The sequence below is a fragment of the Lygodium microphyllum genome, chromosome 26, assembly GCF_053477565.2.
Source record: "Lygodium microphyllum isolate KBCC chromosome 26, Lygodium_microphyllum_v1.1.10, whole genome shotgun sequence".
NCBI lineage: Eukaryota > Viridiplantae > Streptophyta > Polypodiopsida > Schizaeales > Lygodiaceae > Lygodium > Lygodium microphyllum.
This window is the reverse complement of record NC_141160.1, coordinates 111,809,483-111,953,661: the sequence shown is the minus strand read 5'-3', so window position 1 is coordinate 111,953,661 and position 144,179 is coordinate 111,809,483. Positions and strand designations below refer to the sequence as shown.

The 144,179-nt window shown below is 41.1% G+C and overlaps 1 protein-coding gene across 7 annotated transcripts; it reads right to left on the bottom strand.

The window, feature by feature from the left end:
* Positions 1–42,475: 42,475 nt before the first annotated feature.
* Positions 42,476–90,870, bottom strand: LOC148013684 (protein HESO1-like). 7 transcript variants are annotated; one of them, XM_087668472.1, is made up of 11 exons: positions 90,715–90,868; positions 90,062–90,505; positions 89,857–89,952; positions 89,486–89,680; positions 83,409–83,600; positions 83,118–83,302; positions 80,885–81,043; positions 55,899–55,944; positions 45,434–45,558; positions 44,499–44,591; positions 42,476–43,922 (listed from the first exon to the last, which is right to left on the bottom strand). In XM_087668472.1, the coding sequence occupies exons 3-11, from the start codon at positions 89,936–89,938 to the stop codon at positions 43,113–43,115; spliced, it is 1,887 nt and encodes a 628-aa protein (XP_087524598.1). In that variant the 5' UTR covers positions 89,939–89,952; positions 90,062–90,505; positions 90,715–90,868; the 3' UTR covers positions 42,476–43,112. The 7 variants fall into 7 exon arrangements, with proteins under 7 accessions (XP_087524598.1, XP_087524597.1, XP_087524599.1 ...); XM_087668471.1 differs by having other exon boundaries at positions 89,857–90,232; positions 90,377–90,505; XM_087668473.1 differs by having other exon boundaries at positions 90,377–90,505.
* Between the last annotated feature and the right edge of the window lie 53,309 nt (positions 90,871–144,179).

Genomic DNA, 144,179 nt, shown 5'->3' with positions numbered 1-144,179 from the left:
GTCATTATACAAAGCCAAAAAAATCATTGACAGAAAAAAATTGTCCTTGGAGGCAATCTTCAGCTATAAATGTGGAGCACTGCTAATGAAACTTTTTGGGTCAGAGGTATGGTTTGCACATCTTTGGTTCCGCTCATTAGTTTCCAGAAAATTAAAAGATTGGGTATTTGAAGAGAACCATAATGTTTTCACTTTTAAACAAGTATTGATTAACAATTAAAAGGTTGGGGTATTTCAAAGAGGACGATAAAGCCAATGGGTTTGTAGCCTAGTGGTCTTGAGTGTGGGTTGAGTATTGTGGGTATGTGAGCTCAAACCTTGGGTTCTGCCTCCTGCTGCACAGTTCATCATGCATCTAAAGAGGATGATAAATTTTTCACTTTTAAAAAAGAATTGACTAGGATGGGATATTTCAAAGAAGACGATAAAGTTTTCACTTTTAGGTGTCTTGCAGAGCAGGACAGATCAACCATGCAAGTGTAAAGGTCTAAGTTGGGATGATACCATAGCTTGTATCAGAAGTCACCAAAGTACGTTTGACAATACTCAAGTGACTGGTGGATACATACACCAAATGTGATGCAGTTGCAAAAGCGTGAGAAGTGTTTGATCAGCTTTACCTGCAACTTGAAACCTGTGGTAGCATAGGATAACTGAAAAATACCCTTCTTAGCACTACTTCAAGACCATGCCCATGTTGGGCATACATTGTGATTAGCACATTCCATGAGCCCAGATCTTAAACTGGACACTCGTCAAAACACTTCTCATGCTTTTGGAAGTGCACCATATTAAAGCAGTCTATATTCTTCTCATATTTGTTGGGTATTCTCTGCTCCTTGTTGGGCTGAGATTCTATCTATTATGTTGTGTAATATTTACATGGTATTAGAGCCCATGGATATTTGAGGAGTGAAGAGTACATGAGAGGCAAGGGCTTCAATAACAAAGAGGAGAAATGATGCCTGTTGTATCAAATAGCAGTGCTAGTGCATCAGGTGGTGCTATTGCTATATTGGCAATTCAAACATTTGAGGATTCATCCACCAACCTTCAATGAAGGCAAGTTAGATAGTATAAACTATACTTTGTGGTAGTTTAAAATCACAGCTATCCTTGATCCTTATGAGCTTCTAGACGATGTTGGGGATTGACTCAGAATTACAACCCACCCCCTAACCCATCAAATTTGAGTGTTATGATTCCTCCAAATGTAGATCTTCTACGAGCTTGGAAATGAAGGAATGAAAATGCATTGTGTGCCTTAGTTACAAGCTATTTTGATAGTGTTTTGACCTTGATTCAGCACACAACCAGGGCAGCTAAGGCTTGGAACATATTGAGGATTTAGTATGAAATGCGGAATCAAACAAGGATTCAAAACTTGGAGAATCAACTAGTAGTAGAGAAGTTCACTAAAGGAGAGACAATTGAAGGATTCATCACTTGGATCAAGAATCTGCACAACCAAATGGCTAGTGCTGGGATAAAAAAAGATTGGTGAGAAGCTAACTTGGAGGTGTCTTAAGATTTGTCCACCAAAGTTTGATGGATTGGTAACTTCCTTGAATACTCAAGTAAGACCCCGAGCTTTGACTTTGAGGAATTTTCTGCATTATTAATGGAGAAGGAGTTGAGACTTAAAGCCTGAGAAGGTAGTAGTAGAGGAGATACTGCATTCTCTACCAATGTGAAAGGCAAAGATGGTTCCTCTACCAATGGTGACAAAAAGAAGAAGGGTGGTAAGAAAAATTTTCAAGGAGAATTCTTCTACTGCAAGAAGAAAGAACATGCAATTGTAGATTATCATGTCAAGAAGACCTATGAAAAGAATGGCACCATGAAGACTAAAGGGAAGGAGACAACCAATACGACTAAAGTAGAGTTGGAGTTATTCATGGTGACCATTGAGAAAGTGTGTTCCTTGGTGCAAGAAATATGTAAGATTGACTCATGCATATTGGATAGTGGAACCTTCCATCACATGACCAACAAGAAATGTCTATATAGTTCTATGAAGCCTCTACAAGAATCCATCACTATGATAGTTGGGAATGATGCAAAATGCCTTGCTGAGGGAACAGGTACTATTTCCTTTGTTACTGCAAATGGTAAACTCAAGAATATTCTAAATGTGTTTAATGTTCTAGAGATTAAGAGAAATCTACTATCAATGGCTTCTATAACTGATCTTTGCCATGAGGTGAGGTTCAGTAAGACATGTGCAGAAATTATTGATAGTGCTGGCAAAGTTGTTGGCAAAGGAGAAAGGAGGAACAATCTATATGAGCTAAGTGCTCTTACAGCCACTGCTAGTATCGGCATGAGTAAACCTTGGCATGAAAGATTTGGTCACATTGGTTTTATAGTGTTGAAGGAGATGCATAAGCAAGGTATGGTTACTCACCTACCTGCAATTACTGAAATGAAGGAACCATGTGAAGCTTATATGATGGGCAAGAAATAGAGAAAGAAATTTCTACAAGAAAGCAAGAATAGAGCAAAGGATCCTCTAGAGTTGGTGCATGCTGACTTGTGCCATAAAATACCTACAAAACCCTTGGGAGGATCTTCTTATTTTATGTTGATTGTTGATGACTACAGTAGAAAGATGTAGGTGTAATTTATTCATGAGATAAGGCTCAAGATTTTGGTAAGTCTAAAGAATGGCTAAATTTTTTGAGAATGAAATAGAGCAAAGTGTGAAGAAGTTTAGAACAAATGGTGGTGGTGAGTTCAACTCAAAGGAGTTTGAAGACTTTTGCAAGAGCAAAGGGATTAAGTGTCAATTGATGACACCTCAACAAAATAGCATTTTTGAATGCCGAAATCGCACCATTGTGGAAATGTCAAGGTACATGCTTCAGGGGGCAAGGGATTGCCTAACCAATTTTGGGCAAATGTTGTTAGTAATGTAGTCTACATTCTCAATTGAAGTTACAAAAAGGCTCTTAAGGGAAAAACAATTCATGAGGCCTATTCTGGTAAGAAACTATCTATCTCACATTTTAGAATTTTTGGAGGATATGAATGTTATGCACATGTTCTCAAGGATAAGATAAATAAGTTAAATCCAAAAAGCACAAAATGTATCTTCTTGGGTTATAGTGATGAGCAAAAGGGTTACAAATTATATGATTAAGAGGCAAAGAAGATCATAGCAAGCCATGATGTGGTATTTAAGGAGCAGCCACATAAAGTGGAGGAGGAGAATATAAGTTCTTCCACTTTATCATCTAGTGAAGAAGCAGTCCACTATGAACCTATCCCAAGAGCTATCCCTACTCTCAAGGAGGAGGAAACATCATCTTCGGATGATGAGGACAAAGTTCACCAACCTGCAAAATCACACCACTATAAAAGCCATTGATGCGATGGATAAAGCAATTCTATTATCGCAATAATCCTATGCCTACCACAACTAAGAAAAAGGCAAGTAGACCAAGGAGATCATTGAGAATAGAGAAGCAAAGAAATTTTTCTACTCACATAGTCAGCATGGCCTTGATGGTTGAGATTATGAGAGAAGTAAAGAAGCTAGCAGACTTGGAAGAAGCACTTGCCGATCTAGCATGGAGAGTAGCTATGCAAGCTAAGTATGATAGCATCATGAAAAATGACACTTGGGAGCTAGTGGATCTACCAAAAAAGAGGAAGATTATTGGCATCAAGTGGGTTTGGAAGGTGAAGTACCGGGCCAATGGTAACTTAAAAAACTACAAAGCCAGATTAGCTGTGTAGGGATTTTCATAGGTTGAAGGATTTGATTTTGAGGAATCATTTGCACCAACTGCTAGAATGACCACTATTCGCAAAGTACTTGTAGTGGTTGCTCATAAGAAGTGGCCAATTTACCAAATGGATGTCAAATCAGCATTCTTGAATGGGATCTCAAGGAGGAGGTGTATGTGGCCCAGCCACCACCAAGGTTTGAGGCCCCCCATTCTTAGAACAAAGTTTGTAAGCTGCTAAAGAAGGCATTGTATGGGCTGAAACAAGCCCGTAGAGCATGGTACCAGCAGATAGATAGATTCTTTCTAAGTTTGAATTTCAAAAGATGTGCCTTAGATGCTAACTTGTATGTTTACAGGGATAGTGAAAAGTCCATAATGATTTTCCTATATGTGGATGACCCTCTTATTACAGATGACTATGAATATATGATCCATTAGACTCGAAAAAGGCTTTGAGCTCTTAGTTTGAAATGATAGACTTGGGCTTGTTACACTATTGTTTGGTGATTGACGTTTGGCACGAGCCTAGCAAAATTTTCATCTTTCAAAAGAAGTATGCATGGGAGATCTTAAAAGCATTTGGCATGATCAAGTGTAAGGAGATAGCTATACTTATGGAGATCAATGTGAAGTTATCTATTGAAGATACATCAACACTAGCAGACATTGGGAGGTACAAGAGATTGGTTGATAGCATCATCTACTTGTGTAACACTAGGCCAGATATTAGTTTTTTTGTTGGGGTTTTGAGCACATTCTCAAAAAAACCCCGAGAAAGTAATTGGAAAGTTGGGATGCAAGTGCTCAGATACTTGAAGGGAACTCTTGACTATAGTATCACATACAGTTCTTCCAGAAGTGCTCTTATGAGAAACTGACTCAAATTGGAAAAGTGACACTAATTCTAGGAAATCAATTTCTGGATATTGTTTCTCTTTAGGTTCAGGAATTTTCTCTTGGATCGGTAAGAAGCAACCAATTGTGCATTGTCTTCTATCGAAGCAAACTACAAGGTAGCTTGCTTTGCCACATATGAAGTAGTATGGTTAAGGTGGATCATATGGCACATGGGAGTATAGGATGAAGATCCAATGGTGCTAAGATGTGACAATTAGAGTCGCATCAAAATTGCCAAAAATTTGGTTTTTCATACACACACCAAACATATTGAGATCGAGTATCATTATGTATGTAACTTGATCAAGGATGGGCCAGTAGTGCTTGGTCTACTATACAACGTAGGAAAATGGAGTAGATATCTTAACCAAAGCTCTTACAAAGGATCTTGTTTGAATTCATCTTCAAAGACTTAGCATTGGACCAAGAATGTAGTTCACTTATGGGTGGACATTGAGGGGGGGTGTTAGATATGCTCAATGCCCCACCCTTGTAAGGTGCCATCAATGATCCATGGTGCTCTAAATTGTAAGGCCCCCATTATGAGGAGAAGCAATGTGCAAGCATGGACATTGGGTGGTATTGACTTGTATGTTAGATAAGGTCTATGTGACCAAATGGCAAAAAGGTGACCCTTATGGATAGAGCATTTGGGTTAGATTGAGCCATTATGTTGGTAGCAACTCGAGGCATAATGCATCAAGTTGCGAGGTGTGGGAGTTATTAGGGACCCCTATCTTAGGGTTTGGAGGCCATAGAAGCGGCCCTTGGCTGGGGGGGTCTCAGATTGCCCAGCAGCCCCCTTAATGAGGGTCTGGGGGTAGTACCCCTGGCCCGCGATGATAACGGGAATATTTGCTACAATATTCCATGTTCGGAATGTTCATAATATGGTCAAACTTCTCGACCAAAATACCTTCCTTGGCTATAAAAGGAAGACCCCTCTAAAGCCATCACAAAACTATCTTTCACCTAGCCAGAGTTCTTCCACCTACCCTAAGCTCTTCAGCTAACATCTATCTAGATCGCTATCCAACCTTCACAGTGGAAGCGCACATGTGGAAAGAGCCATCTTTGTATCACTTTGTTTGAAATTAAAGTAGTCTCTATTCTTCTTATATTTGTTGTGTGTTCTCTGCTCCTTGCTCAGATTCTGTCCATTGTGCCATGTAATTTTTATAGTATCTGGATTTGCTCCCCTACCTTTGTATTCCATTACTCCAGCACCTTGTAGTGTTCCACCATGAGCTTCCACTTGGGGTCGATGGAACTGGTGCCTATTGAGAAGTCAAAGAAGTTTCAAACCAATACTAGCAGTGATGCATCTTCGTCACTCAGACGAGCTCCTTTGTGGTGACTTGTTTACCTTTGCCAGTGGGCATGGGACACTTGGCCTTGTCTACTTTTGGTTATTGCTTGGCCACTTGGATAGGATCAAGAGTGTGAGTGGTTTGGGGTTAGAGGTAGGGCAACAAGTTTGAACTTGGCCATTGAGTTAGCTTTGGAGTGGAAGTGAGAGGGAACAGAGTCAGAAGGGGCACTATCAATGGTCGGTGATAGATGGAGCAAAGGGGCACAAGTTTGTGGAGGAACCAAGGGAGCAATCCAGGCATTGGAGTCTAGCTCATCCAATTTGTTGGGCAAAGGTGCGAGCTAGAAGTAGGAATCAAGAATAGTGGCTCGAAGTTCTCGACATAGCTTTTTCCATCACTCCATCCATTCCACTTCATAGTCATGCTTAAGTTCCTCAATTATGTCCAAGCAAGTGGGGTCATGCCATTTGAATTCTCTACTCTGACCACTCGAGATTCAAGGAAGACATTGTCCCATTCTAGTTGCTACACTCTATTCCTAACCTCGTCCACAAAGGCTAGCTGTGTGTGTTGGCATGCCTCAAGACTTTGGTGATGTTGTCGGAGAGCAGTGTCCTTTTACCATAGTTTCTTGAAGAGGGGTGGTATTGGCCAACTTGAGATGCTCCACTTGCGCACCAGGTCCTACTGCTAGTACTAATACTAAGTTAAGAACCCATTGATGAATCTCAATGGTGGGCTATCTCCCAATTAAACTCAAGGGAAATGAGGATGAGCTATCACGACAAGTTGGTAGGGAGGGTTGTGGGCACAGGAGGTAGATGCCGTCTGGATCGGTTAAGGTGGAAGTCGTAGCAAGGGGCTTAGTATCCTCTATGGTCTCCTCCTCCCTTGGGCATTTATGCTCCTTTGATTTGACGAGGGTGAGCTTGGAGATAAGGCAAGTTTGGTAGACATGGACTTCTGGAGGGACCGAGGCTATTGGAGTTCCTATGTTGGTGGGTCCTACTCAGCAGGGTGCTAGGTAGTGTAGCTGGCTGGCTGATCGTCCTTTTTGAGGACATGGTTTTATCCATTATGCAAGATAGGCTACTCCTCCTTTTTTAGCATTAGTCTTCGATACTCTCCATGGTGCCTTTGGTAAGGTTGGGGGTGGGCTCTACCACGGTGCTTGTCTCTAGATGAGGCTAGGCAACTTTTGCTGCCTTTGAAAATAGTAGGCAAGTGGCGTCAACTAGGGCAAGTGGGAAAAAGAGAAATGTGAAGTGTTCTCCACACATCACCTTGATGATTTTGACTATGGATTGCTTGCTAGAGAAGTGTTTAGCTTCCATAGCAATGTGGTCCAAGAGAATATGCGCCCACATAATAGGCTTATCAGGAGGGGAGAAGAAAAGAGCATCCACCTTTCTTGAGATGTCAAAGGCCTTGGCCTGCAAGTGGAGGATCTTAAGTAGGAATCTGAGGGCCTCCAACTTGCTCTTATAATCATCAATCAACTTAGTCCAGCTAATACTCCTTGTTGGTGATGGGGCCAAAGACCGCTTCCACGGTGGTGGTGGTGGTGAGGGAAGGGGGGGGTCCGGTTCACAATGGTGGGTGGGCAAGTGGAGCATTTTCTAGAATCTTTTGGTGGAGAGCTTGTAGGTGTTGCCTTGGATCTAGATAGTGTAGCCATTGATCAAGTGCTCCAAGATTGATTGTGTTTCAGGGTGGACACGAGTAGAGCTCCATGGGAGATTGGCAAGTTGGGTGAGTTGTAGTAGGGACTTGAGCCATGCGTGAGCATCAATAAGTGCCATAGGGTTGATGGGTGTAATCTTCTCAATGGTGGTAAGCTAAAAGAATTCCATGGCAGAGAGAAGGAAAGAGAGCAAGAGACAAAGAGGGTGAAAAGAGGTAAAACATAGAGATACACAAGTGGTGGGCACAAAATAAGGGTGTCTATGAAGATATTCTTTCTTAAGGGAGGATGATATTAATGCGGAACAAGAGTTCTGGTAGAGAGAATGCCATGGTAATCTTCTCAGTGGTGAGTAATGGCTCCCAAGCCAAATGCTAGTTTGTATGGGGTCATGTCGGTGGTGACTTTGAAGGATGTCCAAAAGGCCCATAGTGTTGCAAGAAGCTTAGTGTCCGAATCTTTTCTGTTCTGATCTACCAACTTGATTAAGATTTTACACAAGACCTTGTTAGTGGAGTGGACTTAGCTAAACCATTAACTTGTGGATAGTAAGGAGAAGATTTATTATATGCAATAAAAAAGAATGATGTGAGCTCCTTGATTACCTTATTTACAAAATTTATACCTCTTTCATTGACAAGTTTGATTGGAGTGCCATATCTTGTGAAGATATCCTTAAAGAGACATTAGATGATTCACTTTCCCATGTTGTTTGATAAGGCCCATGCTTCAACCCATTTAGTGCAGTAATCCATTGCTGTCAAGATATATCTGTTTCTTGTGTATGCTACAATAGGAGATATTGGATTGATGAATTCCACTCCCTACTTCTAGAAGGGTTCCAGAGGTAGGATTAGTCGGAGTGGCAAGCAATCTCTAGCTTTAGGCTAGCCTAATCTTTGACAAGAATCACAATGATGGACCCACTTATGGAGATCACAATGCATGGTCAACCACCATAATCCAACTTATTGGATTCTATGAGTTATAAATTCAGCAATGAAGTGGCCACTGACAATACCTTAATGGGCTTCCTCCAGGACAACAGGCTACTCTATAGAGAGAACTACTCTTTGTAACACTCTAGATAGCATGCGATAATGCAACTATCCCATGACAATTTCAACATACTAGTTACAAAGAGCCAATCCTTTCTTTTGGTCCTTCTGGAGGTGAAGTAGGGGTACTCCAATTTCCAAAAAAATTATCATTTCTTCATACCATTACCATGAAGGGTTTGGCAGCTCCGAGTCAAGGGGTGTAGTCACTTCTAATGCAAAAAGCTGGTGGGCATCTAAGAAGTCATCTTCTACACCAATTGTTGATGGTTCTCCAGAATCAAGGCGGGATAGGAAATCCACAATGACGTGCTCGATTTTAGGATGATATATGACTATGTATCGACATTCTTGCAACATGAGAATCCATCAGGCGAGTCGCCCTGTGACATTTTGCTCCTTGACAAGGTAGACTAGTGTTGAATGATCTACATGAAAACAAAGGCATGACCTAGCAAATAATGCCAAAATTTATTGATGGAGTAGATCATGCCAAGATACTCCCTTTTGGTTACTAAATAATTTGTTTCAGCAACATTAGATAATCCTTTGCTAGTATAGAACATAGGTTTAAACCAACCATCGGCACCCTACTGCATCAGCATGCTTCCAATAGCAATATCAAATGCATCAACAAATACATGGAAGGTCTTTGACCAATCTGGAAAAATAACAATTGAAGCTTTTGAGAGTAAGAGCAAGAGGCATCGAAATGCCAAGTCAGATCTTCCTTAGTCCATTGGCAAGTTGATTTGGCCAGATATGCCAATTTGTTTAGTGGAACAGTCAAATGTGCCAAAAGATGTAGGTGGCAGCCATGCCATCGAATTTTGCCTTAAAAAGTACCGTGGCTTGCATTATTGCTGCCACCTTGGTAGGGTTGATAGCTATGCCATTTTGTGAAATGATGTGGCCCAACAAAATACCACCTTGAACAATAAATACACATTTTGTGAAATGATGTGGCCCAACAAAATACCACCTTGAACAGTAAATACACATTTGAGTGGATAGCTATGCCATTTTGTGAAATGATGTGGCCCAAAAAAATACCACCTTGAATAGTAAATACACATTTGAGTGGATTCAAACTTAAACTTACCTTGTGGCATCTAGTGAGGAAAAGTTGGAGGTGTGTTAGGTGAAGCATGGCCTTTCCAAAGACATTGAAATCATCTAAGAAGACCCTCATGAAATATATGAGGTAGGGCCCAAAGATCTCCTAAGTATCTCTCTGAAAGTAGGCTAGAGCATCCTTAAGATCGAACCACATCACTATGTATACATATACTCCCGAGTCCCCATGTATGATGAAAGCTATCTTAGCTTGGTCTTTTGGAGCAAGACACACTTAATTTTATCCATTGAAACCATCAAGAAGGAGTACATCTCATGGCCAGTTACTTCATCTAGTATGGTATCTAGGTAAGGCATAGGGAAAGGATCTAGGATTATGGCTATGCTAAGCTTTTGATAATCCACACATATCCGCAGCCTCTTATTCTTTTTGGGAATAATGAAAATCAGGGATATCCAATCCGCATGATCTACTAGAGCGATGAAACCTACTCTCAGTAGTTGATCCGACTCCTCTTTGACTTGCTTAGCCATGTGAAGGTTCATTTTGTAATGTTGCATCCAGACTAGAATGGCATCCGATTTCAAAGGAATTTGGTGCTAATAGAACCAAGGATCCAACCTTCAAGATTTCAATATTCCCATGCAAACACATCCTTGAATTCTATCAGTAATCCAATGAGTTGCTACCAAAAGGGTGGTTGCAATTTAGCACTTACCTTGACTAGTTTGGACCTAGATAGACTATGTCCAACTCATCTTCTTTGGCTCTTGTTATATTCTGCATCTACACTTTCAATTCATACTCTTGATTCAATATTTCACCGATGTCAGCATCAGCAATCCAGTCAGTGTTGATATTTCTTTCTATGTAGTCTGGGCTCTGAGTTCTAGAACTATCTAGGGACTATTTTCATGTTCCTACTTTTTCAAGGTTTGAGGTTATAGACTCTGGGGTTGCATGTATTATTCATTGATTTGGAGAACATTAATGAGAAACCAAGGCTTAAGGTCAACATCAGCTTTCAAGAACTCCTCTTCTTTATCATCAATGACTCTTTTGACCATGTTAGTTGTTTCAGCTCTACAGCTAATCATCAACAGTGTGGGGCAACATTGGTCAAGAAGACCATTACCTTGTTTTGATTTCTTCAGATAGTTAGTTTATCCTTATCCTTAGTTTGAATGACTCTTGATTGGCATAGCCAAGGTCTTCCCAATAGCATGTGGTAATCTTCACTAGCATGCTCCATGTTCAAGACTACTAAGGACATTAGAAGGTGCATTGTGGCAATTTCTAGAAGTACCAACCTAATGATGCTCGAAGGTCGAACTCGTTGCTAATTGGCCATCCTCACTAGGAAAGGGGGTTGGTTTACAATCCATCAATCCCAGTTATTGGCAAGTTACCATTTTGATGATATTCACCCCTAATTCATTGTCAAGCAAGACATTTTGGATGATTTGATCCTTGAGCCAAACAAGAATCACTAGATGGTTGAATCATAAACAAGGGTCCTATTGAGACTAGATCTCCCAAACTATTTTTTTCAAGGCATGGGCCATCATGGCTACTACTTTTGGATCTAGTAGTACTAGGCACTCAAGTTGAATCATCTTCAAGAGATGATCCTTGAAAGCCAAGACTAGGTTGAGTAAATCACCTAGTGGAATAGTAATATTGACAAGGCCCCATTCGGTTGATGCTTTGGACAAGTCTGGAACAACCAATGTGTGTGGCATGTTCCCTTTCGTTAGTGCGGGTCTTAACCTCCTTCTTCTGACTTCCATTGTCACCAAGATTAACATCTAAGATTTTTCCCTACATTTGTCTAGGATGTTCCTCTGGATTCTGTTTGTTACCTTTTCTAAGGTGGATATCTAAAATGACTTTTCTACTTGTCAGGATGAGCTTTTGGTGGCTTTCCTTTTTTATCTCCAAGGCTACTGCCCAGATTCTTCTCTCCACTGGGTTGCGGTGCCAAGTTGGGTTTTGGGTTTTACCATGCTAGGTGGGAGGGAGTCTTTGCAGAGTGTTCCATTCCCTCAATGGGTGTGATATGCTAAGTAAATGGTAGCTACTTGGAGCTTCCAAGACAATTGCTAATTTATCCTTCGGTCTTAGACTTGAGATTGAATGTTTTATGACCGGTCGTCGACTCGCTTGCAATCCATCATGTTGCCTAGTGGAAAATTTTCTCATGCTCGGTCCACAAAGTGCCTATGGGTCACAATGCAGGCTCCCTATAGGTCTTGCCAAACTGGGTAATTACATGCACTCGGGCTCAAACAATTCCTTGATCTCCACTATATTGGCATTAGGCATATGTATCATCCTTATCTTTTCTAAGCATCGCATACTTGGGTATCTAGACACCTTTTGGGGTTCACTATATATATATATCCTCTATATAATGTGCATTCATGGCCTATTTATAAATATCCTAATTTGTGAATTTTTCTTGAATAAAACACAACCCTTTTCTATTCAATCTGTAACAAGTAACCCCTTTATATGACACCCTTATGTATGTAAAAAATGGTGCTTTAAAAACCCCTTATTTTGAACTCATGTTATATATACATATATTTATGAGTGACCCCCCCCCTCCCCCGAGCTAGACACTCAGCTTGCCAATGTCCTTCTTGCATACAAAAGAAGTAGTATTTAGTAAATGATAGAAAATTCCCTTGGCCTCTTCCTTCTCTACCGCACCCACTATGGCCATTATCGGTCTCTAAGTAGTCTTGATTGGTATATGCCATAATTGGGATAGGAATCGGGTTGTCCTGCCGAAGTTGTCTGATCCAGTCCTTTGCCATCCTTGAGGATGGGCCATCTAATACATGCTGCCATTGTACCAACAATACTCAATGTTGTGCATGGCCATGATGCAGATGTTGCACATCTTTGGTTCATGCCACATTCAACCTAGACATGTCCGAGATTGTTATACTGTGTGCACAAGAGGGTTTTGATCTCAGTCTTCTTGTTGTTTTTTATTATTTTATTTCCTTTGTCTTTCTTCTTGCTCTTTTGTTTCTTTCTTTCTTCCTCACCTTGAAATTAGACTCTATACAGCTAGATTCTACGTCTAGATTAGAATCAAAAGTTGATTCATTACTGTCATCATTTTGGTGTTTGGTGGTGGATTTGTTGGACTTCTTCCCTTTTCTTGACTTTTCATTTTATAGGAACAGCTTAATCTGAGAGATTTCTTATAAAACGATTCAATGATGTTTTCAAATAGATCATCAGAAGCAAAGGCTTTCTAAATAGGTTTATTAAAACCTTGGACATACAGAGCATTCAACATTTCATCTTTGGGTTGTGCATTGTGATCAATGCAATTGTTCAGTATTGTGAACTTAGTTGTATACATCTTGTAATGAAGCAAATTATCAACATGAAAGTTGAAGCATACCAAGAGAGATGAGGGCTTTAGGGATTAGTATAAAAGGCAAGAAGTGCTAATGTAGAATCATTATTTGGCACTATCACAAATTTTTTCCTTCTTGTCTTTCATCTTCTTGTACTTGGTTTACAGCTCATTGCTACATTGTGCTATGGTAATAGAAGATCTTCCATGGCATGGCCATGCTTGTATCTCAGTTTGGTACATTTCTTATTATGTATAGCTTAGAATATTTTGATTTCCTATTCATTTCCATTGTTAGATTAGTCTCTCTTTACATTGGTATCAGAGCATTAGTTTAGATCCTGTCAGAAGTCATTTTCATGCATTAGATCTAGTTGTAGTGACTAGGGAGTGAAAACTGCTGTTAAAAATTAGTCACAAAAGTTTGTTCTTCCATAACCATGGTCTGACAGGGAGATCTATAAAAAACTGTGACTAAGATGGAGGTTCTTGGCATGAACCAGAGGGTAATGGCGGCCTCCAGCTATTTTGGTAGGTCATGACCAAAATTTTAACCAAAAATTGGGGTAAGTTGGACAAAATGAGGGCTACATGACCCCACACCGGCGATCAAAAAATACTTTTTTCTTCTCTCCACTTGGAAGGATTTGCCCACACGTGGTGGCGCTATATCAATCAAGAGAATCAGCAGTTCATTGACTGGGAAGATTTTAAACTGCATATGGTCCAAGTTTTTATGTCCGCTATGGAAAAAGAGCGGTTGGGAAGACAATGGTACACTCTTGACCAATGTAACCTCACTGTACATGAATACACAAATCACTTCATGAACTTGACCATGTACACGTGGAGAGCATTCGCGATGATGCTAAATTGCACAAGTATATCTATGGATTGGAACCAAGCCTATCAACAGGATGTCATGGTCCAAAAACCTACCACACTATTTGATGCAATTGAACTAGCTGAGAGATATGCAAGAAACTACCGTAAGAATGAACATTTTCAGCAAGGTGTTGGACAACCCCGCCCTCCTTCACGATCAGCCCCATACGGAGGTGGCTTTTGAGGTACTTCTATGCCTAATAACATCCCCAAAGTACCCACTTACCCTGCCTTCCATGCTAAAAGAAAAATGGGCACTTTTGGGATAGCACCGAGCTCTAATGTTGAAAATAAATAGTCCACTGCATCACCTTCCCATCGATTCAATAGTCAACGGTTCATCTCCCCAGATGTTGTGAAGGAACGGAAGGAAAAGGGCCTATACTTAAAGTGTGGAGATAAGTACACGGTTGATCATGCCTCCAAATTCCCGTACAAGACAGCTAAGGTCAAAGTTCATAGCATGTATGTCATGGAAGATTGGCACACTGAGGAGGATGACCTACCCATTGACCAGGCTAAGCCTATGGAGGATGTTGATCATGAGCAATTCTATGACCTCAATCGAGGATGGGTTTCCTTTTGATCTGGGCAGTCCTCCATCACAGATACTTGATTTAACATCCCACCCACCTCCCACTTCCCTTTGCTCGATCTCCTTGGACACTTGGATGCGTTCTCGCAACCCCAACACCCTTTGCATTCAAGGCAATATCAATGGAAAGCATGTCTTTATCCTCCTGGATAGTGGGAGCACTCATAGTTTTGTCAATAAATCAGCCATTGATCGGTTGAAATGCACCCCTATGGCATTACACCCCCCCTTGAAGGTCCAAGTAGTAAATGGAGAAGAAGAAATCAGCATACATATATGTCCTGCAGTTCCCTTATGCCTAGCTAAAAATTATGTGGCATTGGTTGATCTGATTGCCCTAGATATGGGCCCCATTGATGTTGTCTTGGGCTGTGATTGGCTGAAAGAATTGGGAAATATTGCGATGGACTTCTCTCAGCTTTACATGAAGTTTATGATATTTGGATAGCCTATCCACCTAGAGGGAGTTCAAGTTCATGTTGATTTTCAGCTCATTACACCAAAGCAACTCAAACGGGAGTTTAAGAAATACTCACAAATCTTTGTTTTGCAATTAAATAAGGACAATTCTGATCAACCCGCAGCAGTATCTAATGATTCAGCCTTGCAGGTCTTACTTGAGGAATACAATGACCTATTTCAGATGCCTACATCCCTTCCTCCAAAGAGACAAGTGGACCACCTGCTTGACTAAGAGCCCCATTCCAAGCCAGTGAATAAACCTCCTTATAGACTCTCCAAGTGTGAGTGTGAAGAGGTTGCAAAGAAAATCAAGGAGTTGTTAGAGATGAATTTCATTGAACCAATTTCTTCCCCCTATGCATCCCCTGTCCTCTCAGTCAAAAAGAAAGATGGCTCCTTTCGCATATGCATTGACTACAGAGACTTGAACAAAATTACAGTGAAGAACCGCTACCCCATCCCATGGATTGATGATTTGCTGGATGAGTTGAAAGGGGCATGCTTTTTCACTAAGATTGACTTGCACTTTGGCTATCATCAGATTTGTATGCGAGCAGAAGATGAGGTCAAAAACGGCCTTCAAGACTGATCATGGACTCTATCATTTTCTCTGATGCCTTTTGTGTTGACTAACACCCTCATCACCTTTCAAAGCCTCATGAACAAAATCCTATAACCCTTTCTATTCAAGTTTATGCTTGTTTTCTTTGATGACATCCTCATTTATAGCAAGTCATCCACGGAGCACTTGACACACGTTCAGAGGGTGTTTGACATATTGAGATAGCATCGACTCTTTGCTAAGGAGAGTAAATGTATATTCATGCAGACATCTATGGATACTTTGGACACATTGTGAGCAAAAATGGTATATAGGCTGACCCGAAGAAGGTGCAATATGTTTGAGACTAGCCCACTCCCGCCACCACCACTTCTTTGCATGGCTTCCTTGGTCTCTCTTCATTCTACAGACGCTTCATTAAGCACTATGCCACCATTGCAGCACCTTTGACTGATTGCTTGAAAAAGGAGTCATTCTTTTGGGATGTCACTCCGAATCATAGCTTCAAATAGTTAAAGGATGTGCTTACTTCAACCCCCATCCTTGTTTGCCTTGACTTCTCTAAGATGTTTACCATTCATTGTGATGCCAGTGGCTGGGGTATTAGTGCATTATTGTTGCAAGAGCATGGTCTGATTGCATTTGAGAGCCGCAAGCTTGATGAGAAGGAGATGTAAATGAATGTATATGACCAGGAGATGTTGGCCATTCTCCATGCCATCAAGAAAGGGCACCACTATTTGTATGGCAACCATTTCCAAGTAAAAAGCAACCACCGAGTCCTCTAGTACTTCTTGACTCGGTCTACTTTGACTCCTAAGCAAAGGCGATGGGTGGCAACCTTACAGAACTATGACTTTGATATTTCACACACTTGGGGCAAGGATAATATTGTGGCTAATTCACTCTCTCGAATGTGGACATGCAGAGTGTCCTCTATCTCAGAATTGCATAGTGATTGGGTTGAAGAGCTTCAAGAGGCTTACTTGCTAGATTATCGCTTCAACCACACATCTTAGAAATTACAGCATGGGGTCATGGCCGAAATCTCCCAATATCAGTCAAGCATGGCCTTATTTGGTCCCATGGCAAGATTGTCATCCCCCACACTTCCCCCTTCATGCAGAAGATCATGGAAGAGATGCATTCTTGCCCCATCGCTAGTCACTTGGGTGTTTTCAAAACATATGACAGGATTGCCAAGAGCTTTCATTGGAAAGGCTTATGGAGGGATGTCAAGGACTTTGTGACCAAATGTGTTCCATGCCAACATAACAAGGATAGTACCCTTAGGCCCACTGGCCTCTTGTAGCCTCTCCCTATCCTTGAAGGGAAATGGACTCACATCACAATGGACTTTATCACTGGCCTTCCTGCTACTAAGAAAGGGTGGAACAGTATCTATGTGGTCATTGATCACCTCACCAAAGCTGCCCACTTTATCCCCACTAAGATCCAATACACTACCTCTCAGGTGGCCACTCACTTTATGGAAAATGTCTTCAAGTTGGATGGCTTGCCATAGGTCATAGTACATGATCGGGATGCAAAGTTTATGAGTAACTTCTGGCAGACAGTTTTCACCTCCATGGGCTATCCACTATGGGACGTCCATTGCATACCACCCTCAGACTGATGGCTAGACTGAAAGAGTGAACAAATGGCTTGAGACATACTTGAGACACTTTTGCCATGATGTACATCACAGTTGGGATATGTAGCTTCACTTGGCTAAGTTTGCATATAATAACTCCATGCACTCTAGCATTGGAGTTTCCCCTTTTGAGGCCTTATATGGGTATAAGGTTCCCCTCCCCACAATCTTATTTAAAGATAAGATCAATCCTCAAAGTCAGGCTGAGTTGGATTGCATGCAAGCTTTACTTCAGCAATGCAAAATGAATCTTCAAAAGGCCCAAACACACATGAAACTCTATGCTAATGAGAAATGAAGGCATTTGGAATTCCAAGAGGGGAATTGGTCCTTTTAAAAGTGCCTAAGTCCTGCTACTCGACTCTCAAAGAGGGCAGCAATAACAAGCTGGCCCACCGCTTTTATTTTCCATATTGGATCTTGAAGAGAGTTGGTGACTTGGCCTACTGCTTAGAACTCCCTCCTACCATCAAAATCCACAATGTGTTTCATGTCAGCCAGTTGAAACCCTTTGTGGGCTCCTCAGTGGACTATGTGGAAGAACTTTCCCATATAGATGAAGAAGGAATCACTCAATATATCCATGAAGCAATCATTGGGCAGCGAGATAAGCACTTACAGTCCCGATCCATTAAAGAATACCTCATCAAATGGCAAGGCCTACCCTTGGAAGAAGCCTTTTGGTGCCCAGCAACCATCATCGATGAGTTTCCCTACCTCCGTGAGGCCCAATGGCTAGAAGACTAGTCGGTCATGCCCCAATTGACCACCCTCTGCCTACAGACTGCACACTATTTTAGAACAGTTTTGTACTTACTCAAATCTCAAGCATGTGCCTTCTACATAGGTTGAAAGTAATCATCATAAGCTCTGTTTCGACATGTGGTACGCCCTATTTGGAGTAGCTTATCAAAAGCTATGACCTATTTACTTTAGCAGACCGATCCTCGACTGCATGTTGTCCCTAGTCTCTACCCACCCAATTTTCATTGTCAAACTCAGAGTAGTACTCTGCAACCCTCCCTTAGCCCACCCCTCACTCCCCTCTATTTCTTCTCGTTTTTTAGGGAAAAAACCTTTCGAGTGGGGATGGATTGTAACAAGTGGGATACACACCGACTAGGGTTTAGACACCCAGTCATACTGACCGGGGTATATAAGGTGTAAGAGCCCCAAATTAGGGCAACTAGTTATTATCAAGATCATACTCTTCACCTTCATCTCCGGCTTCCATGGATCCTCCTTCCTTCTCTCCTCTTTTCTCTCTTTCTCTCTCTTCTTCTAGTCTTGTTCCTTCTTCTTCTTGCTCTCTTTCTCTCTCCTCAGCTCTTCTTCTCTCTCCTCTCAGCTTCTTTTGTTACACGGTCTCTTTTGGCCTATGGTTGGGGCTTCCACACTCTTTGCTTGAGCCAGTTCCTTGTTAACAGAATATTGCACCTAGGCCATAAGATTGTTGGCATCGCTGGGGTGCCTTGGGTAGATGTTTCCATTGTAAGGGTAGGTACCATGAGGGGTGGAATGGGGTGGATGGGGGCTTTGCCCTTGCCCTCTCCCTCTTTGATAAACCAGGAAATAAGGCAAAACACAAGCACAAGATTTTCCCTCTACCTCGACCAAACCTCTCTCAATAATGTATTTGTTAGCTCAACCTTTGCAAAATTATGTAATTGGCTAAGACTATAAAGCCATGTGTTTCATAGAAAGGTTTAGACCTTAATGGATGTAACTCTATACTTTTAAGAAAATAAAAATAGGGTTGTGGGTCGTGGGGTGAAGGGGTGTGTCTTATGGCATCTCCTCTTCCTCTTCTTCACCCTCGATGCGCATCCCATCACACACACCTTTTCACGTTAAAAATCTCTTTTTCTCTCTCTCTCTCTCTCTCTCGCAAAAATGGCAGTCTCGTGTGATGATGAAAGTGAGGACGTAAATGATGATTCCTATCTTCTTTCTCGATGATGATGCTTAGCATGAGCATAGATTTTGCTTCCTGGTTCGTTCTCTTGAGCATTTCACTCTTGCACTACGGTTTGCATGCCTTTAGGCACTTGTGTACTTGAACATGGCCCCTCATCTCTCCTCAATCTCAAAGTGTTCATCTCGTCTTGTTTGCCTTGTTGCTTGAGCCAACTCCTTGTTAACAAAATACTGCACCCATGCCATATGATTGTTGGCATCGGGGTGCCCTGGGTAGGCATTGCTCTTGTGGGGGTAGGAACCATGAGGGGTGGAATGGGGTGGACAAGGGCTTTGCCCTTGCCCTCTTGCATTGTGGTTGGCATGCCTTCAGGCACCTGTTTGCTTGACTCGGGCTCAAAGTGTCCATCTCATCTTGTTCACCTTGTTGTTCCATTGACCTACGTTTGGCCAACTCAAATGTCTTCCTCTTCATTCTTCCTCAACTCCTCCTTTTCAATGGCCTTTATCTTCCTCTCTCCCTCGGATCTTTTTGACTATGCCTCCAACCTCTCAAACTCTTCTCTCTCTTTCTTGTTTCTTTCCTTTGCCTCTTGCTTTAACTCTTTCTTGGCTTTCTACAAATCTGCTTTCTCCTTTTTCTTCCTTTCTTCCTCCTTCTTTTCCCATGTTTTCTTCTTCTTTGACTTCTTTGATTTCCTTATGCTGGACTGAGCGTCTTGCTCTCCCTCCTCTTCACTAACTGTCCTCTCACTTAATTGTTCTCTATCATGATGAGGAGGTGTCCTGTCATGTGTTTCATCCGCTCCCTCCTCTCCATCCTGTGCCTCCTTTATCACTTCCTGGATAAGAGCGGTCAAGATTCCTCCATACCCAATGAACGAGACTTTGGTTGAAGGCTTCTTCCTCTCAGCTCCTTTTAACGCTGGGGACTCCACCCGCTAGTTTGCTTCCAAGGGCTAGTGCTTTAGTGGATTGGACAATGGTTTTTTGCACATAGCCACTCCAATCCACCTCACCCAACGAGTGAGCCGCCATGCTCTCTAGGATGCACACGCTGATCCTGCACATAAGCGAGTTGTACCTTTGGCTAGAGAAGAGGGAGTGGATCACCTTAGCCTGCAATTTGACTTCTGATTCAGGGATTTCTTGGATGCTTATGCCATCGTTTATCAAGACGTTATCCGTTTTCATCTTCACCATGGCATAAATATCTCTCTTATGCCTCTTTTCCACCTTCGATTCCAATCCCAGCACCTTCTCTACCAAGGTCTTACTAAGCAGGATCTGCACTTGCTTGGTTCCTTCTCTACTCCCCACAGCTACTGTCCCACACTCCTTGTCAACATTGTATGTTCTTAATAAGAATTCCACACACTTAGTGTGGTTGCTCTTGTCTAAACTTTTTGGTGTACTTGGCGAGGTTGCACTATTCTACAACCCTCTTGACAGCCTCCTCATTGGCCACCACCTCTTCGATGTTGTGAATGTTCTTGAATTTGAGTTGGTTGTAGGCCCAGTTTTCAAGGGAGATGCCATAATTTGCTCTTTCCTCTTCCATGAAGGGAAGGTGATGGGCTCAGTTTTGTTGTGACATGTTCAGCTCCTATCATGAACCATGGTTCACCATTAGTTCTTTCCAAAATAGTTACTTGCTGGGAGAAAAGACTTCATGCTTGCTGAATTGAAGCATTTTTAGTACAAAAATAGACTTTCCCTTTTAAAAGCTTTATTTCAAAATTTTATGACATTTTCCTCAATCGCAATGAGTTAATGTTTTTCTTCCTTTTCTATTCTAAGATGTGGATTGAGGCTTTTGAGGTATGTTTTTCCTTTTCTTGTTTCCTTATGTTTGGATTTGATTTTGATTTACTTACCCCCGCCTCCTTGGAATTGAGAAGAATCCTTCCTAGGATTGAAGGTTAGAGGGTAGAGGGCATTCAATGCATGGGCATAGTGTTTTACTTTTGCATGAGCCAAGCATAGAAGTTTGGATCATATTCCATATGAGCGTATCGGTCCATGCCAAAAGGTCGGATGCCTACTTGGGTGATGTAAGTAAGGACATTGAGCAAGAATTCACCAAAGTCTACATGAGTTCCTCCTCGATGAGGATGTGATCTAAGTAGGGGTGTCCCTGAATGTGTTCTTCCATGGGTCGGGGTCATGAATGGTCGTCAATACCCTATAAGAGATTGGAGTGACATAAGTTGGGTTATACTTCGATGTTTTGATTGTGCATCATTGCTTTGCATTTGTTATGATCTGACATCCCTTGAGCTCCCATTGAAGGCAAAGAGAGTACCATTTCCTCAAGAAAGGGGATTCGCTATCAACCAGCTGTTTCAAGACTTCTATCCCTTGATCGTTGGCATAAGCTATGTGCTTGTCATATGAGGTGATGAGGCGTTGTTTTTGTGCTTTTCCACGAGAAACATCAATGGCAATCAGCTCCTCGATTGCCTCAGAAGTCTTGACAAACACAAATTCAGATTCTTCCCAAGAACAAGGGAGTGTCTTTACTTCCATCACTATAGGCTCGTCCAAGAGTCCCAAGTCTAAGCGGTCATAGCTTTTAGCAAGTGACATGAAGGTGGCATCTAGGTGTCTAAGCGAGGCAACCAAGTCATCCCCTATGTTCTTTGCTAAGTCCAGGGCCACAATTAGAATCAATCATCACTCATAAGAGGGTCTAAGGCTGGTAGGGGATTGGGGTTTGATAGAACTAGAGAGCTCATTTGATAGTGGCTGCTTTGGTTGTTCCTAAGCTTTCGATTGGGCCTTTTGTATAGTAGGTTGGGCTATGGTTTTTGACGGTGCACTGTGACACTCAGGTGACGTTTCATGAGCTGTAGGACTAGTCATGGTATGAGTGTGAGTAGAAGGCTGTGGTTTGGGTCAATAGACTTGCTCAATTTTCATCAGTTTGTATGTTGGTGATTCTGAAGGCTTTCAATCCAGAGGCTTTTGTGGCCTTGGCCTTGGATGTGTCATGTGGACTTCTGTGGTAAAGCTTGAGGGCAGCGTTTGATTAGTGCCTTTGGCCGTTTTGGCCTTAGGAATCCATATCCAAGCAATACCCTCGTAATAGCCTTGCACTTGCAATAGGGTCTTAGGGATCCATTGTGGCTTGATTGTACGTCGATGTCTATAGTTTTGTCTTGGCCTCCTAGGGCACGAGGTTAGGTTCTTACCCTTGTGGGGTTGTGGGTGTCTGCCCTTGTTTTCATGATTTGATGCTTCTATTTTCCTTATGAGTAGAGTGACACCCTCATTCACATCTTTTTGTCCATGCCCAAGTGGCAATCCTTGCACTTTAGGCATCCATTGAAGGTTTGGCTCATGGGGCTTAGCTTTGACTTCAATGATTTACTAGTCTTGAGGCTTGGTAGGTTGTGACAAAGCACTATCCCCTCCTTAGACTTGGCAGCAAGTTTCTCTATCTATGGCTTTGCAAACTTGGAAGGAGTCACATAGCCCTTGCCGAAAGCTATAACTATGTGGACGTTGCCCATGGCTAGATGGATACGATATGCAACTCGTAGTTGACATTGCAACGAACTTGCTTCTTAAAGGTTCGTCCTAACAGTGACTCCGTGCCTGCATCTATAGTGTTTGGAAACATATAGAAGATCATCGGCATGCTTTCAAACTCAATAAAAACTACAACATTGCACTTTCCCAAGAGTGCGTATGATCAATCCCCATACAAGCTAAGTTTAGCATTAGTGGGTTATAACTGCAATTTACCAATTTGGGTCCAATGATCATGAGTTAAGATATTGAAGTCAACTTCCTCATCGATCAATGCATTGAAGGTGCATGTGTACTTGGCAGTGACCGTTATGCTTAGGTAAGCTGGTTCTATAGCTTCCTCATCCTCATCATCCATCTCAGTGATAGTGGCTACTCATACATTGACAAGGATGCTAGCATTGCAGGCTCATGCAATGGGTGCATGGGAGGGTAGTACTTCTTTATGCGGCTACCATTGAAGAAACCTATGCCCTCACCTTCCAAGGTTTCAAGTTCTACATTGCCAATTCAACTAATGGCCTGAACTCTGAAAGGTCCCCACCCCTTAAACCTCATTTTTTGTTTATGTCCCTTAACTGATGGGTGGTTAGAAGTCGAGTTTCCGATAAGCGTTCAAGCTCAACCACGTGTTTCGTCCATACCTCCTTCCCATAATTCCATCTCTCTTGAAGAGCTATCCTCTTGCTACGAACAAAGAACTCCAAGGGTAGAATTTCCTTAGTTCCACAAATCAACGTAAAGGGGGTTGAGATCCATAGCCATTTTATAAGCCATGCGGTAGGCCCACAAGGCCACCATCAACTTGTTATCCCAGTCATTGCACGAAGTAGACACTACCTTGAACAAGATCTTCACCAAGATTTTATTTGTGAATTCATCTTTGCCATTTTCCTAAGGGTTATAAGGCGAAGATTTCTAATGGATGATTAGGAAGGTGGATAGGAGATGAGCTATCACTTCATTGATAAAGTGTGTGCCTTGATCACTAACAAGTTTGATGGGGTATCCGAATTGTGAGATCACTTGCTTCCATAAAAACTTGGCAGTGGTCCTAGCGTCATTTTTTCTCATAGCGCATGCTTATGCCCATTTTGTTAGATAATCGGTGGCGACAATGATGTACTTAGCTTGTGAATATTGTGCTGCAGGACTAATGGGTCCAATGAAGTCAATTCCCCATTTCTTAAAGGGTTGTCGTGCAATGATTGGGGTTAGCTACATGTGATCCTTAGAAATAGGGACCTTAGTCCATTAGCACTCATCATAATGCTTTACGAATCGTGCTGCATCTCAAAAAAGAGTGGGTCACCACAACTAGGACTACAGCACCTTTGGGCTCTCGTGTCTCCACTAAAGTGTCTTCCTGTGATTCCATTGTGTGCCTCTATGAGTACGTCATGCATTTCATGCTCACACACACATTTGTGCAACAACCCATCTTGCCCAAACCTATAGAGTTGGCCTACTATCAACTGATAGGGTTGGATCCTCAGGATGAGTCACCTAAGTCGGCCTTTTCTATTGGTCGTTCAAGTAGTCCGTGCTCAAGCACTTGGACTATGTCACCTACCCAATATGGCATCATGTCAGCTCCAAACAAATCTCTTTTGCTATATAAGCTGAATAGATGCGTGTCTCATTTACAATGCCTTGTCCAGCAGTGTCTCCTGTGGGGATGCGAGACATATGGTCAGCCATGTAGTGCTGCTTCCCCTTACATAAAAGACGTAGCCAAAAGATAATGCCAAAATTTTTTTACAGTAAATACCATTGCCAAACTCTCTCTCTCCATTGTTGATTGATTCATTTCGGTCTCAGCGAGTTGTCTACTAGCAAAGTTCATTGGGTAATCTAGGTTGTGTTCATTAAGCTAGCACAACACACCTCCTACGGTAAATTTCCAAGCGTCAATGTGCACATGGAACGTGAGTGTCCAATTTGGGGCTCATAGAATTAGTGCAATATGGTCAGAGCCTTTTTTAGTTCCTCATATGCGCATTGGCGTTCCTCGATCCATTCAAATATGATCAACAACTTGTATAGAGGTCTAGCAATCAATGTATAGTTCAACACAAACCACCGATAATGCCCTGCATGGCCTAAGAAGCACTAAACACCCTTGTAATCAGTTGGAGGTGGAAGATCAACAATGACCCTAACCTTTGAGAAGTCTGTGGCAATGTCATTCTTTGACACTACGTGCCCTAGGATGCATTTGTGCTTTACCCAAAACTAGCACTTCAAAGGGTTCAACGAGTCATATGTAGAGTGAACACACAAGTCATCTACGAAGACCTCTAAATCCTTCCTAAGCATATCTTTGAATATAGTGCACATCAGTCTTTGGAAAGTAGGTGGCGTAGTCGACCTGAAAGGCATGATTATGTAGGCAAAGATACCCCACTCAGTGTGGCAAATGCAGTCTTATGCCTATCATTAGGATGCACTTGCACATGATTGTATCTAGAGAAGCCGTCCAAAAAACTGTAGGCCTCTTTTGCCAACCACTCTCTCGAGCATGTGCTCGGTGTACGGCAATGGATAGTTATCTCTCTTCGTAGTAGCGTTTACCTTCTTGTAATTGATGCACACTCTAATCTTTCCATTCTTCTTCAATACGATGACTATGGGCAAAACCCAGTCCGTGTGCTCAATTTTGTAGATGAATCCTACTCTCATTAGCTTGTTAATTTCCTCCTTGACAACATAGGTGTGCTTTGGATTCATGGGATATGGTCGCTACTTGACTGCATTGTGTCAGGTGTCATGGGTATGTTGTGAGTCACTACATTCGAGTCTACCTCTTTGAGCTCTTCTAGGGACCAAGCAAGGGCATCTATATACTCTCGTAAGAGAGCAATGAGACTTGCTTCCTCTTCCTCAGTCAAGTCATCGGCTATAAAGACAGGTGGAGGTGTCTCCCCTTCTAAATTGACCTCCTTAACCTTGGCAGGTCCTTCTATTGGTTCGCTTGCTTGTCCTTGTCGTTTGGCTCCCAGCAAGATCACTACCCTATCTCCTTTTTTGAATTTTGTGAATCGCTTTGGTAGGTCCTACGGTTTTCGCTGCTATTCTGCCTGCGTATCCTTAGGTAGCTTCTGTCATTCCTCCCTTAATCGTCGGCGCCTTAGGTCCCCCTTAGTGTGTCTAATCTTGGAAGGTCAAAGTACCTCAAGATCACTATCTGAGCTGACTTTCGACTTAGAATTGAACTCTCCATCTTTGCTAGAAGAGGGAGTTTCTCCTAGTGGTCACAACTCAAAAGGTGAGTTTGTTCTAAGCAGTGGTGTAGCACTTGGTTGGGCTAGGCTTGCCTCCTTGTAGTCAATTGCATCTCTGTGCTCCAACCAAGTTTTGCACTTGGTTGGGCTAGGCTTGCCTCCTCGTAGTCAATTGCGTCTATGTGCTCCAACCAAGTTTTGCACATGACTCCTCATCTATTGTTCGAGACTTGGAATGTGACAAGGTTGGGTCTTCCACGTAAGCCTCCAGTCATCATGCAGACTGGTACTGCGGGTGTGTCCTTGGGCTTGCCAATTGTCTTGATGGCTTGTTTGTGCTCCTCATTGTCTGAGAACAACAGGTTGATAGTAGCAAGAACATGCATCCAATCTTGCTCATCCTCAGGACATAGGATATACTTGGTTAAGGGCTCATAGGATTTCCTAATTTGGCCCTCACCCTTCAGCATGGTGGAGATGGCGTCTAGGTCAACTAGCGTAGTCTTCCAGGTGTCCATCTCTACTCTTACAGTCTCCGTTTGATTTCCTAGGAAGATGAGACCATTGCCACAATCTTCTATGACTCTCGTGTTGCGTATACAAGGTTGGTCTTCATGACTATAAAGTTAGCAAAGACTTGAACTCCTGCGATCTTCACTGGCCAATTCTTTAACACGCCGAATGATTTCACCTTCATTCCGTTAACCAATGTGACATTGAACCTAGCAATCTTGACCACCGTGGGTTAGGGTTACCCCAAGTTTGGAGTACCGCATGGCTTAACACACTAACTCCCACTCCTCTGTCTATGATTCCCTTTCTTGTGACATCTCCAAGAGCTAAGACTAGCAGGAGAGCATGCATCTCTGTGCCTTCCTGGAAAGCATTGATGTGCAATGACTTAGGCACAAAATGCAGCGTTAGGCTCGGTATTTGTATTTATGCTTGGTACTCATGCAAGTCTACGAGAGCTTGCTCATTTGATTCTTCGACCCACTATTTCAGCTCCATAGCGTTGGATGTTGCCTAAGCAAGCCTCCTAAGCTTAAAGTCACAGGGGTGGTCACCAATGTATTAAGGAGGTTTCCAGCTACTTGTCTCTCTCCTAACTCCGCAGTTGCTTTTACGATCTAAGCTGCCCTCTTCCATGTCTAAGATTTCCTGTTCTGTTGAGTTGTCAATTAGGTTGATAAGGCTGGGTAGATCCACTTCCCTGATAGTGTCAATCCTTGCTGTCTCTGGCTTTTCAATTGTGTTCTTTACTTGGGGATTTGATCACCCATCTATATCTTGGAATCTTCTCTTACTAGAGGGTTCTTTCAAGTTTTTATGTCTAAGTGAGTTCCTTGTTAATTACAAATAGTCCTCAACTTACCTTCACTCTGTGTGTGAGTGTGTGTACTCTATTCCATGCACTGTTCGCAATTAGGCTTTTAGCTTTTCTTAAATGTGTTTCAAGCATTGAAAATCTAAGTGAGTGAGAAAACAGTGTCTAAGCAGCTATTGCACTATCGTTTATGGATTTGGCCTAATAGACTTGTATGTTCGGCGGTTTCTGGCTGTCCTCGCCAGTTTCTAGGGCTTTGGTTGCACCTTCTGTGCTCATTTGGGGGCTTACAACTCCACTTAATGCCACTAACGAGCTGGATTGCTAGATAGCTGACTAATGTCACCTTTATGTATGTGTCTCATTGCTTCTTCTATTCCTTGTGCCAGAAAGGTTTTTCAAGTGTTTGTATGGCCTTCAGAGTTTTGTATGGCCGGTGTCTCGGTGGGTCTAGTCTAGAATTTAAGTCTGAATTGCAGGGGCTGAGTGTATAACTCGGACGGACCGAATGGCCGAGTGCCAAGTGGAACTAGGCCAAATCGGGACAGTCCAAATTGTTGATGGGCCAAGTGGATGTTGTGTCCGAGGGCCGAATGGCCAAATGGGACTAGGTAGAGTCAGGCAGGCAAGCCGAATTGGGCGGACCGAGTACCTAGTGTGTCCGAATGTGCAACTCGGACGGGCAGAGTCTAGGTGGGCCAAGTGGCTACGTGTTCGAGTGAGCAAGGCTGGGTCAAGGAGGCCAAAATCAAGTGTCCGAGGGTCGATTCTGGGACTCAGCCCAGAATCAAGCCACTCGAATGGGCCAAACACGGTGCATTTCTTGCCGAAATGATAAAAAATCTGACAAACCGAGAGATTCAAGGCTTTGTAATCATCAAGCACTTCCAAATCATATCTATGGATTAAGGAGAAGGTTTGGATATACCTGTAGCGGGCGACAAGCTCGTAGGTGCCAAGATCGAAACGAATCCACGCAATGGATCTCTCTCTCTCTCTCTCTCTCTCTCTCTCTCTCTCTCTCTCTCTCTCTCTCTCTCTCTCTCTCTCTCTCTCTCTCTCTCTCTCTCTCTCTCTCTCTCTCTCTCTCATAATCATCAGGGTTTCAAATGAGCTCTCCCTTGGCATCTTGGCTATTAAACCCCTTCTCCACAAAGGTCTTGCCACTCCTAATCACTCACTCATCGACCTTAATCCCCTTGAGCACTCTTTTTTTCCCATTTTTCTTGATTTGTGCCCTATTTGGGCCTATTTTATAGCAGCAAACCCTATGCTTTTCCAATCCGATTTGTTAATCCTAACCTACAAGAATAGAAAGAAAGTACTAAAATGATTTCTCCTACTCTTTTAATCATCAAACCACCAAAATAACCAAAATACTTACTTTTTATGAAGATTAAAAACCCCAAAACTTCCTACCTATCTCAAGCTCCAGTTCAGGGATGAAACCCTTACTTCGATGCTCGATTTGAGGCATGCAAGCACTCAAGCTTGAATCCGTTGGTCCCGAGCAATGGAACCAAAATGTAGAGGGAAGCTCGCACTCAACCACCAAGACCCACAGACCGCTTATTCATTCAAGCGTTGCAAGCGAGCACCTATGGCTATCTCTCACCTAGCCAATGCGCCTTCAATCCTACTGAATATAGTGAGCTTATCTCAATGCCCGAATGAGTTGTCTCCTCCCTGAAGCACACTGGTAGCTCCATGATTCTTGATGCAAGCTCAAGCATCCTCAAGCCTCCACCTCCAAGCTCCATCCTCCATAGTCGTGCACGAGACAAGAGAAGAAAAGATAAGAGAAGAAGAAGAGAGGAGATGGTGGAGAGCTTCACCTCCTTGATCCCTCACTCTCACATACTCACTCCCTCACACTCTCACACTCCCTCCCTCAAGCACACACAAGCAAGCAAAGAGAAGAGAAGAAGAGAAGAAGAGAAGAAGAAGAGTCTCTTGTTGCCATACACTAAAGAATGAGTTCTCATTCACTTTTTGAACTTTATATACATGCCCTAAAATCCCATGGGCACCCATTCCCTTTTTTACATGACCGGCCATTGTGGCAAGGTCCTCTTTTCCATTCCCTTGTACTTGGCTTATTTCTTTAGCCTATGCATGTTTACCCTTTTACAATTTGCACAGGAGGGAGCCTGGTGCTCTTTTACAAAAGTTTCGGGGTGCCTTTCACTTAAAAATATGCTTTTGCCTTTAACTTGATTTTAGAGGCTGCCCTTGCGCCGTTGCTTGTTCTCCGTCCTACTTCTACCATTTCATCTGCATTTCACTTATTTTGCTTCCATCTCAAGCTGGGGCTAACACACAGAGAGAGAGAGAGAGAGAGAGAGAGAAGAAAATATATCTATGGTGTTTCCAATAGCTCTTGTGTGAGCAACACCTTCTCTTCTTGCCATTCTAAGAATAAAGAATTAGTGTGAACATATATAGGTAGGGTTAGTGAGTAAGATGGGCACTGAAGCACATTGGCCTTTATCCCAATACCTATAAGCATTCATATCCTTGAGAAACTCAAAAAAATAAGCTAGTAGCATGGTTTCTTGAAGGATCAATCTCCAAGCCCTCTTCCTCTACTACTCTCGTTTGATTTAGTAGCATGATGAGCGATTGTAGGGAGTTACATGTGGTGATGAAGCTTAGTCTAGGCAATCTAAGAAGTTTGGTGTCACAAACCTCTTGAAGGTACCAAATATATTTCCTAAAACTTGGGGCTATCTTCCTCATTGTGTACGTTAACATTAGAGATGAGGGGGAATTCATCCCTACCATGTTTCTTTAGTAGATTGTAATCAATCCTATGTCTTCATGGATAAGGCATGTAGATAGATTTTATTATTTCCAAGGGGGTAGGGCACTAGAAAATGTGATCCAAGCTTCCATATTTATACTTATGATGTTTCTCCTCCATCCTAGTTAGGCCTTATATCCTCAAACTATCTTTGGTATTTCAAACACCTTGTTATACCAATAGTCAACCAGCTCCTATTGCCACAATCTAGGATCTTGGATTTTATGCTCCAAGTGACCTTTTTTGTAATTATTTGCCCAGTTTAATTATTTTCTCCATCATATTAAGAGGTAGTACCTTCCTGACTTCCCATGGAAAATAGAAGGTAAATTGTATGAGTGTACCATGAGACTCCCACTATTCCAATGTAGTGCTTTCATTGTCTCAAGTGATAGGGTTGGGTTCTCGCCTTTGTGGAAAAGCATGTATGGCATCCATGGGGCAATGAAGCAAACTTACTCTTGATTCTTTCCACTTTCTCACTTCTTCTTTTCATGGCATCTATCATTACTTCCAAGAGAGTAGGTTCATCTTGAGTTCTTACAGTGTGTTCTAGCTCATGGTATTAGCTCTACAATATCAATTGGATCCCATTCTTTCAATTTGAATGATGGTGGAAAGGGTGGTGTTTATTCAATGGTTAGGATGCCAATCATTCTCAAATCTTCTATTATGAGCCCATCTCCCCTTAACCATAATACACAACCATCATTTTTCATCTTGTATTCTAGTTGAGGTATGCTCCCTTCCAAGATCGATTTGAGTGCTCTTGTGGTAAGCTATAGCTTCCTCTAAGATCCTCAATCAAGTCTCCTTCAATTACTATGACATTTCAACTAAGGGTGTTGGCAAATCTTTATTACTGATTTAGCATTATCTCTTTCACCACTTTAGCCCTTTCCTTTGTTAGGTTTTGCTCATGTTCTAATTAAGCCATAACTCCAGCATGGTATTTGTATCCCTCTCTTCCAATAGACCAACATTTTGATTTACCTACTCTAATCCCTTGTTTTTCCACTTCATTAGTATTTTCAATGTTGTAAATTTCTCCTTCCAGGTTTCAACCTTGTAGCTGTCATAGTTTTTGATACTTTTGGTACTTCATTCGTCAACTCTATGATTTTTCTATTTCTTTGTTGGCCATCTTCCGTGGCCTTTTTTGCTTCCTCTAGCTCCATATTTAGCTACTCTTGTAGTTGCATTAGAGTGCTCAGCCCCCCTTCTAGTGGAGCTTTATCCTTAATGGCATTTGCATATTGGTTCTCTAGTTGCACTGTATTCTCCCTCTCTACCTTGCATAGGCTTGCAGCTTTTCATACTTCCTTCATGTTCCTTATCTAGCCCTAAGCAATACCAATTCCTTCTTCAAATTGAAAGTTTCTTTGGTTTATTTATGTCAATATGTTGCAATGACCTCCTTTTCTCTTTCAAGTGTGACTGGGGAAACTTTTCTTTCCTCATCCAACTAGTCCCATTGATCATCTAATTCCTTAATAGATCTTCAAATTCTTGTGTGGGACTCTATGTGAGTAGAGATACTGAGGTTGACAATCCTTTGATCTTAGGCACACTAAGTACTCTCAGCTTTGACTCTACATCAATGATTACTACTCTTTTGGCACCTATAGCTGTGATGTCCTTTGGCCTTACTTGAGAGAGCATTACAACTTTTACTTCAAATTCATGGACCCTATCTACCAATCTACTTTTGGCATTGTTTTTAGTTGTGGTCAATAAGTTGAAGGGCCCAGATCTACTAGTAGTGCCTTACCCTTGCCTATTACTGGTGGGTGTAGCAAGGTTTCTACTACACAAGTCTGACTCATTCTTGCTTCTATCAAGATCCCAAGATTAGGATCCATAAGTGCTAACTCATTGGCTCTAGTTGGTTGCTCCACTAATCTCCTGGTGGGTAAGGCTAAATCTTCCATTTCTTTTTATCTGAGCTCCTCCTTTTCCTCATGTTGCCTTTGCCTCCATTTCTTATCCTCCCTTTGAGATTCTTCTTTGGCTCTTTCCACCACCTCCTCCTCTTTGGATGTAGTCTTCTCCTTTCTTGCTCCTATCTTGATTATGATTTTCCTCCTTCCACCCTTCTCAAAGGGTTTTTGACCTTGGCAATTCTAGCTATGCAACTTGTTGTTTCTATAGAGCTTCAATTTTTACTATTTGTGTATCTTCAACTCTTTTTATTCTCTCCTTTGCTATCCCTCCCTCTAGTTGCGATTGAAGAGTCACGCTTTGAAACATGCACTAGCTATTTCACTTTCTCTTCTATAATGGGGTTTCATCTAGAAGTTTGGCTCAAGACCTTATTCACTGTCTCTTATTGTGCCTTAAGCTTCCTCTGTATACTACTAACCTTCTTGCAAGTTCTTATACTTAATTTTGTGGTCTTCTCACCTTGTTAGCTCCTAGGCCTTCCTAAAGCTCTTACCTTGTCATTCCTTCTAGCATTAATGAAACCTCTTGTATTTGCATATTAGGAGATTTTCGTGATGTTGGTGCTTTTCTTACATGTGGGTCTATGATGGCTTCCTCAATGGTTGATATCAAGATACCCCTAAGTCCCAAAAATGTGACTTTTGTTGTAGCCTTCTTTCTAATTTTATTCTTACTTATGGGTGACTGGTGTACATCCTTGAGTTTCTGCACCTAGGGTTTTCGCCACTATATGGATAGTTTCCCTAATATATCAATTGAACCTCAATACAATACAAGCATTGATTTGCTATTGCTACTCTCTTGGAGGTCCTAAACATATATTTTAAGACTTCAAGTCAACATTGTACATGCCAAGGCTCCATCTATTTTGAGTGTACATATCATTATCTATGCTGCTTATACAATTTAAAAATTATATGTAAATATGTGCCATTTTCTAAATTTTTAGACAATGAAGAGATCAAGATAAATGAAAAAAAGGGATCTAATTATTCAATTTTAGCATGAGTTTGAGACTGGATGGACACATAATTATGTCCTCCAAGATGCATACATTCTCCTCAGACATTGATGAGACAATGCACTATAAGATCCTGATATGTTTTCTAATGCCCATGGAGTCATATGCATGTGTGCGTGCGTGCGTGCGTGCGTGCATGCGTGCGTGCGTGTGTGTGTGTGTGTGTGTGTGTGTGTGTAAGAGAGAGATAGTATGATGTGTAATTTATAGCCTATATTATTTGTAGATTATTATAGAAATCAATACTTGTGTTTGATTAGTATTATTGGTGATATCTTAGTTTCAACACTACAAAACACTCAATGAGATTCCATTCTAGAAAAACTATTTTTACAATGAGTGGTATATATCAGCCTTCCTATAAAGAACAATGAAGCCTAGAAATAAGCATGAAGGCATAAAATTTTGAGATCAATCAATACATATCTAAACTATGTGAATGAGAGTGTTTAAATATGTGTGCTTATGTTATCAGTGAACTCTTTTTAAACAATGTGGGTCACACTTTTTTTGTTACAAATAGCTCAAAGAGTAACATTTTTTGTTACTAGTAGTTTAAAGAGTCCAATTTGATATGAAGTAGAAACAGGTAGGCACAAACCATCCTCAACAATAGGAGAGTATGCATTGAAATCGTGTAGCAAGCTAAAGATTGCTTTGTACAAATTTTTATAGTGTCATAAAAGTCACATTTTTCAAAACAAAATAAAGTACTAATTACATGGTGAAAAGGTGATCTTGCTACCTACAAACCAACTACAAACACTAGTTAGTAAGGACTAACTGGTATTAATGGGGTGCAAGTATTAGGAGACCACCTCAATTCTCATCCCCTTCAAACCATGTGAATGGTACCTAATTTGAAAGTAGAGAATCCATAGTTCTTGTCACAAATAGCATCTTCATTTTGTCTCTAAAGGTGTTGAGACAATGATTGGATCACATTCCCATTAAAATGCAAGCTTATAAAAAGGAGATCCAAATTTCCATTTGAATAAGAAGATTCCCTTATTCTTAGAGTTGGGAAGGTCAAAAGATTAATGAGAAGGAAGGCTAACTTGAAGATGCCATAGAAAATTCAAATTACCTTATTAGAGGATGAGAAATTGGGGAGGGTTTGGAGGCAACTTGAGTGCTTATTGCCCACCTTATATTTGAAAAGTGGCAAGATACTAGAATTTTAGAAGGGTAAAGAAATGTTGCGATAAAAAGTATATCGAAGAGGAAGAGGAGGTAAGTTAAAGGGGTGGTGTGATATGCCCAACTACCATTCTATAGTTTTGGTATTGTGATTTGCTTGAGGGGATACAATTTATAAATATAGAGGCTAACCATGGTATTGCTTCGACAAAAGAGGTTGTGGGCATATAAAAGTAGTGTCGAGTGTCAAGTATGTCTTTGGCATCTTCAAGTTAGCCTTCCTTCTCATTATACATTAGTATTGATATGTATAATGGGATGAATATACTTACATTTCCCTATCATAAAGGAGGTGTTAGGTATGCCTCCAATCCTTTTGCTAGTTTCCACCTCACATTTCCCTATCATAAATGAGGTTATCTAAAATAAGAGGCCCATAATGGAGAAGAAAATCATTGTAAAGTGAGATATGAAAGTGTTAACCATTTTCACTCATAAGGAAGAAGCATGCATATTTCAAGGCAACCACATACCTCTCCAAAATAGTCTAATGAGCAGGCACATTTTACTATTTGGGTCAGTAGAAAGCATGGAATATAGGAGATAGTAGGGATTAGAGAGAATAAAGAGAAGTGACTCCATCACAGTGTTCATGTGTGGTATCAGAAAAGTTGAAATGAAATTCATTGAGAGAGAGAGACAGACAGAGCCTTAGGGTTTACCAACCCATTATAAAGTCCTTCCACATATTTTTTTCGAGATATTATCTAATAATTCATACACATATAACTCAAAGCCACATACACATTTATATATTTCTTGTTGCCTTGCTATATCATTTTGATGACATTGGTATCATATTTGAGTTCAATTGTAACTATATTCATCCCATTATACATAAGAAATACATCCAAGTTTTGCATCAATTAACATTGCTAATCTTCAAAGATATTTCGTAAAAATTTATTGGCTAGTATATGATTACATTCATACCAAGTAGTGCAATGTTCTTTCAAGTATACTTTGAGCTTAAGGTCATTTAGGAAAAGGTGGGTGTTGCACAGAGGGACCTATGCATTGGCAGGGTCCTCCTATGTGCACCCCAAAGGAGTGTCCTTAGTTTGAATATGTCAAACATAAGTCCCAAAGGACTTTTTCAATGAAGGCATCAAAAATCTCCATGTTTTCACTTTTTCAAAGCCATTATTGAAGATGTGTTTGATTGAAGTGTTTGAATTCCATCTTAATAATGGAATGTTGTCCAAACTGAATTTATTGAATATAGACTAGAGTGATTTTGATAGAATGACTTTGTGTGCCCCCTTTGAAGATCCATTAATACCTCTTTGTATGAATCTTTTTGGCTTGAAGGGGAGATGATTTTCCTTACTAAATCTTCCTAATAGATGCCCATCTTTGGAGACCATTATTTCAAAATTGAGAAAATTTGCATAAATAGATATATATTATGATTGTCAATTGATCACAATAGATTTATTTAAATCATCAAGATCTATGAGATATTTTGGTTAGATATAGAAAATAGACTCCTTGTCTTTGATTGTGGTGTTGAAGAATATCAAGGGGTTTGGAACATTGATAAGGAGAGTAAATCGTCATAAATAACAAAAAGGATGTTGGGACCAATTTAGAATGTCCCATCTTTGGTGCCTTGCTACTAGTCTTGGCCAGATGTATGTTCAAAGTGGGATAAGTATAGATTAAACCATAAAGGTGAACAAGAGAAGCCCATAGATATACCATGAATTTGCCAACTAATTTGGCCAATTGGATATAAGTATGGTCAATAAGCCAATTGTTGATTAGATTGACCTCTTGAAGACTAAAAGAGAAAGATTTCCTTTCATTGCACCAAGAACCATTAATAGAACCCATTGGGAAATTTGAAATAAAATGTAAGAGCTGGAAAACTGAGATGCTTGAGTGGTTAATGATATTAGAGTATCCTCTTTAAACCTTTAGGCCCTTCATGATGAGGGACATTTCTTAATGTCAAGCAAGCACACACTAAAGATGTTATTGGGAAGGTTAATAACAAGCTAAAGAGAAGAGTTGATGATCAAATATGATTGGAGTTGAACGCTTGAAGTCATAAATTTTATTTTAATGGAAGGATCCACTCATAGCTTGAAGCATTACCTTGTATGTACTTAGTAGTTGCCCATAAAATAGTAATTTTGTAATAGAGTCAAGATGAAGCATTTGTAAGTCATCTAAAATCTACCTTGTGTATTTTAATATTAGCCATAAGAAAAGAGAGAGACATGAATATTCAAGATTTAGATGAAATTTTAGTTATTGTAGTGAGTGTTGAATGTCGTCTTGAAGAAGGGAAATATGGGAAAAATCAAGTCTATTAATTCTCTATTTACCTAATCAATTAAGAGCTTTTTACATATGGATGGAGGCTTATTTGGAGCTTTATCCAAGCCTGCAATAAAAAGGTGAGATGTAAGCATATCAAAACAAGGGGATCCTTCCTCTTCTCAAGGATATTGAAACTTGATCAAAAGTTTGAGTCTTTTATGGATAAATTGAGCAAAAGAGTTAGAAAGGTTGGGAATTTGCAAGTCAAGAATATGGCAAAAGGATAAGACAGCCTTAAGTAGGGATTGGATTTTCCTCTTGAACATCTAGTGGTTATGAGGGGATATAATTTATACCTAATTTGACCAACTTCTTAAGAGAAATATTCTCAATAATGTTGAGGTTAGTTGTCACAATATTTTGATATGCTTGAAAGTAGAATTTTCCATCATCATAAAGGTGACAGAAACTTGTGAAATCGTTTATATTCAACGAAGACTCTTTTGGATAATACAATGCTTATTTGAGAGAGGAAAGGAACGTTAATCCAAAGGTGATAGATGACCATATTGAGTGAGGGAGAGTTGTATCTTGTGCAAAAATTCATGTAGAAGATATTAAAATGCATTTTTTCCACTAGTACATTTGCAAAAAGAACATGGATTACAAAATGTCAATATCTTTTTAAGAGAAGTAACCTCTTTCTGTGGGATTTCCTAATTAGGGAAACATGAATCAATCAATTGATAATTTCTTAATTATATTGTTGCAGCCTTCCAATGTTATGTGTTTGCATTTTAAGTTGGTAGATGTAGAGCTCCTTGCAAATGGTTCATAGAAAACCAAGTTTATATTACCAAATTCTCTTGGTTTGGAGGGAGGATGTCCTCTTTTGCTACCACTAGATGATACCACATTTTGAAAGTAGTTGCCTCCTTGGTTCCCTTGTGCCATTGGTTTGTGGTTGTTGATTTTAGTAGAGGGAAGTAGGCATTTATCAATAAGCTCAATGCCACCTCCTCTCAAATTTGCAATAAACTTCCATTTCTATGTGTAAACATTGTTTTCGTGGTAGAGAGAATTAGATCCCTGAAATAATAAAAAAGTAATCATGCTTTTACAAAGACATGGCATTCACCAATCCATTTGAGAATGAGAACCATAGAGTCACTTATTGTCATTCTAATAAAAATTTTCTCTATATGGTTAATAATGAACCAAAGCACAAAATTAAGCTATTCTTGCATTCCAACTTCTGGCTAGTAGTGCCACATGTGCACTCAATGAAAGGCCTAGAGTAATTCATACACTCCTATAAGAGTTTAGCATCCTTTCTACAATCTAGTTCCTTGTGAGCCGTACTGGCCACACAAAGACCATATGGGGATGGGCATCAATTTTCTCAAAGATTTTTGTTGAAAAATGTCTCATTAGGCATGTGGTGCATGACAAGAAAGATGCTTTGTCTTAACAAGTCTCCAATATTCTTTAGCTACTCCTACTACAAATAGGTCCTTTTCTCCAAGTAATATAAGCCACATTTTTATTGGGATTGGAGAAATGAGAGAGTAAGCCCTGAAATTCCAAGTTTTGGTATTTTTACCTTGAAGGAGTTCAAAATGTCGAGATGAAATGAAGGTGTCTACATAATGCATTCCTCCTTGCTATTTACCCACGACAAGGTGTGCCAAAGTAGTGGCTAAAGTGTTAGCCTCCTCTTTTAAGTATGATAGGGGAATGAAAGAAGATTATTCCACATTTTCAGGGCTTGAAGTATGTGAAATGATATCAAATGACATTGTTGCTTTGGGATTTTCTAAGGCAAAATGGTCTTTGGTGATGGTGAGCACGTGTTTCAATATTTAATCACAATACATTCTCTCATCATCCTCTGTGCACTTTGGCAAGTCTTTAGCAAGAACCTTAATGCTTAGTGATAGCTACATTTAGGTCCATCAAGTGTGTTTGGTATACTTTAAAATCCATCCAAATATCAAGTTGCAAGAGCATGAGTGGTTCAAAATCCAAGTCATTGCCTAGAATAACCCTTTGAACAAAAGTGAGAGATGTTAGGGGAGAATCCTCATAACCAAGAATCAGCAACTTAGAATGCCACATATTTTGAAAGGACGCCCACCAACATGATTAATAGGTATAAAAGATAAATACCATAGGTGTACAATGACACTATGACTACTAGTACATATGTGTTATATGTGGAGAGCATAGAGGTAAACTTAGTGCTAATGTCACCTTAGATTTGAGAGATAGAAAGCTACTGGAATTTTAGCAAGATAAAGAAATGTTGTAATAACAAAGTTACCAAAGGAAAGGGAGGTAAGTCAAAGAGGGTGTGTGATATGCCCAGCTATAACTGAAAATGCAGAGGCTCAAGAAGGAAGGCCACCACAACACCCTTGAACCATTATATACTCTCATCCATGTGGGGCTATAGTATATCGTGTTGCTTTTGCTACACTGTATATGCATTAAGGTATAGCCTTGGAGGCATCTTAAAGGAGGGAAGATGTGTCAATAATAACCAAATTCAATCATTAATGCCCAAAATGGTAGTATGACTACTATCACTAGTGTTGTATATATGTGTGTATATATGTGTCTGTATAGGTAGGAACCAAGTGAGAGAGAGAAAAGATACAGGGGAGAGAGAGAGAGAGAGAGAGAGAGAGAGAGAGAGAGAGAGAGGACATAACCAAATAATAGACTCGGTGGGTCGATGGGTATGAGAGGAAAGAGCATTAAATAAAATAATTGATGGATCCAAAGAGCAATGCAAAAGTACATTCTTACGAAGATGAATAGTGTAATCTTATTGAAATATGTGTACACAGATTTTAACGCTCACTTTTGGGTACAAGTACCCACTTGTCATAAGTTGTTCAAGTGCTCAAATGTTGGCTCGAGGCATTTTCTCTACCCCTTATTTCTATCCTTGACGGATACATCAACCTCGTGTCCTTAAATTGAGCAAAAAAATAAGCAACAATAGTAGCAATAGCAATAATGCAATAGTTGTAGCAGTAGCAATAGCAATAGCAGCAGTAGTAGCAGTAATAGCAATAGTAGTAGTACTAGTAGCAGTAATAATAGTAGTAGCAAGAACAATGACAACAATAGCAATAGCAATAGGAGTAGCAATAATAAGAGGGTGAGGATGAGGACGAGTAGTAGTAGCAATAGCAGCAACAACAATAACAACAGTATGTGATATCCATCTATTCTGCATATAAATTATGTTTGTAGATATTCAAATCACATTGGTTTGTTAGAGATTTCTTACAAAAAAAATTGTGTGATTCTTCATGTGTTGAAAAGATTAACTCGTGCAATAAATTAGCATAGATTTGACTTGTTTATAACTTGGACAAGCTAAAATTAGTAGCAAGAAAAACATGTTATCCAAAGCTTTAATGTTTTTTCCTCACAAAATAGAAATTGTATGAGGGATATGGACATACCTCATAACGGAAGCTCCCAAGGCACTTGTTAAAGGAGACTTGCTAGAGGCGCAATGTGGTTAATTGTATTTAGTGCAAGATGTGAGAATAGCTAAAAGATCTCCCACATCCCACCACCAAAGCCTGTTGGTCAATTGTCACATACTATATCAAGTTGCACCTTCCAACAATAAGATAGGCCACAAAACTTCCACATCCTTCACATGTGAATATTGTAAATTATTCAAAAGTGAGCAAAAGGATCACTAAACTATAGGGCTACCCTTAGGGAATCTACTTGCAAAGCTCAACCAACAAGAACCTCAACAACTAGAGATGAGCATATGGGCCAACCAACAAGGAATTTGCTAGTCCTTGCAGCAAGTGGTACCAACCAAAAACTATGAATGAGTATGTCAATAGAATGAAGGCTTTATGGTTTGTGGATGAGAATCCTTTTCCATCTACCTTCTAAAGTTGGAGGCCATGGTTGTTACAACCAATGTGAGATGTTATTTTGTGGTGATAATAACATGGAAGCTCAACAACAACATTTGGAGAGCTATATAGATATCCACAATCGACATGGAGAAAATACACGAACTAGAGCCTCAATAGTAAGCTTCCTTTTGGATGCTTTAGTTGTTAGGAGTGAATGAAACCATGATCACATGAAGGGAGATGTTAGCTTGTTGCAAGTATGTTTTCTTACCCAATTGTTATGGAGTTGTGCCCTTTTGTAGAACTTAGACTACTTTAATATATTTTCATGTTGTTTTTGCTACATTAACAAGCACTTAAAATAATACAAAAGCATTTCCGAGATAATGCACAATAGGTTAACACTAGGAGACAATTTTCATATTAGTATTGAAGTGCCTAGAGTTTGATTTGTAGTCCACAACACTAAATTTATTTATATTATTCTTCTAGAGTTTGGAGAGCCTTTTAAATATTGGGTTAGCACCTACAACTTCTTGGTTATGCAAAATGATACTTCATTCTCCTACCTATACTTTTATCCATTGTACACTCCTCAACAAAATACTTCTTACAAAGTCATTATTATTTCTCAAGTAAATCATCTTTAACCATGGTTACATATGTTTTTAAAACTTAATACTTTTCCATACCGACTAAAGGAAATAGATTGAAGTAGTTCTTTAGTTCTCTCATTAAGTCCTTTTTCAAGTACTATAGTTCCCTCATAAAGTATTTTAAGTACTTTGTTTTAGGTAGCTTCTATGCCTTACAAGGACATATTTTAGTAGTATACTTTTATTCACCCACAACACTCTTCTAGTCTTTTTTCCTAATAAACTTCACAATTATCATACAAGTTTTAGGAAGCAATTCTAAGTAGCTTTATCCTACAAAGATTAAAGGGTGCCTAGAAATGGCTTTGCAACCAAATATGTACTTCTATACATTTCTATTAAAGTAGGTAGGTGAGCAACCATACCTTAATTGTGCGTATTCTTCAACACAACAAAGCCAATGTGAACAAAAATATTGTAGAAAAGCTTGCTTGAGCCCTCTCTAGCTATGGTTATATCTTGTAGGCGTGCTTAGCTTAAGCAACGTCACAATATGTCAACGTAACACTAACGAATGTTGACTCTCTAAATGAGGATGGAAAAAAGTAGGAATCAATTGAGGATGTGGATTGGGGGAGGAGCTACAAATTGAAACTTCCAAATTCACAACCCCTTGTAAAATTAAAGAAGAAATGCCACTAAAGAAGAAATGACAAGCCATTTAAAATTTTTAAAAAGTAATCTGACTTTTTTTACTCTTAAAAAAAGGAGAAATTTTCTAGCACAAAAACAATCTATAGCTGCACTTGTAATAATAATGTCCTTTGCCTAGTCTAGAACCTAACATTATGTAATGAAAAGGATTTAAAAGGATCAACACAAGAATGGGAGATGAACACATGTTCATTTCCTAGAGTGGCAATGGCAAGCTCAAAGAAAGAGGTCAACATCTCTGATATCATTTCCAACAGTCGCAATGTCAAGCTTAAAGGCGTGACCAAGTGACTCCATCCACAATAGAAAAGAAAGATAAATGCTACTTGAAGCACATTAAAAGAGAAAATCGTGAATCAAGGCTAAAACTTTGTATCATGCATTCATTACGGATAGAATATTCCTAGAAATACATCTGAATTTTTATTGTCCAAGCATACACAATAGAATTGCAGAACAAATTTACTCTCGATTTGAAAATCACATGTTGCACGCCATCTTTTTGCAATAAAATGAAGACCTCTGAGTGCAATTTAAAGTACTAGAAAAGGGGGGTGTCACTTTGAATCCCTACATTTTAACTTTTAACTCTTGTGAGAGTTCCAATTTACTCTAAAGGTTTAGAAAGATAGTTCCATATTTTCATTTCTAAATTCCTTGGAAATCTAGCACAAGGATCCAAGCCCAGATACAAGGACAATGCCTGGATAATTCAATGCACAAGCTCTATTCAATGATCAAAGGTGAACTCTTCTATGATTTCTCAACAAGTGGTTTGATCATAACAGCGGTTCCAATACGTGTACATGCATGTTGTACATCCAAAGTACATAAGGGGAGGAGAACAAAGAATATGTTGGCCAGCTCTATGATGATAGAGTCAAGATGGTAGAGACTTGACTTCACATCCATTTTTGATCGGTTTGCAATGACATCACATCAAGGAAGATCTAATAGACTTGGTTTGCCTTGGCCCTTAGACAAGGCAACATTGAGGAGATGGTGTTCATGTTCCTTGTGTGGTAACAACTTGTGTCATTATCTCACAAGGACTTTTGTTCATGATAATATCCTATTGGATGATTTTTCACTGGAGGTGATCTATGAAACCAAAAACATATTGATGTTAGGGAATCATATTGATGTTTAATGAGCAAAAACAGTCTCATGGATGGGAATAATTCTGAACCTTGCAAATATAGCACTAAAACTTCCAGATTTCACCAACAAGATAGCGGGTCAAAAGACACCTCAGAGATCACTGTAACACTTGGGGTTGCTGCATCACCCCTTCAGGTTGAAACAACGTATGTTAATCCTAAATTTGCATCCCAATACTGATACAGTAATCAGAAACACTGACCTCATAATCTATTGCCATAATAGTATCCATGAGAATTAAGGTATCTGGAGGGTTCTTCATAAAGGCTTCTGGATGTTGGGAATGGAGGATGGTGACTTGGCAATCCTCCTTGATGTAAGGGCACATAGGATGGGTGTGGTTGAGGAAGCATGTACGGTATTGTTGTTCTGTCTACATGCATTTCCCTCCCCTCTAATTGCATACCAACATCCACCCTAGCTGGAGGTGGCATAAACACTCCTGGCCTCCCTTGAAGCATGGGATGACTCAAAGGAGTGTGGTGAACAAATCTATCCGCATGTAAGCTACTAAAATGTCTTTGATTCCAAAGCTCGACCTCTGCTTGCCTACCTTGAGACTCCTGCAATTTCATCTTCTTAAGCGGAGACCCTTCCTGCCAACTTAGAAAACCTGTGCCATAAGAGGGAACAGGGGGAATGTCTCTTCGTGTAACATCCCATGCTCTAGCATCTCTTCCCACAGAGATTGGTTGCTGTGGAATTCTGGACATGTTTCCATGTTCAGCAACACGCATAGTTTGAAGCTTCTCTCCAAATGCAATCCAAGATGCTATCCTCGACAACACCTGGTGCTCATCTTCACTATTTACTGCTATATTATTATCGAAGGGTCTCTTCCCTCGCTTCATCGACAGTCTAGGAGTGAATAGAAGACTCTCAAGAGTGTTAGCTGTATAAACAGGTGACCTGAGCTGTCTGATTGCTTCAGAAAGACTGTTGTAAATTTCCTCAAAGCCTTTCTCGGTGACTGCTCTAGCCGCATTCTGAGAAAGGGCCGTAAAATCTTCAACCTGCATTGATCAAAAGCTTGATGAAGAAATTACGAGTTATTGGAGAAAGGAGCAAATGAAGTCAGGATAGATTTGGACTCGTGGTCCCCTCCTAAGGAGAATTGACTTTTGATTGGCCCACGGCATGATGTACTAACAACTGAAGCAGACATCCAAGCTAGAGTTGACAGATGGAACAATGAGGAACTGTGATAATTCAAACTTTACGATGACATCATCCAGCCGAATTGGATCAAGGGGTTAAGAACAGGCCACAATGGGCATCTCTTGTGGCCAACCCTGTCAACTCAACCTTTATACTGACAATCTCTGCTGCATCACAATTGTCAGTGTCTCAACAAACAGCCAGATTGTATGGACTGTTAGGACCCAGCTGCAGGAACAACACAAAGCCCCACCTGCATTTTCCCCTTCTGGGTGGATTTTTCTTTTTGCTTCCTCCCCGTGTCCTTCCTGCAGCTTGGTCCTCACAGGCCATGCAATCTGGCTGTTTGTTGAGAAACTGACAAATGTGATGCAGCTAGGCTTGGATGTCCAGGTCTAGCTAGGCTTGGACTTGCAAATACTGAAACTTACAAATATCCAGCTAGGCTCGGATGTCCAAGTCCATGTTCCTTCGTAGGTACTTGCACACAGTCCTTGCTCCCACAAGTTCTTAACAGCTATCAACTGTGAGGAAAGAGGAATATCTGATCGTCAAAATCATTGACCAATTAAACAGAATATAATAAGCCTTTAGCAGTGTGCATAGAAACATGTGACATTCAGATTCAAAACATACAAAATATTCTGAAATCAGTTATCAACTCACGTGCAAGTAAAACATGTGACATTCAGATTCAAAACATACAAAATATTCTGAGATCTGTTATCAACTCATGTGCAAGTGAAACATGTAACATTCAGATTCAAACAAACAGAATATCTTGAAATCTGTTATCAACTCATGTGCAAGTAAAACCTCACATTTCGGAAATCCCTTGCTAAGCTGGCCAGCAGGCCAAAATAAAGCAATTACCCAGCTTCTAGTCATGGTAGGAAATTTTAAAATCCTCTTGAAGTATAAAAATATCTACAACCAGACAGACATAATCTTTGCTGTGCTGTACCCATTGCAGTTTATAGACTTTCACAAAGAGTATCAACACAAATCACAAGTTATTCAAAGTCATAAGGATCTCCACTCTAGGGAGCTCAGACAATTGATAGATGCAAACGATAAAATGGAGATGTTTTGCCTATCTGGAGAGCCTGTCATGTTTTCTTTGTTATTTTGTGTGTTTGTGTAAGTCGTTTCTTAAAGGCTTGCATGCCAAGACTGCAATAAGACAAGTACCTGTAGAACAAGCAGATATGGACAGTGATTTATACTTCAATATCATAATCTTTTTTTCAGATAATACTACACCTGCAACCTTTACCTACCTATGTTACTTCAGAACCTTGAGATCCAAGGAACAAAATATAGACTAGACTGTACTGATTGTGAAAAGTTCTTCTTCCCAGCTTACCTTCAGTAAAAGAGAGTAAAACAATTCCACCACGCTTTCTTTATTCCTTGCTCCAAAGTTCTCGTAATCCTGTACTCGTTTCTCTATCACTAAAATGGCATCTGATGTAAATGGAGGTTGCATGCCTGCCCAGCAAAAAGAAAAACACCACCAGTCACTTTATTGTAATCTGCTTATCTTCTTCTGTTGTCATCAAAATTTTCTGTTAAGACCTAAACACAGAAGCACCAAGTTGACCTCACCACACTCAATAATAAACATTTCAACTAATAGCTTCCCCAAATAGCACAAATCTCAAGTTTTCCAGCTGAAAGGGAATCACGGGTTCACTTGTGAATGTTATTGTAGCATCTTTGCTACTAAGCAAAGTTGGCCAAACCCCAAGTAGAGCAGTGGCTGTAGGCCCTAGGGACTAAGATAATATTGACTTTGTGTCACATCTTTTCAGCACCACCATAATAGCAGAAGTCATAGAAGCAACAAGGTAAAACATGAGTTTGAAACAAGTGTCCTACAGTATTAAATTTTAGAAAATGTCTAAGAAACATTTCTTACACACACCATAAAAAATGGGTCATATAACGTAGATACATGGAACATTCAAAGAACTAACCTTATTTATCCATTAACTACATGATTGTTTCCCAACAGAGAAACAGAGAAAACGGCTTGGTGAACCTAATACAAACTCCGACCTGACAACCTATATTGATGATTCTAAGGAGGAATTGGTTGAAATGGCATCAAAAGCTATTTGATCTTGGGCCATATCGGCCAATAATGCATGCCCAAATCATGCCTAGCAAAAGCAGTCACAAAGGAAATCACCTGACCTTGGTTATCAACTACTTCTTGTGTAGTACATGAAAGAACCGAATTTAAGCTACTAATACTAAGTCATGATGATAGACTGGACAATTCAAAGACGCACATGAAGAGGCCAGGTGGACAGTTTCCAGTAATCTAACATTTGAGATAATTCTGCATTTATTCATCAAGACCTTTGCTGAAGCCTAAGATTCTGGCTCATTGGATAACCCAAATGCCTAACCACATGGCCCTGAGAAGGAATCTTGCCTAGCCAAAGCAAGCAATGCCATTGTTGTTCTATCTTTACAAGCAATTCAAATTTATGGAAATTAACCCTCAAAGTCATTGCCAAACCAAAATCTGCAGAGACTGCATAAGAATGGGAACACCCATGCTAATCATTTCAGGCATAAAGAGAGAATCATCAGCATAAGATTGTGCTAAGAATTGCCACACAAATTGCCAATGGTTGTCAAAAGATCCAAGTATGAAAGAAAAGGATGTCTAGCCACTGCATGCAGCAGAGCACTCAAAGGATAGCCCCAGTGAACTGATCTATGCCTAGATCCACACATGCGTGCACCCACACATGCAAAGTTTTTTTTGTGAATCAATTACATTATATCATATCAATGTTGAACAAGGCCCATGTTCAGTGTGAGCATGGTCTATATCAAATAAATCAGAGAAAGAGGAAGTATTGATAAGGCAATCATATGACAATGGCCAATGGTGGTCAAATGATCCAAAAGTGAAAGAAAAGGATGCATAGCCACTACATGCAGCAAAGCACTCGAAGGATAGCCTTGGCAAACTAATCTACACTAGATCCACACACACACGTGCATACACACTCATACACACTTTTTTTGGCAAATCCACTATACTCTATTATGTCAATGTTAAAAGAGACCCATGTTCAGTGTGAACATGGCCTTTATCAAAAGCATGAGAGGAGGGAGTAGTGAGAAGGAAATAGCGACCGCTACAGAGATCTTCTAAAGAGGATAAAAGGATTAATAGAAGAGTCACCAAATGATCCAAAGAGCCAAGAACCTAACCCATCTGAAAAACTGATAAGAGCTCCATAAAAGAGGAGGCAGTATCCCAAACGTTTAGAAGCTTTTCCAAAACTGTGGAAAGGGAATTGACCTCTCAAATATTGCAATAGAACTACTTACTCACAATGATAAATAACTTGGTAGAGGGATAGTGTGCACTCATACCATCAGAGAGAGAATAGGGTTTGCAGGGAGAAACACAGTGTATGGCAAACACTGAGAGAAGAAAACCTCACAAGAAGAGTGAAGAATGATGAACATTGAATCATGATGAATAAATCATGCTGAAACAATGGAACAAAGCTCGATGATGATTGCCACTGTCCTAACTGATCAGGCAGCTGTTGTGAAGGAAACTACTAGGGTTTGCATTGAGGACACACAGAGTGTACGACCACAACAGAAACACAAAGAGACAGACACACACATAGAGGGCAAAACTCAAACCCTAAACGCAAAACGCAAAACTCAAAACTCAAACACAAACAGAAGAAGGGAGAGAGAGAACACAACTTTGAAGTGAATGAATGCTGTAAATGAATGTAAGAGTGTACAGTGTGCTCAAGGGCAGAGCAATGTCGGAGTGTGACGTCCACTGAAGATGGATCCTAAGTCTGTGACCACCAGTCGGAGTGTAGGAGTGCTGAATAGTGAATGGCAACAGGCTGGTCATCAAAATGCAGCAGTCTGGAGGTTGGAAATTGGTAAACACAGCAGTGTACCACCGATCAGAGGCTCGAAATTGTGCACAGTCTGCTGTAAACAGCAGGCTGAAACAGTGTCTGAGAGTGTCAAGGCCTGCAATGCTGAAAACATAGGCTGGCTGACCCTGGAGATAATGGACAGCAGGCTGAACAGCAGTCTGGAGCAATCACTAGCAGCTGAGAGCTGTCGCCTACAGCAATGGACAAGCTGAAGATAATGTGGCTGCACTCGATGATGGCGGGCTGCAGGCTGGAAACTGGGCACCAACAGTAGCAGAGGGTGTGTGGACTAGTGTAACCTACAAACAAGGATGATGGCTGAATGGGGGCAGCCTGTCTATTTATAGATGTGGAAGGGCGCCCCAAAAATTAGGGTTTCCACTAAACTCTCTCGAACTGCTCCCCGTTTTAGGGTTTCCATTGAACTCTCTCGAACCACTCCCCGTTTTAGGGTTTTACTCTAAAAGAGCATTTTTAGCGTGTTTTAGGGCTGTTTAAGAGGCTAATCAGCAAGTAATGCATATTTTAGCTCAACACCCCCTCTCAGGCCCAAAACTGAGCTGAAAGGGTAGGCCAGTCATTGTGATATTTATGTACCCCAAGGCGTCCCACCCCAAAGCAACCAAGGCATCGGACAAAGGGTCCATGTCGGCTGCTCAATGGCCTACCAAGACTACAGAGGCGATGATTATCGTACCAAGGGAATCCAAGTAGTCACCCCAAAGAGGACAGGGCATCGGACAAAGGGTGCACGTCGGCTGCCCAATGAAAGAGCAAGGTAGAAGTCACCGCCATGATAGCATCGAGAGAGATATTGTATGATCCGCCTCGGGAGGGAAAACCACCATGCTGGAAGAAGAGCAAGCACTCCTAGGATTATGAAACCATGAAAGGAACAGTGCACATCCCCACGTCTCTAGCCCAGGGCGGACCAAAGCAATCTGCAAGTTAGCCCTACATTGAAAGACAAAACCCTGCAAAAGAGATAAGAATATGCAAACACAGAGGTTAGTGGTGAGATGCTCCAAAGCAAAACAGAACAGAAAGAAAATCTAACTCAAAATAAATGCAATGAATGTGTATGTGTGTGAGTAAATGCAGCGGAAGACAAAAAAATGGAAAAACTAAGGATAATGAATCCTATGGGCCCGACTCTAAGAGTGCGAAAAACGAATGCTAGACTGACCTAGGGTATCCAAAAGGACCTAGAGACATGCTAGGCTAAGAAGGTGGCCAGCATCATGTACGTCCAATAGCAAGGATCTGCCAAGGGAATGCCTGATGAGGTGGGGAGGAAGGTGAGATAGATGCATGAAGTGCAACAGGTTCAGAACCTGCAAACCAATCAGCAATTCCTGCATCAGCTCAACATTGGCTGTGGCATTGCGGGCTCTCCATTGATGGATGTAATCAGGGTGAGCTAATCGAGGGTCCGGCATAGGCTCTAGACCAATGACGAGGTCCCAAAGACCCTAAGACTCAAGCACTTCTTGCATGAAATTAGACCAAGTGGTAAAATTTGACCCATTAAAACATGTCTTATCCGTGAAGGCATTCTTGGCCGTTGCAACAAGAGTGGTAGTGCTCGGAGATGGATAGTGTGAAAAAGTGTAGTATGGGTAGAATGGGGGAGTGGAGTACACTTGGGAATGGGCCCCAGAGTGCCCACCAGGCATACGTATAGTGTGCAAGGTGGATCCATAAGTAGTGATGGGTTAACTAGGCATGGGCATGGTAACCACATGAGGAACCCAAGGAGGTGGGACGGGAACACGGTGAGCAGAGGATGGGAATCCCTACATAGGTGTAACCCAAGGAAAGTGTGAAGACACACCATAAGCTAAGGATGGAAACCCTTGCGTATGAGTAGTCATGGGAGATGTGAAGCTAGGGATAGTGAGGGGGATGCCCATCACAGTCGTCCCAGGAGTTATGGGTTGCTCCTTTGCTGAAAGGTAAGAGGCACTGTGTTAAAGGTTGGTATTCCCCCTAACAAAGTACCATGGTGCAAAGAGGTAGAGAATGGGGTGGAGAATAAAAAGGTACTAGGAGCGGAGATGGAAGATCCAACCCCTAGGGTGTGTGATGCAGATGTGGAGTGTAATCCCAGGTTTTGGAAAGATGATGAAAGGTGTGATATAGAAGAGGGTGGGATGGGAGGGAAGTGAGAAGTGTGTGTGATATGCTCAAATGAAACAGAAGCTATAGATGTACCTAAATTTTGTCTGCTTCGTTTCGTCTGCTTCGTGAGCCCCCTCTATTGAAGTTCACATACGCAAAGCCATCCAAATCCTGTATCTCAAAAGAAGAAATAAGCGAGGGTTTTGATTCATGTAACACAAAAAAATTGTACAAACTTGATATTGGACCTGGCAGAGATGATGAAGATGGATCGCCACATGTTCCGAATGCCGTATATCCTCCATGATCGGAGAGGTGGCCAGCCTCACCAACCAGTCCGGATGTGGTAGCAAAACTAGTAAGAGAGGTGTAAACATCACCATACTTGTTGCGATAGTACTCCTTAAAGTCCTCCTCTGTCATGTTAGTGAAATCTGGTGAAGGTGGAGTGTCGTCCTCCTCACCGAGTCCATAATGCTGTCTCAAGGCCTCCAATGATGGAGAAACCTGATAAGACATCATAGGAACTGGAGAAGAAGGTGACTTGGACATTGTGATTCAATTACGAGTCATATTGTATGCCTCGTACAAAGATTAGCTCTCCACAATATCCGCAGGATACTCCTTACAAGAGCACCGGCTCTGATACCATGTGAAGGAAACTGCTAGGGTTTGGACTAAGGACACAGAGAGTGTATGACCACGACAGAAACACAAAGAGACACTGCTAGGGTTTGGACAGAAACTGCTAGGGTTTGGACGAAGGACACAGAGAGTGTACGACCACGATAGAAACACAAAGAGACAAACACAGACACAGAGGGCAAAACTCAAACCCTAAATGCAAAACTCAAAAACTCAAACCCTAAACGCAAAACTCAAAACTCAAACACAAACAAAAGAAGGGAGAGAGAAAACACAACTCTAAAGTGAATGAATGCTATAAATGAATGTAAGAGTGTACAGTGTGCTCAAGGGCAGAGCAATGTCGGAGTGTGACGTCCATCAAAGACGGATCCCAAGTCTATGACTACCAGTCGGAGTGTAGGAGTGCTGAATAGTGAATGGCAGCAGGCTAGTCACCAAAACGCAGCAATTTGGAGGCTGGAAATTGGTAAACGCAGCAGCGTACCACTGATCAGAGGCTGAAAACTGTGCACAGTCTGCTGTAAACAGCAAGCTCAAACAGTGTCTGAGAGTGTCAAGGCCTGCAATGCTGAAAAGGCATGATGGCTGACCCTGGAGATTATGGACAGCAGGCGGCTGAACAGCAGTCTGGGACAGTCTGGAGCAGTCGCCAGCAGCTGAGAGCTATCGCCTACAGCAATGGACAGGCTGAAGATAATGTGGTTGCAGTCAATGATGGTTGGACAGCAGATGGAGGCGGGGAAACTGGGCGCCAACAGCAACACAGGGTGTGTGGGCTGGTGTAACTTGCAAACAAGGATGATGGCTGAATGGGGGCAGTCTGTCTATTTATAGATGTGGAAGGGCGCCCCAAAAATTAGGGTTTCCACTAAACTCTCTCGAACCGCTCCCCGTTTTAGGGTTTTACTCTAAAAGAGCATTTTTAGTGTGTTTTGGGGTTGCTTAAGAGGCTAATCAGCAAGTAATGCATATTTTAGGTCAACAGTTGTATCTATAGGGAATCTGCACATTGAAGGGAGTAAAGTGCAGCCTCCGAGTAGTAGGGTATCGAAGGTAAATACTAAATGGTGAAGGACAGCTATCAAGAGAGTGGAACACAGTCCTTGAAAGCCGTCAAAGAGGAGAGAGAAAATCACCAGCAAGCAGCGACCTTCAGAGTCACAAGGACAGCAAGGCACCCTGCCTCTGACTGAATCATAGCAGAAGAAAACCTCCCAGCAGCCTATAGGAGACGAAATGGATGCTAGAAGAGTGCAAGACTGCAAGCTGCAAATCCTAGCTTTGCAGAAAATGTGTCGCCTGCAGCAATCCTATCAAGCCAATCAACCTAGTGATGGGGAACAGCTGGGCAGCAGCATTTGACCTGAAAACACAACCTACAATGTGTGGAATGAATAGGGTGTCAGGCAATAGACACCTATGCAAGATCATCCAAGAACTGAGATGTACTCTGGGTAGGGGCGTAGATAGCACTAGAGAGGCTAAGAAATAGACTAGAGACTGATAGAAGAAAGTAATCTGCTGGAGAAAGCGAATGGATGAATGTGGGTGAATGTGTGTAATGAGGGGAGTCACCCTATTTATAGGGACAAACAATCTAGGATTGCACCCTAGAATGTGGGTGCCCAACCCTTTTTGGGACAATAATAGTGAAACCTGAATGAATTAATGAAAATTAATGCAGTTAATGAATGGGTTTCTCAACATCCCACACCTATGGTAAAAACCTTTGTAGAGCTAGATCTACTAGCTCCTATATCTCTTTAAGTCACTCGTAATGCTCCAAGACAAGCGGAGCTAGCACTTCACAAAGAAGAGTCTCGCGTACCTTGGAGAGAAAGCAAACTAGTGTAAAAAACCATCATACTCTGGAGATGGCAACTAGGTAAGAAAAACCATCACCATGTCCTCTAAAGATATCATCCGACCCAAGGATGTAAGCTCATCCAGCATGTCCTCCATCTTGTTAATGTGGTCCTTCATGTTGGATATGACTCACACCTACGCTCATAGAGGAGTGCCGGTGATCCTCAATAGGACACTAGGACACTTTTTACTCTCCTTACGAGAGGTTTTTTTTCCCCAGATTTATTTCATTTTATTTTATGTGCCTATGTTACACAATTTGGGCACTTATAGCGTTTTACACCTTTCGGGTGTGAACACCCTCTTACAACCCCAAGGTCTAAGGGTTGTACTTTGTACTTACACCTTACACTCTTTTGATTATATCATTGGGTGTTGTGCTATCACACACACTCTTCATTGTCAACTGTACTTGCAAACTGAGCTTGAGCTTTGATCTCTATGCATTCTCTCACCTCTCACATTTGGTATCAGAGCAACACTCTTCTCAGCTCAGCTCTTGGCCACCGCCAACTCACAGCTCCAGCTTCTTGGCATTCAGCTCCAAGCGCTACTACCTCATCCACAGGTCTCCCCTACCTTCCTAGCCAGCACCACCAGTGCAGCCTAGCCTGACCCTATCCACCACTTATAAAAGTGCTTCAATTTATTCACTTTATTCATTCTACACCACTTCAATCATCCTTCACCCCCCTTCTTCCGTCACTCCAACGCTCCTCTCTCCTCACGTTGCTGCTACCCATACCCCTACCGGAGGACATCGCAATTCGTAGCCTCCTTTCACCATCTTTAGCTGGCGCATCTTCCCTACAGTTGGCAACAGCATTCCTACCTTGGCGTCAATCCTCCATGGTTGGCAACCTCCTCCACTCCCTTTAGGTTTCACCAGATTTGCATTTGGCTACCTAGAGACCTCCTCGATATCTAGCGTCACCTTCCCTAGCTTGGCATCAGTATCTTCTTGCCTGGTGTCACCCCACATCTAGCGCAGTTTCTGCATCCCCAGGTACATGAGTTTTTGGGTTGACATGCCATCATAGGCTGCATTTATCTTGTTGGTGGTTGTCCTTTCATTTGGCATCATCATCCATCCCCTAGCATTCGCATCTGAGCTGCTCTCCCTGCGTTTGATAGCTCTAACACACTCTAGGATTTGTGTTTTGCTGCTCAGGCCATCCCCCTCGCATCAAAGGACTGCAATTCGCTCCCTTGACAACTGGTGATCATCTTCCACATCTCTAACGGCATCAAGGGACTGCGGTTCCCTCCCTCAACAGCTATCCTTCACCTTCCAGTGATTACTTCGATAGCCCACTACCCAAAGGACTGCATTTCACTACCTTCATTGTGCAGATTCCCCACAAGTACTGCCACCTAATTCAAATAGGACAATGCAATCATCTTTTGAGCTTAAGCACCATTGTATCATCTTTCCTTCTCATAGCATGATTCAATCCATCATCACAGTGTTCTTGTGTTTTAGAGTTTTTCTTCTGTCTCAATGTTTGTCGTACACACTGTGTTTCTCCCCGCAAACCCTATTGTCTCTCTGTACCATCGCACATTTTGATAGTAGGTAGCATCCCAACATCTCAAACAATAATGCAAGGTAATGCTACCTAGATTTCCTCACTAGTAGCTCTCCTATCATACATCTAGATATTTTAAAGATTTCTTTTCCATTACTTCATCCAAATGCCAAAGTGCATTGCCATGCTTATCTATCAAAGGTGGACATTAAACATGCTTGTTGACCTACATGGATATTGTTTTGCTAGGTTGAGAGCACAAAATCACATAGTGCTACTCATATATCCCAATGCATAAGTCTGTCAATTGCATTTAGAGGAGGCACCTGTTGAATGGGCTCTATTAAATTCCTTGCTTTTGTCCAAAGGTTTGAGGTTCCAATCCATAAGTCAGTCAATTACATTTATAGAATCACAAGGTGAGTATGATCTAGCATGAACCTATGATCCATACCAAGTCCATGTGTTCCACATGCTTGCACAAAAGAAAGCACTCAACCATCATCATGAACCATATCAACAATATCAAATAACTGATTTCAAAATGTTATAGGCTTTGACAAGTTTTAGATTGTCAAGGGTTCTTTACAAGTGCACACCAATATATGCCTTCCAGACACACAGCATTTCTCCATGATGGTCACCTACCAGACCATTGGATGTGGGAAAGTATCCTTTTTCAATCTTGTATCAAATCAGTAGAATATGGACAGCCTGTAATTTTCCATGCGCCTTTGTACTCATACAATGATACATGGCAGCCAACATGTTGCCCAAGGCTGTTTGCTCAAAGAAAACAATCAGCATAACAAAGCACCCTATAATATTTTCAATCTATTGAGGACTCAATGCATATTTGGAGCACAAACAAAGTCTACCCTTACCAATCACAAAGCTTTCCTGTGTGTATCAGCAGTTCATAAAAGCTCCATTGCAAACATAAATGGATCTATTTATTGGTCCAGATCTAAAGGGGTAAGTAAAACTACATATGAGCCATAGGAATTGATTGAAATATTCAAAGCCAAACATGCAATGGCCATAGCTTCCAAAGTTCCAATTATTGCAACAGCTTCTATGACATCTAATCCATTTTTGTTGCTTGAGAGTAACGTGCCAGCTAATGGGATAGCCCAAGTGTCTTACAACCTCATGCCGAAATTTGTCCTGGCCAAACAAAGCTTGCCTGTCCAATGATTTGAAAGGTAAAGGTTTGGATTTGGCGAAATCAATGTGCACCCTGCTACCAATCCAAATACAGATAATGCATCCATGGGGGACAGATGCAACTTTTTATAATGTGATACAATGTGTATGTGCTATAAGCGACAGACACACACTGCAAAAAAAGAGAAAAACTTCAAGGTCTGAACTCTCTAAGCTCCAATATTCTTCACCTTATTGAGCTTTAACCCATGTATTAAAAACGTTCTGAGGTAAGACGAAAAGGTTTTCTCAAACATTTTCTTATCCTGCAACCCTAGTAGAATCAAATCATGGACAATGTGTATGCCTAACAGACATGGAGACCTACATTACTTGGGTATTAGTACATTGGTTTACCATATCAGTTGCCAAATGTCTCTCATCAAAGACATGTATGATCCTGCTGTATGGGTGCATGTGTGACATCTATAATAATGAATGATGATGCAAAATCAGGAAGATATCACAATGCATTCAGATTCAAGAGATCCAAACAAAAAATTAAAAAAGCATACTGTACCCTTCAGTAATGCCGAAAAAGGTGGTAGTATTGCTGGACGTCTTGTCTTGAGCACAAATTCAAAACAAAAGTAGAAAGTCAGGAAACTTAAAGAGAATGTAACCAATCTTTTAGTCAATAGCACACCTACATTGTAACATTGACCTGCTCATGCATAGGCATACAAAAATCGCTTTTGAGATTTCAACAACTATGACTGAGTCTCTTTGAACATTTAACATGTAAAATCCCATACCAATTTTTCAAGGTCTATAAACTCATCAAAATGCCATAAAAGAGTGAGGATTTGGAGCATGCTTCTTTGTGTAAGTTCAGAAGACAATATTTGAGAAACCAGGCATGCTACTGACTCTCTGAGGGTGACTATACATTTCAACCATTTGTTTTGCTCAAAGTATGATCCCAAGCAGCAGCTAGGCAGCATAGGATTACACCCCCTTGCAATATTAATTCCCAAACTGTTGTGCCATTGCATCGAATATGGATGGAAAGACCTGGACTAAAAGAAGAGGCCTGATCTTAAGAAGCAGGGCAAAGCATAGACAGGGTAATGGTACAAGCTGAAAAAATGGCTTGATTCATTCCTACAAAGATGACCTTGAAAAGCCACAAATTGGCTAGTCTCTTTGTGAAGCATCTTTATAGAATTTATGGTTTGCCCAATGAAATAGTTGGTGATTAGGACCCTAAATTCACTAGCCATTTGTGAAAGACAATTTTCCAAATATTGGAAACACAATTATCCATGTCATCCTTAGAGCAGACCAATGAACAAACTGAGAGGACAAATCGGACTATGGAGGATATGCTGCGTGCACACGTCTCCTATAGACAATCTAATTGAGAGGAAATCAGACTAAGAAGGATGTGCTACAAGCATATAACTCCCATAGACAATTTGATTGAGAGCATTACCTTCCTCAAATTGAGTTTCTTTATAGCAATGCTAAGCATTTACTACTAGCTATAGCCTGTTTATGCTTATAAATGATTATGAACCGTAACCACTGATTGTCATCGAGCTCAAGGGGGCAAAGATGTGGTCCATATGTTAAGAGCTTTAGTCATCCCTTGGACAGGCATAAGCAAAGTACAGTCACTCCAGGGCAAATTTACGCATTTCTAGATCAGGTTGGACAGTTTCATGCAATCACCAACTGTTCACAGCAATTCCAGACAGTCATGCAAGTGATGTGGCAGTCAAGCACGTGCCACATGGCATGCAGGCAGCATTTTCACTGCGGTTTATTATTTTATTATTTTATTATGCAGTCCTATGATTTGGCAAAGCTTGTGACCAAGGCCATAGACTGTCCTATAGCTTGCGATTTATCCAAGCTTTCTTCTCATGAGAAAGCAGAGTTGGAGAAGGTACAAGCACATTGGGACAAACCGAATGCCCACATCTGATTGTTCCTATTTCTCTCTTGCACTCTAGTCATGATAGCTCATATAAAGAATTTGACCATTACTCCAAAGATATGGCTAGAATTGAATTAATTGTATAGTCAGATGGCCGTGATAAAGCAAGTGTCTCTAGAGGTACGATGCGAGCACTGAACCAGTCCAAGTCCGCTTCCATGCAGGAGCATGTCAATAAGCTTTGGCAATTGCAAATGCAAGTCCAGAACACACGGAAGGCAATTACCTCAAAGGACATGGTGATATGAAACCAGCCTTCCTTTTGGAAAGAGTGGTAATTCCCTGATTAAGCTCTTAAGTACAGCAATCAACAAATCAACAGAAATTGAAATGCACAATTTACCTTAATAATCTTTAACAATAGACAACCAGTTGGCCCCAAAACTCGCACCTCTTTCAGTATTTCTTTTTTAAGTTTAATTGCTAATGGATTGAGTACAAGTTGAGATTCCACAATCTCCTTTGCTGATCCAAAAGCCCCTTGCTCTACATACCATTAGCAAGCAATTCAGGCCAATTGCCCCTTGATTTTCATCCACAAATTGTACAAATGGAACCACCAACTAGCCAAATGTTCCTCAATTCATAGTGGATGGCCTAGCTTCTAAAATCCTTGTCAATCCGACAAATTTCAAGTACTGATTACAGTATACAATGCCTTTCTTGTTGGCACAGGTCCCAAGGTGACTGCTAAACTCTAATTTTTGTATTAATTTAGGATTTCTACCAGAGATCTCTCTATTGTCTACCAAATTTGATTTGAGATCTTTTCAAAATGGCTGAGAAATATTGATATCTCTTGAGAATGGGTTGGAGAAGGTGAGAGAGAACCAAGATGTGAGAGAAATTTGATTTTCTTCACGAGAAAACCCTAAATTTTGTCTAATGCTTGCTCCTTCCCACATTTAATGTCATCACCTTCTGCCAGGCACCTCCAAAATGTTATCTTCTGATCAACAATGTTGTTGGCCCTTGGAAGGTAACTCCCTATTGTCCCTTGCCTGCTGAGGCTCCCAAATGGCTATCTTCTACAACAATCGTTGTTCTCTGATCAAACAATGGACCAACAGCTCTCTCTCTCTCTCTTCCCCAAGCTGTGAACTAACTGAATGGCTTAGATCCAATCCCCAAAAACGGTTTCTTGGTTTGTAAGGGCATTTTTGCCAAGTGACAGCCTTCTAAACCCATTTTTCAGCATTATCTAGTCATTAAATTAATTTTCAAAATTAAATAATTTTGAAAATTAATTCCATCCCTTCTAACCCTACCCAAAATTAAATATGCCCATCCATAATTAAATTGGCTAGGCCATTTGCAACCTAGTGTAGTCTCCAACCTCTATTGACCCTTAGACTGCATTAATTAATTAATTAATGCTCATCCCTAGTGTCACCACCGACATTATTGGCCAAATAATTGTCCTAGGGTCAAAATTGACACCAACTCCCAAACCCCAGCTGGCATAACTTATCACAACTTTTGCTTTTGACACCCAATGCATCCTCAGGGTTCCTTGCCCTATTACCATAAAATAACTGCCATGTGCATCACATGTGCTAAATAACCTTGCACATTTGATTAATAACTTAATCAAATATTCTCAGCAAGATTAAAGCATAAAAATTTTTCATGTCCTCGTGATGACAAACCTCCCCCTTGAAATCCTTGCAATCATTCTCGATTGCACTACATTGTGCCAAACAAAAAGTATATTGCACTCTGGCATTTACTCGCATGCTGCTGTCCATGGAACCAACTGTAAACCACTGAAAACTGAGCACAATCTGATCATAAACTAATCACTTGCCGATCTGAAAACTGATCACAAAAGCTGCAAATGTGACCTCAAAGTGATTGCAAAAACTGATCTCAAATCGATGCAAAACTAATCCCAAAACTAACCATAAACGGTTCTCAAACTGATCAAAAACTGAGCTTAAACTCGTCAAAATTTGATTTCAAAACTGAGGCAAAAGATTAGCCAAACTGATCGTGAACTAATCTCAAATTGATGCAGAAGTATAGTCTTAGAGCTACGGTAACAACCATACTCATTTGTATACATCTCACAGTGACTAGTACCTTGAGTAGTGACCTCATAGCAAACATACTATCACCACAATACCTTGGGTGCATGCTAAATACATCCAAGATCCATTATATATGAGAGCTATCCACAACTGGAGGAGTGAAAGTGCTACCTCCCCCTTGACGTGGAGAATTCAACTATCATAAGCCACAACGCGGCCCTCCTACATAAGAACAACCCCAATGTCTTTACCACATGCATCACACTGGAACCATGAATGACCTCCTTAGATCCCGCAACACAAGCATAGGATCTGAAGTCATCTTTTCCTTCAACTTTTCAAATGTTGAATAGTCCACTACTATCTATCTAAATGGCATATCTTTCTTTTGCAAGGCATGCAATGGAGATGCAATTTCAGCAAACTCACGTATATATTTCCTATAGTAATAATACAAACCCAAGAAGCTGTGGATCTCATGCACATTTCTCAAAGGTAGCCATGATTGTATTGCCTCAACCTTGGCAAGGTCAATGCGAATACCATCAACTAATACAATATGTCCCAAAAAGTGGATTTCATACAAAAAGAGTTCACTTTTTTTGTCATTTATGACCAGCCTATGCTCATGTAGTTCATTGAACACAATGTCTAAGTGTCTTCTATGCTTTGCCTCATTTTGAATAGACAATCATGTCATCAAAGAAAGTGCCCACAAATCCTCTATGTGGCTTGAAGATGCGATTCATTATCCAATTAAAAACAGCAAGAGCATTCGTAAGTCCAAAAGACATAACAAGAAACTCATACAATCCAAAAGATGTCCTAAAAGCTATCTTAGACACATCTTTCGGTCTAGTGCGTATTTGATAATACCCACTTTTCAAATCTATACGGCTAAATATAGCTGCTCCTTACAATCTATCCATAACATCATCGATCCGTGGGATTCGAAAGCAATTTTTTATCGTGATCTTGTTCAAAGCACAATAATCAATACATATACGCCATGAATCATCCTTTTTCTGCACCAAAAGCAACGGAGGACAAAAAGCAAATGAGTTGGGCTGAATCAACCTTTTTTCTAACAACTCATTCACCAAACTTATAATCTCCTCCTATTGGGCTACACTGACTCTGTAGGGTGGCTTACTAGATGGACTACTTCTAGGGATAAGATCTATGCAATGATTCTCTGACCTATTAGGCAATAGCTACCCTGGAAGTGACCAAGTGAAGCAATCAACATACATTTTCAGAAATGACATGCAATCGTCCTCCAACTCAGACATATTTCAAATATTCTCACTATTATATTTATCCTCAGTAAAAACCAAGTACATTGAAATATGATTTTTCATTACTTTAGAAATGGCAACTGCAGATACAACAGGGACAGATTCCCCTTTTAGTTTTATATCAAGTATGAGTATCTTTTTCTTTTGATTAATAGTTATCTCTTTTGCTCGTGAATCAATCACTACATGCATACAGTAATACCATGGCAAACCAAGCAATACATCACAACTCTCAAGTGGAGCAATGAAAAACTCCACTGTCCACATATCCCTGTATATGCAACCGAAGCTTTCCAATGAGCGGTGTGACGGGCTTTGCATGGCCTTTACATGACATTCCAACTTCCCCATGGGTCCCATCTCATCCTCTTTGATGGCTAGATGAACTACCATGTCTATAGAGATGAAGTTAGCTCGTGCACCATTATCAAAGAAAATCAACGCATGTTGATTCCTCATTTTGCCCCATGCTTTGCATAACTCAATAGCATCATCATTGTGCTGATCACTGACAACATCGGGCACCAATCCCATTGATATTTTGGGATTCTTTCATTTAGAATCTCCATGATTTTTTTATTTTCCAACTTACTATCTATTGAGACGATCCCTTGCAATGTGACCCTCCTGTTCACAAATAAAACATTTATTTGCAACCATCAATTCCTTACATTGTGCCAATGTTTTCGAGCCCTTTCTTTGCTGTTTTGCCCTATTTTCAAGCTGATTTTCAGATCTACCTTTTTTCTTAGCCTTAAACAACTTTTTATTCGGCTTCTCCCCACTCTCTAGAAAGCCTGAATTCTCCCATGCAACAAAGTATATGTTCTAGCAGCAGTCTCTATGAGCTGCTAGAGATAGAGGATTTAATGCAAAAATCCCTGATTCCTTTAGGCAGCCCACAAACATATTTTTCCACTTGCTCATGAAGAGATACGGGACGATAAGAAAAGATAAGCAGCAATGTATCCCAAAACTTCTTATTGTATTACTCCAAATTCTTACATTCCTTAGCATCCACGTTATTTCAAGTTGTCATGATATCCACCTCAAAGGTACTTGTCAACCAATTTGATGCAAACATTTGTTAAATTGTACCCATGTTGACGGTGCTCTACCTTGCATCAAAAAAGTGGACCACCATTGCAATGCATTCTCCTTCAAAAAAGTGGTTGCCTTTCGAATCTTGGAGGACTTGATGAAGTTTCCCTCTGAATAGGTTGCATCAAATTGCTGAATGAAAGTCAAAGCTTTCAGCCTATCTTGTGCACCATTGAAAAACTCAAACCTCACTGCTTTTCCACCCTCATCATAGTCTTTTGTTGCCCCTTTGGGGGCCAAGTTGTCATACATTGGCTACTGCAAAAAAGATGCATTTGTTGAATTTACATCAACTACTTTGTGCCTCGAGCATCAAGCCAATACTCCATACGTAGGGTTTTGTATATTTTCAACCATACCCGATACATTCGGCCTTGCACACCATGCATTGGTTGCTGCATATCATAGGGATTTGTGCCATGCATTCCCATATGCGGTCCTTGTCCAATTATAGCATGAAAAATCGTGCTTCCACCAAAGTATCCTAGCTACCCCATCATAGCATGCATGCCCAATTATCCAAAATCCATTGGATTGGCACTTCCATGATGACCTTGCATTTGCATTCCTTGCTCCGTAGGCACCAACTGTTTTGCTTCATTAGCATCTTTGGAAGCTTCAAGTAAAGGCCGTAGCATTACCTTCAGTGTACCTTGCTGTCCCGAAGGTGAAAAGATATCTTCTTCTTCTTGCCCTTGCTATCCTTCGGAGCATTTAAAAATCGGGTAACCTAAGGATCCTTTGTTATTCAGAAAGAGATTTGCTACTGTCCTCATCCGATTCTTGAACCAATTATCAAATTCCTCTTCACTTTGCTGGTCATCAGCTTCATTATGCCTTAAAGGCCCTGCATCTTGCCCAACATCAACATTTACAGCTTGTTGTCCATAGTTTGAGCCTTGTCCAAGGTCAAGAATTGCATTTCCTTCATTCCCTTGTGAATTTTCATACTAAGAGGCGTCATCACTACTTGAGTCAATCTCACTATATGAAGACATATTGCAGTAATTTCTCAGCTGAGAGCAAAAATCAGAACTAGCATAAAGCTTTGGTTTGCAATCATGTGCCTTGGGCCCACCAAATTAAGGGATTGAGTGGTATCCCAGAAATGGAACCATAAAACCAGCCTTCCTTCTTGGAGAGAGTGGTAATTCCCTGATTAAGCATTTAATTACAGCAATCAACAGATCAACATAAATTGAAATTCACAATTTACCTTAATAATCTTGGACAATAGATACCCAATTGGCTCCAAAACTGATGTCCCTTTCGGTATTTCTTTAACTTTAATTGCTAATGGATTGATTACAAGTTGGGATTCCACAATCTCCTTTGTTGATCCAAAAGCTCCTTCCTATACATACCATCAGCAAGCAATTCAGGCCAATTGTCCCTTGATTTTCACCCACAAATTACACAAATGGAACCACCAAATAGCCAAATGTTGCCCCAATTCACAATGGATGGCCCAGCTTCTAAAATCCATGACAATTCCACGAATTTCAGGTACTGATTACAACAAATGATGCCTTCTCCTATTGGCATAGGTCCCAAGGTGGCTGCTAAACCCTAATTTTTACAGAACAGCAATCTCTCTGCTATCCACCAAATTTGGCTGAAATCTGCTCAAAATGGCTGAGAAATGCTGAGATCTCCTGAGAATGGGTTGGAGAAGGTGAGAGAAAGCCAAGATGAGAGAAATCTAACTTTCTTCCCAAGAAAACCCTAAATTCTGCTTGCTGCCTCCTCCAAACTGGATTTAATGCAATCACGTACTGCCAGGCACCTCCAAAATAAGGTCTCCAGAGCAGCAATGCTGTTACCTGCCCCTGGAAGGTGACTCCCTATTGTGCCCTACCTGCTAAGGCCCCCGGATGGCCGTCTTCTGCAACAAATTGTTGTTCTCTAATCAAAAAATGGACGAGCAACTCCCTCTCTCTCTTTCTCCATAATAAAATTGGATAGGCCATTTGCAACCTAGAGTGGTCCCTAACCTCTGTTGACCCTTAGAATCGCATTAATTAATTAATTAATACTAGTCCCTAGTGTCACCACCAACACTTATTGGCCAAATAACTATCCTAGAGTCAAAACCGACACCGACCTTAACAAACCCCCAAAGCCCAACTGGCATAACTTATCACAACTTTTGCCTTTGACACCCACTGCATCCTCAGGGTCCTTGGCCTATTACTAGGAAATAATTGCCATGTGCATCACATGTACTAAACAACCTTGTACCTTTGATTAATAACTTAATCAAATGTTATCAGCAAGATCTCAAAATTCCATGTCCTCGTGACATGATAACTCTTCTCTTGCAGTTACCAGCCCAATTTAGTGTATTTTAGTCCACCCTAATTGCTTCAAGGCGGACAAACACCCTTAAGTGGGAGGAGTTGGTTTCAATGGTCTTGGATTAGAAGGAACAACTCAAAAATCAAAATGCTCCCAAGACAAATGCATTGATAGGTCAGTTATCTCAACAAGAGGGAAAGAAGAACAAGGAGAAAAAGAAGCATGAGAAGATTAAGCAAGAAAAGCCAAGGAGTCTACTTGTCACATTTGTAGCAAGACAGGTCATTGGCAAAAGGATTGCCCAAACAAGGACAAGGATACCGACGGCTTCTGCTACAGCGATGATAGCCCTACAACCTCATGAGTGGATTATGGATAATGGTGTTGCCACCACATGACTCCTACAAATGATATTACCTATAGACAACTCTTCAGTCTCTATCAAAGCCAAAGGTGATATGTAACAAATGTGCATGGTACTGCTCACACATCAGAGGTTCTCTATATGCCAGGTTTAGGATATATCTCCTTTCAATGAGCAAGATTTATGCACTTGGCCTTCTCGTTGAGTTCGATAATGACTCCAAAGTTCTTGATGGAGATTTGAGACAAGTTCTTTGTGTAGGTCAAGAGGAGAATGGAGTCTACAAGATGTAGACTTCGTCCACCTTTACTTCTTTTCTTCTTCTTCTTAGACACAGACTAAGCTCTTGCATGCTTGGTTCTACCACCTCAATTACAAGTATCATCAGAAGGCGGCTCATGGATAGCTTCTTTGTGGATTACCAAAAATTAGGGTGCACCATCCGCCATGTGTGTCTTGCATTCATAGCAAGCAACATAGAGATGTGATTTCCAACAAGGCTTCACATAGGGCAAAGGAGTTGCTAGAATCTGTTTTGACAGACATATGTGGACCGATGAAGACAAAGTCCCTTAAGAGGAGTTTATACTTTATGCTAATTGTGGATGATTTTGGCAATATGACATGGGCGTATTTCTTGGAGTTGAAGTCTAAAGCATTCTCACACTTTAAGGATTAGTTGATCTTCAAGGACAATAGATTTCGTAAGAAACTCAAGACCCTGTGATCTAACAAAGATGGGGAGTTTGTCTCCAACGAGCTAGCCAAGTTTTGTGTAGATTGTGGCATTCACCATAAGTTTGCCAACATGGATACACTTCATGAGAATCGCATATTGGAGTAGAAGAATCCCTGTTTGATTGAGATGGTGCACACTATGATGGAGCATCAGCAGACAACTCAATGTCTATGGGCTGAAACAAAGCCACCGCTATCCATATCCTTAATCGGTTACCTGCATCGATCGTGGTTGATATGACACCTTTTAAGGCTTGCTTTGGCCTAAAACCGGATGTCTTATTTCAAGGTATTTGAGTGTGATACCTATGTTTACATCCCAAAGAAACAGAGGGATAAACCCTTCAAAAGACAAGTATTCATGGGATGTAGCTCACAATAACAAGGATATTGGCTTCGTGATCCCATTTCACGGGAGGTATACACGGGTCGAGATGTTCAGTTCATGGAGTTTCTAGTTGAAGAGGGGGGTGCTGAGCATCCCATACTTGGAGATTTAAGTGACAATTGGGCACTTAAGCCAATGCCTTTGGAGCCTAGGCCTCTTGAGGCTCCACCGTCACTGGAGGAGGTTGCTTCACCATTGAATCACTCATTGCATCAACATCGGTGGATGTTTCAAAGACTTCATCACAGGCAAAGCAACGAGAGGAGTATGGACTCCTCATTGGGCACATGATATACTCCATGATGCACGAATTGAGAGAGTTCCTAAGGAGTGGCAACTGCATGATGGCCCAGGGCAATCTCAAAGGAACCAAGCATACTCCGCTAAGCTTGTTTGTACTAACTATTGTTTAATCACTTGTGTCATACAAGATAGGATCCCACCTCCATGAAGGAGGCTTTGCAATCATTGGAAAAAGGCTATGGAGTAGAAATTGAAGGCTATTGAGAGTAATGGCACTTGGGATCTTGTGTCATGGCCCGTTCATAGGAAGGTGATTGGAGTCAAGTGGGTCTTTACGACCCAATATCACAGTGATGGCACTTCGAATAAGCACAAGGAATAGCTAGTTGCTAAAGGATACGCACAGCAAGGCCAAGAGTGGATTCCCATGATACATTTGCACCTATAGCTTGGATGGCTACTATTAGGGTTGTTTTTGCCTTGGCTAACCATAGCAATGGCAGGTTTATCAACTAGATGTGGAGTATGTATTCTTTAACAATGATTTAAAGGAGCAAATCTATATTAAGCAACCTCTTGGCTTTTCCTCTTCAAATGGCAAAGTTTACACGTTAAAGAAGGACCTTTACATGCTTGGAACGAGAAGATAGACTCGTTCTTCCAAGAGAAGTTAGGATATCGACATTCCTCTGTTGGTCCCCAGTTGTACGTCCACACTTCAACAAGAGGATACGCATTGTTCGTGCTTTATGTGGATGATCTCATTCTAGCACATGATCATGCCCAAAAGGTAAAGCAGATAAAGTAGGTCTACATGAGATATTCGAGATGACATATATGGGAATTCTCCACTTCTTTCTAGATTATGAAACTTCACAAAATACAAGGGGAATTTTCATCTCCCAGCAACGGTATGTACAGGAGCTTTTGACCACTTTTGAGATAGAGGGGTGTAGGTCTATTTCTACTCCCATGGATCTGAACTAGAAGGCTACATCCCATACAGATGTCAAGATTGTGGGAGAGAAGGAAGGAGTCTCACTTGTAGCTTTCTTACTTGCACAATGGGGGAATACACACAAGGGTGGAGGCTGAAAACAGTTTTCCTCTTCTTAGTTGTGTAAGCCAAAAGAACTCTAGTACAAAGAAATAGAAGAACCCTATATATGGGTCTCAAACCAAACTCAACTAACTAAGGTGGCATACTAACCGAGCCACGAACTAGAGTAGATAAGGATAGCTATCATCTAGCTATTATTCATGGGCGGTGTACCAACCGCATCTGTAACTGACAAGTCGGTGACATAAATGCACAACGGTCACCCTGGCATATCACGAGTGGAGCTCGATATCTCAACACTCCCCCTCGAGCTCAATCCCAATTCCTGCACACCAAGCAGGTCTCTGAACTTGCGCAGCTTCTCTGCGCCCAATGCCTTCGTAAATATGTCAGCTACCTGATCCTCTATGCTGACATAAACTAGATCAATAAGACCTAGTAAAACCCTCTCCCGCACATAGTGATAATGCACCTCAATGTGCTTTGTTCTAGCATGATAGACTGGGTTATTTGCCAAGTGTATACTACTCATGTTGTCACAATAAATGACAACTGGCCCATCTGTAGACTGATGCATATCATAAAGTAGCTTATGCAACCAAGCTACCTCACATGCAGCCATTGCTGCACCCCTGTACTCAGCCTCTGTGCTCGACAAGGCAACTGTAGGCTGTTTCTTGTTGCTCCAGGTGACTGCAGCACTCCCAAAAGAGAACACATATCCACTGGTAGATCGTCTATCAGAAATGCTACCAGCCCAATCAGCATCAGTGTATCCATGCAACTGTATCTGAACCCCAGTCTCATAAAATAGTCCATACTGCAATGTGGACTTCACATACCTGAGTATGCGTCTAGCCGCATCCAAATGCGGTTTCCTTGGAGCCTGCATAAACTCTTACCAATCCAACAGCATAGCTCAAATCTGGCCTGGTAATAGTCATATAAATCAAGCTTCTTACTATGCGTCTGTACATAGTAGGGTCTTCCAGAAGCTCACTTGCATCTGCGCTCAGCTTCACATTCTGCTCCAAAGGAACTAAAATAGGCTTACAGCTTGTCATCCCATATTTGGACAGCATGTCCAATCCATACTGCCTCTGCAAGAGCTGTATCCCACTTGGTGATCTAATCACCTCAATGCCCAAGAAATAACGCAGCTCTCCCAAATTCTTCATCTCAAACTTCTGCTTCAATAGCATTTTCACATGAATGATATCTTCATCACTGTCACCTGTCATAATCAAATCATCAACATAAATGACAAGTAGCATAATACCTTTCTCTGTTTTTCTCACATAAAGTGAGAAATCTGCCTTGGAAATCTGAAAGCCAATAGTGACAAGATACTGTCCTATCTTGTCAGACCATGCTCTAGGTACTTGCTTTAAGCCATACAATGCTTTCTTCAACCTGCAAACAAACTCAGGATGAACAGCATGCACATAACCTGGTGGCTGCTCCATATATACCTCTTCTTGCAAATCACCATGCAAGAATGCATTCTTTACATCCATTTGATGTAAAGACCATTCCTTTGATGCAGCCATAGCAATGACTGCTCTTACGGTTGCCATCCTTGCAACCGGATTGAATGTTTCTTCATAATCAATGCCATATGTTTGTACATACCCCTTGACTACTAATCTTGCCTTGTATCTGTTCACAGAACCATCTGCATTGTGCTTCACCTTATAAACCCACTTACAGCCAATTGCATTCTTACGTTTAGGCAAAGGTACTAACTCCCATGTAGCATTTGCTTCCAAGGCATCCATTTCTTCATCCATGGCTTTCTCCCATTTTTCTTTTCCCATGGCTTGCTCAAAAGAAGTGGGTTCTGGTTCCTGTATCACTTTGACCATATATGCATAGTGAATGGCTGTAAATCCATCATATTTCAGCCTATCCACAGGATACCTAGCTCTCGTAGACCTGCGCAAAGTAGGTTCACTCCCAAGTGCTCTCAAAACATCCCTGGTCTTCCTTACTCCAGGTGTAACAATAGAAGGAATACCCAACTCATCATCAATGCTCTGTTCTGAGCCACTGGATTCACCATCCACATAAGAGTGACCTGCATTCACATCAAACATGGGCTGATCTACCTTCTCTTTTATAGTTTTGTAAGGTTGCCACCCATTGCCTTTTCTTAGGAGTCAAAGTGGACCGAGTCAAGAAGTACTGGAGGACTCAATGGCCACTTTTCACTTGGAAGCAGCTGCCATACAAATAGTGGTGCCATTTCTTGATGGCATGGAGGATGGCCAACATCTCATGGTCATATACATTCATTTGCATCTCCTTCTCATCAAGTTTGTGGCTCCCAAATGCAATCACACCATGATCTTCCAACAATACTGCACCAATACGTCGGCCACTGGCATCACAATGAATGGTAAACAACTTAGAGAAGTCAAGGCAGCAGACAAGGATGGGGGGTGGAGTAAGCACGTCTTTTAACTGTTTGAAGCTATGATTAGCAGTGCCATCCCAAAAGAATGACTCATTTTTTAAGCAATCAGTCTCAAAGGTGTTACAATGGTGGCATAATGTCCATGGCGAAGAATGTGAACCACTGCTAGAGGACGCTCCAGGTCCACTAATATTTTGTGACTGCTGCTGTGAATTCTGTGCAGCATTACCATTTTGTGCATCTACATCATCAATCACATTTACTGGTTTATACCAGCTACTCATCTCATCAAAAACAACATCTCTGCTCACTGTAAACTTACGAGTAGAAGGGTTATAGCATCTATACTCTTTTTGCTGCAGAGAGTAACCAATAAAGATGCACTTCTCAGCTTTTGGATCCAACTTGGATCTCAACTCATCTTGCACATGTACATAGGCAATGCAACCAAAATTTTTCAAATGAGAAATATCTGGTTTCCTACCAATATACCTCTCCTCTGGAGTCATCCCATGTATTGCTGCAGTGGAAGTCCTGTTCATTATATAGACTGCTGTAGCAACTGCTTCAGCCCAGTAAAAATCTGGCAAGTCTTTTTCGTTGAGCATGGCACGAGATACCTCTCTAATATGCCTGTTTTTCCTTTCTGCAATTCCATTTTGTTGTGGTGTATGACTGCATGAATATTACTGCTTTATGCCATGCTCTTGCAGGAACCTTGCAAACTCATTTGAGAGGTACTCTCCCCCTCCATCTGACCTTAGGCATTTTATTTGCAGGCCTGTTTCTTTTTCAACCATAGCTTTAAGAGTTGTAAAATGCCCAAAAACTTCACTTTTCTTTTTCATAAAATACACCCAAACTTTTCTGCTATAGTCATCAATAAAAGTGACAAAATAATGACAGCCTCCAAGAGATGCAGCTTTAGTAGTCCACACATCAGAGTGGATTAATTCCAATGGCTTCTTACTTTCTTGAACATGTCTAGGAAATGGTTTCCCTGCCTGTTTTCCAAACTGACAGGCTTCACATACCTTATGCATTTCTGCAACCTTGAATTTGGGCAATCCTGTAACAATATTTTGGGCCTGCATTGATTTAAGTCGCTGTACATTAACATGACCAATGCGTTTATGCCAGATATCAATATCTGCAACTACACCGGTCCCATGTGCAAACATTGCTGCACTCAATTCAGACATGTCTACATCCAACGTAAACATTCTGCCTTTCTTCTTTCCTTTTGCTATCAAGCGACCTTTATTTTTCATATCCTCAACAAAGCATCCATGAGGATTAAATCTGACCTGCAAGCCCTGCTCAACCATTTGACCAACAGAAACCAGATTCTTGGTGATATTCGGGACATGAAATACATCGGACAGGTATTTCTTTTTCCTATCCTGCATAGACAAAGGAATTTTTTCAATCTGCACAATAGGATGTGCAGTATCATCACCAGTCTCCACAAATCCTGGTTTTTCCATTTTCCTTACATCCTCCATCCATTCTGCATGACCTGTCATGTGGTTTGATGCACCTGAGTCAATATACCATACATCGTTTCTTTCTTCTGTACTTGTCACAGAATTGTTCATGTGCTGCACCATAAACAAATGCTCATTTCTGTCATCACCCTGTCTACTAGAAGATGCATAATTCCCTTGTTGCAATTTTCCATTCATGATGTCATTCTGCTTTTTATAGCAGTCTTTAGCCATATGACCCATTTTACCACAGTAGTAGCATTCAACATTACTGTTTGCATTTTGGCATCTTTGCCATCCACCACGACCTCTTTGGCTCCCCCTGCCTCTAGAGTTACCACATCCTCCTCCATAGGACTGGTTTTCTTGAGTTTGCTGCATATTCTGATTCTACCACGGCCTCCAAATCGGCCTCCTCTACCTCTGCCTCTACCTCTTCCAGTATTCGAGTAGAATACACTTTCTTTTGAAGTTCCTCCTGAAGAAGATGCACCACCATTTCTCTGCTCCTCAGAAATTAGGAGAGCAATCAACTCCTCAAAATCAGGAAATCTTTCACGAACTGAAATGGATGTCCGAAACTGTGCATAATCCTTTCCTAGACTATTCAAGGTCACAGAAACTAAATCATCATCTTCCACTGGCGACCCAATGGAAGCAAGTGCATCTGCAATCTTCTTCACCTTCATGTGGTAGTCATTGATGCTCATACTTTCTCTTTGCACATTATGCAACTCTTGCTTGAGCTGCATTTTCCTGGATTGCGTATTTGTGCTATACATTTTTGACAAAGTATCCCATGCCTCCTTTGGCGTACTTGCATCCTGAATATGCACAATCATAGAGTCTGAAATACTGATAGACAGCTAGTACATAACTTTCTTGGCTCTCTCATGCCATGCTTTAAATGCCTGCATTTGCTGTTGATTGGGAACATCAGGAAGAACTGGTTCTTCTTCATTTCCTGCAACAAATTCCCAATATCCTTTTCCCATAAGGAAATTCGTCATTCTAAACTTCCATGCCTGGAAGTTGTTCTTGTCAAGTCTTTTCAGTTACAATCTGTGAAAGAGAATCAGACGCCATTACAGAACACTGCAAAAAATTCTGTCACTGCAAAAAACTCAGCTTCACCCTCACAAGGGCAAATCTGCAAAACTGGCGAAAGTGGTATTTGACCACACAGTCACTTCCTAGTGACGATTTTGCATAAACAGGAACCAAGGATGATTCCGTAACTCCCAATGTCTCTGCGCACAGGCATACGATGCAATTTCTACAGTAACTTTTCACCGACCTGTAGAACAGTGGCTGCACAGCATAAAACTGGGCCTTTTCCTGAGTGCGTGCAAAAAACTTCCGCCTTTAAAACAGACCCCGAAATGGCCTCAAATCAAAAAAACAGGGTCGCCAAGGGCTAAAGCCCTGTCCCGCAGCATATGCTGCCCTCTTGCTTCACCGCGAAGGGCATCTCAACCTGAGACAATGCACTCTTGCAATTTCCGGCTGTGCTACCTGCAAAGATTTGCTCCCAAAACAGAAAATGAAAGCAACACTGCTTCTCTTACCAGAACACCGCGAGCTTGGCTTGCTTTCTTGAGCTCCTTACCACGAACAAGGCTCTGATACCATGTCAAGATTGTGGGAGAAAAGGAAGGAGTCTCACTTGTAGCTTTCTTGCTTGCACAATGGGGGAATACACACAAGGGTGGAGGCTGAAAACAGTTTTCCTCTTCTTAGTTATGTAAGCCAAAAGAACTCTAGTACAAAGAAATAGAAGAACCCTATATATGGGTCTCAAACCAAACTCAACTAACTAAGGTGGCATACTAACCGAGCCACGAACTAGAGTAGATAAGGATAGCTATCATCTAGCTATTATTCATGGGCGGTGTACCAACCGTATCTGCAACTGACAAGTCGGTGACATAAATGCACAACGGTCACCCTGGCATATCACGAGTGGAGCTCGATATCTCAACAACAGATTCACCGATGGCATATGCTACCTACTACGAGCAATTGATTGAGTCATTGGTATGGCTCCTAGCACATGAACCCACTGTATCCAAGGGTGGATAAGAATAGATGAGTGTGAATGAACTGGGGCAAGGGAAACCCTAACCCTAACCATCCATAGGCTATATAAACAGCCCTAAGGGTGCACATCTTCTCATGCTACAACTCTGATATTTTAACATGGTATCAGAACCATCTTTGATCCATTGAGCTTCCCCTAACTTCATCTCAACCTAAGTGCACAAGAAAAGCTTCATTTTTCATCTTATCCTCTCAACCTCCATAGCCAGTTCTAGACCTGCAGACCTTGGAGGAGTCGGTGTAGTCAAAGGAAGGCATATCAACTCACGTTTTCTTCTGTAAGTCTCTTCTCCACCTCAAGGTGCAGCTACTCGTCATCTAAACCGCTAACATTGTCCGCTCCAAGAACTGGCATTGCTGAAATACACAAAAAAAGGAGCAAATTTCATCTAAGCAAATTCAACCTGATCATGTTCATCACAAAGGACACAATGATGGCGGCTACCATGGGGCTTAGATAACCCCCTAAGTGGGCTATCCCCACCTAAGAGGACTTGGCAAAATTCCTTCTCTACTGGCCACACTGATCAAAACCCTAACTCTTTGTCTAGCTAGCAGCCATAGCTAGAAAGCTTTAAGCTTTCTTCTTTCAATCTTGATCATCCTGGTTGACACTAGCAGTAATTCTAATCATTGATTAGCCTTGTCTCGAGTTCATTGCAAATATGGAAGCTCCATCTCAAGGCTGGACACACTTGGTGGGCATCAATAAGTTCATCAAAAGACTAACATTTCACATCTAAAGTGAGGCATAAACAATGAGATAAATGCTACATTTCTCAGTCATTGCTTGCTAATGTTTAATAGAAATCTGAATGTTAAACCTAAGATATGCATGTCTTTAGCATTTTAGCATGGTCATTAAGTGCATGTCTCAATAAGTGACACTCTAAGGCTATGTGTAAACATGTAAACACATAGACCATGTCACTGATTCTCTCCAAATGTTATCTTGCTGTTTTTTTTCTAATTAGTTCTAAATCATTTTCACTCTATTATGGACACCAAAATAAGCATTAGATTAATTTTCAGTATTTAAAGGCTGGAAATTAATATTTAATTATGAATAATGCTGGAAAAACCATTTGCGAAGACTGCCACTTGTCGAAAATGCCCATGCAAGACTGAAAAACGTCTTTAAATGCTGGAGAGAGGCATTTTAGAGCATTCAGCCTGCAACAAGAGAGAGAGAGGAGATGCTACTAGTTTGATCTGTAGCCATTGGACGACCTTCTGAGGCAGCCAAGGGCAGGCGAAGACCAATCAACAGCAAGTGACAGCATCTACAGGCTATTGAGATGATTGATTTTCTTCAACTATTTGCAAAGGAAGTCTAAATTTTCTCTCTCATTCGCATTCTCTCTCATCTCCTAGCCTTTCTATAACCTTGCTCCGAAGATTACAGCATTGAGATCATGAGAGTCCTCCTCTTGGTTTGTTCTTGTTCTTGGGGCAACAAAGAAAGAGAAAGAGAGAAAAAAAGAGAAGGGCGAGAGAACAGAATCTACAACAGAAATTTCTCTATTGAATCTACAACAGAAATTAGGGTTTAGCAACAGCCTTGGGAAGGTGCTAGAAATTGGAAGCTCCAAGACTTGGATTCAACAGGGCTGAAGCTGTTTTCAATCAAATTCAAGTGGAGGGACCAGCAAATCAATGAATTTGGGGCATTTTCCATCTCCATCAAAGCGGGTAAAAACTAATTGATTGCTCGAATCAAGGGAAAAATCAGATTGAAGACTTGATGGTCATTTTGGACAGCAAAGAGAGTTGGAATACTGAAAGGGATTGGGAAAAATCCCATTGTACATCAACTTCTTCTTCAATTAAGTTAAAGAAATACCAAAAGAGATGCCTGTTTTGGGGCTAACAAGGTGTCCATTATCCAAGATTGTGAGTTAATTTGCATTTTGTATTTCTCAGCTTTGTAATAAATGTTGTTGTTGTAACTAAGTTATAATCAGGAAATTACCACCCATCCACAGAAGGAAGGCTGGTTTCTACCCCCGACCTAGGTATTCATTATCCAATTGGCACAAGAGATATAGCCTTTGTTCTATAAGGCTAGACGAGGCTAGAGATGTTGACCACAAGAGGTCAACGACCAAATATTGCTTTACTTTAATCCATTACACTCACTAGAGGATGTCTACAGATACAAAAAAGAAAAAATTATAATACTTTGGCCGGATAGGGGGCAAGGGGGCAACTAGTCGACGAGAAGCTCCCATTGAGCTACCTCCATCTTTAAGCCAAAGAAATATTCTATCCCACACGCAACTCATCAACCATCTTTGGAGTTGAGTAAGACGAAAGATGGTAAGTGCAAAGTCACTCCTAGCAAGAACCACTCGAAGGGTGGTTGTTTTGCCTACCATCAAATTGGCCACTCTCATAATGATCAAGAATGTCCCCAGAATAAGAAGACAAAGTCTACTTCCAAAACTTCATTAAACACTATTGAAGCTCCAGGTATTTCTTCTAACTTTTTATCGGAAGATTGTTTTATACATCTGAGTAGTTACAATGTTGCTCCATAAATAAAATTGTTTTTGGCCTAGGAAATCTTTTAAAGGTCACTTGGCATATTAATGGCCAAGAAGTTATAGTTTTATTCAATAATGGCTCTACTTACAATTTCCTTTTTTCTTGATTGATACAAAACTTGCAACTCCACTCAGTACCACTGACCGAGCTTATTATGTCAGTTATGTGAAGGGCCATATTATGAATCACTAAGCCCAAATGGTACCAAGTTTCGATCCAACAATATCATCAACTTATGGGCTTCCAACTTATGAGCTTTGACCATGTTGATGTCATTCTTGGTATGCCATGGTTTTTTTATACATATTTCTCTTTGTATATTGACTATAAAACTCATGTATTCTCTTTTGAACTTGAATGTCATTATCATGTGATCGAGGATTGTTTACACTCTAGAATCACAAAAAATAATGTACATATGATATCAGTATTGGACTTAAGTGAATGTTTTTCTAATCCAAATGTTGTGACTTATAATTTGTTTCATTGAAAACGTTTAATCATTTGATATGCAATGTAATTTAGTTTCTTTTAATAATAATACTAATAAGTGAATATTTAGATCCGATTTTAGATGAATTTACTAATGCATTTTCATCTGAACTACCTAACGAACTTTTATCATCTCACAGTTCATTAAACCATAGAATCGAGATGTTACACAGTAGCCATCCTATCTCTCAACAACCTTATAGATTGGGTCCGCAAGAGGAGGACAAGATAGCTAGGCAACTTCATGATTACCTAGCTAAGGGTTTTATTGAGCCAAGTAAATCTCTATGGGACGCACCTGACCTTCTCACTAAAAAGGATGACGGCACAATGCACTTCTCTATTGATTATAAAAATTTCAATAAGGTAACCATCAAGAATAAGAAAGAATAAGTATTTGTTACCTAGGATAGATGGCCTTATAGATCAACTTTGTGGTGCGTGATATTTCACTAAAATCAATCTTAGGTCCGATTACCAGCAAATACGAATAGCTTCAAAGAATGTCCCGAAAACTGCATTTCCAACGCGATATAGACATTATCAATTTTTTGTCTTACCTTTTGGATTAACCAATGCTTCCGCAACCTTCCAACAGATGACGAATGATTTATTGCATCGGTATCTCAAAAAGTGGATAGTCATCTTCCTCGACAACATTCTTATCTACAGTCAGTCGTTGGAGAAAGATGTAAAACATTCATGTATCATTTTACGTATCTGAACATGTGAACATTTATTTGCAAAACTATGCAAGTGCAATTTTTTTTGCACAGAGTAGTTACATTTAGGCATGTCATCTCAATTGATGGCATCTGAATTGATACCAATAAGATTCGAGTAGTACTTGATTGACCTATTCCAAGGACTATGAGACAAGTAAAACCTTTGTTAGGTTTTTGTGGATTTTTTCAAAAGTTCATAAAGGACTACCCTCATATTATTGAATCCTTTTCACATTTGCTTAAGGGTATCCGAAGCAAGAAAAAACACATTAATCCACCAATTGGTTGGACTAGTGAGCTCAATCAATATTTGCAAACATTGAAACAACTAGTCAACACTACACCAATGTTGTATATTATCAATCCGAATAAACCTTTTGAGGATTATATGGATGCAAGTGATTATACTTTAAGTATTGTTCTTTATCAAGATAACCAACCTATCACATTTGAGAGCCATAAGCTAACCAACTTAGTCATCATCCATGCACTTAAAATATGGTGTCATTATCTGTATCGCACCTAGTTTATTATTTGGACTAACCACCGTTCGTTGAAACACCTTGGTGATCAATCCGATCTTTGTGGTTGCAAGGCGAGGGATAAGTGAAGTCATGCATGCTGAAACGTTTTAGTAGCAAAATGTGTTTCATGTTTCAACCCTAGTGAAACATATTTCATGGTTATCATGCCTTGATCACATGAAACCGACCATCAAACTCAAAAGAGATTACATGACATATATAATCTACAAAGAATGCGGAAGATCTCTCAAAGAACTAAGGAATGCCAACAATGACATCCACATACAGCTACAACACAAATCCAATTGCAACACAAATCAATCGCAATTCTCCCCAACCAGCCCTCCACATAATAGACATGATACTCTTAGTAGATATCGTGTGAAGTTGTAGTTTATGCACCAATCAAGAAAAAAGAAAAGTGTGGATGGAGTTGTTGTCAAATAACACCATAGTTGATGCGCCATTATTAGAACTAGTGACCTCTGAAGGGTCGTGCAAGCCAAATATGTTCTTATTTACGAGACAACCAGGTGCAACAACTCGCCTTTACAAAACAATCCTCGGCTGAAAAATCAAAAGACATGTTTGGAGCTTCAATGGTATTTACCAATGCCTTGGAGCTCATCTTCACATTCATATTTTGTGGACAATCCTTGTTTCCATAGAAGTGACCAATCTAGTGGCACACAAAGCAATGATCCTTCGATTGATCTTCTTGGAGTAGCCTTATGTTTGCCTTTCTTTTTCTTGCGTGACTCTAAGTCAATTGATGAAAAGCTGTCACAGTACGGATTGGCCATCCTTGCTCACAACCAAGGTGCTGTCGAAGTTTTTCGCATACCTATAGACATCCTCCAAAGAATGCAAAGGGTTGCCTAGTACCTCATTCTAGTACACTGGCAACAGCCCAAAAAGATAGCACATAGAAAGTATGTTTGCACATCATCCAAGGCCTTTGTCTTGTTTAGAAGGTTCTGAACTCCTCAAAGTTTGCTTCCAAGGTTTCCTTCCCCATGTCCAACTCAAATAACCTACAAAAATTTCCAATCTAATCCTTGATTACAAATCCTTTCCAAAAAAACAATTGAAATTTTGACCAAGACTTGGGCTTGGGGTGTAGCCCCACCCACCAAGCATATGTCTTCTCCTAAAGCGTGATTTATCTCCTAAAGCACGATTAGGATCTGCTTGATGCATTGGGCACCAACTGGTCCAAATCAAAGTATGTCATCCATTTGGTCACCCACAAATCAATATTTGTCTCATTGCATTCCTTCTCTCCTTTGAAGATATTAGTTGGAGTGGAAGAGGCAAAGTTTGCACGGCTGTGGACACAAGTGGAAATGGAGAGAGTTGTAACTCAGCGAGCTGCCATTGCATCTCCTTAAGTTCCATTTACAAAGCCACCGCAAGCAACAAATTTGCATCTCATGTGATGCTAAGAATAGCCTTTGGGACAACACCCATGCCACGTGTATGCTCAGGATCAGAAGAAATCAAATAAACATTCTCTATCTCTTGGAGTTTGCTCACAATCGGTGTTTCAAATTGAGGCACATCATGAGAGGTCATAGTGCTGAAAGGAATTAGTGGTGCTGAGAGCACTGAGAGAGCAAGAGGATGGCTAAGATAGAGAGAGCAAGAGAGGAAGGGTTGTTTGAATAAGTGTGAAGGCGATATGTAAAAGAAGGTATATGAATATGATTTTATTTTTTTTGAATTTGTGCTGGTAACACAGGACTGCATTTAATGCAGGTCTGGGCGGCTTTTCTCAAAGGGTTTGGGAAGCAGTCACAAACTGTCCAATCCTAAAAATTAAGTCTTTAGAAAGCTTTTAATCCTTAAAACGGTAAAACTTTTGTCCCCCTCCCCCAAAAAATCACAAAAATTTGTGGCCTTCATGCAACTCATTCAAGTGGTCAACACACAATAAACCATGTGGAGGACGGATCTCCAAGATTCATCTTGTCACAAACTTTCTCATTGGAAGGCAAAGCCATAACATACATCTGCCTAGTAGTCACGTAGGCATTGACCAATAGGTCGCCACCACAGTCTCAAGTAGCCACCCTCACATAAGAACCGCCTAGATGCAGCCATGTCTGCAAACAGTGCCAACTCTGACTCCACTGGTCGCCGCCCAACGCCCTGCACCCACCGGCAACACATCTCCCTCTCTCCTTGACACCCTGTGTGTGTGCACACACATGCACTGAGAGGAGGGGACTGAGAGCTGCAGAACAGGCTGGATTCAGATGAGGGTTCTCTACACTAGACCACATCTTCAACTTGAGAACCATGATCAAGTAGATGAAAGCCAAGAAAAAGCATTGGATGCACATACTGTGGCAACATTGCTATGCCAACACTGATCGTGTCACAACTCACCATGAAGGACTCACTGAAATCCAAAATCCTCAACATAGGATGTGAACAACAGATATAACTTGGCTCCATGAAAGGTTGCTTGTCCATAACCAGTCAAAAACCTTGCTTCTGTGGAGGCAATACAACATGCACATAGTGCTTCACAAACTACCTGTGGGCATCACCAATCTCAAGAACACGTTCACCTCCAACACATCTTCTGATAATGCCACTGCACCATTGCCTTGACTTTCTCACAATCCATACCAATGACTCCCACAGAAATGGCATGCCCCAAAATAAGAAATAAATGTAATAAAGGACTCGCACTTCTTCTATTTCATGAAAGACTTGTTCTCTGATCAAAGTCGCAGCACTTTGGACAAATGGTCATATTTTTCCTTTCGTGACATATTGTGAACCAAGATATAACTCATTTCCCTAGAAGAGGCTGCAACATTATGCCATGAGTGACAAGTCTGAAAAACACCATGTTGCATTGAGCGGCCCAAAAGTACCATGAACTCAAAAAACCCAAAGGTGTCTGAAACAGTCTTGTGAATGTCCGAAGCAATGCTCAATCTGGTAATAGTTAGACATCAACTCCAACTTGCTGAAAATCGCCATCCTGGCTAGATGATCCAACAACTCATTAATCTACAGCCAGAGAAACTCGTTCTTGACAGCAATCCTTCTGACGGCAAGCCCATAAGAAAAGCCTCCCCTTAAATGGTAGTTTGCTCTCTCAAATTTAGAGTCTCAAGAGAATCTGTGCAATGCCAAAGGAAATTGGCAAATGTTCAGATATCCAAGGCTCAAGCTGCATTATTGTATTCCACTGTATGAAATGCTCCAGTCACGTATATCTATCTGCAACTTCCCAAAGAGGGACAAGCTGAAAGGGTTCAAGCATATCCCAAATCAAGTTCCAAAGATGCCTATACTGATAACCCAGAGCATACATCCTTCGAGCTTGGGGAATGTCATAACTGTACCCTGGGGAGTAAGATCATCAATCACTCTAGAAATGTCTATCATTGCCAAAACATGAGCCTTTTTTAGTTCAGAAACAGCCAAATGAGGATCAAAAACTTTGCTCCAATGTAAACTCTCCCATGCGAAGTGAATTACCTTCCGCATTAGTCCTAGCCACCACACACACATAAGCCTCCCTCCCTCTTGTTTCTCTCACACACACACACACACACACACACACACACACACACACACACCCACCCACCACCCTCTTGTCTCACACATAACTGGGAACATAATTTTACTGAAATAAATTAACTTCAAACATATCATTTTCTACACATAAGGTATACACACTTGTCACTCACACATCCCTTGTCTCACATACAAATAGGTAAACAAACCTACATGAAGACGACACAGCAATAAAGTAAAATGTCTTTGCAGAACTGGATGGCCTGAATCACAGACCTGCAAATGAAATGCAACAAATAGGATCAGGCTTAACGAGTTCAATGTTTGGTCTTTGGAGCTATTGATACCTTGTGCATTAGCCCAAGCTTTGACCTGCAAATAAATGAAACCAACAACTAATGAATCCTCAAATGTTGTTTTGCATATCACCACTTGACAGATTTCTAAATCTGCACAAATTGGCACAATACTTCCACTAATATGATGGGATCAGTTGCCAATACTCAAAACCAATTGTGAAGAAGAAACCATCTTTGCAAAGTGACCCTAAAAACAAAAACTGCTAAACTCACAGGCACATTTGTTGTAATCAGTAGATGGTCCCGGATCAAATATGTCAACTTTGTTACAGATTGGTGAACAAAAACTTTTTCACTCTCTTTGAGCTCATTAAACAAACTAGATCACTATCTTAAATAAAGAGGTAAAAGCTGTTGGGCAGAGCTGTGCTAAGCAGCCAGACCTATGGAAAAGCTGCAAACACAGCTGTGGCTCAAATGACAAGAAATTACCTGCATGGATTTTGTATGGACATGTTGCCAGTAGATGCAGCATGGACAAGGTGTCAGGAGCATGAAGACCAACCCGGAGAACATGTGGCTGTGGTTTCACAAGGAGGCCTAAGGAGCAAATGTTCTAATGTCTTGTGAGAAATTTTAAAAAGCTGCAGCAAATCCAGACCACATTGCTGCATGAGAGAAGAGTAGCAAGATCCTTCAATCAAGGAAAGCCTACCCACTATTCAAGGCACATCTGTGCACTTATTGTCAGTGGCATGACTCTATAATAAGATGCTGTTAGTCCTGGTCTGTCACAAGACTATTTGAAACTGACTGCCGTGAGCCACTGAGCAGTTAGTTTAAGTAATCACTATGATCTACTTGGAGAACTGGGATTTAAATCTTATGATTCTCTGGTTTGAGTGTGGAGGTTGAAGTCTCATCTAAACCTTGGTTGGAAGGGATACTTTGTAGATGTACAGAAGCCTATACTTTTCGAAAGGTCATTTATTCAAGGTAGGTTTGTGTCACTTGTGCCCACTGCACTTGCACCATGGTCATTTAACAGTATAATGAAGACTCCCAAGATCTCACAATTTACTGCTAAATAGGCACAATGAGATGGTGGAGGTGTCAATTAGACAATGTTCAGTGTGTAGGTAAGGGTCTAATGTTCAGATAGGGATGTAGAGTTCAGGGTGTCTCTCAATCTAGAACTTAGTTTGAATTCACCATTCCTTTGAAAACGTCTGCAGTAGCACTTTTGCCTCTATTAGATAAGTGGTCCAGTACCCTCCATTTAGGTGTGTTTGAAAAATTTCCTTAGCCTCGAAAAATTAAGTTTTTTGGGTAGGTCAACAGTAGCACAATCAGTCTAGAATGTTTCCAAAGCAAGCACATAGTATGAATTGAGCAAGGCACACCACATATCATGCTTCAACAAGGTCCACCACATCTCAGTCAAGACATTCCCATATGAATGTCAGTAAAAAGCTTAAATCTCTGTAAGCTCTGCACAATCCTTGAATGATGTCTTAGTATCTAGATTCAATTCCAACTTGCTAAAGATGACTACCATGCCAACATGTCCAACAAAATACTATTCATGACAGCTCATTGAGTACCCCCTCATCCACACACAAACACATTTTTGACTTTCTTCTGCACATGGATCATCCAGGTAGTGTTATTTTCTGTCCCTCATATAAGGCTCACATGTATGATGGATCCTGTAGAGCCTCTATAGAAACCAAGTAATGAACCAATCTATAAAGGATCGGTTACATTGACCAGGGTGAAAATTGAACACACTGCACGTATTTTACATCTGAGTGCAGCATGTTAGTTGTCAATAACTACTCAACTAGAACCACTTTGCAGATTCTGAAGTTCAGACAGCCTCACTATCTGCTTCACTAAAGAAGAGACTGTAGTATGACACATAAGAGTTCAAATTATGACACTACCAAAGGAACTCTAAGACGGCTACAGGAGGAAAGAACACTTAAAAACAGAAAAGTTAAGACAATTACAACACTCAAAAATATGCAATCTGAATAGACTTTTGATTAAGTGCCAGCACTACTGCCAATTCCCTTCCCTAAAAAGGGAAGCTTATTGTTACATACTAGTAGAAGCTGAATAATAGGACACTGTTCAATACTAACTAGGAAGCACAATTTGCGGAAGCGTGGATCAATTGTGGAAAAAATGCGAAGGAGATCTGATTTTGATACTCCATCTCTGTTCTCAGCAGACACATCACATTCAATTCCTGTTTCACAAACTACAAATTTCACTACTGGCACTTTTGCTTTCAAAATAGGTTGGACATCACGGATGATCCCTCCACCTAGAATCAGGATAAAATAATTTCCAGTCAGTCTTCAAGATTGGATATGATTAAATCAATGGGCACAAAGTTTCGAAACTGTTTCAAAAGAACTGAACATACTCACGGGCAGCTAAACCGTGAAGCAACCTTGAAAGCTTTCGTAGAACTTGTAACTTATCATCTCGTGAGAGACTATCACCCCTGCTATCAAAATCCAATGAGATATCCAGATCACTACCTGGAGTGAACATATCCATTGTAAAAGAGCCAAAAGCTCTTGCTTGAATGGATCCGAAATGTTTTATTGTGTTGCAAGCTGCAGTCAAGAGGTGCAGCATACAGAATACTTATGTCAGCAGCAGTCACATCTTCACATTATCATAAGCACAAATCCTGGTACCGACATACTAACAGTCTCTTTAATCCCTTGGAGAGAGAACAAACAAAATCCTATCATCTACATGAACTTTTCTTGTGAAAGACCTAAAATCTACACAGTCAAACTAGTTGTATATGTTCAGACATGCAATCACATTCTGATCCAAAAAGCACACTTCAGGGACCAATTCAAATTTAGAAGCCTAACAAAATTTGTACAAACTGGAAGACTCAAGGGATAGATGAAAAAGGAAGCATTAGATTGAAAGGATGGAAACAGATAAAAAGCATTATAACGATTTCTTGTGTAAGAACTTAGATCACATTGAAGTACAAATGTCAAAATAATATGTTTGTGTTTTTGTATTTTGCATTTTGCATTTAGATTTGCATATATTGTGTTACTTTCAGCTGTGTCCATACATATTGTTTTTTCTTTGTCTGGCTGCCGTGGGGAGCTTGATTTTGTGCAAGATACACAAATGACACATAAATTCACAATGGCTCAAGCGACTCCATCTTCAAATCCTCTAATGCTTTCTCTAGCTACTCCTTCAATGGGAGCCCCAAGGAGGTATTATGGTCTTGATTGGGAGGACAATGCTCCTTCTACAAACCTTTCTTGTAGGGATCACTCACTATGGCCCCACTCTTCTTCATCTCATACTCCTTCACAAGGTGCATCTCACTTGGAGCACTCTACTGACGAGACTGATCACTTCTTAGTTGAGAAAAACTATCCACTACAACATGAGCTTTTGCCTCAATTTTGAGATCAATTAATTTCTAATCAGTTTCAGCTCAATTTTTTATCAGTTTGAGAACCGTTTATGGTCACTTTTGGAATCGGTTTTGCATCGATTTCAAATCGGTTTTTGCAATCAGTTTGAGGTCACATTTGCAGCCGTTTGTGATCAGTTCTCATATCAGCAAGTGATCAGTTTATGATCAGATTATGCTCAGATTTCAATGGTTTACAACTTGTTCCATGGATAGCAGCATGTTAGTAAATACCATTGACAGTTTCAGCCATGGTTTATGCTGAGAATACACTTTACTATGGTTGTGGAGTCAACAATTGAAAAACATGAGTGACGGATGCATCCAATGGGTTACTAGCAACAATTCTAGGCTAATTCTCAGTATTATCTGATGTTTATGTTGGCTAGAAATTTTCAGCAAGGTTTTGGGCATATGGCATGGTTGGACAATAGTGGCTAATGTTGTGACTATGATGCCTCGTGGAAATTCCAGTATAGTATGCTTTTCTTTTGGCATAATGCAATGCAATCAAAGACGATTGCAGGGATTTCAAAGGGGAGGTCTATCACAGGGACATGAAATTTTAAGATGCTTTAATCTTTCTGATAACATTTAATTAAGTTATTAATCCAATGTACAAGGTTAGGATGTACGCCAAGGACCCCGAGAATACAATGGATGTCAAAGGCAAAAATTGTGATAAGTTATGCTAGCTAAGCTTTGGGGGTCAATCGATGTCAATTTTGACCCTAGCACAGTTGTTTGGCCAATAAGTATCAATGGTGACACTAGAGACTAGCATTAATTAATTAACTACCACCAATCTAAGGGTCAACAGAGGTTGGGGACCACTCCAAGTTGCAAATGGCCTAGCCAATTTAATTATGGATGGACACGTTTAATTTTGGAGACTCAACAGGCAAGGGATAGCAAGGAGATACCTTTCAAGGGCTGACAACAACATTGTTGATCAGGTGATAACATTTTGGAGTTGTCTGGCAATAGGTGACTGCATTAAATGCAAACTAAAGCAGGCAACAAGTAAAATTTAGGGTTTTCTCATGAAGAAAATCAAATTTCTCTCTCATCTTGGCTTTCTCACACCTTCTCCAATCCATTCTCAAGAGATCTCAATATTTCTTAGTCATTTTGAGCAGATCTCAGCCAAATTTGGTGGCCAACAGAGGGATCTCTAATGTAAACCCTAAATTTTTGCAAAAATTAGGGTTTACCAACCACCACAGGAGATGTGCCAACAGGATAACGCATCGTAGATAGAAACTAGCACCTATAATTTGTTGTATTATCAAGAACTTCAAATGCCCAACCATCCATTATAAATTTGAGGCAGCATTTGGCTAGTTGGGGTCTAGTTAGAGCAAGTCCTGGATAAAAATCAAGGGGCAAATTGCCCAATTTACTTGCTGATTGTTGAATCAAGAAGGCGCTTTTGGATCAACCAAGGAGACCATGGAATCTTGGCTTGTAATACATCCATTGGCGATTAAAGTTAAAGAAATACTAAAAGGGACACCAATTTTGGGGCCAACATGGTATCTACTGTCCAAGATTATTAAGGTAAATTGTGCATTTCTCGTTACATGAGTTTTATGCTTGTTGTAATTAGTGCTTCGTCACGTTATTTACCACCCTATCCTAGTAGAAAGGTTGGTTTCACCACCACATCTACATACTTCTCCCTTTCCCTTCGTCCTCGACAACACAAATGGTTGAGATAGCTTGTCTATTTCATGATGTGGTGGATCTAATGATCCCTTTTAATTCTCCCCCCCCCCCCAAATCCCTGCAGCACAGTTACTTGATAAGCCACAGATCATATCTTCTCCTCAAAAAAAAAGTTTAATGTGGTTCCATCCACCTTTGCAGATCCTAGTAGGCCACTGAGCAGCCGTGTACTCTTTGTCCGATGCCTTGAGCCTTGGCCTCTCTGGGTGATCGCTTGGGGCTCCCTTGCTAAGATAACCATCGCCTCTATAGTCTTGGTAGGCTACCGAGCAATCGACACGCACCCTTTGTCCAATGCCCTAACTGCTTTGGGATAGAACACCTTGGTAAAAATGGGCTTGAGCTTTTTTTCTAGTCCCTTCTTGTTGGGCCTGAGAGGGGGTATTGAGCTAAAAATGCATTACATACTGATTCTTTAAAATAGCCCCAAAACATGTAAATTATCAAAAGTTTCATTAAACAATGTGTGTTCTTAGAGAGTTTCCGTGTTCCATAAGTAAAACCCTAATTTGAAAGGATCCTTCTATATCTATAAATGGACAAGCTGCCTACCATTCAATCCATCCTTGTCTTGCAGGTTTCAAACATTAGCCCTTTTCCACTAGCTGTCCAATCTCCATCGGCCGCTACTACATAGTCTACAGCTATCACCTAGCTTCCCACCGCTACCCATGATTAGTGGCCATCATCTTCATGCAATTACATTGCTGCGTTTACCAATTCCATCCCTAGAGACAGCCACTTTCAAGTTTCCAGCCTGCTGCCTTTCCATTTTCAGATCAGCCTGATTTACATTTGCATCTACAACAAGTTGTTTTTGTGTTTTCAACGCTTTTCTTCATCAGCCTCTCCTCCAACTAGGGGTTACTACACTCAAAATCCACCTTCCATGGACGATGCACATTGACACCTCCCTCAACCCACTCCCACGAAAACCACTAACTCTTGACAGCTCTACCCTCAAGCATACTATACATTCTCTCATTCATTTACAGCATTGATTCATTCACTTCAGGGTTCTCTTTCTTCTTTGTTTGTGTTTGTATTTTTGCATTTTGAGTGTTGCGTTTTGCGTTTAGGGTTTGCGTTGATTGTGTTACTGTGTCTAAGGTATTGTGTTTCAGTTGTGTTCATATATTCTATGTTTTCTCTGTGCAAACCCTAGCATATATATGCATTGACGCCCTTAAACAGGCTCCTGTGCATGAACTGAAAAGAAGGGCACCTTCCTTAGGGAGTGGTTGAGGTATCAAAGAGCTATCTCTCATCCAAATTTGTATGTTCACACTTTAGCGGGAGGGCGCACAATGTTCATACTCTATGTGGACAATCTCATACTGATAGGTGACCATGTGTTAACCTAAATAACAATTTAAATCTTCATTAGCTCATTTACACAGCCCCAAAACTCAAAGCTTATCAAATATTTCTACATCCAATAGGCCAAAACCCTAATTTAGGAAAAATCCAGCTGCATTTACTGTTGTACAGACCTGTCAAACTGCTGACATCAGCAATTCAGCAGTCACCAGCCCCAGATCACATAGCAGGAAGCTGCATTTACAGGTTTCTGGAGCTGCCTGCATCATCTTCGTGTTTATCACTCTGTGTTTTGTTGTATACTTGTGTTTATCTACTATACTCAAGTATTTATTTACAATACTCTCAAAAATGGATGGGGAAGCCTGCAGGGAGACTCTAATCACGGGAGCAAGAAAGGCATGATGCCTTTGTTTGCATCTATAAGATTGGCATGTTTGAGCCCCCCATATCATTTGGTAGAAAGAGTTGATCACGAATTTGTACTAAGAAACCAACTATGGATCAACAAAATTTATTCTATAAAGAAAAGTAAGTCCATTCTATGATATGTTAAATCTGGATTCAATGTTTCTGTTTTCATTTCCAACATTTTATGTTAGCTGGTTGAGTGACAAGTAAGGTTAAAGAAATAAACAAAATGTCAATGCAACTCAATTAGGTTTTAGGTGATAAGTTTAAGGGGCAAGCAGCTCAAGGTGTTGACATGAAGCAAACCCTCTGGATATGAGAATTAAAAAGAGGACTCAAATTTAGATGGGCCTTGGCATAATTGTTCAGCTTGCATGTTCAATTGCATTCTAGTAAAGTGCAAGCTCTCCAACTTAGGGTGACCAATACTTTTGTGCAAAAATACAATTTACAATAAAGCTTGAATAAATACTACAAGTTGATGCTATATCTCTCAAAGTTTAGTGAATGCAGAAGGTATGAAGAGGGACTGAAAGAAAGAAGTGAACACAGGGAGAGAGAGAGTAGAACGCTGAAGACTGCAGAGTATGAATGCTAAATACTAAAGGCAGATATGTACAGCGGGCTATTGGAGTATCACCGGCTGGAGCTCTCTCTCAACCTCTGGGAAACTAAAGTGTATATAACCCCATGCAGGCCAGCCATAAATAGGCTTCCTACTGGCCAACTGATCAGCAAATAATAAAATAATCAAAGAAATGCTGGAAAAAGCTGCCTGCCCCATGGCACAGCCTGTTTGCCCAGTCCAGCCTGCCTGACCTGCCTGGAAAAGTGCCCAAACTGCTGCCTGACCTGCTCCTAAATATGATACAACTGCATAAACTGCCTTGTACATGCCTATGCCCATCTGTGGATGACCAAACCAAATCTCTAACCATATCAAGTACCTAAATATGTATGTGTACATCCCGTGCGTGCGTGCGCGCGCGCGCGTGTGTGTGTGTGTGTGATCTAAGATGACAAGTTTAGATGATAAATGAGTATGTATGTGTATATGCCTTGTGTATACATATGTATATCTTACCTGAGATGACAAGTTTAGATGATAAATGAGTATGTATGTGTATATGCCTTGTGTATACATATGTATATCTTACCTGAGATGACAGCTTCACGTATTCTGATAAGTAGAACAATGTTCACAGACTGCACCAAACCATGCCTACTAAAGATTACAAACCAGAGGAGCTGAAACAAGAATATGTACAACTACCAATAAACACCTAGCTATTTGAAAAAGCAGCAATCACCTGATAACTTGCCATAGCTATGCCTTGAACAAAACTTATAGCATCCAAGTATGCTTGACCTTAAACTGTTAACTTTGTACAAATAACAGCTTCACAATATTCCAATAAGCAAGAAGACATTGAATGATTTACAGATTGCACCAAGCTACACTTGCTAAAAATAGCAAATAGAAGGATCTGAATCCAGAATATGCAGGACCAAACAGAATCACAATGCAAAATCAACACTCTTGGAAGCACACACCTTCCAGCTATTTGGAGTTGAAATAGTTACCAGATAACTGGCCCATAGCTATGTCTTGAACAAAATCGATAGCATCTTTTCTTGCAACATAGTCTCGAGGTGTTGGTTGTAGGTCCATGTAAACTTTTTCAAACATGCCTTCAAGCTCACTAATCTGACTGGGTAGCAATTGGGGTTGATTAGCTATAGTCTCCGATTCAAGTAGAGTAGCCTTCCGACAAAGTTCTGACAGAACCAAAACAAAAGCAACTGTCACATTTGATGAAAATGTATGCATGCTGTACCCACAAGAATAATGCAATCCAAAGTCAACATGCTTCAGTGCTCCTTTGACCCTTAGTGCCATTGTAGTATTAAGTTTAAACTGTGGCAAAAAAGCAGATGTGGCACTTCCTACTCACCACTTTCTTTCATGGCAGTCTCCTGGAGTTCAAGAGAGATCTTCTCCATCCTTTTTGGGTTACGAGACTTCTTCTTGGGCATTCTGAATTGTTAGCCTGTTAATTTATGATCACAAGTACTTTCAGACAATTTTGAACTCAGTTCTAGCACAGCTTCCTAAGATTATATACTCCATTATTGGGCATATATATGATCAGTATATACCATAGGACAAACACTAGTGAAAAACTTCCCCTCCTGCCTATGAGAAAGTGAACTTTGTTCCTGCACCACTTGCTGGAACAAAGGTTAAAGGAGCTGAAACGCTCCTTTGTCCAGTGGTCTTGTCATATGATCTCTTCCTGCTTTGTCTCTACTGAAATTCGCCTATGATTGCTGTGCGTTGGGCCAGTTGAGTAAGATTAATGCATAAACCTCACATGATCCCAATCAGAAGAAACATGATGGATCGTTGCAATTCTTCCGGATTTCATGCCTGTGTCACCATTGAACTAGTCTATATATCTTTTCACAACGAACCTGTATTGTTTCCTTGAATGGCTGGATTTTCAAATTGTACACCTAAGAAAGCTGATGGATGTGTCACGATGGAATCGCTCTACGAATCTTGACACATTGGACCTGAATTTTTCCTCGAACGGCAGGGACCTGCATCTCAAAGGACGTAGGTGAGTTGGAATGAAGCGTTGTGACTGTACTTTCTGCAGTTCTGCTCTAAATCTTGAGCTTGTCTGTTCTTCTAGTTTATTCAATAACAGAGAGCTAGTTCTGTTAACAGCTTGATGACAGCCACGGAAGATTGCAAGCACCGGAGCTGCCATGATGAAACAGGAAGTGTATCAGGAGACGCGACATACCTGCATGAAACGGCCTCTCCCCACGGGCGCTTCAAAGTCACAAGAAAAAGAGCAAAAATATTCAGTTGATAGATGTGCCCCACTGAAGCCTTTCAGCACTTTAGTTCCCAAAATTGAATATTTTTCAAGGCCTTGGTCGATTAAGGGCCATTCAACTCTCAAAAGGGCATGATATTTCACAAGGATTTTTAGGCCTTGATCACGCACATGCCAAAAGACAAACGGGCAAATATTCAGTTGATAGACATAGCATTGGTTGACTAAGTGCCACAACACGCATAGGCGAGAACATAAAGGGGCAAATATTCAATTGATAGATACTAATGCTCTGCGCTTGCATGGGTCATTAGGATACTTGTAAAATGATGGGTGTTTAACCTCCCTCACTCCCCCCCTTCTCTCTCTCTCTCTCTCTCTCTCTCTCTCTCTCTCTCTCTCTCTCTCAAAATGCATTCCCCACAAACTTTTTCCTTGTGGTTTTACAGCTTGCTTCTTGTAATATATACACTAGTGTTCCTTACGTGCAAGGAACACTATCCCACTTCGCAATAGCTTTGCCGCAAAAAGCGAGGCAACAAGGAAGCGAATACTTCCCTATCGCATAGTAACTTTGCTATCCTTGAGTGTAAAAACACCATATAATTCACTTCCATTGCACAACCATAGCATGTATACAATTGTAACATCTATACAATTGCACAACCATACAGATGTTAAATCGGTTCAATCCAACAGCAGAAGCTTTTCTTTTTACCGATTTATTTATCTAAGGCTGTGTCCTCATGCGTAAGAGGTTACATGCATGCTCACTATTTCTCTCTTTTTTGAATCTATCTCACTATTTGTTGCCAATCTCTCTCTCTCTCTCTCTCTCTCTCTCTCTCTCTCTCTCTCTCTCTCTCTCTCTCTCTCTCTCCAACACCCATCGCTTTCTCTCTCCCCTCCTTTCCACCTCTCCCTCCCTCCCGTTGTTTATCCCTCTACTCTATTTGCGACCCCTCACACCACACACACACACACACACTCTCTCTCTCTCTCTCTCTCTCTCTCTCTCTCTCTCTCCAACACCCATCGCTTTCTCTCTCCCCTCCTTTCCACCTCTCCCTCCCTCCCCTTGTTTATCTCTCTACTCTATTTGCAACCCCTCATACCACACATCTCTCTCTCTCTCTCTCTCTCTCTCTCTCTCTCTCTCTCTCTCTCTCTCTCTCTCTCTCTCTCTCTCTCTCTCTCTCTCTCTCTCTCTCTCTCTCGTGTACAAAAGGATAGACATGCATTTGCATTTAGGTGTATAGAGACTCATATATGTATACAATACCTTTTATATACCAAACCTATAAGCTTTACCCATACTTACTTTGCATGTTACAATTAGAAATAACATTGCACCTAACCACAAACAAGACATACGAAATGCATATTTTGTATCCTTGAGTGTAAAAAATCACATGCTTGCTCACTATCTTCTTTGTATCTTGAATCTCTCTTACTATTTTTTGCCTCTCTTCCTCTCTCTCCCTACCCCTTTTCACCCCCCTCCTCTCTCTATGACTCTTCTCTCATATATTTGTTACCTCTCTCTCTCTCTCTCTCTCTCTCTCTCTCTCTCTCTCTCTCTCTCTCTCTCTCTCTCTCTCTCTCTCGTTCCCTCCCTCCTCCCTTTCATCTCTCTTCTCCCTTTACAACCTCTATCTCTTCCTTCCACCCCCTTTTTCACCTCTCCCAATCCCTCCCCTTTCTTATCCCTCTCCTCTACCCCCAACCCCTCTATCTCTCACCCTTTTTGCATCTCTTCCCCCTCTTCACACACACACACACACACACTCTCTCTCTCTCTCTCTCTCTCTCTCTCTCTCTCTCTCTCTCTCTCTCTCTCTCTCTCTCTCTCTCTCTCTCTCTCTCTCTCTCTCATATATGCATATATAAAAGGCTAAACATGCATTTGTATCTAGGTGTATAGACACTCACATATATGTGTAATGACCATGCACCAAACTTGTAAACTTGTATCCATACTTGCTTTGTGCAATAGTTAGAAGTATCTCTATATTATCCTTGGATGTCACAATTACAAATAACATTGCTATGCTAAAATGAACACAAATTAAAGATACACAAGATACACCACAAAGTAAAAGTGTATCCAAGCATTACAAACAAACTCTCTGTATTAATAATACACGTAGGTGAAGTAGAGCCTGAAACCAAAGTTTGTTCCAAAGAATGCGCTAATAACTTTGCACCACAAAGTCAAGCATCAACAAACCACAAAGTGTTACCTCTTGATTCTGCATATGCATCTGTATCCAAATCTTACAAAAAGGATCCCAATGCAAACAAAAAAATCAAAAATTTCACATGGAGCCTAACCAAAATAAAGCTTTATTGTCTTTGAGGAATCACTAGGAAAATTTTCATTCTCCAATACAACATGGTTAGGTGAAGTGTTGACCCCAACACGAAGAAGCAAAAGGAAATAAAAAAGACGCAGGGTAAAGGCGGAAAAAAGGTAGCCCGACTAAAGAAAGAATAGGAGAAAAGGCCAAAAGCGCAAGGGCAACCTTAAAAGTCCAAGGCAAATGCAAAAGGGGAAATGCGCATTTTAAAATAAAAAGGCGCACCCGAAAATCTTCTAAAAGAGCGCTGGGCTCTTACCCGTGCAATTTGTAAATGTAGACGGGTGGTGGAAAGGAAGTTAGGAATATAGAAGGACAATGGGAAAAAGGGCCTAGGCTACAGCCGGCCATGTAAAAAAGGGAAAAAGGGGATGACCGCCCAAAAAGGGATTTAGGGTTTTGTATATAAAGTTGAAAAGTGAATGAGAAGCTCATTCTTGTGTGTGGCAAAAAGTGGCTCTCCTCTTCTTCTTCTTATTCTTGTTCTTGCTTGCTTGAGCTTGTGCTTGAGAGAGGGAGTGTGAGAGTGTGAGGGAGTGAGTGTGTGAGGGTGAGGGACCGTGGGGTGGAGAAGCTCTCCATCTTCTCCTCTCTTCTTCTCTTATCTTCTCTTCTCTTGTCTTGCTCACGGCAATGAAGCTTGGAGCTTGGAGTGGGAGGATCGAGCTTGCTTGAAGCTTGCACTTGGATCGTGGAGCTACCGGAGTGCGCGGGAGAGGAGGTAACTCGAACGGCACAGAGGTAAGCTCACTACACCCGTAGATATGGATGGCGAGTCAGTTATGTGAGAGGTAGCCATTAGTGCTCGGCTTGGAACGCTTAAAACAATAAGCGGTCCGTGGGTCTTGGCGGTTGAGCGAAAGCTCCCACATTTTGGTTCCGTTTGTCGGGATCAACGGATTCAAGCCTTGAGCGCTTGCGCGCTTCAAATCGAGCATCGAAGTAAGGGCTTTCCCCGAACCGGTGCTTGAGATAGGTAGGAAGGGAAGGAGTTGAAGATGATATTCGATCTCTTTGGCAAGTAGGTTTTTTGCTTTCTTGAGATTTATGTTGTGGAATGAAGTAGTGTAGGTATTTACTTTGTGATTTGGGTGCATTAGGGTAGGAAAAAACAAAGAAAAAGAAGAAAAACAAGCATCAGGGTTTTTGCTGTCATAACAAGGCATGAGGGTTTGATTCGTTTGCTGATTTGTATTTTGGAGTTTATTGGCTATCCCAGGTATATAGATCTCTTCCCCATCACTCCAGCATCATTCTTGTGGAATCTTGTAGCTTACAATAAGCAATACCTTAAGATTTTGGACGATTTCATGGTCAAAAGTGCGTTCGGGTCGGCGGAATCGGACACCCGATTCAGTGTCCGAATCTCAGAATCGGACGTCCGATTTTGAGAATCGGACCACTCGGACAACCGTCCGATAGGACCAACCCGTCCGATTTTGGGACTCGGACCACTCGAACACTTGGACTCGGACCACTCGGACCAACCCGTCCAATTTTGGAAATCGGACCAGTCCAGAATCGGACCAATCAGAATCGGACCAGTCAAAATCGGACCAGTCAGAATCGGACCAGTCCAAAATCGGACAGTCCACAATCGGAAGTCCACAATTAGACAGTCCAGAATCGGACTACTAGAATCAGATCACCCTATTCGATTCGATTTCCAAAATTGGACCACTTTTTCGATCCGACTCCCAGAATCGGACGTGACTAAAATCGGACCACTGGGCCGATCGGACTAACCCAAAATCGGACATCCAATTCTGATAATCGGACTCCTGAAAATCAGACATTTGAGAAGCGGACAAAAAATTGTCAAAATCAAACAGGTATCTAGAACACAAATTTTGACGCATCTAAACCCCGAAATTGACCCCAAAGGCTACGTAGAGCTAAAGACACATCATAGATTCATAATTGGGCTAAAATTTAGAGCACGTAGTTCAAAATTTGTCCATAAACGGTCCTCCAAATTGCGTATGGCGTTTACCGTAACGGCCCTACGGGCTGGGGGGGGACTGCCCTCCCCCCTCCCCCGGACCCCCGCAGAGGGGGCTGCCCCCTCCACACCTCCCCCAAGTAGGTTGGAGAGAAAACGCGCACCGTGACAGGTCCTCCAAATTGAACCCTAGTGTAGTAATGGCTCTACACGAGCATGGATCCTCACTTGCAAAAGAGCAACCAAAAGCCCATACCCAAACAGAGAGAAACAGAGACCCTAATGGCTCTACACGAGCATGGATCCTCACTTGCAAAAGAGCAACCAAAAGCCCATACCCAAACAGAGAGAAACAGAGACCCTAGAACATCAATGGGCCAAACTAGCCATCAAGGGCAAAAAGGCCACGCCATGAGAACACAAAGACATTGTGTTCAGACCGTGTCTAGTCAGAGCAAAATGCAACTTCAGCAAGCTACAAATGCGAATATGACTAGACATGACACTCTTGACGAGAGATGTACCTTGAATAGCACTGCACTGACGATCCAAGACATCAGTGGAGAATCCACATCTGGTCGTGCAGTTGAGAACTCAAGGGCATTTGTCAGAAGGCTTAAATTTACAAGCCAAGACCCGGAAGATGAAGACATAGTACCACCTGCTTATCTTAGGGTCAAACTCACCGCGAAAAGAGAGCATACTATTGATGCTCTGATTGATGAAGGAGCAAATTTTAACATCTTGACCTATGAATCATGGACCCTACTAGGCCAACCAGAGCTCACACGGACTAGTGCAACTCTTAGCCCTTATGGGGGACACCCACAAACACTCATAGGGAAGTGCAAAATCCTTGTGACAATTGAAACAGAAAGCTTGCCTATCCTATTTCATGTTCCTCCAAATAGTGCTAGCTGCAAGAAAGAAACGCTCCTAGGAAGACCCTTCAAAAGGGCGACCAAGTGTGAGGCCGACTATGTAGCACAGAGGATACACCTGACACTACCGGGTGTGAGGATAGTCACAACCTTTAGCAAGGGTGACCTCATCAAACCTCGAGGGAAAGGCAAGCAAGGTGCTGACATAACAATCAAGCCTGCGGATGAGAGCAAGGACTTGTTGGAAGAATTAATACAAGCACAGGTCGAACAACGAGAACCAGTGAGTGAGGCCATGTTGAAAACAAGAAGGTCAAGAGACAATGCCAAGGACGGCCTTTGGACTTAAAATATCGTAGAAGACCCCAAAAGAAGGCCAAGCCTTATAGACGAAGGCATCGATGGAGAGTTAGCACAACGCCGCGATGGATATCCAAAGCGTTGCTACGTGCTCAAGGGTATTATGTAGGCAACCGATGGATTTGGGTACCAAAACCCCTGTTAAACCTCCTTTGTCGACTGAAGGCCAGGACGTATCAAGAGCAAAGAAGCGTAGGAGGATATCTAAACAAAAAACCAAGTCCCAAGTCAAAAACAGTGGAGTGACTGAGCCCCTCATGGTCGAAATCAAGAAACCCAACGGGACCAATTGGAGGGTAGATCCTCAGCCTAGTGTGCTTGACAAGCAGACATCAAATGTAATCATTGAGGATACGCAAAAGCCACTAGTGCCCAAGGAGCCTTTGATTCCCCAAGAGGATAGTAGGCATCATAGGCACAACATTGCTCATGGCAAGGTTAAATGCTCAATAAAGCAAATAGCAAAATCATCTAACAGCCACGAGCAAATCTCCCAACTAGTGTCAAAGCCACTTAGGAGTCCCAAGTCTCCTACACCCTCTTCCCCTAAACGGACACAGGAAGCACAACACTCGTCAAGTGCGGCTACTCGATCCCAATCTCTACCTACATCAGAGCTTCCAAATGTCCAAGAGGTGGGACATGACGCCATCTATAGTTCTCGACCCAAGGATACACCTAAGTAACCTAATGTGACTAGATCAACTCATGCTCGATCTACACAGATGAGTACTCAAAGGGCAACAAAAGACATGACCACTTCCGATCACCCTAGGGACTTGACACCACAATCCACCAAGGGTAGCCAGCCCACTAAACTAGCTGCTACTACTTCCAATCATGGATCACAACAGTCACAGCCCTTGGCCGTGACAATGCCCCTTCTGGAACGTGTCCTTAGTAGTTTACCTATGGAGGAGGTGCCGCAACCAACTTCCTCGACAACTCTAGCACTTTCAAAGTGCCTAAAGCCTAGGCTGGAGGAGTTAAACTCAAGGGAGTTGGCTAAAGAGCTAGACTCTCCGAAAAGGGAGGTAGTTGTGCTCTCACAACCTAGCGAGGCTATTCAGCAGGCCATGACCATGTCCCATAAGGACACACTAGAGAAAGAGAATGTTGAGGCCCAACCAAGCACATCAACGGTTGACCTAGTCCAGGGTCCTGAGTCGTTGAGAGATGCACCTTCACTAACCAAGAAAAAGAGGAGAAAACAATGAAGACAACATCAATCACAGGTGGTTGTGGACCTCAAGAGCATTGAGACCAAGAGCGAGGGAGTGCTGGGGAATAAAGCATCAAGTCCATCCACCAATGAACCCATTGATGTCTCTCCTAATAGCGGTGAAACCTCAGTCACATCTGTGTGCTCTGAAAAATCAAAGCAGCCGTTGCCATCAACAGTTGCTTTCAACACTCAATCCACCAACAATAGAACTCACATCGACCAATCAAGAGTGGATACAATGTCGTCACAACATGGTGACAAATCTATACCAGTCACATCCGAGAAGAACCATGACAAAATAGCAGCAAAACCTCAGGAAAAACGCACAATCCTTGAGAGCATAAGCAATCCTAGCATTGACCAATCTTGCTCATCCAGGCCTGAGCCCCCAGCTATGCTAAAGCCTAAGGAAACTCTTAGAACTTTACATGCGATAGCAACCGAGCAAGCCTTCGTTGAACATAGAAGTGTCACAGAATGCTTAACTGAGTTGGATGCTAAGCTCAAAGTGTTCGTACGTGTCTACGTCCTTGCAGACATGGGCGCATTCTCTAAGGAGCAGCTCGAAGAATACTTACCATTCCCCTTATCTTGGGAAGAGTAAGAACATCTTGACGAGCACTATAACAAGCTCTTACATGAACGCATGCGACTCATCTCTGACGAGGAGGCTGACGAACTGCGCTTAACCATCACGTTCAATGAAGTGCTCTATTGACTGAATCTCGTAGACATAGAGCAACTAAAGCGATTGTCAGCAGGCCAAAGTCAATTTGAGCAGCGTTGGTGCGAATGCCGCGTTGTAATGGCCGAACTAGGGGCTCAGATCATGACAGTCTCTGAGGAGCGATTGGCCAAATGGCATTCCCAAAGGGACCCAACCTATGTGGCATCAACTTCCCTTCGAGTGCTGACTGCCATTCGGGGTACAGACTTGGCTGAACCTAGCCAAGAAAACTCTCTGTTTGATAAGGTTCTCACTGAGAAGGAGCTACATGTTGCCAATAGACTCGGACAAGGGTCCATGCTGCTTGATGTGGCAAAATATCTATCGGTACTAAATAAGCTGCCACGAGTGCTGGATGCGTGTGCCACGCTCCAGTACAACCCCGAGTTCTACAATTGGTTCTTATCCTCGTGAAGTGACATGGATTCATAAATATGTATATAAATAAACATTGATTTTTGTGTCACTGTGTATAAACAATATCAACACACACAAGCAATGATAGTCAAGTGCAGGGAGAAGAGTTGGGTTTGACAGGCTAAGCTTCTCAAGTCCTCCTCTCATCACGCATTTAAAAGCTGTGTGACTATCCCCGCCTCCAAGTGAAGGGCACGCAACCCACATTACCGCCATAGGAAGCCTTGACCAACAACTCTGATGGTGTAGACAGGGTGTAGTCCTTTTCTATACACCTTCTTCCCTTTCCGATCTATCCTTCCAAGGTTGAGCCCTGTCTAAATTCATGGCCACTGCCGACGTAACTCGGCATGAGTCAAGATCTGCTAATGGCAGGAGGCTAAATATACATCACGGGGGCCATCCCTCTACAACAAGCACTGCATGCCCCACCCCTCCCCTTCTCGTCCTATGCACTTGATAACCTGCACTATAATCCCTTACATATGAATGGTCTTATCATGTAACAAATCCTAATCCTTGATTCGCATCTTACAGGTCCCCTACGAGGAAAACATGGAGAACCAAGGGCAACTAGCTTGCAAGGACGCTCTCCGCAGCGACGGGAACATGCGGCACGTGCCCCTCCACCGGTGCGCTACGTGCCCATCCTCAAGAGGTACGCGAAGAAGCGAGGCCCTAAGCGACATCGTCCCGGACGAAGGCCGAAGAATTCCCGGGCCAAGAAAGTCGAGACTCAAAGAAACGCGCAGCATGTGGCAACGCCAGTTGCACAGACCCCCAACGCACGCTCGGGCACCAGGTGCTCACGAAGTGACAAGGTGGCCCGGGATAGAGAAGAATTTAATGAATTGTTCAAAGACATTCTGGAAACGGTAGCGGCTCGGGACTACACCATTCATGTCCCGGCCGACATGTTCCCTGCCCAGCCTCACGGAAACCCCTCACCAGCATAGCCTCAGTTGTCCGACCATCCAGACTCACCCCGCCTCGTACAAATAGAGTAGCCCCATGTTGTATAAAAGGCTTATCAAATGCTACCTGGCCATGACCTTTTGTATTTAATGGTTAAGTGTTGACATGTTCCCCAATTGTACAAACTTTTCATATCTGCGTTTAATATATTTCACGTCTTTAGCAAAAAAAAAAAAAAAGCTAATCAAGCGGAGGTGATAAGTATCTAAGTCAACACCATGGAATTCAAATAAGTGATGTCTCCTTGCGTTGCACTAGTTTATAATAGTTGCGGCATATACCATGCATATACTCTCATGAAGTGACAAGTGGATGCAGGATGATACAGGTCTTTGTGCGAAAGTGTTCAATGCCCGATCACCGCAAGACCATCGACCCCACAAAGAGCCGTGGCAAATCCACGCTGCCGAAAGCAAAAATCACCCTTGCCGACCGCCCACATCGCATGGCCCAAAGCATATTCATGGGCTACGCTCTCTTTCTGGGTCAAGCTCTATAGTTGGCTCACAGCAGTCGGTACCTCAATTGTACCAACATCACGTGTGCCGCAAGGAGGTTTGCAATATCTCAAGTGTATCTCTTCATCTCAACAACAGTTCCTCTAGCATCAGGGCTGGTGACACAATCCTCTCTATAATATCCATTCTTCATAGCCTTTGGATTCCAACATTTCTCAATCCAAATAAAAGGCTAATAGCCTCAATGTATGGCATTGATTGTATTCATTTTTTTCCACCAAAAAAAAAAAGGAGAAAGAAAGAAAGCAAGAAAGAAAAGAAAATGAAAAAAAAAAAAAAAGGAAAAAAAAGAGAAACAAAGAAAAAAAAGCACACACGATCACAGCACCGCACCTAGGGGTCCTCAAATTAGGTACGTCCAGTAACCTTGGTCGGCTGGCTCTGTCCCTAATCCCCTAGCCCTTTGTACATCCCCCACAATTGTTCAGGGCACATTAAGGGCAGGACATACCTAGGGAGCTCGATTCGCCTATGGTTAGACCTGTCACCCTGAACCACTTGCCATTTCTTTTGCACTCCATCTCAATGCCATTACAATCAACAGTGGTAAGCAAGGTATGAAAGACAATGGAAAAGTACACCATACTTTTCAAGTACTACAAGTAGTCACTAGCTACCAAGAGCTAGACATCAAGGAGCTCAATTATGCTCCATGGCCTTGACAAGACCATAATGATGTCTCAAGCAATCTTCAAGTGTACTCCCCGTCTTCATCGACAAAATTTTCCATCAACTTAGCCCCTTGCTTCACTGACCCATTGCTATACAAGGAACCAGGCCGACAGTCTTCTAACTAAGTAATATCTAAGTATGCACAAGCACTCACATAATATCTGCACCAAAGTATATACACAGTTTGGGTCCTCAAGTGCAGGACAATACTCGAGGCTTGCTTAGAGTTCGACCTGTCTCCCAAACTAATCAAAATATGTCTTGTGCACGATAAGAAGACTAGCACTACCCCTTAAGGAGAGACCACATGAGAGGTTTTCCAATTGCAGGTGTTGAAGACTCCAACGAAAGTGTCGTTCGCTCTTCATCAACACCCAACTCTAAATGCTTATCCCTTACCATCCGACAAGCCCGCAAAGAATCGTCATGTGTAGAATCCCCAACAAACCAACACTTGTGATGGCCATCAATGCAATCCCCAACACCGAACAGCCCTAGCACCAACTCCAACAACCCTTCCACCTGCCACCTTGGCCACCAATAGGCCCCCAGGACCTTCTTTCACACCACCACCAATACTCCTCCACGGAAACCACAAGCGTCCTTGTCACCCACGTCTTCGGTGCATGCTACAGCCTGCTACCTATGACGGTGAGTGCCATGGGACTGGCACTCATCTAGGAGGGGGTAATGTTGACCCCAACACAAAGAAGCAAAAGGAAATAAAAAAGACGCAGGGTAAAGGTGGAAAAAAGGTAGCCCAACTGAAGAAAGAATAGGAGAAAAGGCCAAAAGCGCAAGGGCAACCTTAAAAGTCCAAGGCAAATGCAAAAGGGGAAATGCGCATTTTAAAAAAGGCGCACCCGAAAATCTTGTAAAAGATCGCTGGGCTCTCACCCGTGCAATTTGTAAATATAGACGGGCGGTGGAAAGGAAGCTAGGAAGATAGAAGGACAATGGGAAAAAGGGCCTAGGCTACGGTCGACCATGTAAAAAAGGGGAAAAGGGGATGATCGCCCAAAAAGGGATTTAGGGTTTTGTATATAAAGTTGAAAAGTGAATGAGAAGCTCATTCTTGTATGTGGCAAAAAGTGGCTCTCCTCTTCTTCTTCTTCTTGTTCTTGCTTGCTTGAGCTTGTGCTTGAGAGAGGGAGTGTGAGAGTGTGAGGGAGTGAGTGTGTGAGGGTGAGGGACCGTGGGGTGGAGAAGCTCTCCATCTTCTCCTCTCTTCTTCTCTTATATTCTCTTCTCTTGTCTTGCTCGTGGCACTGGAGCTTGGAGCTTGGAGTGGGAGGATCGAGCTTGCTTGAAGCTTGCATTTGGATCGTGGAGCTACCGAAGTGCGCGGGAGAGGAGGTAACTCCAACGGCACGGAGGTAAGCTCACTACATCCCTAGATATGGATGGGGCATCGGTTATGTGAGAGGTAGCCATTAGTGCTCGGCTTGGAACGCTTGAAACAATAAGCGGTCCGTGGGTCTTGGCGGTTGAGCGAAAGCTCCCACATGAAGCAAGTCATGTTGCCACTCCTCGCCTTGACAATGGTATAGGGGATATGATAGTCTTTTCTCTCTTTCTTGCACCTAAAATTTTAGAAAGCCGCAATGTAAATGTAAATACATCTAACGATTGACAAAGATTACTAACTTTGGAATAACAATACATGGCCTAACACCTGCAAACCACTCAGTAGGCATTGTCATAGCTTGATGTAGCATCACAAAGCAATCGAGGTCTTTAAATTCATACGTCGGCCACCCCCTTGGTATTTTATCAGTGTGAGATCGTGACCAAGCCTTCCAAGCATAGCAGAAACCTGAGTAAGGGAGGATGCAAGTACTCTTGCAAACCCAAAAAACCTGAAAGAAAGCACTCTTAACCCTTCTCTTACACACAAAATCTAAACCATGAACCAAATGCACAAATAAATTTGAGATAGACATTACATTCTCACACTCCCTCTCATAAGATCAGACATGAAGCACAGCAGGGGAAAGCAAGAGTTGTGCAAGACCGAGAGAGAGAGAGCATCGTGTGATTAGCAAGATAAAGAAGAGAGGAAAGGCAACCACCTGTTTCAACTTCCTCTCACATGACTCTTGAAACATCCCTTTTTATTTTAATTATATTATATTGAAATATAAAATACAAAATTCTTCTAAGGTTCATAGCCTTCAATGTCTTAGGCCAAGTGCATAAGCTTTCTACATGTCCAAAAGACCTTGCAATCTGCACTATATTTCAAAATACATTGCATTTACAATGACAAAAGTTGTACCAAAATAAGGCTTCATCATTCTCCCACACTAGAGAGGTGAGCTCCTGCGAACCAAGCTTGGTGAAGGCTCGCAACTCTTTAGCACTTCACTTCATCATAAAACCTCTTGGACCTTGATGTCACTCCCACACTAATTCTTCAAACTCCTACTAGAACATAACAAGGATCTCCCATCTCCCTTTGGTCCACAAAAGAACATCTCTCATGATTTTGTCTATGAAGACTCCTCCCATGGCCTTGTGAATCTTAGACATGAGTTTGATTGCAGCTTAGGCTTAACTATTATCATGATTACTTTGTGGGATAGAGAAGAGGCTAAGGATTGTGTGAATTGAACTCTAATTTTATGGTTTTTTTGAACTAGGATTGAGAAAATATATCTGTTGACTGTTGTGAATCCATCATTTTGGCTACAATGCGAGCATTTGGCAATTGATGGGAATGGAGAAAAGTAATGGATGAATTCTAAATATGGCATATTACATCTTCTGTAGTTGATTGTAGGCTGCCCCAAAATATATACTGCAATCGTATGTTGCACCCAGATCTTGCTGTCATCATACCTTCTTTTCATCTGTCTGTTCATCTCACTAATCTTTTGATGCTTCTCTTTGTGCTTGCTTTTGGTCAACGATTTCTTGAGGCTATCCGAACATGGTTCTAATGAGAAAGCCACATGCAATTACTTTCTTTCAAGGCATCTTGTTGTTCGTTTTGTGATTACTACACCGCCCTGATTGTATATTATCATGTCTTCGCTTCCATCGAGTAGGAAATCCATGCTAAGCCGCCCATGCTTAAGTGCATAGGGTACACAGATTTCAAATTTTGATAGCTACTGAAAATCCATGTTCTGTGCTCTTATCTGTCTTTTTCTTTTAATGAACATCATCAAACGCCAGCAGACATAGTCCTCTAATTTTGGCTTCTTTCCTAGCATTCCAGCAAATCACCTCCCTCTTGGCAAACACACCAAAATGACCAAGCCTTCCAAGCACAGCAGAAACCCGAGTAAGGGAGGATGCAAGTACTCTTGCAAACCCAGAAAACCAAAAAGAAAGCACTCTTAATCCTTCTCTTACACATAAAATCTAAACCATGAACCAAATGCACATGGAAAATTGAGATAGACATTACATTCTCACTCTCCCTCCCATAAGATCAGGCATGAAGCACAGGAGAGGAAAGTAAGAGTTGTGCAAGACCGAGAGAGAGAGAGCATCGTGTGATTAGCAAGATAAAAAAGAGAGGAAAGGCAACCACCTCTTTCAACTTCCTCTCACACGACTCTTGAAACCTCCCTTTTTATTTTAATTGTATTATATTGAAATACAAAATACAAAATTCTTCTAAGGTTCATAGCCTTCAATATCTTAGGCCAAGTGCATAAGCTTTCTACATGTCCAAAAAACCTTGCAATTTGCACTGTATTTCAAAATACATTGCATTTACAATGACGAAAATTGTACCAAAATAAGGCTTCATCAGATCGTCAAAACCTCTTATCATGTTCAACTTCACCCATATGCACTCAAAAACACTGAGTATATCCAGAATATACCACTTCAATAAAAATTGAAAGTAAAATCTCTATATTGACATCATCATATAAATGCTTAATGACCCTTGCAAGCGTTCTTCTAATAATATCATGTGTTGTTACTGCGCACAAGATACATTGCAATTCCTTCTAATACTCAAAAGCTGGATAATAGCCCCAACTTGGAGTAGGCATATGCAAAAGTTGAGTAAACACTTAAATATAACGTAGGAAATAATCAGTTACTACTGAGTATATGCCAACTGAACATGGCATAAAGGCCATTTCACATATGAGCCAAGCAGTGAGACTGCGAAATTGTCAAATCTCAATGGATACATCCCTACAAAAAAGCAAGCATATCATTCCACCCTCCAAAAAACACATCTCTGTATGCATCCCTGCAAAAAAGTTATACACCTTATTGCATCTTTTGAAGTATATCCTTGTATACAATGTTCGTCATGACATTCACGATGCTTCCATTTTCATCCAGCAAGACTCTTACACCACATGAGGATTTCACCCTTGAAAATGCAACATACAATTGTCCATGTGTAAATACCAGTGTCTTCAAGTAAAGACCAACAATAGACAAAGTCTGGCCCTGTGAATTATTGATCGTCATAGCAAACACCAATCAAATAGGAAACTATCTCCGCCTCATAGTAAATGAAAATTGCAAAGTGCTAAGAGTAAAAGTGATCCTAAGAATAAAAACTTGTTCCCCTACATTTGTTCATGTTATTATCTCAACATCTATCACCTTTCTATTGTGAATGCCTTACATATCAACTGTGTACCATTACATAGACATTTTCCCGGATTTAAGTTCCTAAGCAGAATAATAGGTGCATTAATCTTTAGTAGCAATAGATGGGGAGGAAACCCATCCTCCAAGGTCTAGTGTATTTAAATACTCTACAAAGTACAAAAATGAGATATCATCCATCTCTGCAATCGAATCCGCATTATAGTACTATATAGCCTCTCTAGGCATCAATTGCAATGCATGATGATTCAAAGAAGCCACCTTTGTATTCCGCACTACAAGTATAGCACGCTCATTGAAATATGCTCCAAAGTCTCTCGCAAAATGGATACTTCACTGTACACACTATCAACCAAGGTTTCAATAGAGTGTCTTTTTTTTTAATACCATGCAGATGGAATATATATGTAACTTATCACAATTCTCTCTGTAATACCCATTCTATCCCCTATCCCTTGAATCCAACCAATTAATCCATTATCCATTATATCACCAACTGTTGACATCCGCATATTTCTAGACAACCTTAGCACCTTAACACACTGCCATAAATGAGAGTAACATAGTATTGTATTAACAATATCTTCATGGGAGCCCTTTATCACGACAGGTAGGATCTGTCTAAAATCACCTCCAAGTAAAGTGACCTTTCCACCAAATGGTTTATTACAACTCATAATATCCCTTAAAGTTCTATCAACGGTCTCAAATGCATACACGTGCATCATGGGAGTCTCATCCCCACAAAATAAGGATCGATTGTCTCAATAGTTGAGCAAGATTGCTCTAAACAAGAATATTACAGGTGGATCGATTACTTAGATCCAATGGAATTTTAAACCTCGAGTGAGCTGTACAACCACCCTGTAGAAGCAAAGCAGCAATGCTAAATGATGTCATTGCCAATGCTATACAATGATCAGTGCATAGCCTAGCAAGCAAACACTTATAAAGAAATGTCTTCCCAAACCCACCAGGAGCATTCAAAAAAAAAAAAACATTCCCAGAGTTTGCACCAATAGCATCCATAACTGCATTATATGTAACTCTCTGTTCGTCATTCAATATTGCCTCCATAGAAATACAAACTCTACCTTGCTCTTGTAAATCATATGCATATTCATCTTCTAAAAGAGGGTTAGTACACAATTGAGAATCCGTTCGATGAGGTTCTGGCAATCCATCATAGTCAAACAATCTTCGCCCATGCTACCGCAAAAGGTCTTCAAGATGCAATAAAGTCATGTTTGATGCCTTGTGGTGTAGAATTGCAAAAGATACATGTGTATGCTCTAGGTGCAATTTATACAAAATATTCTCTACCATTGGCGCCATAAACCTATCCCAAAGGTGACTAGGCTAAGTAGGCTCACAAAAGACAAAAATTGCAATAAAAAGCACGTAAACCGACATCAATCTACACAAAGGCAGCTTCTTATAAGCACATAGCACACTCACCATCACCCTCTTACATGCTCTTTGCAATGCAAGCTTCCTTAAAAGTATTGTGCATCACATTGGAAATAGTATGCAAATCCTCAAAAGATGTACATCTGCGAGACATTGTTAAGAGCATTCGCAAGTAATAATGCTCACCACATGCAGGTGGCACAAAGTATATTCAACCACATGTATTTCCACGCTTTATCTTCCTCCACACATTTTGTAGTGCATTCCATACCCAGTACACCCGGAAGTTTTGATAGCAAATAGCTCGAGCCTTTGGATGAATACGATTGCATGCAAACCACTCTATAAGAGTGGTTTTCTTAATATTTTCATTTTGCATAACATCTGATATACTATCTGTATCTCGAAACACCACACAATTCTCACCAGGCAAGTGCACTTGCGACTGCTGTATATTAGGCTTCTCATTGTGCAATATATAGTCATATATTCACTAACATGCTTTTGAAGCAAAAACATATCATGCGTCTAAATAACTATTGATCTCATCCACTTCACAGATGCTCATACCATTTCTCCACTGTAAAGGGATGAGCCTACGTGGCGCTTCATCTGGGTCAACATCACTAAAAACCTATTAAGACAAACTTTCAAAGAAGTAAGTTGCACATCGAGGGCAATGTTCCTAGGTATGACCAAGCTCTCATTCTTATGAGCAATTAACTCACATACTCCATCCTCTATATGACCTGCACTGTCAATAATATCTTTTATCTTCTTGTCATGATCATCCAAGGATCCAACATGTGGTCAATATTTTCAAATATGGTCTTATATCTCCCCTAAATAGCCCTTGATTTCTTCTAACTTATCTTGTATCCTCACTCCATCACCAAGGTTCCCTTCATATTTCTCCTCTAATATTCTCTCAATCCTCTATAGACGGCTATGAATGTTCTCACTAAGAGAAATTGAATCTCTTTGATGCCGAAATAGTGTCTTCACTTGCTTCTCAATCCCGTCCAAGCGATGAATGATTCTCAAGAACCCAACACAACTATCATACCCTCCAATATGCTCGAGTACACGATGAACTGCCTTCTTCCTTATAACCTCTTTCACCTTACGCATATTAATTTGCACATTGAGAGTGCATCGCACAACATTTCTTGCTATAGACATATCTTTGTTTGCTATAAAAGCCTCCATGTTGTGCAAAAAAATGCGTTAACATTGAAGTGCATATCAACTATTCTTAAAATTTAGAAATAGGAAAAAATCCTAGATGGCATTAGACTAGCCTTCCAATGCATTAAAGCACAGAACTCAAGTGGCTCTTTCACTAACTTAATACAGGTCATATGATTGATTACGATTGGATTTGCTATACCAAGGAATGTTTGGAGTGAGGTTCCAATCTATTTATCTTACACAGAACTCAAGTGGCTCTTTCACTAACTTACATGCAGGTCATGCACATGTCTTCAAGGTGCAATTGGAGTATTTAAGGGAAATTCCCATGGCTTCCTAGGTGAGAGATTACAAATTTTGTGACAATGAATGTATTCATTTGAATATCCCTATGAATACATCCATCGTGATCTGAAACCCCTCTCTCAACCTTACCTTAATCTTAAGTCCTATCTTAAGTCTAACAAATTGTCTTTGTTTACAACCCATGGACAAATTAAAAGTTTCCTACAATTATACCCACCTCACAAATTGCAATGAGCAAAGTCGAGTATGGATCTTTTGATGTACCTAATGTTACAGTGACCAATGAGTTGGCCTTTTAATTGGAATGAGGTTTTTTTTCATGGGATAAAGAGTCTCATTGCTTGTGCACACTACACAACATCCTTCCCTAGAAAATCATGCCCTACGACAATGCAACAATCCCCATTCCTGCTAATAAAACTATAACCCACACACTAAAAAACTCCCAAAGTTTGAAAACATCAATAATAGGGTTTTTTTAATGTCATTAAAGTATTATGTGCATACCAACCTCACGAATTGCAATGAGCAAAGTAAAGGATGGATCTATCTCTCAATAATGAAAGTCACGAATAAATAGCATTATCACTTAGCCCCTAGTACACTGAACGCTACAACTACCAATGAATTGACTTTTCAATTTGAATGAGGCTTTTTCTCTAGGACAAATAGCCTCATTGCCTAATCTCATTTGCATGTATAAGATGGACCCCACGGTCCAAGGGTGCACACCATATAATATCCTTCACTAGAAATCATTACTTGATACTTGATTATCCACGAAGAACACATGTATAGAAATTTGTAGTCCCTACTTTTGATTTCAAGATATATGGCTCCATCCTAGTACCTATACGGATTGAAAATATAATACATACCTTAAAATTAGTACATAATCTTCCACTCCATGTCTTAAAATTAGTGCAGAAGATAATAAAATAAACATATATTTAAATCCCAATATTATTGAAATCTTCTCTTCCATACCTAATTTATCTATCAATTAATTAAAATCCATAAAGCTAATAATTATTAATTAATCTCTATTTCTGTCTCTCTCTCTATCCCCACACTTGTGTAAAGAGAAAGAGAGTCCATAATTAAGTAATATTCAATTAATTAATCAATAATCGATCAATGAAACTAATAATTAACAAATAATGAGTAATTTTCCTCTCTCTCTCTCTCTCTCTCTCTCTAATAATAAACATAAACTTACCAACATACATATGCAAGCTTACTAACATAAACTTGCTAATAATAATAATTATGGTGATAAACTACTAATAAACCACACACACACACACGCACACACACACACATACACACACACACACACACACACACACACACATACACACACATACCTAAAATAATAACATAAATACCATATTGAAGGAAAGAGATCACCAACCTGGACAACTGATGCTAGGAGGCATATTCCACGGTGGATTTTGTGAGGTTTTGCGGTGGATTCCGTAAAATTGTATTTATTTGCCGGGGCTCATACACAAGGTGGATTCCTTGTGTGAGAAGTTGACGGGGATGCCTGTCCTTTTCGGGCATCATGCTAATTTAATATGCACATGGGTGATTCTGCAAAATACATATTTAAATTAATGGATGTTTATGAGTTTAGAGTGCACTCGTATTAAATTAAGGTTAGGACGGAGTTTCAACCTATTTATTTATTTAAATTAATGGACGTTTATGAGTTTAAAGTACACTCGTATTAAATTAAGGTTAGGACGGAGTTCCAACCTATTTATTTATTTTATAGCTGGAGACAGCTAGGTTTTCACTTTTGTCGGCTTAATTTTATTATTTTCTAACAATTGTGAATGCTTCAGTTGATGTGTAGAGCAGGCAATCGTGGCGTTGGGAAGCACTGGGTGATAGCGTGTATTCAAATTATCATTTTTGATGGGCGCACGTCTTACCAATAAAGGCGTGGCACTAATATTTATTTAGGTGCACTTATTTATTGAAGCGCTTGACAAATATTTATTATTTTGTGTGCACAGGGGTGCATGATTTAAATATTTCATTATTGGACATTATATTTGGGCACATCTCGACTCTTGGGCCGCCCAACCACTTTATTCTTTATTTGGACAAAAGCAAACACAAAAGCTAAAGCATGCTTATTTGTAAAATTGGGCTATTTTTGAGCTTTGAGATGAATAAATTTATAAATACATGCCTTGTGGAGCGCTCACACAAGGCATGGGGGGAGATTGTACCCAATTGGTCCTTTTGCCTCATATCATGCAAGTTCTCAAGTGTTTGTCTAACTTTTAGTGCCATCTTCTAAATTTTAGTAGAAACAATACAATGCTTGTAGATGTCACAAGATATAAGAGTATGATAAATCCATGGCAATGCTACATATATCCTCCATCATTTGATCTTGAGGATGCCAATGATTTGCAGCCCTCTTCATCAACAATATACCAAGCAACCATCTAGGTAAGAAAGTGCTTGCTATCCATGCTATTAGAAGGTGCCATCTGATGTCCATGTTTCTAGCTCTACACACCTTCATGCTCACAATTTATGCATGTGGACAATCTCAACAAATTCTATATCTTCCATAACATCTCTTATATCGTTCTCTTGATTTTTGAGCTTAAAGTAGAGTTCTTTGTTCTTGGGGACCTTTCGGCGCTCACTACATACGCATCCAGCATCCGATTTGCGCACCAACAACAATTGCAAAAACCGCCTGAAAGACCATAACAATTTTAAGCAAATGGTAACTATGGTTCTAAGCAATTCAGAAGAAGGGACACACCTAGGGAGTTTCCACTTTAGACCTATCTCCCTAAGTCACACCCATAGTACCTCCCCTTGTACATGAACCAAGTCCCCAAGTGTGAGACAATACCACACGCTTGCCTCTGACCAACTCCCAGTTTCACTAGCACAGACGCCCCGGATGGTAGCAGATAAAATGGAGCAACAACAGATCACTTATGGGCACTCTTTTGGCATGATCACCTAGCTAGTTTGCAAGGTAATATATGATCTCTGTACTCGGATCAAGGAAAAGAAGCTCTTAAAAACAACCCAGTCCCAACCTATGGAGTTTTGTATGAAAAATATATATACTAAAGATTTTGGTTGCCTCCACCAAAGCTGCAGTTGCAAAAAATCCAACCCCCATAAAAATATAAACCCAAGAAAATGTTCTCTAACATTCATTCTTCTAAGCGGTGGCAGACATCAACCAAAGCTTTAATCAAAAGCTACGAACAAACCAACCTACCAACAAATTCAATTAATTAATCAATGATGAATCAATAAAACATGTAATTACATTATTAATATCAGCCTTGACAACATCAAGATTTGAAGATTGATTTTCAACATGATCAATCTGCTTAACACTTTACAACCTAGTAATCATGCCCAAAAGTTCATCATACTCAGCCTGTGCATCCCATCAAGCTTCTCCTTGAGCATATCCTATTCGTGAATCAATGCTTCCACATTTTCAAAAACAAATGACTGCTGCAACACTACATATAGTCGAGAAATAACATGAGATATCCTCCCAGCAATACAAACCCATTGATCATGCATAACCCTAATCAAAGTGGTCCTCATAGTAGCCAAATCCTATTGCATAAACACAGAACCATCCAAATCAACTTCCATGACATTCAACACTTGCTTCTCAACCTTAAGCAAAGGTTCCAACTGAGCATCTAGAAGAATCCTCTAAGCTTTGAGATTGGCATTCTCTTGAGACACTGAATCAAGCTCACTTTGAAATTTTGCTTGCATAGTGGCTGTCCTCTCCTTGAAAGTGGCCGAGAATATCTTACACTTGGAAAATATATCACCATAATCATCAATTTTTCTCCTCAAAGCATCCACTTCACTAGCATGCAACTCCTTCATTTATTCCATCTCAATGAGCATAGTATCCCTTCAGGACTTCATACATGACAACTGTTCATCTAAAGATTGAAAAACATCCAATTTGACAGCACCACATGCGTTTGTGTCAACCATAAACCAATGCAATCTAGACACAAGTGAACATGCTTCCTCAAGGTTATGAGGAACACAACTTGCTGCCAATACTTTCCTATGATGAGACATACTATTTCCCTGTTGCATATAGCTAGATTGCTTGGACATAGTCTCCATTTTCACCTTACAAAATAAGACTTTCTTTTGCATACATGTTATGACCACATCTTCATGAACCACATCATACTTAGCATCATCATTCAACCATTTAGAAAAATAAAAAGGCAGAGCACTTCCCACATTAGCATTAGATACATCATGTAAAGAATAACCCGTATTCAATTGAGCATTAGATCCTTTGCCTTCCCAAACTCCTATTGCATAACCCCATCCATGCAAATCCAAAGTTTAGGATGGTCATTAAGATCAAGAGAAAAAGCTTGAGACAAAATAGAAGGTGTAATCTCCAACTTTTTCCCATTTTTACAACTTTCCCTAAGTATAGCAAGCTGCTGCTTTGCATGCACATTATTACTCCATGATTCCTAGGGTAATTTAGCAAAAGACAATAAGCCGATTTTCATAAGCTAGACTCTAGTGCTAGGCTATGATGTACCATAAAAATAGTACAATTTACTATAGGTGTTGCCAACTCACCATCTTCATCAGTGGATAGGGCTGAGGATGCTTTCAATGTGGTCTCCTTTGCCTATGAAGGAGTAATTTCAGGAGATCTATCACTCCACTTCTCTTCTTCATATGAACTTGTCTCGAATTGTTGTCGTGTCCTCTTGTTGACATGTAATTTTTGCACCTTCTTTTGCCAAGTTTTCACCATGTTGGCTCCAACCATGACCTACTCACAATCAGGTTGCAAGAGAGATGGAGAATAAGAAGAAAGATGAAGTTGTTGAATCAAGCTATGGCACTACTGAACATGTGCTTCTCGAAATACATGCGCCAGGCATCATGCCCTTTTTGCCATATTTTCCCCTTTTCCAACTTCACACTGAGTGAAACTCCCAAAAAAGAGGAAGTGTGTTACATACAGATTACACAAAGTACTCTCAATGACTTTGACGCGTGTCTTTTGTCCCCTCAATTGGGCTTCCTCCAACTAAAATTTGATGAATTCATACAATTTCAATGGTAAAATAGCTTCAGTTCAAATAAGTTGCTTCAATGTCCCATGATGGGACAGCCCGAGATGTAAGCCCACGAACCCCAATGATTGGAAAGAGACAGGTGGCTGTGGACGCTGAGTCGAGATAAGACCCCAAAAGGCAAAAGATAGAGGCCTCCACCACTTCCATCCCCACTGCTATGTCACCTTCCATAGGCTGTGACAAATACATCAAAGAGCTTCACTTGCAACTAGAGAAAGGAAAGGAGGATAAGAAGATAGTAGTAGTGAAGTTGGAGGCTGAGAAGGAGACACTAGCAGCCTACCAACTTGAGAAAACATGCCAAGTGGTGAGCTACTAGAAAGAAATAGGTGAGCTAAAAGCAGAGCTCAAGGCTAAAGAAGGAGAAGAAGATAAGTGGCGAAAAGGGCTTGAGGAAGAGCATCAGGAGCTGACAAATTCATGGTTAGTGGTCAAGAGTCCTTTCAAAGAATACTCCACCAATGCTATGACAATATTCTCCCATGTCATGATAGATTCTAAAAACCATTAAATATATATCCATCATAAGCTAATTTCCCATGACCAAGCCTTAGTTTTGGATAATACAACCACTTCATAAGTGCCATAGTGCTTGCAGTAGGACCACAGAGAATTCCAAAATATCCCTCACCTCATACAACAAAGTCAAGATTGGAGTAGCTTCCTCATGAAAACCAAAAATAATCTGAAATATAACAACATCAGCCCCACTATTTCATAGTAATAGAGTGGTACTCCATGTAGTAAAGAATTATCCCATGCAAACCTACAAATAATCATAAGAGTAAAAAAATCATAGGCTGCCATATCAGGCAAAAAACCATTACTTGTTGTATCAAGCAACACTATGGAAGGCTGAACCAAATTAGCTGTAACTTTCAACTTTTTGTGAGCCTCTTGAGTTGAGTCATCATAATCTGCTTGTACTAATCTCCTCAATTTGAATCCAATTATTACTGGCTTAATTATCTCACCTTGCAATTTAGCCAAAACAAAAGATCCTTGGGCCACATCTATGACAACCTCATATGGACCTATATATGGCAACTTCAATTTTCCTGGGTGCTTATCGAGCTTTGAATTATATACCGTGACAAGATCTCCTTCCCTAAAGATCTTCTTGTTAATGTGCTGGTTGACCCATGCCTGTCTTCTTGAGTGCACCATTGCTGAATGATAATGAGCTATAATCCAATCCTCTTCAAGTTGCATCAATTGTTGTAACCTATCATGCACTGAATTTGCATAACACAATCTATGACTTATTGCCACTCTCAAGTTAGGAAGTAAAAATTCCATTGGGACCAGTGCTTCAATGCCATAAACTAACTCAAACAAAGTTAAACATATTGACACCTTATATGTTGTGCGAAAAGACCATATTGCTGAATATAATCTAGTGTGCCAATCCTTACGATTATCAGTGACTATCTTCTTAAGAATTAGTAGCAAGATTGTGTTAGAACTCTCAACCTACCCATTTGCTTGAGGGTGGTAAGGTGTTGATTTCTTATGCAAAATCATATGCTTAGAAGTCAGCTCCTTAATCATCTCATTCAAAAAATGCTTACCATGGTCACTTACCAACTCTGTAGGGCAGCCAAACCAGGTCATTATATTGGAATAGAGAAACTATGCTATAGTTGCTGCCTTATCATCCCATAAGGCTTTAGCTTCAACCCACTTAGTGCAATAATCTATACATACCAATATGTACTAATTTTTACTCTAATGGGCTGTTGGTTTAATAGGAACCACAAAATCAATATCCCATTTTTGGAAAGGCTCTAGAGGCAAAATCAAATAATCTTGCATCATCCTTTCTCTAGGTTGAGGATGACCTTCCCACATATAGATAATGCACTCCTTCACATATCAATGAGCATCTTTAAGCACTATTGGTCACCATAAACTAGCTTTAATAAATCTTATTGCCTATAATCTCACAGGAGAAATGATCGCCTCTCAAGTCCTGCATGTGCCTCATGCAATACAGTGGGATGTTCTTCAACAGTTTCACATCATCTTCTTGATAACTTGAAAGTGTCTGCTTTGCACAATGGTAACTTTCCACCATGATCTCTTGACAATTCTGCAGGCATCGCTCCATCAAGCGTAGAAAATTCAATATTTGATCATAGAAAAAATTGAATTGATGTACTTGAATAATGAATAGCTCTCTATCAGGCAATTGATCATTTACTCCTTGTGTAGGGTCTACAGATTCAATCTTGCTCGACGAATCAATTATTGCATGATCGTTGCCCAATTTATGTACTATTTTATACTTATACTCTTGAAAAAGAAGCATCCTCCTTACCAATCTTCTTGTAAGAGTAGCTAATGATTAATTTGTGCCAATGGCTTGCAAAAGAAGCGTCCACCTTGCCAAACTTCAAGCAACAGTTGATTAATATGTGCAAAGAATTCATGGATATTTTTTCTTGGGAGTATATTGACATGAAGGGATTTGTTCCAAGGGTATATCAGCATAGAATCAACTTGAAGGCAGATGCTAGACCTATCATGCAATAGAAAAGGTAGCGTTGAATGTGAACTTTATTGTATTTCTAGATGCTCGACTGGAAACTCAATATAATATATTTATATCAATATCGATGCATGCAACAAGTTTATTGCTATGCGCAAACAATGACCTGATACATCAAGACACTAAATTGGATATAGAAAGCAATGATAACCCTAAGGGGAGTAAGGGAACTGATATGGAGACTCTCAAAAAGCAAGGAAAGGCTTTGTTAGAGATAGAGGAGGATCTTGATAGCACAAGTCAGCAAGCCATTATTGATGGTGAGCTTAAATATGAATCTACTATGAGTAAGTTAGCTAGAATGCTTAAAGATCATGTTCAAGAAGTGTATTTGGATGCTAAATTAAGTTCTAAACTGATAAAGGTGAGTATTTGTTAAGGAAAACTTCAAGCAACAACAGTTGATTAATTTGTGCAAAGTATTCCAGGATATTTTTGCTTGGGAGTGTACTGACACAAATGGATTTGATCCAAGGGTGTACCAACATAGAATCAACTTGAAGGTAGTTGCTAGACTTATCATGCAGAAAAGGTACCGCATGTATCCAAACTATGCTAAACACGTGAAAGAAGAGATTGACAAACTTCTTAGAGTTGGCTTTATTAGGCCTGTGAATGAAGTGACTTGGCATCAGTCTTTCCTTTGACTTAGGGTTTCCTAGTCCTTAAGCTCTTCACTTGCCTTAAGGTGGTTGTTGTTACATCTAGCCTAACCCCGAATAGGATTGATAAACATATTTACTATCGAACGGATCTCAAGGCATCATAGTTATAATCTTAATGATTGTCCCATAACTTCAAGAACCCAATGAACAAGTAGCTCGCATAATTTAACGCAAGGTCAATTTGTGTACCATTGATGCATGTGTCATATAATCTTTTCCATGCATGCACCGTCTATGTGCATAACCCTTAAGTAACCTTTATGTTATTTATAACACATATGACTTTATCGTGTAGCACTAGGATGCAAAGTAATTGAGTACATGGGTTTGTGCGAACCTCAATGCGCCATATGCATAAATCTATGCGATGCCATCTATGGTTGCGGAAAGAATTAACCCAAGATCCCCTTTAGGTTCGTTAATTGTCAAAAAAGATAAATTCACGCTACTTGTTGAATTGAATTCATGCGCAATGACTAGTGGAGATGGCAATTTGTACTTGGATGTTCGGATATGAATTATCCAAACGCCTTGGCTGGTGGCTCCATTGTTGGATGCAGGATTACTACTGATGCATGCCTCTCTCCATTTTGGGGCTATACTTCCAGCCTATAAATCACTCTTTTCTCTCATCGGAGAGATGGTGTGCCGGGTGATTCTTCTCAAAAGGATTAGATTCACGAGGAGATGAGGAGAAGAGCAATGCATGTGGTCACCCTCTAAGGAGGGGAAGGGCTCCTCCTCCTCCTCCTCCTCCTCCTCCTCCTCCTCTCTCTCTCCCTCTCTTCTTCTCTTCTTATTCTCCTCCTCTTCTTCTCCTCTCTCTCTCCCTCTTCTCTTCTTCTCCTCTCTCTCTCTCTCTCTCTCTCTCTCTCTCTCCTTCTCCTCTCTCTCTCTCTCTCCCTCTCTTCTTTTCTTCTTCTTCTCCTCTCTCTCTCCCTCTCTTCTTCTCTTCTTCTTCTCCTCCTAATCACCTCTCTTCTTTCTCTTCCTCTCTCTCTCTCTCTCCCCCCCTCATGGCCAGCAGTAGGTCCAAGCCCTCCAAGGCTTCCTATGTACCTTTCTATTATGATTGGGGGGGGGGGGGGGGGGAACGTGGAGTTGTGCATGGTGGCGAGGAGTCTGGGCCTCCTAGCTGTCGTTATGCCCAAGGGGGATGCTTGGCCATGTGGCCTCCCCTCCCTCAATCATCTTCCACCTTAGCGACCTCCCCCTACGTCATCCACCACTCCCTCCTCGTGTCGTCTTTCCCTTTCTCCTCGCCGCCATCGCCCACTCTCCCCTCCACGTCAACTTCCTTTTTCCCCCCTCACCACTTGCCAGCGATGGCAGGGAGGAAAATGAAAAAAGAATAAATTCATTTTTTTAAAAATTTGGGAGGGGGGTTGTATGTGGGAGTGGCGGGATGTTACATCCTCTCCCCCTTAGAGAACTCGAGATGTCCTCATCTCTGAAGAACTAGGGAAGATAAGCATTACTGGGGCTTAAGGCCTATGGGTTAGGACCCACCATGCATTTGCTGTGCCACTCCGATCACTCATAAGCATGCGGTCTTGTGATACAAAAACTTATTGCATTAGATCTATCCGAATCTGGATTTCAAGAGAAGAGTTTATTGTAGTCACATCTCATGGATATCTTCTAGGTTTTTCCTAAGTACCTTGTATATTCTGGATCACTAGAGCTTGTACACTTCCATCCCTTGTAAGTTCAAGTTCTCTTTGAGTTTTTTTGGGACGATTGACATAGTTATGTCCAATGTTGTTGCATTCGGAGCATTGGTGTTTAGGGTGCTTTGAACATTCCCTTTTAAAATGACCTAGCTCCTTACAATAGAAATAGCGCAGCTTTATCTCTTGGAGTCACAAGATTTTTGGTCATCCTTGGCAGGATTTTCTTCTTTAGGCCAAATTTTCCTAGGATCCTTTCAGCAAATTAAAGTGGTCCTTTATTGCGGAGACTTTGTTTTTTAATTGTCCTCTTTTTAGACCTAGACTGAGGTCCATGGTCAATTGGCTTTGTTGTGGTATTAAAGAATACTCCCAAACTTCGTCATTCTGGAAAGACCCAATCTGTATCAGTTGAGAAGAAATGACTTAAGGAAAATTCATTGCAAGTTATAACTGTCATTCCTTACCACAATATCTCTAATCATTTGCAAATTCTAGGCTCAAAATAGATGCAACTCATATTACTCAACTTAACTATAGTTACAAGAGTAAAGTTTATTCCAATACAAGTTGTATTTCATGTCGACAAAACTTCTAGGATTTCTAGCCATCCTGATAAGGTGTAGTGGGTTCTAGGTCTTCATCTTCATCTGATTCCTCTATATATCCATAGACTGCACATGTGTAGCTTCGTTTTCTTGGGGGCTCCATATCTTCTGGTCTTAAGTCAAGGTAGTCTACTTGGACGTGTCCTAGCTCATTGCAATGGAAGCATTGACAGTAGGGACATCTCCTACGGATGTGCCCTATCTCTCCCCACGTGTGGCATCTCTTGTCCTGATCTCGGGAGTCATCTTTGTCTGATCCAAGTTCTTGGATGATTGGCTTTGCTTGAAGTAATGCATCTTGCAAGTCCTTTGGACGCATTGCTTCAAGACGATGGTTTAGAGGAGTGTTCAAGCCATGGCAAAACTTGGATACTTTCTTTGCAATATCCATATCGATTAGGAAAACTGATCTGAAAATTTTTAAGTGTGGGGACGTGTCCCTACATTTCTCTACTACATACACTCATGAAAACATCATTACCTAATGCAATGTCGCTTCTATATACTGTTGGAGTCCCTTCCCCACCCACTCATCTTATTTCACCCTGTACTTGGGGTCTTTCCTTCTCCTTATGGCAATTTCTCTTTTCTTGTCTTTCCATGTGAACACACCTTTGCTTCATAAAAAATACACTTTCATGTCACAACTCTATTTGTCCCTTTGAATCATACATTCTTTTCTTTTACAATCCCCTGTTTTGACTCATTGTTCATTCGCTATTAATTTTTGCACACTTTTATGCTCTATAGAGGTATTTCCATGTGACATATCCTACGTTCATTGAACTTAAAATTCAACGTTAAGGCCCTGTTGGTGCATATTTTAGTAGGGTTACAAACTTTGATTAGTAGGATTCCAAGGTTAATTCCAGCCGCTTGAGCTTGAAGAATTCATTCATCCTCAAATTTCGGTAGGTTGATGGAAGGTATAGTCTGCGTACATCATCTTTCAATCGAGCCCAAGTGATAGTGGCTTCAGAAATACCTTGATCTTTGCACTATTTCTTCCACCATAATCGAGCATGGCCAACTATTGGATATCATTGCTTGATTGGTAGGAGCAGTTCCCCGAAGTAGAAAAATAATCATCCATCAACTCAATCCATATCTTTGCCTCAGCTGGTGCGATGTCCATCCCTTCTCCACCATTTACTTGGGTGTCTTAATTTGCTTGAGAAGGAATTTCTTCTCTTGCATGTCAACATTGATGGGTGTAGAAGGTGCCTGATAATCAACCATACCATTTAGGTTATTCTATTTAAGATATGTCTACGAACCATACATTAACATTATGAAGTTTTTCTCTGATACCAAATATAGCGTGCTCGCCTATTGGCTATCCAATCACGTTTTAGCGATCCATTGTCGAATCTAAGTGTCGCTGCCCAGCAATCCCATGGAATGTTCCAGGGTTTGTCACCTAGGGTTTCTTGAGTCCACCTTGCAACGAAACGTTCACACCCAAACCCACTAGGATCGACCTAAAATTTGGGTTCGTAGTTACCAAGGTCTCCTGACAACATTCTAGTGTCGAGTTTTTGACATCTAATTTACACAAAGATACCTGTTCTGAAGCAGACCCATGCCACACTTAGTTCAAAGAGAATGATCACCTATTGTAATGGTGCCAAAAAAGAATATCAAGATACAGGTTTGTGTGGATGATAGAAAATTAAATGAGCAACAATAATTGATCCATTCCCTCTTTTGTTTATACATTCTTCATTGGATGATGTAGTAGGTCATAAGATCTACAGTTTTTTGGATGGTTTCTCAAGATGCAATCAGATTCGAATGCATCCAGATGACATGGACAAAACCGCTTTCAAAAGTAAACGGGGAACATTTATAAGTACTATTATGAATTTTGGGTTAAAGAATCGACTACTAGAGTTTCAGGTTGCAGCACACAGAACATTTGATCCATATCTTACTACCTTTATGAGAGTTTTTATAGATGATTTCTATGTGTTTGCCAACATAGTAGACCACTTGCAACATCTTAGCCTACATTCTGAAATATGCTATCAATTTGGGATGTCTCTTACCCATTTAAATAATTTTTTGCTTCTAAAAGAGGGGTTCTTTGATGCCATATTATCTCTTAGGAAGGTATGGCTATTGACCCCAGGAAAATTCAAGCAGTTCTTCAGAAAGCCGCTGTGCATGTAGCAATTCAAGAAGTGATGTGCTTTGTGGGGCAAGTGAAATGGGTAGTAGGTATCTTTGGTATTAGCTCATATATTTGCTCTGCTCACTTTGCTTACTAATAAGGAAGTTTAGTTTGTATGGAGGCATGATCAAGATAGAGCTTTTGGTGTATTAAAGAAGATGCTTCTAGTGGCACTGATTTTACAACCTCCACAGTGGGACATTCCATTTCATGTATTGTTGATGCATCTAACACTCTGGTGGGTGTAGTCTTAATGCAAGAAAGAGTTGTAGGATAGTTTAGACTTGTCTGCTACGTAAGTAGAAGGCTTACAATAGCAGCAGTAGAGTAGGAGGCTGAGAAGAATTACACAATGACTAAGAGAGAAGTGTTGGGGTAAAGGCGCCTCCGCCGTGCCACCCCGTGTATTACTACACTGATAATACCCGCCATTGCACACTGCAGGTGGCGACCGCCCGTCACCATCACACTTATTCTTTATTCTTTCAGTGACTAATGGTTAAAGGAAGGCCCGGTCACACATTGTGACTGTTGGAGTTCCCATTTGTCTCTCTCTCTCTCTCTCTTTTCTTGCGGGCGCCCGTTACCATCACACTTATTCTTTATTCTTTCAGTGACTAGTGAATAAGAAGGCCCGGTCACACATTGTGACTGTTGGAGTTCCCATTTGTCTCTCTCTCTCTTTTCTTGCTCTTGCTCTCCACCATAGCTCGTGCATAGTCTTTCGATCCTCTCATCCCTTTCAATTGGTATCAGAGCAATGATGATTGGTTTGACTTGGATGCATACTGTAAGTCCACAATCATACTCTCTCTGACTGAGCAGGTTCATTACAATGTAGTGGATGAGGCACAGACCGCATGGCAGTGATGGGAAAAGATCAAGAATCTTTATGATAAGAAGAGCCCGGCTAGTTAGATGTATTGGCTCAAGCACTCATGGATCTGCACATGAAGGAGAATGCGACGATGTCTACTCATTTGAGCCAGTTCCATGTGATGGGACTCTTGGAGAGTCGTGGGATGTCTTTCGTACTACCTTGTGTGCTCCTGCTACTACTGAGCTGAAATTGTCTGATGTAGAGAGTGCTCTTCTGCAGGAAGAGATCAACAGGAAGAACTTGGATGCCTCTCGTGTTTCTCATGCTTTGACAGTTAGAGACAGGAATGACAGGAATGACCGTGGGAATGGCCGTGGCCGTGACTCTCAGAAGGGTTGGTCCAAATCTCGTGGAAAGTCGCGTAGTAAGTCGCGTGGGCGCAGTGCTAATGTCACTTGCCATCATTGTGGGAAAAAGGGCCATGTCAGACCACAGTGTCATGAGTTGCGCAATGAGAAGTGCAAGGACAAGGGGAAGGATAAAGTGCAGGAAAAGTCTTCTGATCGCAGTATTGTACTTGCGAAGTCCAATGTAAAGATCAAAGAGATCAATGTTACGCAGACTAAGGAGCCATCTGATGGTGATGAGTTTGTCTTAGCAGCTAGTTCATTTGACAGCTCACAGGTCGATTGAGACTCCTAGCATATATGCACAGTGTTGGCTTTTGGATTCGGGCACGTCTTTTCATGTGACGCCTTATCGTGAGTGGTTCCACTCCTACCGCACTGTATCAGGGTCAGTCAGGCTTGGAGATGACAGGTCTTTGGCTATTGTGGGCAGTGTGACATACAATTGCAGTTTTCCACTGGCAGTTCTTTGTGCTCAGGGATGTACATCATGTACCTGCGCTTACGCGTAGCCTTATGTCTGCAGGTCAGCTGGATGATGCAGGGTTTCACATTGGCTTTGGAGACTCTGCCTGGAAGATTACCAGAGGCAGACTTGTACTGGCTAGAGGTGCCAAGGCTGGCAGCCTCTATTCTCTTGTAGTGGATGGTCCTACAGTTGATCATGTTTTGTCAGTGGGTTCTATCCCACATGTATCACTTTGGCATGCCTGTTTGCGGCATATGTCTTTGAAGGGAATGAAAATGCTTTCTGGTTTGCAGTATCTTCCGCCTTTAGACTATGCATGTTTTGACTCATGTGATCATTGTCTTTATGGTAAGCAGAATAGGTCTATGCATAAGAAATCGGGTAGGCCACGCATGTGTGAGCCCTTGGCTTTGGTGCATTCCGATGTTTGTGGGCCCATGCCTTGTATGTCTATGGAAGTACTTTGTTACCTTCATTGATGAGTTTTCTAGAAAAGTGTGGGCTTATCCCATAAAGCAGAAGTCCGATGCCTTGGCAGTCTTTCAGCGTTGGCTTGCTCTTGTTGAGAACCAGGTTGAAATGCCTTAGGACTGACAATGGGGGAGAATATGTCTCACGTGCTTTTGAGCAGTTGTGTGATGACAGGGGTATTAAACATTAGTTGACCACCCCTTACACCCCACCCTAGAATGGTTTAGCTGACTACATGAACAGGACTATTCAGGAGCGTGTGTGCTCTATGCTTAGCCATGTAGGCCTACCATAGAGCTTTTGGGCTGAGGCAGTTAGTACGGCAGTGCATGTCATAAACCGATCACCTTCTAGTGGTTTGGATTTCCAGGTTGCAGAGGAAGTTTGGGCTGGTAAGCCACCCTCTTATGCGTATCTCTGTGTCTTTGGATGTGAGGCATTCTGCCATGTGCCCAAGGATAAGAGGAGTAAGTTGGATCCAAAGAGCATTAAATGCATCTTTCTTGGCTATGGTGATTCAGGAGAGATGAGCTATCGCTTATGGGATCCGTAGGCGCGGAAAATAGTACGCAGCCATGATGTAGTTTTCCATGAACAAAAAATGCATAAGCAGCCTGAGAAGGTGGTTGAGATCCATAGAGTGATCTTTCAGGAGGAGCCTCGGGCTCCAGCACAGCCAATAGTACAGCCTGCAGCAGTTTCTACACAGGGCCAGGGTGTTGGACAGGCAGTTGGGCAGGCAGCAGAGCCTGTGGTGGTGAGACGGTCTACTAGAGATAGACGTCCACCTGATCGCTATGAGCCCTCTATGAAGTATGTCTTGTTGACGGATGCATGAGAGCCTCTCACCTATGATGAGGCTATGCGCAAGGGTGACAGTCACTCCTAGGAGAGGGCTATGCAGTCTGAGATGGACTCCTTGCATAGGAATATGACTTGGGATCTTGTTGCCTTGCCTAAGGGCAAAAAGGCTTTGCCATGCAAATGGGTGTACAAGCTGAAAAGTACCCTTGGGCACCCCAAGCCGGCCTATAAGGCTAGACTTGTAGCTAAAGGTTTTAAGCAGGAGTATGGAGTTGACTTTGATGAGGTCTTCTCTCCTGTCGTCAAGATGACTACCCTACGCTTGGTCTTGTCCTTGGTCGCGCAACTTGACTTGGATCTTTATCAAATGGATGTTAAGACTGCATTCTTGCATGGGGATTTGCATGACGAGATCTATATGGAGCAGCCTAAGGGCTTTGCAGAACATGGCAGGGAGCACCTAATGTGCAAATTGAAGAAGAGTCTTTATGGCTTGAAGCAGACACCTAGGGAATGGTATCATAAGTTTGATGCCTTTATGCAGTCACAGGGCTACAGCAAGAGTGCTATGAATCCATGTCTTTACAAGAAGAAAGCCCGTGATGGCAGTTTACTGATTTTGGTTCTCTATGTTGATAACATGCTGATAGTAGGGAAAGCTCATGCAGAGCTTGATGCTCTGAAAGCTCAGCTCAAGAAGAGCTTTGAGATGAAGGATCTAGGATAGGCTTTACATATTCTTGGGATACGCATTAAGCATGATAGGCATCAGGGGCTTTTGTATCTCTCATAGTGGGAGTACATCCATAAAGTCCTTGAGCGCTTCCGCATGCAGGACGTAAAGCCTGCGGGCTGTCCTTTGCCTTCTCATGTGAGGGTTTCACAGGCCGATTGTCCGCAGGACAGATGAGCAGAGGGCCGAGATGGCCAAGATCCCTTATGCATCAGCAGTGGGCAGTCTCATGTATGCCATGATAGCCACTCGTCCAGATATTGCGCATGCAGTTGGTGTTGTGGAGCGTTATATGGCTACACCTGGCAAGAAGCATTGGGATGCCGTGAAAGGTATCATGAAGTACCTGAAGGGCACTGCAGATATGTCTATATGCTATGGCAGCCAGGATACAGGGGTCGTGGGTTACACTGACTCCGACTATGCAGGACATGTAGATAGTAGGAAGTCCACTTCTGGCTATGTGTTCATTATGCTGGAGGGGCTGTTTCTTGGATGTCTAGGGTGCAGAAGTGTACGGCTTTGTCTACCACTGAGGCCGAGTATGTTGCAGCCACTGAGGCTTGCAAGGAGTCTATTTGGCTAGGCCATCTTGTTTCTGACCTTGGGATTGATGCTGTTCCTACACTGCATTCAGATTCTATGAGTGCTATTTAGTTGGCTAAGAATCCGGTCTTCCATGATGTGTAGAGATAGCAGCAGTGGTGGAGGAAAGCATTGGAGGATTGCGAGTATTCGATCTATGGATTATATTTTGATAGGCACCATGCCTATATTTTGTCATGCTTATTTATTGAGGCATCGATTATTTATTATTATTTTGTATGCGCCCATGCGCACGGTTATGTTATTTCTATTTGGACATTGTATTGGGCGTGCCAGACTCTTTGGGCACCGTCCATTAGCTTTATTTCTATTTTTGTAAAAGCAAACTCAAAAGCTAAAAGCTTGATATATTTTTGTAAATTGGGCTATTATTGAGCATGAAGATGAAATATACATAAAATACATGCTTTGTGAAGCACTCACACAAGGCATGGGGGGAGATTGCACCCAATTGGTCTCTTGCTCTTGTCGTTCATGCTTTTTACCTTGTAACTTGTGCAAAAAGTAGAGTTCATTGTTCTTGGGGACCTTCCGGCATTCACTACGTGAGCATATAGCGTCCGATCTGCGCAGCAGTGGTATCAAAGCGGAGCTAAGATCAATGTCATGGAAGACAGGTTTGTTGACCTTGTCAAGATCTCCACTGACATCAATCTTGCAGATCTGCTCACGAAAAGCCTCACTATTGAGCGCTTTGCCTTCCTTAGGAGATTGATGGGCGTTGGATGAGATGTTGCCTTTCCTCATCCCTTGTACCTATGTACATTTGTACTGTCTTTTCTTTTCTCTTCTTTTCTCTCTCACTGGGGCAGATTCGCCTTTAAGTGGGAGGTTGTTGGGGTAAAGGCGCCTCCTCCGTGCCACCCCGTGTATTACTACACTGACAGTACCCGCCACTGCACACTGCAGGTGGCGGGCGCCCGTCACCGTCACACTTATTCTTTATTCTTTCAGTGACTAGTGAATAAAGGAAGGCCCGGTCACACATTGTGACTGTTGGAGTTCCCATTTGTCTCTTTCTCTCTTTTCTTGCTTTTGCTCTCCGCCATAGCTCATGCATGGTCTTTCAATCCTCTCATCCCTTTCAAGAAGCCATTGGAATGATATTTGCATTACAAAAGTGTAGATATTATTTACTTTGGAATCAAGTAATTTTTCATGTGGATCATCAAGCTTTATTATACCTCATTAATAAACCACAATTTATAGGAAGATTGGCAAGTGGATACTTCTTTTGCAAGAGTTTGAGTATAAAATAGTGCATATATTGGGTAAAGGTCATGCAATATAGCTGATTCATTGAGCAAGATTGAATCCGTAGACCCTACACAAGGGGTAAATGATCAATTACCTGATGGAGAGCTATTCGGTATTCAGGTACATTAATTCAACTTTTTCTATGATAAAAGGATGAAATTTCTGCTTGATGGAGTGATGTGTCTGCAGACTTGTTAAGAGATCATAGTAGAAGGTTGGGACTATATAGCAGACACTTTCAGGTTATTATGGGAGTGCTTTATAGAAGGGGCATTAACAATGTCTTGAGAAGATGGTTTAACTGTTGAAGAACAGCCCACTGTACTACATGAGGCACATGCGGGACTGGTTAGATTATAGGCAAGAAGATTCTTCAAGCTGGTTTATGGTGGCCAACGTTACTTAAATATGCTCATTAATATATGGAGTGCATTACATGTATGCAGGAAGGTCAACCTCATGAAAGGTGAGAAGGATCGAAGCTTGCTTAGAAGTGAGCTATGGCGGAGAGCAAGAGTAAGAAGAGAGAGAGAGATACAAATGGGAACGCCAACAGTCACAATGTGTGACTGAGCCTTTCTTTATTCAAAATTTCACTAAAAGAATAAATAATAAAGTGACGGTGATGGGTGCCCACCACTTGTAGTGTGCAGTGGCAGGTACTGTCAGTGTAGTAATATACGGGCGGCTAGGCAGAGGCGCCTTTACCCCCACAACCTCCCACTTAAAGGTGAATTTGCCCCAGTGAGGAGTGAAAAGAAAAAGAAAAGATAGTACAATGTACACATGTACAACATGATGAGGAAAAACATCATCTCATCCAACGCCCATCAATCTCCTGAGGAAGGCAAAGCGCTTAGTAGTGAGGCTTTTCATGAGCAGATCTGCAAGATTTTTATCAGTGGAGATCTTGACAAGGTCAACAGACTTGTCCTCCATGACCCCACGTATGAAGTGATACCTCACCTCAATGTGTTTTGTCTTCGCATGGAAGACCGGATTCTTGGCTAGCTGAATAGCACTCCAAATGCAACGTAGGTATAGTATCAATCCCAAGGTCATGAACCAAACGGCTTGACCATATGGCCTCCTTGCAAGCCTCAGTGGCCGCAACATACTCAGCCTCAGTGGTAGAGCGAGCCGTATACTTCTGGACCTTGGACATCCAAGAAACAACATCTCCAGCATAGGTAAAGACATAGTCGAAAGTGGACTTCCTACTATCTTCATATCCTACATAATCGGAGTCTATGTAGCCCACAACTCTTGTATCTTGGCTGCCATAGCAAATACACATATCTACTATACCCTTCAGGTATCTCATGATACCCTTTACGGCATCCCAATGCTTTTTGCTAGGTGTAGCCATATAGCGTGCCACAACACCAACTGCAAAGGCAATATCTAGATGAGTGGCTATCATGGCATATATCAAACTACCCACGGTTGATGCATAAGGGACCTTGACCATCTTGGCCCTTTGGTCATCCGTTTGTGGACAATCGGCCTGTGAAACCTTCACATAAGAAGGTAATGGACAGCTAATAGGCTTTACATCCTGCATGCGGAAATGCTCAAGGACTTTATGAATGTACTCCCTCAGTGAGAGGTAGAGTAGTCCTGATGCCTGTCGTGCTTAATGCGCATACCAAGAATGTGAGAGGCCTGTCCCAAATCCTTCATCTCAAAGCTCTTCTTTAGCTGAGATTTAAGAGCATCCAGCTCATCATGAGCTTTCCCTACTATCAGCATATCATCCACATAAAGTACCACAATAAGCAATGAGCCATCATGGGCTTTCTTCGTGTAAAGACACGGATCCATAGCACTTCTGTTATAGCCCTGTGACTGCATGAAGGCATCAAACTTATGATACCACTCCCTAGGTGCCTGCTTCAAGCCATAAAGACTTTTCTTCAACTTGCACACTAGGTGCTCCCTGCCAGGTTCTGCAAAGCTCTTAGGCTGCTCCATGTATATCTCATCATGCAAATCCCCATGCAAGAATGTAGTCTTGACATCCATCTGGTAAAGTCCAAGTCAAGCTGCGTGACTAAGGCCAAAACCAAGCGTACGGTGGTCATCTTGACCACAAGAGAAAAGACTTCATCAAAGTCAACTCCATGCTCCTGTTTAAAACCCTTAGCAACAAGTCTTGCCTTATAAGCCGGGTTGGGGTTTCCAGGGGTACTTTTAAGCTTGTACACCCATTTACATGGCAAAGCCTTCTTGCCCTGAGGCAGTGCAAACAAATCCCAAGTCACAATCTTGTGCAGGGAGTCTATCTCAGACTGCATAGCTCTCTCCCAGGAGTGACTATCATCCGTGTACATAGCCTCATTATAGGTGAGAGGCTCTCCTGCATCTGTAACCAATACATAATGCATCGAGGGCTCAAATCTATCAGGCGGACATCTATCTCTAGTAGATTGTCTCACAGTAGGCTCTGCGGCTGGTCCAACACCTTGGCCATGTGTACCAACTACTATTGCATGCTATCCAACTGGTTGTGCATGAGCATGTGGCTCCTCCTAGAATATAACCCTGCGTATCTCTACCACCTTCTCAGGCTGCCTATGCATCTTGTCTTCATGGAAGACTACATCATGGCTATGGATGACTTTTCACGCTTATAGATCCTAAAGGCAATAACTCATCTCACCTACATCCCCATAGCCAAGGAAAATGCATTTGACACTCTTAGGATCCAACTTAGTATGCTTGTCTTTGGACACATGGCAGAATGCCTCACATCCAAAGACATGTAGATGCGCATAAGATGGAGATTTCCCAGTCCATACCTCCTCTGCAACCTGGGAATCCAAACCACTAGAAGGTGATCTATTTATGACATGCATAGCTGTACTGGCTGCCTCATCCCAAAAGCTCTGTGGTAAGCCTGCATGGCTAAGCATACTGCGTACACGCTCCTGGATGGTTCTATTCATCCGCTCAGCCAAACTATTCTGGGGTGGGGTATAGGGGGTGGTCAATTGATGCTTAATACCCCTCTCGTCACATAGTTGCTCAAAAGCACGTGTCACATATTCTCCCCCATTGTCAATCCTAAGGCATTTCAACCTATGCCCAATCTGGTTTTCAACAAATGCAAGCAATCTCTGAAATGCAGCCAAGACATCGGACTTAAGCTTAATGGGGGTAAGCCTAGACTTTATGTGATAAACCATCAATGAAAGTCACAAAATACTTTGCACCACCCATAGACTGATAGGGCATGGGCCCACACACATCCGAATATATCAATGCCAGGGGCTCACTCGTGTGTCCTACCAGACTTCTTATGTGTATTCCTAGTCTATCTGCCATAAAGACAATGCTCACATGAATCAAAACATGCGTAGTCAAGGGGTGGTAAGTATTGCAAACTAGAAAGCATTTTCATTCCTTTCAAGTACATATGGCCCAAATGCGCATGCCAAAGAGATACATGTGGGATGGAGCCTACTGACAAAACATGGTCAATAGAGGACCCATCAACTACAAGATGATAGAGGCTGCCAACTTTGGCACCTTTAGCAAGCACAAGTTTGCCACGGGTTATCTTCCAAGCAGAATCCCCAAATGAAACATGAAACCCAGCATCATCAAGCTGCCCTGTAGACATAAGACTGCGTGTAAGTGTAGGTACATGATGTACATTCTATAACAAAAAAGTATTGCCAGTAGAGAACTGCAGCCGTACATCCCCAATGCCAACAATAGTAAGTGACCTATCATCACCCAAGCGAACTGAACCAAAGACAGTGCGGTAGGAGTGAAACCACTCACGGCATGGTGTGACATGAAATGACCAGAATCCAAAAGACAGCACTGCACATACATAGAGTGAACATCGGTCAATGACATAGCATCACAAGAACTAGCTGCAAGTATGTACTCCTCATGGGAGTCATCCATTTGCATGACATTTATCTCCTCGATTTTCACACTGGATTTCGTTAGGCATAATGCTGCGATCAGAGGACTTTTCCTATACTTTGTCTTTCCCCTTCTCTTTGCACTTCTCATTACACAACTCATGACACTGTTGGCGTATATGACCCTTTTTCTCGCAATGATGACATGTCACATTAGCATTTCTCCCACGAGACTTGCTGTGTGACTTAACATGCGACTTAGACCTAGACTTCTGCAAGTCTCTGCCACGGCCATTCCCATGGTCATTCTTGCCATTACCATCTCTGCCTCTAATAGTCAAAGCATGTGACACATGAGAGGCATCCAAGTTCTTACGGTTGATCTCTTCCTGTAGAAGAGCACTCTCTACATCAGGCAAGTTCAAAATAGTAGTAGGAGCACATAAGGCAGTGCGGAATACATCCCATGACTCACTTAGAGTCCCAAGCAAAAACAATGGAGTAACCTCATCATTAAAGGTAATACCCTGCGACGTCAAGTTCTTGAGAATAGCATGGAACTGGCTCAAAGGAGCAGATATTGTCATACTCTCCTTCATGCGCAGGTCCATAAGCTGCTTCAGCCAATACATCTGACTTGCTGGACTTTTCTTCTCATAGAGATTCTTAATTTTATCCCAAAGCTGCCAAGCACTCTGTGCTTCCTCAACCACATTGTAATGCACCTATTCAGTGAGAGACAAGATGAGGGTGGAATCGCATAACTCATCAAACTCATCCCATTCATCATCAGTCATAGTTTCAGGCTACTCGCCATGCATCCTTAGCGGCTTTATCTGCGATTTCTACACCAATACTACCTACCAAACTTGGCTCTTCCAATAGGCATAATTTGTACCATCAAGCTTAATGATGTTGAAGATATCACTATCAGTGGAAGAAGAACCCATAATGCAGTCCAAAACAGTGCAGACATTACAAAATTGCTTGTTGTTTTTTGCTTAAACAGCCAAAATACCACCAAAACCAAGGTAAAATGACCACGAAATGATAGCTAATGATATTGCCTACCAAGTACCATCAAAAGTACATAAAATCAAGATGATTCAGCATTAAAATTCCACATTAGTCCATACATAACTACTTGCTGTAATAAATTACAGTCAGGTACAATGAGATCAAAGTGTAGGCAAAATCAATGCACCAAGTCAACCACGGACTGTCAAAGCATAACCATCATCAAGCGGACATAAATTAGCATATGATAGTCATATGGACATTGAGCAAACACCCAAGCATGTCAAATGAATCTGTCAATAAGCCGACACATCCCTTATGTAATAGGGCAAAGTGTACACAACACTGGCAAGACCTGACACAAAGAGGTGTGTGCTCAAGGAGTGCAAAGCCCAAATCAGCCCAAGTACGTGTATGTAGACCACGGCATATCAACCATGCAACATCCAAGTGAAGAAGATCCCAATCTCAAACGACTCAAAGCTCAATAACATAAACCACTTGCTCAATATCTGTCAAACATTCAATGATGCTCCCACTAGCACAAAAGCCGTATGGATCAAGCCAAGAAGCTCAAGAAGGCAAGGATAAAATGAAGGAGTTGCATGCTAGTGAAGTGGATGCTTTGAGGATACAAATTGATGATTATGGTGATATATTTTCTAAGTGTAAGATATCCTCGGATGCTTTCAAGGAGTGGACAACCACTATGCAAGCAAAATTTTCAAAGTGAGCTCGATTTAGTGTCTCAAGAGAATGCCAATCTCAAAGCTTAGAGGATTCTTCTGAATGCTTAGTTGTGGAACCTTGCTTAAGGTTGAGAAGAAGCAACTATTGAATGACATGGAAGTTTATTTGGATGGTTTTGTGTTTATGCAACATGATTTGGCTCCTATGAGGACTACTTTGATTAGGGTTCTGCATGATCAATGGGTTTCTATTGCTATGAGGATATCTCAGGTTATTTCTCTGTCCTATGCAGTGTTGCAGCAGTCATTTGTTTTTGAAAATGTGGAAGCATTGATTCATGAATAGGATATGCTCAAGGAGAAGCTCGATGGGATGCAGATTGAGTATGATGAACTTTTGGGCATGATTAATAGGTTGCAAAGTGTTAAGTAGATTGATAATGTTGAAAATGAGTCTTTTAGATCTTAATGTTGTCAAGGATGATATTAATTATGTATTGCATGATATCAGTAAACGAGTAAAGATTAGGGAGCTTACAATTGATAGGATTCATGACATGGATGTTTTTCCTCTTGTATCTCATGAGTAGCATACACAAGAACATTCTATTACTGACTCTCATGATGCTCATGAGCTTCACAACTCCTGAGACACTCTCTTGTTCCACTATTAGACTTTGTTTTTTTTCCATCATACTTACTCTGTATGCCTTTATGTTTTGTGACTATCTTTTGAGGGGATTATGCAACCATTTAAAGGGCTATAAGTATCCTACAAGAGAGGCACTACTTATTGTTACTCCTTGTGGCGTACTTCATGGTGCAAGGCTGTGAGTAAGGTATAATTTTTCTCACTATATATGTCAATTTTTATTTTTAGATAAGGCATTTGACACCATGGATTATACAAGGGTTCAAGTCATGGTTGTGCCAACCATCCATTGGGCTTTGTGCCAGGTGTTAGCCATGGATTCACACTTCATACATTATGTTTTCCCTTTGTGTGGTTAGTACATTAGTCATACTAGTTCTATATGTGGGGCTGAACCCTAGCTATCTTGCTCATTAAGTGTATTATAAGTGACTATGGGCTTAATGGAAGCATTAGGTTTTCGACACCGAGCATACGCTTCCATGGAGTAGGAAGATGGAGAGTAGAAACATGCAGTAAAATTGATAGAAGACAAAGAGAAACTCCAAACAATGTCAAGGGGAGGGAAAAGAGGAGGAAATGAACACTCAAAGATTTCAAAATAGAGGATTTCACCACCTTTTGTTTGCCTCAATGAGAGAAATGGTTGAAATGTGACAGCAAAACATTACTATTGGAAAATGATATTCACTCCAATCTATTTTAATGAAACTCACAACTAATCCACTTTGCTACTAGAAAGTGACAATTTCTCGAGCCATATCAATAAAAATAATAATTCCACAAATATCAAAATTATTTTTCAAACATTCCAAAACGATTTTTGGAAAAAAAGTTACATATATATTAAAAAAAACAAATATTTAAAGTATATTGTGGACATAAGAAAGATAATACCACCAAAACATTGTAATAAACACATCTAGCAAATTTTTACATTTCCATTTCTCATTATAGTATAAATTTGTGCAATGTGATGAGTGAACATGCCATTGTAAAATTACAGTGTAAAGGCCATGAAAGATAGGCCCAGGAGTCCCCTCAAGGGAAGGGACTAGAAGATCAAGTGCAAGGGTGATTGTGTTGGGCAATGAGGTTATTGTGCATGGCAAGGATGGATTTGGGATTGGTGGCAAGGTTGGGATTGGGATAGTGAGATTGGGGTTGGGGTTGGGAGAATTGACACATGGTGTCCTCGATATCATGCCACAAAGCTTCGAATCTTGACTCCCCTCTCACCACCTCCTATGGCTAGTCATCAATAGTTGCATCAACCAGTTCTCCACAACCGCCCTCGATTGTATCCTTTCTTTTGACAATTGCCATATCAACTTCAAATTGTTGTATGGCCTGTTCATACTCATGTATAGCCATTAACTAAGCTTCTTCGTCCTAGTGCTACCCCTACGCTCTCTCTTTACCCAGTTCATCTCTTCGAACCACCTTCTCCTTGTGGCATTGGACAATGCAAGGTACAATAAACTAAAGGGTTGTGATGTTGAAATTTTTAACATCAAAATCAAAGTGGCTTTGTATATTAATGTCATGCGCTAGAAACAAAGTTACAAAATGCAAGCTTCAAAGCAGCTACCTTCAAGTTGATGCTATGGTGATACACCCTTGGATCAAATCCCTTTATGTTAGTCTACTAAAAATATCCTAGAATAGTTTGCACACATTAATCAACTGCTACTACTTGAAGTTTTCCTTAAAAAATATACACCTTTATGGTTTTAGAACTTAATTCAGCATCCGAATACACTTTTTGAACATCATCTTCAAGCACTCTAGTTGACTTGCACATAGTATATTCATATTTCAGCTTAGCATCAATAATGGCTTGCTAGCTTGCGCTATCAAGATCCTCCTCTAACTCCAATGAAGACTTGATTTTTGAAAGTCTCCATATGAGTTCCCTTACTCCCTTTAGGGTTATCATTGCTTTCTATATCCAATTTAGTGTCCTGCTGCATCAGGTCACTGTTTGTGTAGCAGTAAACCTATTGCCTACAACGGTATTGCTATAAACATATTAACAGAATCTTCTCAACATCTACCTCAAAAATTGGTACAATGGTAGGATTAGCTTGTAAAAAGAGTTTCTCTTCATCATCTTCAATCTTAGGTTCAACATTTATTGTATGAGGCAATCAATGGATGGCACTTTGGTTTCATTACCACTTGATTGACTATAATTAACTTAACCTCCTTACCACCATGAGGAATGATTACTGTATTCGAATCCCAATCTTGCTTCAGCATAGATAATCAAAATGATGGTCTTCGCAACAACATGTTATATGAATCTCCTAGACGTTCTATGTAGAGAACAACAAAGCTTACCTTGAGCTTTAACCTTGCAACTAGAATAAATTGATTTTTCAAGATCTCCAAAGGCTAAAGTCTCCATTGGTTAGCCAGTTTTAACTTGAAACGGTGTTGGATCAAGTCCTTGTAATCTGTGTTCCAAATACAACTCTTCAGGTATAATATTTACTCTTGAACCACCATCTAATAATACATCATCAAATTTATTGCCCAAGTATTCCACTTGAATAGTTGGCACTTTGTAATCCACCACTTCTTTTGATTGTGTGGGGATAATAGGAAGTCTGCCTACTATCAATATCATAGTGCTTCCATACTTTTCCTTGATTCAATATAATCTTTGCTATGAGCTTTTCCTTGAATCCTAGAATCAAATCAAGGATTTGCTCCAAAGTTAATTGTAATGGGGATTTAGCTAATACCAAATAACTCATGAGAGCCTTGAGATCATTCATATATATTCAAACTCTATTATGCTAGCCAACAAACTGCATTTGTGTCAGTGGCATATCCTACTATTTTTTTGCATATAGTGGTTGACTCCCCTAGACCTCATATGGCAAATCTACATAATTAAGTTGTTTTAACTCCTACTTCTACAACTTACAAATTTCTTTCGAGGCTACTTCCCTAGCCTTTTGCTGGTCATCCCAGTTTAACCTTTCCTTGCTTTAGCCCTAGTGATGGCTAAGACTGCTGTTTCTTCCAGACATTCTTTCACAATTGTACAGTTTGAACAATCACAGTCTACTTGTGGTTCTAACCCATGCTTGATTACATTTAAAACACCCTTACTTGGCACCTCTTGGTAAAAAACTTCTTTGATTTTTTGCTCTAGCTATTGGCCTTGTGACTTTCACAAGTATCTCAACTGATCCCACTGTTGCGGGTGTCGGTGGTTGCTGTCCATGGGGTAGTACTATCGCTTCCATTTCTTGCTACTCTCCAGTGTCCACATTCCCCTTTTAGCCCTATAGCATACCCATAACTCACAGTTAGATCTGGTTATATATCCCTACTGCTACCTACCATAGTAGTAACAAGACTCTCATTGCCTCTATTGGGCAATATTCCATAGCTTTGGTTGGTCATTGCCCCATTACTTAGGTGGCCGACCCTTCCTGCCAAAACCTCTAATTCCTCATTGTTGTGACATCTCAGGTGAAATTTGGTTTAGTGGTACCACTGGCAGTGTTGTTTTCTGTCATGCATTCTACACCATTGGGTTATACCAACATTCTCTAGTCTCATGGCCCACCTTCTGACATATGCTGTTGCATGACTTCACCTTCCTGGGAGTATTTATAACTCCCATGTACAACGACTATTTCTTTATTTTCTTCTCCAACCTTTTTTCCAAGGCTCTCTTTTCCTCTTTTTCTTTTCCATTCTTCTTATCCTTCTTAGATTTCTTTTTATGCTGCTTCTGCCTCCTTCTACTCTTGTGATCATGTGAGCCGTTTGATTTAGTATCCTACTCATAGCTTGATGAGGTATCCTCTTCATCACTACTTTCCCTTGAATCAAAATCGTCAAAATCAAAGTCTAAGGAATCCTTATTATTCTTCATCTTAGATCTGCTCTTGCTAAGTATTTTTTCCACCAGTTGTGCTGCTTCATCCAACACATACATGGTGTTATTATTTCCAACTTCCACATTAGCAATTGCTTAATGTTTTAGTGATGACATTGTTGAGAGCACATAGGCATCCATCAACCAATTGTTGCCTTTTGGTGCATCCTTGTAATCTCTCATGCATGAGGTCCTATTAGAGCAAGATCCTTCATCACCTTTTGCAATGCATTTGCATACAATGCAATCCAAGTATACTAGCATTAGCAAGAGTTTGAGGTCACTTTTTGGCCCAAGGAAGGAGAGTGCTGTAATACTTCCACGCAATTAAAAATTAGTTGGTTAGTTCAAAAGTTAGCTAGTCAATTACTAACTTACAACGTGAACAAGAGTTATGAGCCATATTAATCACTAGCGTTAATGTGTATAGTATGGATGGTCCAAAAATATTAGATTTTGGGCAAAACTAGCATATTTTAGATTTTACTTATTGTAAATATCCTAAAAAGCTATGGAGATTTCTAGAATAGGATGTCATGTAAAAAAAGGCAAGTGGTTTTTTTCAGCTTGTTTTGGAGATTTAATACAAAAAAAGAAGGATTGGTAAAATTGAGCGCGTTGCGATCACAATTTACATATAGTAAACAACATTCTGAACAGGGAGAAGAAAAAGGAGTGATTTGGAAAATTTTTAATCAAGGCCTTGGGATTTTACCCCCTTTTCAAAGCCAACGGAACTATCAGAATTGTGATTTGAGCATCACATTGCTGATTTTTCCAAGATCCCCTCCATAAAAAGTTCTTCTTCTCAGCCACAACCCTTCTTCTCTTGTTTAACTAGAAATATGAGGCATGGGGAGCATTTAGAAAAGCACAAGGAGACCTCAACAGGTTGAGAGGGAGGTAGAAGGATACCCCTCCAAGAGATTGTGATAAGGAGCTTGAGAGAGAGAGAGAGAGAGAGAGAGAGAGAGAGAGAGAGAGAGAGAGAGAGAGAGAGAGAGAGAGAGAGAGAGAGAGAGAGAGAGAACCCCGAGAGGCTGCGAGGGAGAGAGAGTTAGCTTAATTCCCCCTATCTCTATCTTCAACTAAGCCATATTCTCTTATGCTTTCCTATCTCAAATCCAGTCCTTCTTCTTTATCTCTTGAATCTACTTACGGATAATGGCCCCCAAGTGAAAGATCTCTCCAAACATTGAAACTCCCACCACAACCAACGCGACCGCAAACTAAGGGACCACAACTACGGGAAACCCATTTCTTATGAATTAGGTGCACCCTGTTGTATTAGGGAAAAGAAATTGGGAGAAGAGAATGCTTACACTAAATTATCGCAACTTAATTGAGCATGTTTCAAGATAATGAGCGTACTAGGAAAATTTTGTTCATCGCATTCATCTTAGATGATTAATTAAAATTGCACTTAGAAGTTGTTAAATTGCACATAAATTGCATGGAAATTTCATGCTTATGTATGTATATATATATATATATATATATATATATATATATACATATATATATATATACATATATATATATATATGTGTATATATATATATATATATATGTACACACACACACACACACACACACACACACACACACACACACACACACACACACACACACACACACACACACACACACACACACACACACACACACATATTACATTGCAATTAAGTCAGATAGATTTTATGGAACTGTATCCGTTTGCTTGGTTGAAAAATCCTATTACATCTCACAAAACAGAGATTGAACTTGTGATAGAATACGTTAGGTTCCTAGGAAAAATAATTTCAAACCCTAAAGAGTTGAAGGATTCTTCTGAAGGCCCATCTTGCTTGAAGCTAAAAGGAATTCAAAGTCCTTAAGTAACTATATGAATTACATGACAAACCCTAGTTCAAATGAATATGTAGGGTTTCATTGTAGGGAAGCCAATGTTCCAAATTGCAATCAACGTTGCAAGGATACTCCTTCATTTAGAAGAATGAGGATATTAAATTAGGTTATCTCTGGAAATCTCAGACGATAATGAGGATAAAGCCGAGACTAGATGCTATCCCATCAAATCGAAATTTCCTTCGGCAGCAAGAACAAAGAATTGTCTAGTACATATTGTGTACTTCTACTTGTGTTTGTACTTATGAACACTTGTTTGGAAAAGGAGTAATCTAAAAAAGGAATTGATATAGGAAGAAACTCTTTCAAATTGGATTCAGGCTGAAACACTTGGGAAAGGCGTGTTGAGCATGCCCAGCCTGTCACCAACCCTATCCAAGGGGTTTTTTTGGATAACCACATCGAGAATGTGGACCGAACCCATCATGAGAGGTCTCTTCATAGAAACATCTATTTGTAGGAGGATGCTTGGGCGCCGGGGGGCTCTAGCTGTAAATCCCTTGCCCTTGGATCCTACTCAGATGGTCTATGTGACTCGGCAAGGAAGCTTGAGGCCTTGCTACTAGTGCAAAGGCAGAAACTTGGAGGAAAATAAGATGCATCCTTATGGATTGCGAGAATCGTCCCATGGATAGGATTTGTATCTCAGTTGAAATTTTAATATGAAGTTTACTTTCAAGGAATTTGTCTGATTTGTTTTCGTGTTAGTGCATAAAATTACGTAAAGGAACATGTGACTATAACGGGTTAATTAAGGAAGTTGCTTATATGTGTTACCACTAATGTGCTCTTAAGTAAGTAGGAAACTGTAATGAAGGAGACCTAGGAGAGAGAAGGAGAGAAGGGGAGAGACTGCAGAGAGGAGAGAGAAAGAGGAAGAAGTTGAGAGAAGAAGAGAGAGAAAGACTAGCAGAAGAGAGAGAAAGGCAGGAAAAGAGAGAGAAAGAGGAAGGAAGCCATGAAAGCGAGGAGGAAGGAGAAAAGAGAGACTTGATTATTGATAACTGATCTCCTAATTGGGTCTCTCAACACCTTATATACCCTGTCAGTATAACAGGGTATTCCCATGCTAATACGTGTCCTACCCATCTATCCCCACTCTTTTACATTCCATCCCGACCTCGAAGGTTTTTGCCCTCAAAAACAAAAAGAGGACCTATGGCTCACAGCGAAAAAGGGGGGGGGGGGTTGCAGAGTACTACTCTGCTCAGCATTACAAAGGAGAATATAGGTATGGTGAAGTACAATCTCATGTGAAATTAGGGCATAGAATTGTGTATATGATGTGTGCAAGTTGATAGCATATGAGTTTGGCCTCCAATTCTTGACAATTAGGGGCTGACAAACAGTGGACAACATGCTGTCCAGAACAGGCCTGCTGGAGAAAACTAGTCATAACTTCCTATGGGCAGCTCCGATTGAGGTGTGTGACATGTCAAAACGAAGCTCATGAAGCGTACTTTCAAGCCATATAGGTGACACTTGACTGTCATTAATGCAGGGTAAATACTGATCTGAAATAGTATGCCGTTTGTAAGTTGTCTGCATTTCAGACTGGGGCAAATTTAGCTAGTGCTAAATCAAAATTGTATCCTTGAAGTAGGGAAAGAACTGCACTGGTGAAATGCTGATCAGCATAGGGATTTTCCAAGACCATTCCATTTCCTAGGATCAAATGGATAACCTGCATAATAAGCATCAAGAGCACAAGGGTCATCCATACAAGCATGGGTCACCATACTACCACCGGGGTCAAAAGGATAATTGTGATCCAATGCATCCACTGTATCATAGAAGTAATTCATGGTGTCATCGTCAAGCACTGATGGTGGCACAAGATCCTTACCGATCCATACGGTAGAATGCATTGACTTGTCCATAAACTCATTGGGAACCACTAGGTCAAATTGGACTACTGGAGCAAATGAGGCTGCAATCAATACAACATTCACTGTATCAATCCCTAGGCATTTCATGTCCATGAGTTTCACATGCGTGACTACTACTGGGCATTCAAAGTTAAGGGCCTTGTGCTAATGGGGCATCTGCTCATGAGCTTGTAGCAGTGAGATGCTCTCATCATGGCATCGTTCTTGAGAAGTATCATGTGGCTCATAAGGATGCGCATGTTGCTTATAGTAATGATCAAGTGGCTGATGATATTGAGCACTCCATTGCTGATAATGATATTGCTCCCCATGTACATAATCATATGCATTTGCATGATGTTGTCCATGTACATAATGCTGTCTAGATGGTTGTCCATATATGTGACTAGAATGTAGTTCATAAGAACATATATAGTCATCAGATGCATGCTACTCAAAGTATTCACACTCATCATATGCATGTTGACCATAAATAGGCGCATGCACTTGCCTTTGCACATCGTACCCATGCCAATGGTCATGGTACTCATAATGTCCGTGAGAATGCCCATACATGCCTTGCTGACCAAAATGTCCATGGGTGCCATGCTGCCCTTGCATTACATGTGGGCCAAACTGATTATTAGGGCCTTGCTGTCCATGTATGCCACGTGCTACATGCTGTCCATGTATGTTGTGCTACCCATACATGCCTTGCTGTCCAAACCCTGGTTGTCCAAAATTTCCATGGGGGCCATGCTGCCCATGCATTACATGAGGACCAAATTGCACATTAGGACCTTGCTGTCCAAAATGACCATGCTGTCCAAAATTGCCATGTGCATGTTGCCCATGGCCATGTGCATGTTGCCCATGGCCATGTGCATGTTGCCCATTTCCATGTGCATGCTGTCCATGTACACCTTGCATTCCATGCTGCCCAAAATTTGCATTAGGCTCTTGCTGGCCATTCCCATGAGTGTACATATAGCTTCTATTACGGGGGAGTTGTGGTCCCAAGGATGGGCTAGAAGGGTTCGTCATGGGTGATGGGAGAATGGGTTCATCATGTTGCATAGAGGGCTCACCCAGCTCATAGGTGCTATGGGGAAGGCCATGGGTGCCACCAAAACCTTGTGGGTTACGCCCAGTCTCCAAGGTAGGAGGGGAGTTGGCCTCACGGGGAGGGACATGCTCCTTGGGTTGAGCCGAGGAGGGTGCGATGGCGGGGATGAGGGTGCCCATATGCTCAATGAGTAAGTCCATCTTGGCCATCATCTCGGAATGATGCTGATTTCGGTGGGTTTCCATCTCCCTATGGCATTGTTCCAACTCTCGATGCCGGTCGGCATGAGGGGTCTCATGTTGGCATATAGTATGGTTAAGCATAGCCAAGCGGTCCATCTCGGGGATACCATCTTCAAACATGTCTTCACGATCCTCTCGGGCTGAGCTAGGATCATTCATTGAGGCCCAGAAGTCCCTTATTTCATGCTGGAAATCCTCTTGGGCCATTGCTTTTCCCTTGTGGCCTGCCATCCTAAGTGCAGTCCACTAGATCCCCTGTTACAGAAATGGCAATATCTTGAGCTAGGAAGCTCCGATCGCCAAAATTTCTAATTCAAATTAAAGCTCTTGATCCCCTCTACGAGGCTATGTAATATCTTTGACAATAAATGATCAGGGCCTTGCTGTAATTGACTTTTGTGGGCTGATTGTTTAGGACTACTGCCTATCCCACAGTACCTCTGAGCACAAAATTGGGCGTATCTCCCAAACCTTAGGGCGGAATGGGAAGATTTTTGGCTCAAATCAAAAGGGAAAATTCCCTCTTTGAATTGAGCTATGGGGTCCGCACTTAGTCACACAAGAAGGCTTTGCTGTAATTGACTTTTGTCAGCAGTTCCCTGAGTCTGCATCCCTGTAATACTTTGCAAATTCCATGCATCACTGTGCACGGGAGCCATTGCCAATATGAACCAAATTAGGGCTAATAAGTTGACTACAAGAGCATAAACTTGTCAAACATGATCATCTCATGACCACATAAGTATCACTGCAAAATAGGGATACATAATTGCCAACATAGACAAGTTCATCGATATCTCAATGTAGCATGAGCATATGCGTGCCACCATAAGTATCATTGCCAAAAAAAAAGTCAATGTGTCAATATCCTTTGCAATTATGATATAATCTCTTAGGCATAACCATACCACATCCATACATCAATTAGCATCAAAACACCTATCATGCACTCCCATGTCTAACACTGTCATTGTCAACATGTCAAATGAGCGAGTCTGAGGTTGACTATAGGGATGCTTGTTGCGATACATGCAAGATAGCACATTGGGATTCCAAGCCTGCATAATTGCATGCAATCATATGTTGTCTGGTGTGTACTTTGATCCAAATATATCATGCCTTGTTCATCACATTAGTATGTTCAATCTTGCCCGCATACATGATCTTTTGATGGAAGTCAAGCATCCATATCCCCATATCAGCATTGAGCCAATTCTCTATTTTTGAGTCCTAGACATGTTCAGGTCAGGCAATCAACTTCATTTCAAATACTAGTAATTTGCACAAAAATCCCAAATTCTGCACATGGTCTTCTGTCTTAGTATGCTGTATTTGTCCTCTATATCATGCTAAGAATCCCCTCATACATGGGTTGTCATCCACCATATATAATATCGTATGTATTGCTATTCCGCTACTAGTGATCCCAACTATGATGTTGGCACCATAGGAGAAATAAGAACCAGAGTAGCAATAGTAGTTGTTGTTCAAGTTATTGAAGCTCAAGATAATCTTGAACTTCTATTGGCTACAACAACATCTACATGCTGAGCTTGACCATGTGTCTTATCTGTTGACAGTCCAGGAGTAGCTTCAGTTAGCCTCTTTGCTTGCCAGACCGGCCATCTTCAAAGCTGATGTAACACTTCTTGGTAAAGAGATCCCTTACCCTACAGTACACTGCACACTGCAAATCCTACCACAGTGCACACTGCAAATCCTTATGAGACTCCCTAGTTGAAGTGAAGTGTTGAATGCAGTGTTAAATGAGGATGAGCTGGTTAACACGGATGCAGGATTTTGTTCAAGCTTCACAAGCATGGACACTGATGTATCAATAGATGCAAGAATCAAACTTGGAATGTGCAAGATAACCTCCTTGCCACTTTCTGATGCAATTGATCAGGTTAGTACAAATCATTCTTGTGAGGAGCTCACAATTTCCTTCCAGTCTGTTTCATCACAAGCCCATTGCATTAAAAACAATCTTTCTTCAAGGAGTTTTGAGTTTTCTTTCAGCAAATTCAGTAGTTTCCAAGACAGTGAAGGCCAGAATGCACGACCACAAAAGTAGAAAGTTAATGACATGATTCCAAAATGACAGCGCGTTGAAGTATCTCTACATAGGTAGGCTGATGAGAATCAGAGCCCCAATTTCATTGTGAATAGTAAAGATAAGAATAATAACAAGCTGAAGATTAATGTTTGGTCGTGTCCCCCACATGCCCCCTGTAGCCAGAACATTGTAGCTCA

What these genes read in the sequence shown, in the direction of transcription:
- LOC148013684 (XM_087668472.1), bottom strand. Translation starts at nt 89,938, where the DNA reads ATGCCCAAGAAGAAGTCTCGTAACCCAAAAAGGATGGAGAAGATCTCT. An exon ending in GCTTCACGGTTTAGCTGCCC is followed by an intron (nt 83,303 to 83,408) that starts GTGAGTATGTTC and finishes TCCTGATTCTAG; the next exon opens with GTGGAGGGATCATCCGTGAT. An exon ending in TCCGCAAATTGTGCTTCCTA is followed by an intron (nt 81,044 to 83,117) that starts GTTAGTATTGAA and finishes ATTTATTTGCAG; the next exon opens with GTCAAAGCTTGGGCTAATGC.